This window comes from Saimiri boliviensis, chromosome 15 (assembly GCF_048565385.1).
Source record: "Saimiri boliviensis isolate mSaiBol1 chromosome 15, mSaiBol1.pri, whole genome shotgun sequence".
NCBI lineage: Eukaryota > Metazoa > Chordata > Mammalia > Primates > Cebidae > Saimiri > Saimiri boliviensis.
Genome location: NC_133463.1, coordinates 81,510,779 through 81,653,604, shown reverse-complemented (window position 1 = coordinate 81,653,604; position 142,826 = coordinate 81,510,779). Strand labels below are relative to the sequence as shown.

The 142,826-nt window shown below is 48.4% G+C and overlaps 1 protein-coding gene and 1 long non-coding RNA gene across 4 annotated transcripts; one reads left to right on the top strand and one right to left on the bottom strand.

Moving 5' to 3' along the window:
* Nucleotides 1-52,673: 52,673 nt before the first annotated feature.
* LOC141581501 (uncharacterized) lies at nt 52,674-64,432 on the bottom strand. Of its 2 annotated transcripts, XR_012514189.1 has the most exons (4): nt 63,187-64,432; nt 59,419-59,589; nt 58,343-58,437; nt 52,674-53,257 (listed from the first exon to the last, which is right to left on the bottom strand). It is a non-coding gene; the product is annotated as an uncharacterized LOC141581501 (long non-coding RNA). The 2 variants fall into 2 exon arrangements; XR_012514188.1 differs by having other exon boundaries at nt 59,419-64,432.
* Nucleotides 64,433-80,294: 15,862 nt separating this feature from the next.
* On the top strand, nt 80,295-139,779 carry NDRG1 (N-myc downstream regulated 1). Of its 2 annotated transcripts, none has more exons than XM_010344225.3 (16): nt 80,295-80,432; nt 92,934-93,014; nt 96,599-96,634; nt 113,053-113,158; nt 114,488-114,608; nt 117,757-117,819; nt 118,549-118,609; nt 120,231-120,317; nt 122,071-122,127; nt 125,844-125,947; nt 127,594-127,650; nt 128,425-128,476; nt 129,683-129,730; nt 132,000-132,035; nt 134,284-134,335; nt 137,876-139,779. In XM_010344225.3, the coding sequence occupies exons 2-16, from the start codon at nt 92,952-92,954 to the stop codon at nt 138,115-138,117; spliced, it is 1,185 nt and encodes a 394-aa protein (XP_010342527.1). In that variant the 5' UTR covers nt 80,295-80,432; nt 92,934-92,951; the 3' UTR covers nt 138,118-139,779. The 2 variants fall into 2 exon arrangements, with proteins under 2 accessions (XP_010342527.1, XP_074243267.1); XM_074387166.1 differs by lacking the exon at nt 80,295-80,432 and adding an exon at nt 83,895-85,463.
* The last annotated feature ends 3,047 nt before the right edge of the window (nt 139,780-142,826 follow it).

Here is a 142,826-nt window from a genome sequence, read left to right as displayed (position 1 = left end):
AGGCTGAGGCAGGAGAATTGCCTGAACCCAGGAGGCGGAGGTTGTGGTGAGCCGAGATCGCGCCATTGCACTCCAGCCTGGGTAACAAGAGCGAAACTCCGTCTCAAAAAAAAAAAAAAAAAAAAAAAAGGGGCTCTGGGCTGGATTTGGCTTGGTCTAGACTGTTGTATTTACCATTTCTGAGGAGTGATTTGAGGCTGACAGAGCTGGGCAGGCCTGGTGGTGCAGTGAGCGTTAGTTTGGTTTACAAATGCTCAGAGCTCTGGTGACTTCAGGATCATGTGTTCTTGAGGGCCATGGCTCCATCTCCAGTCTCATGAGATGGAGCCATGAAAACACAGGCCCCACCAGGAGAGTAAGGGTGTTTCTTTCCAAAATAAACTCTGAACCCAGGGGCCCACTGGCTCAGCTGCTATCTGACAAATTTCCTGAAGCAGTCCACTGCTAAGGCAGAAAAGCAGTGAGTGATAGCGGGTGGACTGCTCAGAGTGGTGCGTGGTGCACAGCAAGTCCTATGTTCAGGTTTGTGGTGATGTCAATACAGTAACTCAGGCTGAACTCAGAGCCCATGCTGGGCTCTGCACAAAGGCCTCCTGGAGCATTCTTGCATCATCACCATTCATCCCCCTGTCAGCCCTATGAGGTGAGTCATGTCTGTTTTACAAATAAGATCAAAGCTCAGAGGTTAAGTCAATTCACCAAAGACACACAGCTGACAAGCGGCAGCCCAGACCTCAAATCCAGGCCCAACTGACTTCCTTGCTGGTTATTCAGGGGTGACACGACCAGGCCCCCCTCTGCCCTGCTGGCTCCAGGAACATGTTCCTTCCTGTCAGATCACCAGGCCTTCTGTTGGTGTTGGCCATGATCACATGATCACCCTCGCCATGGGGCTGATGCAAGGTGGCATGTTCCTGGTGTGTTCATGGGGATATTTCTCCAAGAAGATGAGTCATGCAGAACGCTGTCACTGAGATGCCCCTACAGGCAGGAGACCCAGACGCCCAGATGACATCATCACCAACTTCCCTCTCTCCTGCCCAGAACTGTTTAAAACCGATCCTGACAGATAAACAGTCACGTAGGAAACGACTCGCGTGTGAGGCTGCCTGTTGTTGTGTTGCATCTGAAAGCAACAACGTGAAATCAACCCAGATGCCAAAAGAAAGGCTGAGTTTGATGATTGATGGTCTATCCAAATGGCAGAACACTGCGCAGCCATTGCAGTGGTCCTAGGGAACGTTTGTGTGTATCGCCCTGGAACAACAGTTGCAGTATATCAAGAGATGAAACCAATTACAAGATCATGTGTCCGGTAGAATCTCATTTAAATAAAAAAAGTATGTGTGAGGGATATATGTACATAGAAAGTAACTGGAATTTGGCTGGAGAAGGTTGCTCACACCTATAATACCAGCACTTTGGAAGTCAGAGGCAAGCAGATCACCTAAGGTCAGGAGTTTGAAACCAGCTTGGCCAACATGACAAAACCCTGTTTCTACTAAAAAAAAAAAATTAAAAATAGCTGGGCATGGTGTTGAGCGCTTGTAATCCCAGCTACTCTGGATGCTGAGGCAGGAGAATTGTCTGAACCTGAGAGAGGTTGCAGTGAGCTGAGATTGTGCCATTGCACTCAAGCCTGAGTGACAAAGTGAGACTCTGCTCCCCACCCCGCAAAAATAATAATAATAATAATAATAATAATAACTGGAATTTTAGACACCAAAATGTTAACACATTATTTTGGGTTTATTTTTTCCTTCATTCACCCAACTAACATTTGTTGAGTTAACAGCTCATTTATGTGCCAGGTAGCATACTAAGTGCTGGAAACAGAGTAGTAAATACAACCAAAACAATTCCTGGGATGATCAGTGACTTTCTTATTAGACTATTTTTTAGAGCAGTTTTAAGTTCACAGCAAAACTGAGAGGAAGGCACAGAAAGTTCCCATGTACTCCTCGCTCCTACACACTCATAGCCTCCTCCATTGTCACATCCCCCATTAGACAGTTGATGTCTTCCGGTGACACATTGTGACAGCTGATGGTCTTAAGGTGACACATCATCATCACCAAAGACCCTAATTTACATTAGGGTTCACTCTTGGTGTCGTACATTCTATGGTTTTTGACAAATGTGTAATGACATGGATCCAGCGTTAGAGTATCACGCAGAGTTTCGCTGTCCTAAGCATCCTCTGTGCTCTGCTCATTCCTCCCTCCCTCTGCTCTAGCCCCTAAAAACCACTGTCTTTTTACTGTTGTTAGTTTTTGTTCTTTTTCAAAATACCATATAGTCTGAGGCATACGGTATGGAGGCTTTTCAGATTAATTGCTTTCACAGAGTAATATGCATTTAAGTTTCCTCCATATATTTTATGGCTTGATATGATTATTATATATAATGATATATATGATATATATGTTTCCTCCATATATTTTATGGCTTGATATGATTATGATATATAATGATACATAGGATATATATGTTTCCTCCGTATATTTTATGGCTTGATGTGATTATGATATATATGATATATATGTTTTCTCCATATGTTTTGTGACTTGATGTGACTATGAAATGGCGTGATAGTTCATTTCTTTTCAGTGCTGAATAGTATCTCATTGTCTAGATGAGCCACATTCAATTTCCCCGTTCACCCCTAAAGGACATCTTGGTTGTTTCCAAGTTTTGGCAATTATGTGCAAAGCTGCTATAAACATCTGCTTGGACATTCGTTTTCAATTCTTTGGGTAAATACCAAGGAGCACAATTGCTGGGTAGTGTGGTGCTATAAATTTTTCCACTGCTAAAAATACCTGAAATTCGATAATTTATGAATAAAAAGGAAAAAGGTTTAATGGGCTCATGGTTCTGTAGGCCGCTCAGGAAGTATAGTGGCTTCTGCTGGGGGTCACCTCATGAAACTTTTACTCAACTTTGCTGGCAAAGGGAAACCCAGCATTTTCACATGGCCAGAGCAAGAGGAAGGGGCGTCCTACACTGCTTGAAACAATCAGATCTCATGAGAACTCACTATCGCAACAACCACACCAAAGGGGGATGGCATTAAACCATGAGAGATTGCCTTCGTGATTCAGTCGCCTCCCACCTGGACCCAGCATTGGAGATTACATTTCAACATGAGGTTTGAGTGGGGACACAGATCCAAACAATATCACATGGTTAGAGTATGTTTAGTTTTGTAAGAAACTGCCACACTTTACCCCATGCTGTTCACATGATGACGAGCGAGTTCTCGCGAGATCTGATGGTTTTAAAGTGTGGCATTTTCTCATTCTCCCACACACTCCCTCCTGCTGCCTTGTGAAGAAGGTGCCCGCTTCCCCTTCCCCTTCCGCCGTGATTGCGTTTTCTGAGGCCTCCCAGCCATGTTTTCTGGTAAGCCTGCAGAACTGTGAGTCAATTAAACCTCTTTCCTTTATAATGACCCAGCCTCAGGTGGTATTCTACTTATTTATTTATTTAGAGACAGATGGCACCATCTCAGCTTACTGCAACCTCCGCCTCCCGGGTTCAAGCAATTCTCCTGCCTCAGTCTCCCAAGTAGCTGGTGTTCCAGGCATGCACCATCATGCCTGGCTAATTTTATATTTTTAGTAAAGATGGGGTTTCTCCATGTTGGTCAGGCTGGTCTTGAACTCTGGACCTCAGGTGATCCGTCCGCCTCAGCCTCCCAAAGTACTGGGATTACAGGAATGAGCTACTGCGCCCAGCCATTTATTTATTTTTTGGAGATAGAGTTTCACTCTCTTGCCCAGGCTAGAGTGCAGTGGCATGATCTCTGCTTACTGCAACCTCCGCCTCCTCCAGGTTCAAGCAATTATCCTGCCTCAACCTTTTGAGTAGCTGGGATTACAGGTGCCTGCCATTATGCCCAGGCAGGCATACAAAAAATACAAAAAATGTGTTTTGTATTTTTAGTAGAGACAGAGGGTTTCACCATGTTGGCCAGGCTGATCTTGAACTCCTGATCTCAAATGATCCACCCGGTTTGGCATCCCAAAGTACTGGGATTACAGGCGTGAGCCATGGCACCTAGCCTCAGGAGGCATTCTTAGTAGTATGAGAACAGGCTAATACACCAGCAACGAATGAGAGTTCCTGTAGCTCCACACGACCCCCACCCTGGAATTTGGTGTTGCCAGTGCTTTGGATTTTGGCCATTCTAATAGTGACATCTCATTAGACTTTAGTTTGCCAGTCTCTAATGACATATGACGTTGAGCGTTTTTCCACATGCTTATTTGCCATCTGTGTTTCTCCTTTGGAGAGGTATCCTTTCAGGCCTTTTGCCCATTTTTAAAAATTGTGTTGTTTCTTTACTAAATTTTAAGAGTTCTTTTTATATTTCAGGTAGCAGTCCTTTATCAGACATGTCTTTTGTAAGTATTTTCTCTCAGCCTGTGGCTTGTCTTCTCATTCTTGTGAAAATAGGTGAGTTTTAATTTCTTCTTGATTATCTCGTTTTAGTAACTTCTTTGCAATAAGTGTGCATCACTAGACTAGTGACTATTAATCTTTTTATAAAAGGATTTAAAAGTTGAGCTCAAAGCATGAAAGGGAAGCTTTATATGTATACCATTTAATAATATTTACATTAACCTTGTGAGGCAAAAATATGTCACTCTCGTGTGTATGTGTGTGCGTGCGTGGGCACGTGTGCCTGTGTGCACAGGTGCAGAAACCCAGAGTCTAGAGAGGAAAAGTACCTGGCTCAAGGTTATACAGCTCGGAAGCAGCACCGCTAGATTTGAATGTGGCCCTGCATGACTCTGCCACTTGAGGTACTTGTTTTACACAGGAGTGCGCTCACAGAGATCCGGCTCTGCTGGCCCCTCCGGCACGAGCTGCCCCTTCTAGGACTCTGGGTCCACCATGACCAGCCTGGCATTGTCTTACCTCTTGTATCTCATCGTGTTCTTTTTGGCTCTAACTCCTAGAAAAGCTTCCAGATTCTTTGCAGTGACCAGCCCAGCTTCAAATCACTGACAACTGTCTCCAGGGCAAAAGGGGAAGCTAGGTAGGATGGGGAGAAGCAGACAGGAATGGCCAGCACTGCAGAATAGGCCAGGAAGCCCCTCCCCTCCCTGCTCGGGGCAGTTCTCCCTGCCAAAAGCCGGGCTAGCCTGGACCGCAGCAGGTGAACCTGCTCATTACCTTGCTCATGGCCTTGAGCTGAGCTTAATTTGTTTCACCTAAGACCTTAGCTGCACCAGCCAGATACTGACTTAGCAGATAATGTTCTCACCTGACACCTCTCTAAAGCCCTCGCCCAGGTCCTGGTCCCTAGCAGCCCCTGAGTGCATGTCAGATGCACGACACCCGCTGATTGGCTGGCCTCACAGACGATTCCTCGCCCCTTTCCGTGGGTGCCACGTTATTACTGTTGCATCGTTGCTTTATTGTTGCCACATTTTCATTCATTTATTAAACAGAAACTTACGGGGCACCTGCTATATGCCGGGCACAATTCTGGGCTCTGGAGGTTCAATGGCGAACAAGAAAGTCCAAAACATTCCTATTCTAGTGGAACTTACTTTCCAGTGGAAGAAAATAGACTTAAAGCAAAATAAATTTGTATCTTACGTAAAGCTGCATATGAAACAATGATCAGTGCCACAAAAGAAGAAACATGGGGAAGAACAGGGCATGAGGTGTGTGGGAGGTTTGCAATTTTAAATCAGTGGGTCCTTTAAATAAGTAATTTTTTGTGTTGTTACCCAGTAAAGCTACTTGCGAGGCTTCTTCAAAGTTAATCACCTGTCAGTCTTTCACAAGCAGAATCACTTTACACTTTTTGTTTGTTTTCCCTTTAGGGTGTTTGCTCCTCTCTTAAAGTGAATGTTCACAGAGCCATGAGCAGATGGAAGAGGCAGGTGGAGGCATCTTCTTGTCACTGTTGGTGTGTCTGGTTGAAACCTTCCACCAGGTATGTTTGGTGTCCTCAGTTAGGTGAGAGCCTGCAGCTGCAGCTTGGAGTTAAACAGGGCCCCAGTCCACCCGGGTCAGGGTCAAATGGAAACTCGTTCCCTGAAGCCTCCCATCCGCAGTCTCTGTGGCCTTCTGCTGGGTCCCCAGCCCTGGGCAGCAGCCTGTGGCACCATAGGGGGCTCCTTGCACTGACCCTGCCTGGTCCTCACCATGCACCTGTGCCTCCAGTCACATTCTGCGGGTGCCTTCCTGTTTCCCCACATGACAATGTGGCTGCATCTGGGACTCCTAGCTGTGTCCCTTTCCCTCTCTGTGCCCAGGCAGCATCCTTACACAGCCTGGCTTTGCAGCCAAGTCCTCTAACTAGTCATTCTGTTTCTTCCTCTCTGGGGCCAGTGCCTGGCTATTGAGCCCTGCACCTCCCTGTCCTGAGCTCACCCCAGCTGTCCTTCCTCAGCCCTCAGCAGAGCCCTCTCCTAAAGCTCCCATGGTCCCAGATCAACACTTCTCCATGGCTTCCCAGCGCTCAGAGGCTCAGGCATCGCCCAAGGCACTCAGTGACAGGAGTGTTGCCAATTCCGAACGCCCCACACATCACTCATCTGGAGGCCAGTCACATAATAACGAAGGTCGGAGTCCAGGTCCAGAACCTCAGATGCAAACCCCAGCTCTGCCGATCTCTAACCCTGCAGCAGCGGGCAAGGACTTCAGCTTGCCTGTGTCTCCTCATCTTGGAATCTTAACTCTGGTGTCTTTTTCCCCTAGGGAAGTGGGTGGAATCGTTGAGGTAATGCAGGCCCAGCTCCGAGAGGGGAACCTGCCATGTCAGCGTTTGTGACTGTGACTGAAGCACAAAGGGAAAGGGACTTGGCAGACAGGGGGGCCAGGCGCTCTGGCGTTGCCACTTCTGGGCTGTGTGATCTTGGGCACGTCTCTTAACCTCTCTGAACTTCAGCTTCTTCTGGAAAGTGGAGATGTGGGTCTTGGTGAATTCTGAGAATGGAGAGAGCAGATAGAGGCTGTAAACTGCTCTGCCCGTGCTGAAGCATGGTGCAGACGACGCCGGATGTCTTGAAATATATCAACTGTCGACAGTACAGATTTTTTACATTTAAATTAAAATTAACTAAAATAAATTCAAATGAGATATTCAGTTTCTTTGTCACATGTCAAGTGCTCCATAGCCACATGTGGCCTGGGACCATTACATTGAAAGAGCACACCCGGCACCTTATTCACCACACATTCCTAGGGCAGGGGGCTTGTCCCAGTGCAGCCCCTGTCTCCCTGGGGACACAGAGAGCCACTGTCCTGCCCTAGGACAACATTATGCTGGTCCCTTCTCTCCCCCACCAGTCGCCTCCCTTCATGTGCCACAGTTTCCCTTCCCCCTCTGTAAAATGACAAAAGGGGGTAGAGTTTGTCAATGATCCCACTCAGCATGGCTCCTGAGAGGGAAAGCACACCGTCTTCCGGATCAGGCCGAGCTAGCTTTGCATCACAGTTCCTTGCATAAGTCAGGAACCCTCGCTGAGTCTCGGTTTCCCCACTTGGCCTGGCAGGATTGCAGAGAGGATTCCAGGAGGTAGCTTTTGCAGAGCCATTGGCACAGCAAACCACCAGTCCTGCATTTAATGCCCGTGGAGTGAGGCGAGGGTTGAATGGAGGCAGGAGGAACATGTGAGGTCCCCACGAAGAAGAGGAGAGAGATGGGGAGGGAGAGGCAGGGGTGCCTCTGCTGCCGCAGGCAGGGCTGCTGCAGGGGTGCAGGTAGCGGATGGCATGGTCCCTCCAGCCCCTGGGCTCTGCATCTGGCAAAAGGAGAGGCACAACTCGGGCAGCTGAGCTCACATGGTGCTGAGTCACCTCTGGGCCTTGAGGGATTCCAGGGATGGGCGTGAGATGCTGCACGTCTCCATGTGGGAGGGAGGTGGGAGGTGGCTTCCAGCATCCTCTCTCCTTGCCTTCAGCCTTCCCATTGCCGTCCCCTTCTCCAGCCCGGAACAGTGGCCTTGGGATTGTGCCAAGCAGTGACTGGGCAGCCCCAAGAGGGAAAAGACTCTGGTTTCCCAGGCCCCAGCTAAGGGCCCACTTAGGGTTTAGGAGTTGAACCCAGACCCTGCCCAGTCCTCCCGGAGCCCAGGTCAGTGGAGGACACAGGCCTATAATTCTACCCCAAGGTGCATGGATGTTAGGTGACAGGCCCTGCCAACAGCAACAATAACCTGGGGTGGGACTCTTTGCTCTCTGAGCCACAGCTTGCAGGCCTGAAAAATGGGTAAGAACAACACCTGCTCTGCTCAGTCTCTTCTGGACCTGAGGGCATGTGCTGGGCAGACGGCCCGACCTCCCTGAAGTCAGAAGAGGAGGCTTGGAGGAGGCTGACTGCAGCGGGCCAGCCTGGAGCAGGGAGGATGCCGGATTCTCGCTGCAGGGAGGCCTGGCTTTGCCATTCAGAGGATTTGGATGATGGAAGACTTGGGACCTCATTTAATCCCCTGGCTTAGTTTGCTTCTCCCTCCTAAGGCAAAGTGTGTGCTGAAGGTGAGAGGAGAGGGTGGTTGTGAGCAGCAGGGGCTTCCTGGGTACCCAGGTCGTCTGGCTCCCCCTTACAAGGCAGCAGGTGCCTGGGCAATCTGCGGAGTCACGTGGCTTCTTAACTGACTTGGTTACTGTGTGTCTCCCATCTAGACTGTTAGCTGCCTGAGGCCAGGGGCCTCGATGCCCCATTTGCAGCTATACCCCCAATTCCTGGGCCCTCGGGAAATGTTTGTTGAATGAATAGAAGGGATTGGATGTCAAAAGGCATGCTGAGAGTAGGTATACCCCCACCTTGTTGCCCCAGGAGGTCTTGTCTTTCCATAGGGGCAGTAACACAGGTCACAGTGAGACCCCAGCTGGGCACCAGATCCCAAGGAAGTGAGAGAGAGCAGACTGAGGGAGCAGAATTTTCCAGCAGCCCAAAAGCACTAAAAATAAAAAAAGGAGAGGAGACTCATATTTTCTCCCCAAGAGGCCCCAAGGAGTAACTGTGACATCCGAGGCGGGGCAGTGCTGATGAGAGACCCACCCCTGCGTGCGGAGCAGGAGACCGGGCCAGCTCAAAGCAGTGAGAGCGGAAGGAGGGCACAGAGACAGGCTTGGGTTTGGCTACATGACTCCGCCTGTGCTCTGCACCTCACCATGTGGGCCTTGGTCTCCTCCTCTGTCAAATGAGTGGTTGAAGACTGACAGGAATGAATGAGCGAGTGAATGAATGGGTGAATGAATATTATTATGGCACAGAGAAGACAGCTAGGGTACAGACCTTGCGCTTCCTGTGGAAGGAAGCCCTCCGTGTCTGTGTGTCTTTTGTGTCTTGTGCCTTCTTGTTTTCACCAGCCCACTCTCACCCCCTTTCTTTGGTAAAAGGGGCTCTGCATGCACTTAGGACCTGCCCCTCCTTCACTCAGTCCGTCTAGTTTGGGGGACTTTATCTGTCCTCCAGCCCCAAATCCAGGGAGGCACATGTGAGCCAGCCTGGTGCATGAGCTTCCCACAGCGGCTGTAACAAATCACCACAAAATCGGTGGCTTACAATACCACCAGTGTATTTTCTTACAGCTCTAGACATCAGAAGTTTGAAATGGATTTTGCTGGATCAAGAGGTGTCAGCAAGGCCACACTCCGTCTTGGAGTCTCTAGGGGAGAATCATTTCTTTGCCTTTCCCAGCTTCTAGAGGCTGCATGCATTCCTTGGTAGAACTGTTTCCTCCGCCTTCAAACCATGGCTCCAACTATGCTTCCAAGATCACCTCTTCCCTCTTAGCTTCCCCCAATAAAGACTTTGTGATCATACCAGGGTGGCTCAGACAACTGGGGAGAACATCCCCATTTCAGGATCCTTGATTGAAATCTATCTGTAAAGCCCCTTTTGCCATGGAAGGTAACACATTCCTGGGTTTCAGGGGTTAGGATGTAGACATGGGGAAGGGGTGGTGTGTGGACATTATTCAGCCAATGAGTGCATCTGGCCATTGGGAGCATTCCACCCCTGCTCATTGTGACTGACTAAATGAACCATGACCCAAACCAGTCCAGCGAGAGCTGCCCCCAGGGCTTTTGCTGAAACTCTGTAGGAAGTGGCAACTGGGTAGAGTACAAGCCTGAAGCTCCTATGAAACCGAATCTTAATCATTGCTTGGGAAGCCTGCCTGGCATTGAAGACAACATAAGAGAACAGAGCCGTGGCAGGCGGATGTGAATAGATTCACAAGCATGTATGTGCACACATACGCACGCACACACATGCACGCACACACACACATGCACGCACACACACACATGCAAGCACATACACATGCATGCACACACACGCACTATTCTGATGACAATGGGTTAGGGTTAGGGCTAGGGTTAGGGTTAGGGCTGGTGTTAGGATCTGCCTGAATCCAGCCCTGCCTGAAGCTTGCAGCACTTCAGAATTTTGGGCCACATGAGCCAGTGTATTTTCCTTGTGTCTTAAGTCCATTTGAGTTGAGTTTCTGACACTTGCAATAGAAAGAGACCTTAGAAACACTCACCTATGATTCTGTTCCCCCAAAGACTCTGGAATTCAAAATAAGAACTTCTCAGACTGTGGCACCAGCCACATTGTCTCTGATGCTCAGAACCTTCTGCAGTGCAGTGTTAGGTTCGCTGGTTTACGGATTCCCCCATCCCCCACCACCCACTCCTCATTGCCAGATCTCTTTCCTGCTCCACAGGTCACAGAATCACCCAACACATCCCATTGGTTATGCAAGTCCTGGCAAGAGGAGCTGCATGTCCGAGCTGTATTCACACACCTCTGAACTCTCACCATGCTGCTCACAGGAAGAGAGCTGCCATTTTCCCATCTCTAACCTTGTGCCCCAAACTCTGCTTCCATCATCTTATTTAACCCTGATAAGGTCGCTGTGGCTTGGGAAACTTACCAGTCCTGTTTCATGGTGGAAGAAATAGAAGCTCAAAAGGTCCTAGTAGCTTGCTCACAGTCACACAGCCAGCTGGTGCCAAAGCCAGCCTCAGAATCAGATCTGGCCCCACAGCTGGGCTGCCCATCACAATGTGGTACCAGGTCGTAAGCAGGTGCAGGCTCCCACCAGCAAAGACCCTCCTGGAAACAGCTTCTCCATGGCCACCCTGCATCAGACACGCAAGAGCCACACAAGAGCCTCCCAGGCTGTGGGCCTGGAACAGGGGCACATGGAAACAAGGCCTGGGAAGCCAGAGCCAAGCTGAGACAGAGCTGCCCAGAGAGGCACATGTGAACCTCAGTCAACCCTGTTTTCACTGTGCTGATTCGACCCATTAAGCTTCCTCCTTCCTTTCTCTTCTTCCTCTTCCTTCTCCTCTCTCTCCGCTCTCCCTCTTCCTCCTCTTCCTTTCTCTCTCTTTTCCTCCTTCTTCCTCTTCTACTCTCCCCACGCTCCCCAGCTTTCCCGGACTATGGCAATCCCCACCCCTCTCTCTCAGCATGTTCCCCTCCTGCCTGTGCTCCCAACCTGTGGTTTGAAACTGTCAGCCTCGGCCTAGTTGTGGCTAGGAGAAGTACTGTCTAATAGACAGAGAAACGATTTTTTAAACATTTTAAAGCGAGGACAGCCAGCTAGGGAGATGCAGCAGAAACCTAGGTGACTGTGACCCAGCACAGAGTGCGATCAGTTCCGGGAGATAACAGACTTGCCTCTCAAGCCAAGGTCTTGGACTTTGGGCAGCTCCAGGCCAGGGGAATTGAGACATAAACAGGTAATTATCGGTGGTTTTCCATAAAGGCCATAATAGAGCCATGGGCAAAGGTCCACGGGAGCTGAAGGAAAATAAAAGCTCTGTGGGACCCGTGGGAAGCCCTCTCGGGGAGGGCCCTGTGAACTGGGCCTGCAGGAAGTGCTGGAGCTTGAACAGCCAGGAAGGTGGGAAGGCCACTCCGGGAGCAGAAGCGTGGGATGAATGGAGGTGTCTAGAAATGGACCCAGGCACCAAGTCTGTGGAATCAAGAGGCTTGGACTTCACACTTTTTGCTGCTCCTTACTTTCCATGTGGCCCTGGACACACGACCTCTGTGTCTATACAACTGGGGAGGATAACAGCCCCCTCAAAGCTACTGCTGGAACAAGGGCATGGGGGCTGAGCGTGAGGCATGCTCCCATGCAGGTGAACCCGTGGCCGCAGGGGTGTCTGCATTTTTAGTGGGACCAGCTGTCTCCCTGAAAAGAAGCAAGTTGCCAATACCAGGGCCTCCTGGGCTGTGAGATGCCAGCAGAGATACCCTAAAATGTCAGAACTTTCCAGCGCTCTCAGAGCTCTTCATGTCTTAAGGAATGATGACAACTAGCATTTATTGAGCACTTACAGTATACGGGGAACTTTGTTTGCCTTACGTCTGACCCTCACGGTAACTCTGAATTCTCACTTTACAGATAAGGCACAGAGACAAGCTATGTGTCCCAGGTTGCACAGCTGGTGAGAGACAGAGCTGGGAGTGGAAGCCAGCCCTGTGTATGCCTGGCACCCAGGGGCACTCAGCGAATACTTGCAGCTGATTGGCAGTGAGTAAACAAGGAGGTAGACGTGGAATTTGGGCATTAGACCCTGTGAGGACGGGGACTGGAGGCTGGCTGGTCCCAATTCTCCCCAAGCATCTCTATCTTTCCACAGCCAGTCCTTGATTACCTTTAGTGACGGGGGGAGTCAGTGTGGAAACCTGACTTCCAGACCTGGTGGGACCTGAGGGACCTTGAGGAAGGCCCCTTTCCTTTCGCATCTGAGGCACTGTGCTGCAGATCACTCCAGTTATCGGGCCCTGCCCTGCTGGAATCCGGGTGTGAGCAAACATGTTATTGCGGGCAGGGTACCTATGGCTGAGGTTATCAAGTCAACGGGTCATGGGAGGAAGGAGAAAGTGCCTTTTGTTTCCTCACAGGTAGGGTGGAGCAGGGAGGGAGGGTGCCAAGTGCTGAGAGGCGGGTGCCTGGTGCTCGTGTGCTGTGTGAAGGCAGGTGGAGGGGCCCCTGCTGGGAGCCTGGGTGGCCAAAGGATTGGGGTTAGGGCATGGTTCAGGGAAAGCTGCCCCTGTCTCTGCCTGGCATGGAAACTTCTACAAGCTCCCTGCTATAGGGAGGATGCCAACTTCCTCACCTCTCCTCCTCCCCTTCTGCCCCTTCCCTTCTCACATTCTCACTCTAGCAAAACCGAAATTCTGTGCCTCTTTACCTCCGCACCACAGCCATAGGGCCTCCTGTTCCTGCTCCAGCTGTCGGGCTGCCTGGGATACGTCTTCTCCCCTTCTGCCCCTGGTTAGTCCTCCTCTGCCTGCCACTTCCTCCAGGAAGGAACCCAGGCCTCCTCTGAGCCGCCCCAGCCCCTTGGGCCTCCTTCTGTCAGAACTTCGGCTCCCTGCAACTGGAATGAAGTGTGTGTGATGTCTTCCTCCCTTCAGGCTATGTCTGTCTTCCCAGGGGCGGGGCGGGGCTGCCCCAGTTCTCTCTGAATGTCCAATCCCTAGGCCAGTGCTCAGGAACCGCTGCCAAAGGAACCCATGGACACAGGGAGCAGGGGGCCCCCACAGCTCCCACCGGGAAGGCGGTCCCTTCCCCACAGGGGCCGAGGCACGGGTGTCCGAGCACCATGGAATCTCCTTGCAGACTGCGGGACCCGGCCTCAGACGGCCCATGTGGCATGAGAAGCAAACCAGCAGGGGAATCGCCAGATTGTGAGGAGCCTGTGCTGGTTTCCCAGGCCTTCCCGGCAGTGCTGTGCGTCTTCTTTAAGGCTAGAGTTTAAGGTCCGACAGCTGTGCCTGGGAGGAAGCGAAACCAGTCTGGCAGAAGAGTTCTACGTTGCCATGGGGCAGGGGGAAGCCTTATGATGGGCACTTCTTGGACTCAATCCCTCATCCTCTGCCTACAGCTGCTGGGCAGAATGGGACCCAGGGGACATTGCTGAGCATATGGCACCAAGGAAGTTTTACCTTACACAACAGTTAAATTATAACTGGTTATATCAAAGTATTATATAATCAAAATTACCTTTGGAGAGCTTGTAAGTCTCCCGTGCTATGCAGCTGGGGCAACCACACCATGAAGGGATTCCTAAGTCCGTTCTCACTGCCTCATGACGACCTCTCTGGGCCAAGCTGCCACCTTCCCATGCCTGGAGTACTGCAAACGCCTCCTACTTTAGGTATTCCTCTCTCTTCCCTTGTGTCTATTTCCTGGTGGTAGCGTGGAAATTCCCACATGCCAGGAATCCTCTCCATCCTGAGCAAACTAGGTCAGCTGGTCACTTTACACCACACCTTCTCAGGGTTAAAACCATGTCCTTTCGTGGCCCCTAAGACCCCATATGCACTGATGCCATTGATGCCCCATGGCCAACCTGGATCCTCTCCAACCTCCTCTCCACACGTTTGGCCCCACATTTTCTGCCCCAGCCTCACTGGACTCCCTACTGGTCCTCATATATGCCAAGTAGGTGTCTGACTCCGGGCATTTTGCACCTGCTATTTCCTTTACCAAGATTTCTTTACTTTTTTGAGATGGAGTCTCGCTCTGTTGCCCAGGCTGGAGTGCAGTGGTGGAATCCTGGCTCACTGCAACCTCTGCCTGCTGGATTCAAGTGATTCTCCTGCCTCAACCTCCCAAGTGGCTGGGATGACAGGTATGCACCACCACACCTGGCTGATTTTTTCTGTAATTTTTTACTAGAGATGGGGTTTCGCCATGTTGGCCAGGCTAGTCTCAAGCTGCTGACCTTGGGTTATCTGCCTGCTTTGGCCTCCCAAAGTGTTGGGATTACAAGCATGAGCCACCACACCCTATCTCATTCTCTGCCTGTGGCTGATGGGCAGAATGGGATCCACGGGACATTGCTGAGCATAGGGCATCAATGAAGTTGTACCTTATGCAGCAGTTAAATTATAACTGAATATATCGAAGTATTGTGTAGTCAGAATTACCCTAGAAAAGCTTGTAAGTTGCCTGTGCTATGCAGCTGGGGGAAACCACACCGTGCAGGCCCAGCTTGCTGATAATTCTTTCCTCACACATACCCATATTGCTGTCTACCTCACTTTTTTCTGGCCTTGGCTTATATACATCTTATATGTATCAGTGAGGTATTCCCTAAATAAAAGAGTGCCCCTCCCTGTGAAGGGCTGTCTATCTCTAACACCTTCCATCCCTGTGTGTGCATGCACCAGGGTTTTAGACTCTGGGCTGGATTTCAACTCCATCCACCAGCACATGTGAAAATAGCACTGTACCTGCCTATGTCGCACATTGAGAGCTTCCCCTTCGTTTCTCTTGAAAGCCAACTGCCATGTAAGAAATCTGCCACTCCTGAGATCACTGTGCTGTGAGGAAGCCCTAGCTAGCCTGGTGAAGAAGGCACTTGAAAAAAAGATGCCTGAGAACCCCCAACTATTCCAGCCATCTCAGGTTAGGTGCCAGACATGTCAGAGGAGATGCCTTCTCAGTTGGTGTAGCACCAGCAGGCTCCACATGGAGCAGAAGAACCACTTAGCTGAGCCCAGCCCAGATGACAGAATTGCAAAAAATAATAAATTGACATTGTTTTAAATGATTACATTTGGGGATTGTTACGTGGCATCTGATAATTGAAACCTCCCTTCAACCTGACTCACCATATCTCCCTTCGTCTGCTTTATTTTTCTTCTGAACTAATTTCCAACTAAGAAGCTGTTTAGTTCCTTGTTTATTCCTTGTGTTGTCTGGCTCTTCCTGTTACAAGTTGAGCTCCCTAAGGATAGGGTCTTTGCCACTTTATTCCCTCTAGACTAGAGCCTGGCTCATCCTTGATGCTCAATATTTATTTACTGAAGAAGTGTTCAGAGGCTTTACACAGTTATACACAATATATAACAAAAACAGTTTACGCCACATTTAATCAAAATACACTTGGCTAAGTCCTGGAATGGCACTGGTGTTTTGAAAGGTGCCATACCATGTGAGCACTTGGGAACTGAGGGAACAGGCTCTTGTCTCCATTTCACGCCCACCCAGGGCACACACTCACAGAGGGAAGGAAGAGTGGGAAAACCACCCACATAATTGAAATGGCAAGTGTGGATTATTTTCTTTCCTTTTCTCTATAGAGCAGGGGTTGTTTAGATTATTTTAATGTGTGTACAATGTGTATGTGCTCTACGTATGCAGATGAAAATATAGATAAAAACTTTATATGCCCAGACATTGTATCCATCCAGCCTTCTTCTCTGGAAATTTCCTTTACTTCCAGTTTCTCTGGGTTCTCCAGTGGTAATTGTCTCCCAGGCCTGCTGAGAGGGCCAAGCTTGATGTTGATGATAGAATCGGAGCTCCCGCATCACATGCATCACCCAGTAGCTTGTTAAAAATGCTGCTACTCAGGGCCTACCCCCTAAAGATTCCAGTTTTATATTTCTGGGGTAGAACCCAGGAATCTGAATTTTGGACACGCATTCTAGGTGCTATTTCAGAGCAGTAGAGCAGTAGAGGCTGGGTGTCCTCTCATGAACTCTAACTGTGCTTGGTTGTGCTTGCATTAGTTTTCTAGAGCTGCTGTAACAAACTACTACAAATTGTGTAACTTAAAACTGCAGAATGTATTCTCTTGCAGTTCTGGAGGCTAGAAGTTTAGAAATCAATTTCACTGTACCAAAATCAAGGCGGCTTCAGGGCTGTGCTCCCTGAAGAGGGTCTAGGGCAGAATCTGTTCCTGGCCTCTTGCAGCTTCTTGTGGCTGCAGGCACTCTGTGGCATGTGGCTGCATCATTCTGATCTCTGCATCTGTGGTCACATTGCTTTTTCTTCTCTGCCAAATCCCCTTTGCATTAGAAGGACACTTGTGATGGCAATTAGGGCACACCTGAATAATCCACAGTGCTCTCCCCATCATAAAATTCTTAGCGTGGCCACATCTGCAAAATCCCTTTTACCACGTGAAGTATCATTCACACGTTTAAGGGCTTAAGACCCAGATTATCTTTGGGGAGGTGGATGGGCATTATTTGGCCTAACACAACTCTTTCCCCTATTCCTCAGGAAGAATGATGGCTCAGAGAAGCCCAGTGACTTTCCTAAGTCCACACAACTATTCAGAGACCCAGTGTGAATTCACCTTCATCTACACCACAATCAGTTCAAATGTGAATGAATTTATAACCCCAGAATATTTTTGTGTAAGATTTCAAAGCTCGAGCAAGCTGTTTATAGAGATGGGATAATTCACAGTAAAGAGTGATAAAGATCATGGATTATTATGAAATAAAAGATATTTTCATTTTCAATAAAAGAATATAAACACCAAAAGTAATTTCCCACCTGCCCTCAAACAAAAATAATCATCATTACAAAGAGACTAATGCTTCCTACCCTTCGACAAGGTGAAGGCTCATATTCAGACCAGTATGCTGACTCTTGAGAAAGAGATGACTATCTCCAGGGTTCACACTTGATCCCATTCTTTCAGGGCCATGTGTTTGGTAATTACCCCTGTCTTAATAAGATGTCCTACAATCTTGGGCAGTGACTCAGAGAAGGAGCCAAAAATAAAAAAAGGGCAGACAGCTTACATACTAGCACCACTAACTGCCCACCTCAATAGCTGGTTGAAGGTAGGGCTCTACCTTCAAAAAAGTAAAAGAAGGCAAGGTAGTACCAATTCCATCCGCTGAGGCCACTGCACACTCACGTGCAATAGCTAATGTTTATGGAGCCTAAGTGCCCAAACAGCTGTTATGAGTGGAATTCTGTCCTCCTCAGAGATATGTTAAAGTTGTAACCCCCAGTACCTCAGAATGCGACCTTATTTGGAAATAGGGTCACTGTGGATGGAAATGGTTAACACGAGGCCGCAGTGAAGTCGGGTGGGCCCTGAATTCAATGTGACAGGTATCCTTCTAAGATGAGAAGAGACTCAGACACGGAGACAGAGAAGACGGTCACGTGACCACGAAGGCACAGATTGGAGTGATGTGTCCACACGCCAAGAAATGCAAGGTTTTTCAACAAATACCAGACACTAGAAAGGATTTTCCCCTCAAGCTTTAGGAGGGAGCTTGGCCATGCCGCCACCTTGCTCTCAGACTCCTGGCCTTCAGAATGGTGGAATGATACATTTCTGTTGTTACCATTCAGTTAGAAGCAATTGGTTTGGCAGCTCCAGGAGATAAATTCACCATCTCGACCCAACTCCAGACCACTCCCCAAAGCTGGCCCAGCTCGGCTGCACAGAATCCCCATGGGATTAGCCAGCATTGGGACTGCATCCCAACACAGTTTCTTCCCCAGCTCAATCCTGCTGCCTTCCTCTTCCTCTTGTCTGCAAATGTGGATCCCAAGGGTACCCCCTAATAAAGTCCTGCCTGCTGAACTCCATCTCTGCTTCCCAGGGAATTTAGCCAGTGCCATGACTTGAACCTCACCTAGCCAGAGGTCTCCCCTTCTCATCGGCTTTAGAGGACAGAAATAAACACAAAGAAGAAACGACCCAATCACATCTTCATCCCTTACTCAACAAGGGCCCTTGGAGCTCCTCTACAGCCCCGGATGCTGTGCCCAGTGCTGAAGTTAGACAGAAACAAGACCTATCCTTGCTCTCAGAGATCCTGAATCCAGAGGGAGAGGCTGGCAGTTGACGGGAAACCAAGGGATGCTTGCTCTCAGAGAAATGCTTTCCAGAGGGCGAGGCTCGAATGACTTCAGTGCTAGAGGAGGGAGGATTGGAATCCTTGCCAGGGCAGGATGACTCCCTAGGCAAGGGCTGGAGACAACAGGTGTGACTGAGGGGAATGTTTCAAGGAAGAGCAAACAAGCAAGCTGGCACCTGGAGGAACGGGAATGTGAACAGAGGTGCTGGGAACAGAAGAATGACTCTGTTCTCCCAATAAAGGGTCATTTGGAGTATTGACCTATTAACACAGTCTATTAAATGCAGGTGCATACATACATCCATAAATACAGAAAACCCACCTGTAATTAAGGGCATAACAGGAAAGCTAAATTACAGCTCCAGGTAACCACCAAAGAGTATCTTTCATTTCTTCCTTCTTTTTGACCTTGCAGTTTAAATCTGTCCTCCTTTCCCTCTCGCCACGGGGAAACTTGCTGTGGATTGAATCGTCACAGGACCCGTGGTGACCAATTATCAAAGAGCTGACACCTGAGGGCCAGTAGGACAGAGGCTCCATTTCAGAGGCAGCATGGCAAGCACTTGTGGGTGATGCTGAGTGTTTGTGTCAGGCTCAGTTTTGTGCACCCAATCCTCAACCTTTCAAGGCATACCATTGCACACCCCCTGTTCACTACAGCTCATCTTTCAGCTCGCCCACCAATAGCAGAAACCTAATACTTAACAGGAAAGGAAAAATAATCCTGGGCAATGAGTGAGGGCTTAACCAAATGCCTGATGTCTCAACCCTGCCACAAACAAATTAAATTGTTTTTCCTGGCAAAAAGACTGGAACATCAGCATTAAGAGCCTCCCCTATCTTCACCCTCATCTCTCCAGCGATTCTGCTGAGAAGTTAGAATTGAGAATAATGGATCTAATTCTAGAAGGTTTGTAGAGAATTTTGATAGGGTAAAATAATTCTCCACAAGGAAATATCTGTATCTCTGCATAGTCCTTCAGTAAACAACGGAGTGGGGCAAGGCGGTGGAGCAGGACATCTTAGAGAGTGAGTACGCAAAACTTACTCTAAAAGAATGAAGCAAAGGAGGGTAGATTGTGTTCATTACATTGCTGGTGTTTAGCTGAATACAGGACTGCCAAGAAGAAAGACGAACATCCCAACCTCCGTTACAGCAGGCTGAGGCCCGGGACGGTTTTGGTCTGTGGTTTGTGAGCAGAAGTGAGGTACACGGCTTCCAGGGTGAGTTTGAAAGGGAAGGGATGTCCTCTTCACATTCCTTTCTTGTTTCTCTCCTCACAGAAGCAGCACTGTATTGCAGGTCTCCAGAAAGCACCACTCCCCTTGTCTTCTATGCAAAAGGCTCACGGGTTATTATGCACTGGGGCCATTGGGACACCTGGCCCTCAATCATCACCAACCCTGTGGATGAAGTAACACCCCAGGGAGGGTTGAGAAGTAGGGGAAGGAACCAGGGCCCCCGTGAAAGAAACACTTCTGCCAGGAACTTCCCAAGCCCAGAGCACTGCATGGAAAGAGAAATAAAAAACTCTTTTGTTTCCATCACATTGTTTTGGTTTCCATTGGAGCAGCCGACCCTGTATTCCAACAAACAGCCTGCATCGCCGTCATGACCAGGAAAGTCAGCTCTGCAGCAATTCTTCCCTTAAACACCACAGGGTGTTTTGGGCATTGAAGGAAAAACCTTAGACAAACCGAATGTAACAGGGTTTAACTGAGCAAAAAAATCATTCTCAAATTGGGCAGTCCCCGAAACAGCATAGGTTCAGAGACGCTTCCAGGCTACCACGTGGCCCAGGATAATTTATGGGCAGAAAAAGGAGAGTCAGAGTGACATGTAGAAAACGGAAGTAAGGTACAGAAACAGCTGGATGGGCTACAGCTTGGTATTTGCCCTGTTTGAACATGGTTTGGACAGCTGGCCATCTTTGATGGGTGAAACCCAGAGATTGGTACTAGAGTTGGTAACAGCCTGTTTACACATCCAGTTAGGTGACAGTTCACTATACATGCAGAAACATTTAAACCAAACTGAATTTAACATGGGTCAGACAAGGCCTTTCGTTAAAAGGCCATGAGGTCAAAGGCAACTTTCGCCTCCAGAGCCCCTGCCTACTGTGCCTGGATGCTCAGAGGGTCATCAGCATGTGACGTCAGGTGGGATGTCACCATCCTCCTCTGAGAGCCCCAGTGGGAAAAAGATATGGCAAAACCCAGCCTGTTGTATTCATCGCTGTATACCTAGAGTCCTTCACTGTGCTAGCACACAGTAGGGCTCAAAGGTGCTCCTTGCTCAGTGAAGGACTGAATGAACGCATTGATGGCCATAGCCAGTGCATGCTGCAACAGGTGGTTGCAGCATGGTGGTTCCAAGCCATCTGCAGGTGGTTCCAACCTATCTGCTTCCTCTACATCTGTCTTCTTCCCGTGTGGACCACCACCAGCAGCAGCAGCACCTGGGGACTTGTTAGAGTGCAAAATCACAGGCTGCTCCAGACGGCCCAAGTCGGGAGCTCTGGTGCTGGCGCAGGGTGCAGTGGTCTGTATTTTAACGCCCCCTCCAGGTGACACCTGAGGGCCAGTAGGACAGAGGCTCCAGTTCAGAGTTTGAGAGCCACCGCTCCCCATGACTGTTCCACAAATCGCATGGCACAGCCATTCATCTGTTGTCCCCTCTGCCTGGGATACCGTTCTCCCTCTCTCTGCCAGTAGCAGGCTCACTCATATTTGGGGGACTCTGAACACGCCACCTCCTCCAGAAAGTACCCCCAGATCCCCACAGTCTGGAGGAATAACTCCCTGGGGATACCCATAGATGGTGCTTGTCCCCTCAATCCCTGGTTTACTCAGACCAGAGCTTTCTGCCTCCCCGACTGGGGTGTGAACTCCCTCATGCAGGACCAGTTTCTCCTCAACTCTCCAGCCCCTCGCTCCATCAGGCCAAACTCACAATGGTATTCAATAAATGCTGTTGGTTTGAATAATACCAGAGAGCATCAATCTAGTCTGCTCCTAGATACAGACTCACAAAAAAAGAAAACCAGGTGGCATACAGCGATTTTTATCGTATTCTCAGGAGAGACCTCTTATGAATGCATGTCTCTCCAAAGTGCATTTCTGAAAAAGAAACAGATAAAATTATTCCTAACAGTGAGGAAAGGGAAAAAAAGTGAACATAAATCAAGACTTGCCCATCTGTCAGCAGCGTCTTTGTTTCTTCTATCTTATTATTCCTCACTACTCAGGGGGTTTGTGTAATGATTCCTCTTGAAGACGGTAACACTGAGATGATAAGTGACTTGACTGATGTGACACTGCCTATACCCAGAGACCTGTCATTGTAAAATGTTCTTTCAGCATGCCCGTCCACTTAAAAGGGAAGGATCCAGTAGGATGAGAAACAAACGCTTTACAGGAATTGACTCTTTCCACCCTTGTTTATGTCACCCCAAACTAACTACTATCTCTTCTACAAAAGGGCAGCTTCAGCCAGTGGGAGGCATCACGGGTGGCCGTTGCTGGGGTAAACAGAAATGTTTGTCCTTCCACAGGCTGTTTACCGGGTCCGGCCTTATGGGGTTAGACTCCAACTTGGTTTAAAAGTGAGAGTCAAAAAACAAGGGCTAGTGAACAGTCTGTTACTCACTTTGCATAAGTAAACTCCAGCGACAAACAGCCCAGGGGCAGGCAGCCCGGGGGAAAGGACAGGGGCCCAGGCAATGCCTGCCCTTGAGTCTGCGCCTCTGAATTCTCGTGTAAACACCCCACGTGTATGGGCGGTGCTGTGTCATGAACTAAACAACCCCCCTGGGTGGAAAATCCACTCACAGTGCAGTTCTTGCATTGTTCGGAACTTCAGTTTTCTTTCTTTTTTTTTTTTTTGAATTATACTTTAGGTTCTGGGGCACATGTGCCGATCATGCAGAATTTTTGCATAGGTACATACATGGCGAGGGGGTTTGCTGCCTCCATCCTGCCATCACCTATATCTGGTATTTCTCCCCATGTTAAACTTCAGGGCGGTCACAATAATAGGAGCTACCTCTGGGTGGCTGTGAGGATTTGGGGATTTGTTAACATACCTGTCCCACTGCCTGCCCTGGAGCAAACTCAGTGGATCTTCGCTGCTGGTGTCTATCCAGTGCCCAGTCTGACAGTCCGAGCTGGGGTTTTCACACGTGCTGCTGCTTCCAAATTCTTGTAGCAAAACCAAGACGAAAATGTGATTCCTGAGGCTCAGGGACAGAACGCAGACAGAGGCAAAGCTGGCAGGTGAATGCACCTCTTTGACGTCACGCCGCTGCTTCTCCTCCAGGCAAGGTCTTCAGGCCTGGTGAGGGTTGGTGTCATCTGTTGGATAGAAGAGCCCATATCAAGCCGAGTTGAGGCAATAAATACCCCATGCTGCTTCCAGATGAAAGTCCTTATTTAAAATCCACGTGCCATGTGTAGTAGGGCAAAGCTCGCCGCCTCCAATGCCGCTCCTGTCCCTCCGACAGTGCCATGAGAGAAGCAGCAGACATGTCATGGTGGCCTGCATATGCATTTGCAAGCTTGAGTTCTGGTATCAGCTCTGCTCTTGATCGTCTGTATATCCTTCGGCAAATGTCTGCTCCTCTGAGTTTCCACGGTTTCCTCCCCTCCAAAATGGGCAGAAGGAGAAGAACCAAGCTTCCTTGTTCTGAGGATCCACAGAATAATGGTGGCCAGTTATTCCGCAATTCAGGCTAAGGAGGGAAATAAAAAGCAGAGATGTTAAGTGCCTTCCCCAAGGATACCGGCTTAGTGAGAGGTGGTTCTAGGAACTGAACCCTGGAACTGTTCCATGATAAACTCACAACTCCAATGTCCCAACCCCACCTGCTAGTGTTCCCACCCCCATTACACCAACCTCTGCCTTTAGGAAGTTGCCAGTCTCACCGATGGTTGAAGTACAAGTGGAATCAAAGCACCTTGAAAAAAGGCACGAGCTAAGAAATGTGAGAGATCTTAGGAGGGGAATAATTCTAGTTTGGAGAAAGGGTCTAAGCTTGCAGGAGGAGGCCGTGCAAGGGTTGGCTCTTGAATGAGAAGGGTTGGAAGTGTAGGAATTCTGGCCCGGCAAGTGGGAGCCTGCCAGGGGCTTAGCACTGGGGGAGCCCTGGGGCAGGCCTCGGAGTGGTTGGCTGCACTGGGAATAACTAAAATGTGTGCTTCTTTCTGGATTCTTCCACCCATCTGCCTCCCTCCCAGGGGGTGACCCAAACCCTCACCTTCCATCCTGCGCTGAGTCCTAGTGCCCTGAACTGGGAGAGAATCCACTGTGCAGTTTCTTGCTAGGGACGCTGCTAGGTCTTCAACATACAAACCAACCTCTACACAGTAAAGATCAGATTGGCAGAGGGAGTTGCTTGAAGTCACAGGGTGGGAGGGAAAGAAGCCAGATTTCCAACTCCATTATCTCTAGTTCCCAAACCCGACATCTTTCCATTAAAACATGCTACCTTGAAAGCCTAAGAAAGTATTTGTATTGGAGAAAAATAAAGCCTTAGGGAGTAGTGGTGGGGCCTCCTTAAATAACGGCACAGTGGGATCATTAATTGCTTAGTAGCAAACATCTAAGGAGTGTTTATTACATGCCAGGTACTCTTCTAAGGGCTTTTGATATTTTAACTTAATTCCTGCTGCTGTGCCCTATAAAGGAGGCATTATTATTATAATCAGCTTCTATTTCACGCTAGGAAATTGACACACAGAGTTTAAGTAGCTTGTCTAAGGGCATATGGTTAATAAGATTTAAAGATTGGATTTGAGTCTAGGCAGCTGGGATCCAGCTTACAGCTCTAACTAGAATAATGTGTGAGGTTGGTCAGACCGTGCACTGCACAAGGGCGCCCAGCCATGGGAACACAGAGAAGCTGAAATCCAGCTGGGATTCTGCTCTCTGGGGCTGCTTGGAGGAAGGGGCACCACTGTGTTACTTACACACAAAAACCGCCAAACCAAGCCTAGCCTCCTGGGGATGCCAGCTGCTGACTGCACCGTGGCTTTTGCTGACAGCATGATTGATTATTTTTTTTCTTTTTTAGATCATGACCTTCCCAAAGCCATCTAGGAGTACAGATAAAAATGTACAGTGTATGAAAACTGTGCAATGGAGTTCTGCCACCATCCACGGTGGAAAAAAGCCTTTAAACACCACCCAGCTCTGACATTCTTCCTTTAGGTGATGAAAATGAGCCCTGGAAATCTTTGCAGAGGCCTCTGGGCAGGTATGCTGGGACGTGCAGTGCACACCAATGACCCAGAGCATGCATGTGTACACTACTGACCCAGCTGTCCCTCTTCTAGGAATCAGTCTTGCTGCAACTCTCAGCAACCTCTGCCAAGATCTCTGTGGAAGAACTATTTGCAAGAGCAGACAATCAGAAACCACCCCAAAAATGTATAAAGAAGACATTGAGCAAATCAATAATGGCGTGCTGAGATTTGAATTGCCAAATTGACCTTGAAATGAAAGAGCCAGATTTGCTTGTAATAACAGTGATACAACATTTATTCGAAGTGCAGAATATCCCGTTCACCATGAGACCCTTTGGTAAATAATATTTTCATGTCACTGTACGTATTTAATCATTAGGCTGAAGGCAGCAAAGAGTGTGGTCAAGTCCGAGAATTATGCAATAAGACTACCTGGGTGCAAACCTTGACACCTACACTAGCCAGGTGAGGATGGGGAAGTTATTAGACGGTTTTTTTTTTTTTTTTTTTTTTTTTTTTTTTTTTTTTTTTTTTGAGACAGGGTCTTTCTCTGTCACCCAGGCTAGAGTAAAGTGGCATAATCATGGCTCACAACAGCCACAAACTCCTGGGCTTAAGCAATCCTCCTGCTTTAGCCTCCTGAGTAGCTGGGACTACAGTCATGCGCCACCATGCCTGGCTAATTTTTAAATTTTTCTGTTGAGATGGTGTCTCTCACTAGTGTTAGCCAGGTCGGCCTTGAACTCTTTGTCTCAAGTAATCCTCCCGCCTCAGCCTCCCAAAATGCTGGGATTACAAGCCTGAGCCACATGCCTAGCCATGTTTGACTTCTTGCCTCTCAGGATTACTGAGGGAGGCTGATACCCTGGGTTTGAGTCCTGGTTTGCTATTTCCTTCCTACATGATCTGGACCAAGTGACTAATTCTGACTACGTCTCAGTGTCTCTGCGTGTAAGCTGGACAAGTATATGGTACTTACCTTAGTGAGCAGTTCCATGCTGACTTCTTAGGAGGTCTGGAGCACAGTAAGCCCCCAGGAGTGTTAGCTATGCTGAAGCTTGGAGGAAAATGCTGAAGAAATGCACATAGTCAACACTGGTTAGCTCTGAGGAATGTTGGCTGTTGGACTCACACATTTTACAGCATTTAAGATTTTTGAAAGCAGGAAAACGTGAGTTTTGCAGTTAGCAAATTGCAAAAGAATACCTTTGCAAAAGGCCCTCTTGGAGAGGTTAACTGTCCTTCTAGCACATTCCCCAGAATAAAGCAGCCTGGAGGCTGCCGCTCTGCGTCAGCACCTCTACCCTACAGTGCACTGGGCTTTCTACCATCACTGTTCTTACCCCCCGGGAGCTGTCCCTGGGTAGGGGGCTGTCCTCTCCCCAGGACTTCGGGAGAAGCTGACCTATCAAGGGACAGCCCCCAGGGGTAAGATCCTCTCTGCATCTCTGGGGCCTGGTGCAGTGATTGCTACACAGCAGTAGGTGCCTAATGAAGTTTGCTGAGTTCTTGAGGGCTTACTGAAGGAAGTCACTTCTGTAGCCTGACAATAAACACGCTCCCTTCTGACCCCTCAGGAATGCTCTTGGCACCCGTTCCCAAGTCAGGCCCTAAAAACGAACACTGTTCATGACACAAGGAAACAAGGCATTCCAGACTCAGCCTCGGCTGGCTGACTCCTGGGGCTGCCATGCCTTTAGCCAAAGGCTGAAGAGGCTGTCCCCAGGGAGGGGACCTCTAGCCCTTCCAGTGCAGAGCCACAGCCTCCCGGGACACGCAGCAGACCGTGAAAATGAAGAGTGCAGCTGTGGTCACAGATTCATTCTGTATATTAACAGAAAGAGTTTTCCTTTCCACACATGCATGAGTGTGCCCTACCCCCAAACAAACAAACAACAAATAAACAAAGTTGAAAGAAAAGAGGAGGGAGAGAGGGAGGGACATGACAGGAAGGAGGAAGGGAGGAAGAGAAATGAAGAGAAAGAAAGGAATAAAGAGAGAGAGAAAGAAGAAAGGAGAAGGAAGGAATAAGGGAGGGAGGGAGGGATAGGAGGAAGGAAGGAAGGAAGGAAGGGGGAGGGAGGGACGGGGAGGGTCATGTGCCTTTTTTAGACAGATCCTCTTTCTGACTCCCCCAACCTTACTTTAGAGAGATTAGATATTGAAAATTATTTCTTTTGGGAAAAAAACACCAGGACAAGCTTGTGGGCCATATGATACCTGCAAGTTCAAAATTCCTGAAGCTCTTTTCCTTTTACAGATGAGTAAGCTGAGGGACTACAGTTTGCCCAAGGTCACTGGGAGTGAGTGAGCGTACAGCAGAGAGATTTCTGACTTCCCAGTCCAGACCCTTCCCTCTGCTCTGGCCCCTTGAGACCAAAGGTGTGCACAACCAAGAGGCCGGATGTCTCATGGGAAGAGCCAGGCCTACGTCCGTCCTTCAGAACCCCAGTCCCACCTCTTCCCAGGAGCCCATTGTCATTGTGGGAGTCCACGTGGCCTTTTTTTTTTTAGACGGAGTTTCGCTCCTGTTACCCAGGCTGGAGTGCAATGGTGCGATCTCGGCTCACCGCAACCTCTGCCTCCTGGGTTCAGGCAATTCTCCTGCCTCAGCCTCCTGAGTAGCTGGGATTACAGGCACACGCCACCATGCCCAGCTAATTTTTGTATTTTTAGTAGAGACGGGATTTCACCATGTTGACCAGGATGGTCTTGATCTCTTGACCTCGTGATCCGCCCGCCTCGGCCTCCCAAAATGCTGGGATTACAGGCTTGAGCCACCGCGCCCGGCCATTCACGTGGCGTTTTTAACAGATGCTGCCTAAAACAGTGTTTCCAGCCCCAGGAGAGAGATCAGGGGTGAGAGACTCAGGTCACTGCAGAGATAGTGGGGTCAGAGAAGACTGGGGCTTCTCTGAAATTGTAGGTCAAGGGCAGGGATACTGATGCTGACGTCAGCATTGGAGCCAGAACAGCGTGAGCTGGAATTTCAGTTCTTTCTCTTCTTAGCTGGGTGAGTTTGGACAAACAGACTGGTTAAAGAACCAGTCTGAGCCTCAGTATACTAAGGTCTAAAATGGGCTAACACACGAAGCTGTGTGCAAGGTCAGCTTAATACAAATGAGGCCCCAGCCCCAAGAAGGTGGTCCTTGGCACAAGAATTCTGCCTGGGCTAAACTTGGCTTTTGTAGGAGAAAATGGAGTCCTGTGGGTTTAGAAGGTGAGTCAGCATTTGGTTGTGGGTCAGTAGAAGAAGTTCTACCCTTTATGCCTTATACACTCAGCTCCCCACATGTGCAGGAGAGCGGGGAGGGGCTTTTGGGAGAAGGCTTTAGGCCAGGGTTCTTTCTAAGAACATAGACCCAGGAAACAAGGTCCTGCCCCCACCTCAATTAGCTGTATGACTTCAGAAAAGTCACCCAACTTCTCTGAAACCCAGTTTTCAGAATCATAGCAGAGAAAACAGCATCTCGCAGGCTGCCATGTAGACTACTTGGATGTGTGCAATGCCAGTGTGTAGGGAATTCATAAGAAATGTGACTCCCTTTATCGGCCCAGCTCCACCACGTATGAGCTTTGGGGAAGCCCCTTCCAAGGCCTCGCTTTCTCCCTGCCTGGATTCCTGTTTGTGTCAGAGTAATGTTTCCCAAACAGTAGTTTTTTGCACACCACAATTATGATTTTTGCCATAGTCCAAGTGCACTTTGTAAAACTCATTCCTCTATGCTTTCGAAAATTTAACAGATACCTTTGTATAAATCGAAATATAAAAACAAAAGGGGGCCGGGCGCGGTGGCTCAAGCCTGTAATCCCAGCACTTTGGGAGGCCGAGGCGGGTGGATCACGAGGTCAAGAGATCGAGACCATCCTGGTCAACATGGTGAAACCCCATCTCTATTAAAAATATAAAACATTAGCTGGGCATGGTGGCACGTGCCTGTAATCCCAGCTACTCAGGAGGCTGAGGCAGGAGAATTACCTGAACCCAGAAGGCGGAGGTTGCAATGAGCGGAGATCACGCCATTGCACTCCAGCAGCCTGGGTAACAAAAGCGAAACTCCGTCTCAAAAAAAAAAAAAAAAAAAAAAAAAAAAAAAAAAAAAAAAAAAAAACGAAAGGAAAAGCAGTGTGTAGCTGTTCTGAGTCCAGGAGCAGTTTGACTGGTCATAAATTGAAGGCCTGGGTAAAAATAAACATAATCAAAAGCAAACAAGGTATTAACTTCCAGCTAGGTCCAGCTGCCTGGGGAGGTGCCCAGCCCAGAGGCTACTCTCTCCCTGGTTGAAAGGAGAGCAGAGGAAGTGTTAGCATCTGTCCCAGTGCGAAGCTGAGGCCTGCTCCTCGATGGAACCAGAAGGATGCAAGGAACTGGGAGGAAATTTTGTCCACTATGTTTTGATTTTACTTAACACCTTGTGCATGTGCCTCGAAAATGATGCTGAGGAACCCCCAGCTCCATCCCCGTAAGGCCCCCTCTCTGGGATACTCAGGCCTTGGTGGTCTTGTTGGTCATTTCCTGTGAAAAAGGTGAGTGGGTCTGGAAGAGCCTCATGTGGGGTGGGGGGAGGGGAAGGCAGAATGGAATGGAAGACATGAAGGGTGTATGGCGGGGAAGGTGGGGTAGAGACCACCTAGAGTTCAGCCCCTTCCAGTGTTCCCCAGTTGGCAGAGAGTTTCCTCTCAGCAGAGGCCCGTGGGCCAAGCAAACCCTGATTCCTGTGAAATCTGTTCTGGGCGGCCATGATGCTTGACTGAGAGCAGCAGGAAGTGAGTGGGCGTCAGGCGGAAGTCGTTCTGAAGGGATGTGGGACGGTGTTGATGACACCCTTAACTCACAGTAACAAGGGCAGACAGAAACACGGAGACGCCGGTCACATGAAGAATGTGCTCAGGAAGGAGAAGATGACCAGGACCCTAACAGAGATAATAACCATGACCAGTGATCCAGCCAGTCCCTTCACTGGAGGCATGGCCATGGTCTAGGAAATACAACTGTGAGATCCACAGAATCTGTTTTTCCGCATACTAAAGCTTGTGAGAAGCCTCCCACGCAAAGTTTGAGTACTGCTGTTTTTTCACAAATAGATTTTGGTGTTAAAATTGCTGCCCTTTATTGGGTCCTGTCCATTGTATGTATGAGCTCATCTTGTTTACTCGTCCCGGCAGCCTGTAATTCGATTATAATTATCCTTACCTTATATTTGTCTGAGGAAAGCAAGACGCCAAGAGGTGATGTGACCAGCCAGGATCACACAGACTATAAGAGCCAGGGCTGGGCTCAAACCTCCAGCCCATGCCTGTAATCCCAGCACTTTAGGAGGCTGAGGTGGGAGGATTGCTTGAGCCCAGGAGCTCAAAACCAGGAGGATAGAGAAATCCCGTCTCTACATAAAATGGAAAAATTAGCTGGATGCACTGGTCATGCCTGTAGTCCCAGCTACTCAGGAGGCTGAGGTGGGAGGATTGCTTGACTCCCGAAGGTGGAGGCTGCAGCCAGGATGACAGAGCAAGACCCTGACTGAAAAAAAAAAAAAAAAAAAAAAAAAAAAAAAAGCAAATACAAATATCTGACTCCATGGTATCCTGCCACAGGATAGGGATAGGACAGGGGACCTCCATTCCTGAAGGGACAAGTGTGATGTGGACTTGCTTTGGTGACTCAGAGAGATAAAACTGAGAAATAAGGTTGGACATTGCTAAAAATTGGACAGAGCATCTGGGTGTTGGAATGGACTGCCTGGGAGGCACAGGAGGCACCCCTGCGGGGCTGGATGACCCCCACTGTGGATGTCGGGCCCAGTGCCTGGCCTGGGGGGCATGGATCAGATGCTTAGCATCACTACGCATGAATGCGTCCCCATGGGACACTCACACGTTACCTCCTTGTCTGCCAGTGAGCTGTGCTTCCTGATTCAGATTTTATGGACTTCTCAGCAGGAGCCCAGAGACACAAAATCACCTCCCCAAAGTCACCTCACTTATCTGAGGCTGAGCAAGACTTGCATCCTGTTGTCCTTTCTATCTTCTGTCTCTCAAATCCTACATCCACCCACTTGTCAGCAGCACAGCCGTTTCTGTCTTCTAGACTTACCCGGCTCCAGCCACTTCTCCCCACCTTCAGCATCCTGCCCTGGTCCAGCCACCGTCATCTGTCCACTGGTCCACTCCAAGGGCCTCCTCCTTGTTTCAACCCTTTACCCCCTGGAAACTGAGTCAACACACAGCAGCCATGGGGATCTTTTTCAAAAGTAAATCTAGTACTTTATCTTTTGGCTGAAAGCCTTCTATTGGTCTCACAGCAACTTAGAATAAGGTCCAAACTCCCTCTGAAGCTCTGCAAGGCGTTCCAAGCCCCTGCCTGTTGTGAAATAAGCTGAGTCTCCTAAAAACTCTTATGCTGAAGTCCTAAACCCCAGGACCTCAGAATGTGACCGCATTTAGACAGAGGGTCTTCAAAGACGTAAGTAAGATGAAATGAGGCTGCTAGTGTGGTGCCTAATCCAATATGAGTGTTATCCTTATAAGACGATACAGGGACAGACACAGAGGGAAGACCCTGTGAAGGCACAGGGAAAAGATGGCAAACGAGCCAAAGAGACAGGTCTCAGAAGAAACCAACCCTGCTGGCACCTTGGCCTCATACTTCCAGCCTCCAGGATTGTGAGAAAATAAGTTTCTGTTGCCTAAGCTCCCAGTCTGTGGTACTTCACTACAGCAACCTGAGCAGACTAACACACTGCCCTAAGACTTTCTCTCTGCTCCAGCCACACTGGCCTCCTTCAAGTTCCGAGTACTGTTTATGAATACTCCTGCCACGAGGCCTCCGCATAGGCTGAACCCGCCGCCTGCCTTACCCTCCCATATACAAACAGAAAGATAACTCTGGAAGCAGGATGCGGGATGCATTAAAAGGGAAAGTTAAATGGATTTAATAAATATTCCCTTAGCACCCGCCCTGGGCCAGGCACTGGGCCAGTTCCAGAGTTGCAGAGAGAAATGAAGAGGTTCCTGAGCCCCTGAGAAGGGTGCTCAGGACCCATGGAGGAGAAGACTGATTCTCACAACAGGCCGGGAGGGGTGGGATGGAGATTTCGCAGTTGGGTGAAGAACCAAAGAGGCACAAGGTCTACTCCAGTCTTGGGGGGTGCAATGGACTGAATGTTTGTGCCTCCTCCAGATTCGTAGGTGAAAGCCTGAATCCCAACATGATGGCGTTTGGAGGTGAGGTCTTTGAGAGGCGATTGGATTACAGGAGGTCACGAAACTGGGACCCTTGCGAGGTAAAGGTCCTTATAAAAAGAGGAAGAGACATGAAACCTCTGTCTCCTCCATGTGAGGGCACAGCAAGAAGGTGGTCACCTGCAAACTGAGAAGTGAGCCCTCATCAGACACCAAATCTGCCACCGTCTTGATCTTGGACTTCACAGCCTCCAAACTTCTGAGAAATCAGTGCCTGTACGTTAAGCCACCCAGTCTGTGGTGTCTGTTTATGGCAGCCTTGGCTGACTAAGCTGGGGAGGATAAAGCCCACAGCTGGTTGTTGGAGACTGAGTTTACCTCCCTATTTTGTTGTGGTGACACTAGGCAAGGGCTTCCCATCTCTGAGCCTCAGTTTCCCCATCTGTAAAGAAGGGACAATAAACTTACCCTCTAAGTGTTTATACCCTAATTGTAGAAGATTCCTGTACCTCAACTGTTCAGTGCTGAGGGGCTGGAGAGGTTTTGTTTCCAGCAAAAGATGGATTCTACACCTTTCAGACTTGCAGCTGCCTGGAGATACCCCCACACCATAGCGGTAGGGGAGGGGGAGGCAGATGCAGGCAGAAATCCCACACGGCACTTTTCCCAAGTACCTGGGGTCATCGCTGGGGCTGAGTCATGCAGGTCTGGGGAAGCATGGGACCTACTCGTGCCTTCCCTGGTTAAATATTTGCCAGCCTTGGCCCCATCTCCAGAGGAGTTTGACAAACCAGCCTAGCAAATTCATCTGGACATGGCCTTGTGCACACGAGGGCTTAGGGCTTAGGCACCACGTTTGTTATTTGAGTTTTTCTTTAACTAGAAGAGAAAAAACTAGATATTGGTTCCCTCCCCTACATATCCCCAACCTCACTGCTCAGCCAATCTTGGCTTCTTTCAGGCCCAAGGTGGACCAGGGCCTGCCAGGCTACCCTTGCAGGGGACTAAGCACAGAGGTTTTTGTTTGTTTGTTTGTTTGTTTTGAGACAGTCTTGCTTTGTCACCTAGGCTGGAGTGCAGTGGCACAACCTCGGCTTGCTGCCACCTCTGCCTCCCAGGTTCAGATGATTCTCATGCCTCAGCTTTCTGTGTGTCAGGCATGTGCCACCACACCTGACTAATTTTTTTAATTTTTTTGTAGAGACAGGGTTTCACCATGTTGGTCAGGCTGGCCTCGAACTCCTGGCCTCAAGTTATCTGCCCACCTCAGCCTCCCAAACTGCTCAGGTTACAGGCATGAGCCAGCGCACCCAGCCAAGAGTAGCAGGTTCTCGTGCAGAAAATGCTGAGTCCAAATTCTTGCTCTGCCACTGGGGCCATGCATCTTTGACAGTTGCCCACCTCTCTGGGTATTGCCCCACCCCGGGCTAATGAAGTCTCCAGGCTGGATCCCCTCAGGTCTCAGTCTCCCCGCTCCCCGCACATCTCGCCACATTCCCTGCAGCTCTGATGTGCCGCTCTTTCCCTTCTCAGCTTTTGAATTTCTGTCTTAGTTGTGTCTGCTCCTTCCTGATTGTCTGGTGGTCGTGGCCGGACTCATGGTCGGGTATCTGGGTTCAGATCCCATCTGCATCATTTTCTTGTTAGGAAAAATTACCCCAACTCTCTTGACCTTGACACCCTGTCTGTAAAATGAGGGCCGAGAATTAGATCTTCTTGGGGTACTCAGGAGAATAAAGATGATGCTGCCTGTGCTATATTTTCATGAGCAGGAAGCTGGATAAAGACCAGTACTCTTATTAAGTGGACCAGCCTGTACCCCTGCCCCCATCCTTCCTCTCCCTCACCCTGGGTTGGTTGAGATGCTGACCCCTATTCCCTCAGTGCCATGCCTGGCTCTGCAAAGTGCTCATCACGGTGGACATTTAGCTCATGCTTGTTTGTGTTTGACCAAGAGTGTCCGGAGGACAGAGACCAGGTCTCATTTATCTTCCAACCCCCAGGTCAGCAAGCACTTGATCAGAGCCAGCTCCTTGAGTAAGCGAAGGCATGGGTGAATGAATAAATGAATTGCCAATGACCTTTTCTGCCCTGTGAGGAAATGCTCTTGGATTTCACCAATCAATAGTGGTCTGTGTCCCAGTTTCTAAGTCGTGCCCTAGAAAATGATTGCTGGGCTTCAAATGCATGATACAGTGTTCAGTGGACCAGATGTTGGCAGGGGAGGGGAGGGAAGTCACAGAGGTGGTGTGGGCCAGCCTTGGTACCCTGGATGCTTCCTGCAGTGGGACAGAAACATCACACACATGTCTTTTCACATACACACACACACACACACACACACACACACACACCCCTTTTCTTTCAGCCCACCCCACTAGGGGACTTACAGCACTTCCAGCCAAAGCTGGCCCTGGCCCCTGGAGAGGGTCCTTAAATTACATCTGAGGGTCAGCCTGCATATGTTTGCATGAATCACAAGACCTAGAGTTCAGATCCCATGAGGGAGAATACTCCCCTGCTCTACCTAGGTCAGGGAGATGCAGCCACCAACCAGCTTTGAAGCTCAGCTCTGGAATGGGCCAGCACCCTGTAGTACCACAAGGCCAACTGGTGTCTTCTTAAGGAGCTTAATAAAATTCTAAATTACTAAAATAATAAGAGGATTCCAGGAGATTATATCTAAAAGCACAAACAGCATCACAGAAGTTTCCAACCAGATTTCTTTTTCTATTTACTGTTTCCACCTTAATTTGTTCAATGCATATTTCCCAAGGGACTGCTAGGAGCCAGGCACTGAGCTTTGCTCTGAAGATAGACTCGGCCTCTTGGTGTCCAGGAGCTCTCTTGGGGGAGAGGTAAATGTGGCTGAGACCAGCCCAGAAAGCAGAGCTGCCCTGAGGACCCCTGCCCTGAGACTTCTGGGTTACTCTGTCCCCCTTGGGGCCAGGCTCTGAGTCATGAGCTACAGATCTTGTCTTCTGAGTTCCCACAGTTACCTCATGAGGTTGAGAGCAAACGAGTCTTCTCCATGAGGAAACTGAGGCTCAGAGAGGTTAAGTAACACACCCAACTTCACACAGCAAACCCACACCCAAGTCTCCAGGAGCTCAGATCCTGGCCAGTTTAACTCCAAATTCCATATCCTTAACCCCAACATAGGTGCCCCAGAGAGGACAGAAGTGTTGAGTGAGGGAAGGGTCACTAATTGGTCCTCTCAGGCTCAGAGAACATTTCACAAGAAAATGGGGCAAAGGGCAGGAATGTTACGCTATCCCCAATTCATCCGACATTCTGAATATGTTGGTGTTTCTGTTGACATTTTTTTGGAGGAGATTTTGGTGTGGGGTTTGGAATAAGACAGATTTTGGTCTGAGCATCTGCTCTGCCATTTGCTAATAGGATGACCTTGGACAGGTGACTTAATCTGTTCTAACCTCACCTTCTTCACCTATAACGTTTAACAATAAGGATTTCTAAATGCTGGGAGTATGTCACAGATTAAGTGATATATTAGTTTGCTTCTGTTGCCTTAAGAAGACCTAACACAGACTAAACAACAGAAATTTATTTATTTTCTCACAATTCTGGAGGCTGGAAGTCCAAAGTTAAGGCTTTGGCAGGGTTACTTTCTTCTGAGTCCTCTCATGGTGGCTTGCAGGTGAGCTGCTGATAAAGACATACCTGAGACTGGGCAATTTAAAAAAGAAAGAGATTTAATGGACTTATAGTTCCACATGGCTGGGGAGGCCTCACAATCATGGTGGAAGGCAAGAAGGGGCACGTCACATCTTCCATGGATGGTGACAGGCAAAGAGAGCTTGTGCAGGGAAATCACCTTTTTAAAACCATGAGATCCCATGAGATTTATTCACTGTCACAGGAACAGCACAGGAAAAACTTGCCCCCATGATTCAATTACCTCTGACCAAGTCCCTCCCACAGCAATGGGAATTCAAGATGAGATTTGTGTAGGGACACTCCAAACCATCTCAGATGACCGCAGACAGGTGACTTAATTGGTTCTAACCTCACCTCCTTCACCTATAGTATTTAATGATAAGGATTCCTAAATGCTGGGGGTATGTTAAGGATTAACTGCTCTATTAGTTTGCTTGTGCTGCCATAAGAAAGTACCACAGACCTAAAGAACAGAAATTTATATATTTTCTCACCATTCTGGTGGCTGGACATCCGAAATCAAGGATTTGGCAGGGCGACTTTCTTCTGAGGCCTCTCACAGTGGCTTCCAGGTGGGCGTCTTCTCTCTTGTGTCCCCACATGGCCATCCCTCTGCATATCTGCATCTTAATCTCCTCTTCTTATGTGGATACCACTCATATTGGAATAAGGCTATCCATAAATCTCATTTTAATTTAATTACCCCTTTGAAACTGCTACCTCCAAACACAGTCACATTCTGAGGCACTGGGGATTTGAACTTCAGCATATGAATTTTAGGAAATGTGATTCAACCCATGATAGCTGCTGCCATAGCATTCATCTCTTGACCATCATTTTACCCACATTGTATTATATTTCAAGGATTTTCCTGTGCCACGAAAACGTAAGTGGTGGATGTAATGACAACAGAATATTTCACCAAGAGCCTGGACCAAAGTAGACTGAACTAACATCCTGCTATCAGATTGAGTCACTAAAGAGAAAACAGAAGCTTCAAGAACTTGGGTGTTCTGAGGGCTCAAAGTGCCCAGTCTTCTCCCTTTCATCTCTAAGGCCAGAACAAAATCAGACACTCCATTCTGGGTCATTCCTGACATTCTAGACCACTGAAGGGAGACATGGTTTATGTCCCACTCTTCAGGACTAGTTTTCCAGACATTCCAGGCTTTCCCTCTGAACTCAGGCTGAAGGCAGCCAACATCCCAACCTCAATCTTAAAAACCATCAGAGGAAGAGGCTGTTTAAGGAGACTGTATAATGAACATGAGGAATGATCTTCCTCTGACACATAGGCATTAATGCTGATAATCCGATGTTTGTAGGTCTTTTCCCAAGCACAAGTTAGAATTCTACTTTTCTGCCACCTTAACATTAGGTACAGCCTCATGACTTGCTTTGGCTGATGAAATTCGAGCAGAAGTGACATACGTTTTATCTGTGCAGAAGCCTTAAGAGCCAGTGCTATGTTGTCATATTCCTTTCCCTTGTGGAATCTGTGGAAGCGTGTGGCATGAAACCTCCATCAGCTTGGGTCCCTGAATGACTATGTGAAGTAGAGCATCTCCATTTCCCACCAATGACAGCTCATGCTGGGTGCACAAAAAAATAAGCCTTGTTTTTCTAAGCCATCAAGATCTGTTGGTTGTTTGCTTTCCCAGAGTGCTAATATTTCATGGGAGATACAGCTTCTTATCTATAAAGACATACCCTCATTAAACTCCTCACTCCTCTTCTGGAACAATTAAGACTCTTAGACTGGCTAAACTGAGAGTAACACAGAACCAGGCACAAGTGCTTTGTGAATCAATAAAATTAATGTAATTGACTTACCCTGACCATATGAGATGAAAGACCACACTAAGACTTTCTTTTCACTCACATACTTATGGTCCCTAGAGTCCTAGAGAGACCAGACCAGAGGATGACCTTTGGGGAAACAGTAGGTTGTTCAGGGCAGCTTTGCTGGGCCGATTTTCACGAGGCTTGGGTTCAGCTGATTCTTGTACCACCCTTCGGTGTGTGTGGAGTCTGAAGTTAGAACTTCCAAGTTTTTCCTCTAAGAAGCATGAGCCCTACATCTTCCCTCTGGGAAAGAGCCCAGAGACTCCAAGCTTATTCTCTCCTTCCCTCACTGCTAGAGGATTCCAGGCGGTAACGAGGAGCCTGAAGGCTGGACTGTCCGTGCAGAAGCGTTTTGCCTTCCAGAATTCTGCTTCCTGCAGTGGGCCCTGATACCCACTCTCCAGAACAGAGAACTGGCATGGGGATAGGAAACGCCACCTAAACAAACAAACAAGAACAAAAGAGCCAAAATATGTCCCATGGTGATGTTTTCATGTGTAAACAAACAAATGATTTAGTGATGAAGGTGTTAACAGCCAAAAGTCAAATTCAGAGAGATAATAGTTCTTTTCCAAGTCCTGCCTTAGTTGGCTATGGAAATTGGTGGAGGCCACTTTAGTTCTCTACTTTGTAGTTTTATCATCTTTAAATGGGTGTATTTTAGGTTGCAAAGGAAATAGTATGTATAATCTTTTTTTGGCTTGTTTTAAAATTCTTTAAAAAATGTTTCCCACTAATTAGTTGGTACATACATAGATTATCTGCAAAGTAAATAATAAGAAAAGAAATTACTCATAACACACACAATCAATATTTCAGTCTGGGTTTTCATTTTCTTTTTGTACAGAATTGTAGCTCTGCTGTACAGAGCAGAAACAATGCTGTGTGTTCATTGTGCTGTTTCCTCTTCCTAGCCCCTAACAAGGCAATATTTCCCAGTCTCCCTTGCGGTTATGCTGAGGTCATGTGACTGAGTTCTGGCCAATGGCTGCAGCTGCAGCTTCTACAGGCCCCTTTGCGGCCTGGCTATAAAAGCTCCCGTGAGACTCCTTAGCTCTCTCTTTGCCTGCTGTGGTGACCGTAGTGGACACATGTTGAGGCAGGGGCAACACTAATTTTGGAGGGAACCTGGACCCTGGAGGCCTGGATCGCCTCTCAGAAGAGTCTTCCTGGACAGTTGCTTGATCCACATCAGACTCCACTTATGCAAGAAATCTACAATTGTTGTGCTAAGGCCCCGGGATTAGGGAATTTATTTGCTGTTGCAGCATAACCTAACACAACCTTACTAAATATTAGATCATCTCTTGAATGATTTGTGTCTATATATTAGGTACTTTTTATTGCATTTTAGTTATTTATAAACCCCATAATGTAATGTAGCCAAACATTTAAGAATTTATGACATACAGATAGATAGGTTTGGTTTCATCTCAGCTTTTCTTTCATTAACTTCATGTTCCTCTTCATGCCTTGAGTAAGTTCTTCATGCTTCTCTAGATCCCATTTTCATTGTTTGTGAAAGGAAAATAATAAGAATAATAATAACTATCTCATACCATGTACAGATTAAACAGCACAATGCCTCACATGACTGCTGAAATATAGTCAACATTCCGCGCATGGCAGCACTTTTATTTGCATGGCTCCCTAATATCTCATCATATGAGTGAGACTTGCTAGCGCCACTAGAATTTAGCGAGTATTTTCAGGTCTATGCTATACTCATGTCTCATTCTTACAACCCTGCACATTGTGGGTTGTCACACCCAGGTCTCACTGCCTCACATAACCACAATCCCGTAATCTCACCTGAGAAAATTAACAAAAAGTCCCTATCCCAATTTAATAGCCAGTCTCTATTCCAATGTCCAGAATGGTCTCCCAAGTAACTTGTATAGCTTTTTTTTCAAGGCAAGATCCTACCAAGATTCATACAGTACATGTGTGTGATGTACGTTGATTGTTTTGTAGTTTTGTCCTGGTGGAGAGAAGCCAGCCATCTTGAAGAATGGCTTCTCTAGAATTGTCTGCTGCCTCCTCATCCACTTGCAGTTGGCTTCCAGCTGGGCTTGGACGTGGTTATTTTCAGAGCCAGCTCTGGCCTGTGGTGTCGTAAAGGGACTCCGTTGGCCCTGCAGGAGATAAGGAGGTAGCATGTGCAGTGGGGACCACAGAGGATCCGAGGGGAGAGAAGAGTCATCACATCAGAGGATGTGCTCCTGTCCCTGGCCTCTTGTCTGTAAATGTGTATCCTAAGGACACCCCCTAATAAAACTGTCCCTACTCGTCTCTATCTCTGCTTTCCAGAGAATTCAACCAGTGGCATCACTCTAATCTCAGCTAACCAGAGGTTTCCCCTCCTCATGAGCTTTAGAGGACAGAAATGAATACAAAGAAAGAAGAAGCCATTCACATCTTCATCCTTTACTCAACAAGGACCCACTGAGCTCCTCCCCGCCCCTGACATTGTGCTGAGCTCTGAGGTTACAGATATGAACGAGACCCATCCTTGCTCCCAGAGGTCCTGGAATCCAGAAGGGGATCCCAGCACATGGTACAGAATAGATTTAGCAAAGGATTTGCCACAGCAGCCTTGCTCTTGGAAGATGCTGTCCATCCCTCCTCCAGCAGGTGTGGGACCTCACACGACCTCTCATTTCCCCGACCCACGACCCTACTGTCTTCTGCCCTCAAACCCGGGAAGAGCAGCCACAGGCTTCTCCTCTGTTCCTGCTCTGGATCAATATAAAGTTTAGATTGATGAAAACTTCTAATATAATGTATAAAAACCAACCAATAGATAAATACAAGAGTAGCAGAAATAGAAGTGAATGTTATACCTGATTGAGGTGAGGAAGAGCTTTAAGCATGACATCAGAAACAAATTGTATGGAGAAAAATTAATAGATTTGGCTAAATAAGTCAGCAATAATGAAAAGGTGAAAAACTCTGGGGAAAAACTTAACCATGATAGTTAACTTCTGATAATACTGTCCATACATAAATCTTAATCTGTGGAATTCTTACACAATGGAAGTGTTTTGGGTTTTTAAATGATAGTTTGGTGCGTAAAAACTACCCCAAACTAGTGGCTTGAAACAACAGCTGTTTTACTTACTCACTCCTGATTCTACAGTTTAGACAGAGGGTGGCAGCTCAGGTGGCTAGGGGGCCCTTCTCTGAGACAGCTTGCACACATGGGTGGCTACAAGAAGCTCTGGTAAGGCTGTTGGCTGGGGCCTCAGCATTCTCACTCATGGTTTCTCCACGTGGGTCGGACTTCTCACAGTCTCTGGGTGTGAAGGTAGCTGGACTTGGTACATGGCTACTGGCCTCCATCGGAGCAAAGGCAGATGCTGTCAGGCTTTCTGAAAGCTTAGCCCTGAAACAGTCCCAGTGTTACATCTGCCACTTTCTCTCAAAGTGGGTCACCTGAACAGCCAGGCCAGATTTGAGAGGGAAGGGAAGAAGGACACACACACCAAAGGATGTGGTTCGTCGGATACCCCACAGTCACATTCTGCCAGGAAAGAACTAAAGCAAAATCCCAAAGGGAAAACGGACCACAGAAATGTACAGATAATCCACATAAGAAATACAAATGGCCAACATGCATGTAAAAGTATATTCAGTGTAACTAATAACTAAAGAAACACATGTCTACGTTTCACGTGATTTTTCCCTGCTCAAGGATGGAACAAGGTATGACAAAGACTCAAAGGGTCCTGTTGGAGTGAAAATTTCTGCAAATCTTCCAGCAGAAAAATTTGATCATATGTATCAAAACCTTCTAAAAACAATGCATGTTTTAATTCAGCAACTTGTCACATAGAACTTTCTAGAGCTATTTCATAGAAAAATACTCAGAAAAGTGCACAGCATCATTTGGAATAGCAAAGGATTAAAAGGAACTTAACCAGACATTAATAGAAAGTGGATTAAATGAATTGCTGCATTGATTTGGTAGAATATAGTGCAGGAAATGGCTTAATCAATTGGACTTTTAACCACTGACCTTGCTTTATAAAATATTTGCCAACCCTTTCCCAACTCCAGATTTGACCACCCAGATATTCATTTACTGATTCATTTCAGACATCTATTTAGTGCCACATGAGAGCAGTAATTGTGTATGATATTGTCCTTGCCTTTGAAGTATTTTCACAGTGGTTGGCAAAAGTATTTAAAAACATTAATGATTAAGTAAATACAATGCAAAGAGAACAGCTGAATGCACATTAACACCACCATCTCCTTCATCCAGAAGTCAACCAGCAAGGTCTAAAATGAATAAAAGAAGACCTAGTGCTAGTGAGGATGAAGGCTAACACGCCCTGGAGTTGAGATTATTAATCGGCATGTCATCCTTGTTTTCCAATAGGAGCTTGGCCAAATGAACTGTTACATACATGTAAAAAGGAACTCTAGAACTCTGAATAGAAATGGGCCAGCCAGGCGCAGTGGCTTACGTCTGTAATCCCTGCACTTTGGGGGGCCAAGGCAGGTGAATCACAAGGTCAGGAGTTTGAGACCAGCCTGGCCAACATGGTGAAACCCCATCTCTACTTAAAATGCGAAATATTAGCTGGGCATGGTGGCGCATGCCTGTAATCACCACTACTGTGGAGGCTGAGAAAGGAGAATCAGAATCACTTGAACCCAGGAGGCAGAGGTTGTGGTGAGTGGAGATCATGCCATTGTACTCCAGCCTGGGCTACATAGGAAGACTCTGTCTCAAAAAAAAAAAAAAAAAAAAAAAAGAAAAGAAAAGAAAAGAAAGAAAAAAAAAAGAAAATGATGTGGTTCGGTCTCTATGATATTGTTAAAGGAAATAAAACTATTTCTTTTTATTTTATTTCTTTTATTTGAAGAGTTTGTGCAGCATGCCTTTAATTGTGTAAGGCATGTAAAAGGGAAATGTCTCAAAACAGGAGAAGACACCTGTGGGCAGCACCATCTGGAGAGTGATCCTGGAAGGTGGAAAGAACTTTCACTTTACAACCTTGGCCACTGTAAGGATATTTTGGGCTCGGTATGTGTGTTTTATAAAAATAACTTAATAAAACATTTTTAATGTCTCAGAGACAGTGTTTTCATGACAGTTCATCTTACCAGCATCTTTTAAATCCACTCATTTATTCATCCATTTGTCCATTGATTCAGCATTTTGGTGGCGGTCACATTTTAGGAAGGAAGATATGAAGGCAGAGAAGACAAGGCCCCCACTCTCAGGATAGGACCCTCAGAGTCTAAGGGGGAAGCCCATGGGAGCAGTTGCTGAGAGAAGGAGGCTCACCTAGGGCTGGGGAAGGCTCAAGAGACAGGGACTGACCTCAGCTAGCTGCATGTGTACAGTGGGGGCATGGCTGGGCAGCAGGGAGGCGTCCAAGAGAAGGGGCCATCTTAGCTGGGCTTTGAAGGGCACATGAACTTGGGTCAGATGAGAAAGGCCAGGCAGGAAGCTTGGCATCCACCAGAGCAAACAATTAATTTTTCAACTCAACTGACCTATTGGCAGGAATGAAAAGTTCATAAGCCAAAGGGAAGAGAGAAGGAAGGAGAGGCATTCAGACTGGGGAAAATATGAGAGACATTTTATGGTTTATCATGAAAGAAATCACACCTCAGTTTCTTATTTTTGATTTTTATTATGTTTACAAAAAGAACATCTCTACCCATCTTCAGTCACACGGCAACCAGAGACCCTGCTGTTCAGATCAGTGAACTCTGTCTCTCCTCCCCCAGAGCAGCTGACGAGGCTGCGTCAGTCCAGGATTGCTGGGAGGACAATGTGCGGCCCTCTCAGATGCTGAAATACATTTCAATGGCACAGCAGCAGGCCACTGAGAGCTTCTGGGAGGGTTTCTCAAACTTCTGTCATTTAAGGTCCCACTTAACATAGGGCAGTTGTAATCACAGCCAGATTCCTGGAGGTGTGACCTTGGGCAAGTCACTTCCTCTCTCTGAATATCCAACATCCCAAAGCAACCAACTTTCAGGATTGGTACAAAGATGCATGTGACATTGTCCTACATCAGTTGCTCATCATCATCTTATATATCAGATGTCTTACATTTATCTTCTACATGTCTGGGCAATATTCCCTGCCCAGGGACTTGTTGACAGCAGCCACCTGGGCTGCCCTCCGATCTCTTCTCTTCTTCCTCCTATAGTATCTTTCAGGTCAGTCTTCCATTGATTCCTATGGCCACAGTCATGGTTCAATTTTCATTCTTTCTAGCATTGTCTTCCTCACTTGGGGCTTCCACACATAACGGAAGACATCAAGGTCTTTTGAAAACACAGATCTGATGATGTCAGCCTCCTGTTTCTAATCCCTCAGTCACTCCCAATTGCCCAAAGGAGAATCAGGACTCCTCATGAGGCTATACAAGGGTCTTCCTGGCCAGCCCCTATCTACTCAATCAGTCTCAATTCTGGATTTTCCAAATCCCCTATTTTATGCCCAACAGGTAGGATTATTAATTATTCCTAAAATCCACCACATTTTCTCATGCTTCCATGCTTTTGCACAGGCTGTTCCCACTGCCTGGAACTACCACGCTTTCTAAACCTTCTCTTTGCCCAGAAGAGTTATCTTAAGTATTGTGCCTCCTTGACACTTGCCCTGACACCTGTTTGCCCTGGCTGGGTTAGGTGAACCTGCTCTATACCCACTTTCATAGTTGCCTGAGCTACCTCAGTCATCAGTTAGCATAGAGCTTTGGCTCAGCTTTTCTCTGTACCCACTTCCTCCATTGACCTAGGGCAGCCTCAGTGGTGCACCCAGCACAGAGCTTGGCTAGAGAAGGTTTGAATCAAATGAGAGAATGCATGTCCCTGGTGATAACCCAGGCTATGAGTGAGAGCCCTTTTCCTGTGTTTCAGACACAATGTCCCTTGCCTGGGAGCTTCCACAGCATGTGAAATGACCACTATCCCCTTCCACTAAGAGACTATTTCTTCCAACATGATTCCCATACCTGTGGAACAATTGGGGCTTAGCTTCCTTCCATCATTAGAATAGAATGCATTATGGCTCTCCAAAAAAACAGAACCAATAGGAAAGACATATAGATATACGTAAATATAGATAAAAATTAATGAAAAGATTGTGAGGAATTGACCCATGTGGCTGTGGAGGCTGAGAATTCTCACCATATTCCATTCACCAGCTAGAGACCCAGGAAAGCCAGTGGTGTAATTCCAGCCTGAGTCCAAAAGCCTGAGAACAAGGCAATTTGATGCTGTAAGTCACAGCACAAGGGCAAGAGAAGGTGAGATGCCCCAGCTCCGCCAGGCATGCAGGAAGCAAGAGGGATGAATCTCTCCCTCCTTCCTCTGCCTTTTTGCTCTGTTCAGGCCCTCGATGGAATTGGATGGTTTTCACCCACATTGGGAAGAGCCATCTGCTTTACTAAGTCCCCCGACTTGAATGCTAGTCTCATCCAGAAACACCTGCACAGACACCCGGAAAAAAAAATGGTGAATCGGGGCATTAACCCCTTGGCCCTGTCAAGTTGACACAAAATTAAACCATCACAGAAACTATCTCTTCTGAATAAATATATTTCTCCTTTCCATGGACAAATCTACCTTCAAATTAATTTTACAGAGCTTCTGTGGGCAAAAGAACCTGAGAATCCATCTAGTTAGTTCTGCCCCTGTGCCTGCTTTGCAGGTGGGGGAACTGAGGCTCAGAGAGCAGGCCTGAGTCCCAGGGCCTTCTGAGGAGCAGAGCCAGCCTGAGCTCCTCCCAGCATGCCTTGCTCTCCAGCAGGCCTGATTTCTTCTCTTCAGGGGCTGTGATCTCCACCCTCCCGGGCCTGCTACCTTGGATTCCTGCGGCCCCCACAGAGCTCAAAACACTCCCTGCTCAGAAATGAGTTGGTTACTCTCACTTTTGCAGATGAAGAAGCAGAGACCCAGACAAGTGCAATGTCCCAGTGTCACCAGCAGAAGACTCAAACTGAGGTTCTCCATCTTCTAACCCAGTGCTGTTTCTTCTAAAAAAAAAAAAAAATACAAAAAAACCCAAACCCACTGGGGTACAAGAACCAAGAAACGTAATTATTTTTAGATAATTTAAAAGGCAAAGATGCATGGATACTGCCAATGTCTTAGAAGCTGGAAGAAAATAGAGTGCAGAAGGCCAAGGAAGGATGATAGAGGAGCATAGGGTAACTTCTCTAAGCGCTGTTTACATACCTGGAATTCCACCACACCCTCTGTGCAAGCTTCTCCTTTCCGAGCCATTCATTTCCTAGAAAAGAACTAAAACTCATGACTCATTTCCCTTTGTAAACTAGATATTTTTTACTATCTGAAATCCAAATTATAGATCGTATGATCTCCTTACATACGTAATTTTAAGACAATAGATATAATTCAGTTTTATATATAAAGGAGAAATAAAGGAAAATGATTTGTAATACATTGCTAAACACACAAGTGCCTGGGCATGACTATACTGGAAGACATGATGGAACAGATTACCAACACCTATAAATAAGAAACCACTGTAAATGCTCAGACATAAACACAGACCAACTTGAGTGTGTTTTGCTGGTGATTCAAAGACTGTGAGTAGAATTGCCGTGAGTGTTGTAATGTTCCGAAGCAGCAAGCAACTCTTGAAAGAACTCCAAGCCAAACAAAGCACAGGCTTCTCTCGCTTTACACTGTAGTGGCTTCCTAGAAAATTTAGGAAATATTAACAGTGTGCACAAAAGCCCTTCTGAGTGTCTGTGTAACATGTAGTTAGGTTCTGAGCTCGGGTCACTATAAATGACTGATTTACTTGTGCGAATGTCTACTGGCACATTTTCTCTTTCATATCGTTAGCTTGACTTTAGTAGCAAATTTTTAAGTAGGGTGGGATATGAAGTAATTTTTGTACATTAAACAAATGTCGGATGCAGGGTAGAGTGGCATACCCATGTAACTCACAGTAGCAGACTGTGGTTCACACAGGGTTTGTAGGAGACAGGTAGATAATGGTAAATAACGATAATAAAAATAATAGCTAGCACTTGCATAATTTGTGTCAGGGACTTCTAAATGCTTCCTATATATTAAGTTGTTGATTCCTCACAAGAATTCTAGCAGATTGATTGCAGTATTATTCTCATTCTACAGATGTAGGAACATAGACCTGGAGAGGTAATAGGACTTCCTTGAGGTTACACAGGTAAAAGTCATTTAGTTCAGCATGACGAATACCCAAGAATACCTCCTACCTGCTGTCTGCAGGGGCAGTGTTGAAATTGATCATGTTGAGTCCACAGAAGAGGTACATAATATATACATATGTAAATGGAGAGAGAGAGGAGAGAGCTTTATTGTGAAGAATTGGCTCATGTGATTATGGAGAGTGAGAAGTTCCATGTTTCGCCATGTGCAAGCTGGAGACTCAGTGGATCCCATGGTATAATCCCATGCCAGCCCAGAGGCCTGGAACCAGGGCAGCCAATGATGTCAATCCCATTGTGAGGGCAGGAGAAGGTGAGATGTGATGTTACAGATCAAGCAGTAATGCTGTAAAAATGAAGGAACACTCTCCATTCCTCTACCTTGCTCTATTCAGGCCGTCAAGGGACTGGATGGTGCCCACCCACACTGGGAGGGCCATCTGCTTCACTGAGTCTTCTGATTCAAATGCTAATCTCATCCTAAAACACCCTCACAGACACAACCCAAGAGAATGTTTAATCTGGGCATCTCGTGGCCCATTCAAATTGATGTATAACACTGACCATCCCAGATCCTTTCAGCTAGATTGGGGTCATGTGTTTATTCCTGACCAATGGACTATGAGCAGAGTGGCTTTTGTCAGTTACGAGTCAATATGCCTTGCAAGCTATGTGTCCTGATGGCATAGGTACAATAAGGAGTAGAGCCACCTGACTCAAATCTGACTCTGGTCTGAGCATGAAATAAATCCATCTTAGGTTAGGGATTTTTTGTTGTTGCATAAACTAGCTACACCTGACTAATGTAATAAAATGTATCAATCTTTACCCTGGAAAGAGAAATTTCTAAGGGTCAAATTGTGGACTTTGTGAGTGAAGTCATTTGGGTTAGGGTGGTACCAGTCAGGACACATGAGATTGTGCTTCAAGAAAAACCCAAATCTCCGTGACTTTAACCAACAAGAGTTTATTTCTCACTTTCCCTATGTAGCCGTCATGGAGCAGGGGAGGGCTCACACACTTGTCCTACCTTTACGGCCCCAGCTGGTGGGGGCACCACCATCAGGAGCATTACTGCCCAGCATTGCCGCAGGAAACAGGGGGCCTGCGGAGAGGACACTGGAGGTGCCAACTGCAGGTGCCACCAGTCACTTAGGCTCGCACCTCATTGGCCCATTGGCCACGCCTGGTCATGCGACATGGCTTCAGGGGGCTGGGAAGCCCAATTCAACCTGGGGCCTTGGAGGAGAAGGGAAAACCATATGGGCAGCTTTATGAGAGGGTCTCAAGTCACCTAAGAGGCCACGCTGTGTTTTCTGAGCTTTCTCATTTTGACTTGAGCATTCCAGGCAAGCTTCTTTAGACCAACTGCCTTCGTTTCTCCAACTCTATAACTATTTCTGTGGTTGTTAAAAACAGCACAAATGTCTTTCCACCTATTGCCATCAGGATGAGGCTGTTCCCCATGTGTGCCTCCGTTGCCGGACTCTGAACTCCAGGTCATGGACAGCAGCTTCTTCCTTCGTGTCCCCATCCTTCAGACAGGAGGGGTGCTCAGGAAATTACTTTTGAATGAATGAGTTCTTGTTGAGGGTTGGGCAGAGGAGAATGCTTCCTGATAGCCAACACTGGAGCAGCCTGCATGGACTCAGAGACAGCTCGGAGCCACATAGACTGAAGGATGCAGGATTCAAGGGGCTGTTTCAAAAGACAACGCTGCAATTTTAGTAACAGGCTTGTGAATGAAAAGGCCAGTAGGAATGACCTGACAATTACATGTGATTTTAAACTTTCTCTGCAGTCCTGGTCCCTCCCTCTCCTTACTGTGTGTCTTGGGCAGGTCTTGTCCCTCTGCAAACCTGGGTATTTTTCTAAGCAGCAAGGAGATGGAGTTACTTATCTGTAGGTGCTGTTTTAGCTTCTGCCAAGCAGGAGTGGAGCCTCAAATTCTTCCGTACTTGGAAGGTCAAGCAGACAGCGCTTTCTGAGGTATCTGAGGCTATGTGCATCCTCCCTCTCACGGTTTCTTCTCAGCTCCCTCCAGTGCTCTGAGCTCAGGAGCTTGGCCTTTCATCTAGACCTGCTGTAAGTGTGTGCTCTCCCAGCAGGGCCTTTGTGGTCTGTGGGCCACCTTCCCCACCTCTGCCTCTGTCTTTGAAGACACTCAGCCATAAGTCACAGAGGGATGTGACTGTAGCTTTGCTCTGCTGGTTTCTGTTTCTTTGTTTTTAAACTGTGGCAGAATTCTTTGTGTATTCACTCATTTCATGTGAAAAATATGTACCTAGGATATTGAGAGGTGGTTTAAAAGTGTGTGGCACCTCCCCACCTCTCTTGCTTCTGCTCTGGCCATGGAAGATATGACTGTTTCCCCTTCCCCTTCCACCATGCTTGTTAAGTTTCCTGAGGCCTCCCCAGAAGGAGGAGTAGCTATGCTTCCTGTACAGCATGCAGAACTATGAGCAAATTAAACTTCTTTTCTTTATAAATTGGCCGGTCTCAGATATTTTTAGCTATGTGAGAACTAACAGAGATGCAATTGAAGGCCAGAATAACAGCACATCTCACCTACATGAGTGGAACTGTCCCCTCCCTATCCCTCCTGGTCTTGCCGCTCTCCACAATCCATCGCCCTTCCTGTAGCCAGAGTGAGCAATGCAAAGCCGCCACGTACCCGGGATATTCTGTTTATGGTCTTGCAGAAGCCCCTCACATCCTGTATCATAAAGCCCAGCTCCTCCCTGGCTCCCAGGACTTTGCAAGACACAGCGTCCCTCTACCTGCTTCTCTCACCTTTCCACCCATCACTCTTCCTTCCTATAGCCACGTGCACTTTCTCAAACACACCGTGCTCTCTCACACCTCCAAGCCTTGGTTCATGCAGTTCTTACCCAAAATGCCCCTGCCTACTTTTCACTTGATTTCATCATCTCACTCCCATACAAAATTGAATAACATTCAAACTTCAACTTAACTAAAGTCTCTACTTCCATGAAAATGTCATTGATCCTCTCAGTTCCTGGGTCCTTCCTTGGGGATCTTTGGCATTATATGTTTACACAGTGAAAGCACACACCACATCGTGACCACACATCAGTATTTAAGGATAATGGGTGTGACTTACCTATTTTTGGCATTACTTTGTGCTTAACCAAGAGAAGGTACTCATTCAATACTTTTTAAATACTATTACTAATAATGATAATAATTTTATTTCTCAAGATGAAAGTAGACATTGAAACATGTGGTTCCCATGCATTAGCTCAGGAATCTTCACAACCACCCTGTTTGGTAGAAACTATTAAATGCAATTTGTGAATATTGAGACCAACTTATTTATTTTCCTCAAATAAAAGAAGACTTGAATCTATATATTCAAAGGTACTTTATATTACAGAAAACTGACCCAAAGTTGTAAATACGGATGATATATGCCTATAAAGTTATTGAAAAACTAAAGGTAAAGAGATAATTATTTGACCAGCCAGGCAAAAAGCTCAAGTCATATATAAAGAGGGGTTAAAAATCAGGCTGATTTCCTACAGGCCACAGCAACTCTGTATCAGAAGATTCAATACCAGAATATAAAGCTAAACAACACAACACCATAATACCTTCAAGAAAAGAATGTGTGAGACAAGGATTTATACCCAGCAAGGTTGGTCTTAAAGACAAACAGGTGTAAATATGCAAGAACTCAGGAAATGTTCTCATGAGTCCTTTTAGTAGGAAGGAAGTACTGAAAGATGAACTTCATTTCAGCTCACCAAAATGTCATGAAGAACTTTGACAAAAGATTGATTGGGAGCGTGGAATATATTTAACTGGCAAATTGAAGTTAAAACGAAAACAGAGTTTAGGTGACAGAGCTGAATGCAAACACAGCTAACAAAAAGTGAGTGGGAAGTATGGTCATTTTGCTGGTGTCTTCATCTGCAGTAACTGGAAGTCTAAGAATTATTGTTTACAGTTGACACATTAAATAATAGAGGTCTAAGTACATTTAATAGGTAAAAGGTACTGCTAAGAAAAATAATCGTCTTAACTGAAATCTGATGGAGGAATGTGAATTTTATCATTATTTATGGGAGTAAACAAAAAGAAACTAAAGAAATAGACCAAGGATGGGGGATGGATGCAGCAAACCACCACGGCATGTGTATACCTATGTAACAATCCTGCAGGGTCTGCACATGCACCCCAGAACCTGAAGTATGATAATAATACAAAAAAAGAAATAGACCAAGGTATAATTATGCAGATGGGTGTTATAATAAAAATATTAACTTTTGAAATTTTATAAAATCACACACACATACACAACCACAAACATACACAAACGCAAACACACAGACCACATGTTCAATTTTTAAATGATTAAAATAGGAAACAATACATAAAATCATATTTAATAAGACTCAATGTTATTTGTCATATCAGTCACTATAAATGAGTTTAGTTTGCCTATTAAAGAAAAAAGCTTCCAAATTAAACTACAGAGAAAAACTCAATATATAATGTATCACATTTAGACATATCTAAAATTAAGTGTTTCATACAAGTTGAAAATACAAAGATGTACAACATTTGCAAGCAAAAGCAACCAAGAGAAAGCCGTGGTCACGATCTAAATATCAGACTAAGTGGAATTCTTGCCAAAAAAGCATTAAATAAGCCAAAATTGGAATACTACAGGGTACAATTCATGATAAAAATTTAAGTTACCAGTATTGATAACTAAATATAATAGTAATAATGGCCATAAAGTACAAATTATAGAAGCTAAAAGGAGGAAGAAACAAAAACATGCTGGTTATTAAGAGAATTTAATTCATTTTTATTTAAATCCCTGACAGATCCAAAAATTCAAATAGAGAATTTAAAATATAATGTATAAACTACATTTGGCATATATTTCAAATGCTGTGCCCTAAATACAGAATATATTTCTTTTTTAGTTTTTAGGAGTTTTTTTGCTTGTTTGTTCTGTTTCTTTGAAACAGAGTTTCACTCTTGTCGCCCAGGCTGGAGTGCAGTGGTGCAATCTTGGCTCACTGCAACCTCTACCTCCAGGTTCAAGCAATTCTCCTGTCTCAGCCTGCCTTTTTAGATGTTTTTAAAACATATACAACTGCATGGTGGCTCAAGCTTGTAATCCCAGCACTTTGGGAGGCCGAGGCGGGTGGATCACGAGGTCAAGAGATCGAGACCATCCTGGTCAACATGGTGAAACCCCGTCTCTACTAAAATACAAAAAATCAGCTGGGCATGGTGGCACGTGCCTGTAATCCCAGCTACTCAGGAGGCTGAGGCAGGAGAATTGCCTGAACCCAGGAGGCGGAGGTTACAGTGAGCCGAGATCGCGCCATTGCACTCCAGCTTGGGTAACAAGAGCGAAACTCCACCTCAAAAAAAAAAAAAATATATATATATATATATATATACAACTGAACATACTGGGCCACAAATGAAACCTTAATAAATTCCAAAATGTCAGAATAATACAAACCATTTTCTGACGATAATGCAATAAGACTAGAAATTAATAATGAAACCATAGCCTCTTTTATTTGGAAACTCTAAAAAATTATCTTCTAAATAACTCTTTGGTCAAAAAGGAAATGCAAATCCAAACTGCAAAATGTCTAAGGAATAATGCAGCCAAACATATGAATAGAGATAAATATTGCTCAGAGAAAAATTCATAGACTTCAATAATTCTGTAAAATTAAATAAAATAAAGTATGCATTAGACACAAAAGTCAGAAAAAGAACATTGAAATACATGACTAGAGAAAAGTAACTTTAAGGATAAAAGCAGAAAGAAAACTAATAAGTGAAACTAATATGTATTGATTTGAAAAGCAATAAGATAAAATAGATAAACTGTAATCCAACCTGCTTAAGAAAAAATGGGAAAAAAGATTCAATTAATAGGAAATTAGAAGTAGGAAATAATTGCAAAAAGAAAGAAAATTTTAAAAATCAAGAGGCCACATTGCTCAACTTTCAAATAGATTTGACACACCACCACTTATAATGTATTCTTAGCCAATTAAAAAGCAACAACAACAAACAAACAAACAAAAAACAGAACCTGAATTTAATCTACCCTCCAGCTGGACCAATAGAGAGGAAATAAGAACATGCTAAATGATACCCAGTGAGAAAATCAGTACATTTCAGACTATAGAAAGACTACCAGGAAGGTCAGGTGTTGTGGCTCATGCCTGTAATCCCAGCACTTTGAGAGGCCAAGGTAGGTGGATCACTTGAGGTCAAGAGTTCAAGACCAGCCTGGCCCACATGGTGAAACCCCACCTCCACTAAAAATACAAAAATTATCCAGGCGTTGTGGCATGTACCTGTAGTCCTCACTACTCAGGAGGCTGAGGCAGAAGAATTGCTTGAACCTGGGAGGTGGAGGCTGCAGTGGGCCAAGATCGTGCCACTGTACTCCAGTCTGAGTGACAGAGTGAAACTCCACCTAAAAAAAAAAAAAAAGTCTATCAGGAAGATGACTTTGTTTATTTAACAAATACAGTTTGAGGAAAGAGATCTGCGAGAGGAGGAGGTGAGATTTACAGGAAAATCTATAAATGAAGAGATTTAAGACACATATCCAGCAGGTGTAATTGCCTAGAGCTTATTTAGACCCTCCTTTTAACAAATAACTGAATGACTTCCTGTTTAGAAAATAATGCTTATGATGTAGTGACATAGCCTGAAAGTTCTCCAAGCAAAAGAATACACTATCCCAGGATTGCTTTAAAATATTCCAGACTCAGGAGGAGGGTGGAGGGAAGTAGGTGGGATTCCAGATGCAATAGGAGTGACCTTGAACCGATAGTTGCTGGATCTTGAGGGCCTGGAGCTCAGTATACTATTCTTTCCTAACTTTATATATGCCTAAAATTTTTCATAATACAAATAAACTTGAAAAAAATGTTTGGAACTCCAGTGAAATAAAAACCTTTCTAGAAAAAAAGTTATGAAAATTGACCCCAGAAAATAATGAAAATTCAAACTTTATAATTAGCAGAGAATAAATATAAAAAGTTACCAGAAAGTTAACCGTCTCTTCTTTCCCATTTCCCAGCAAAAACAAAAAAGATGTTTTTGCAGAGGACACCTGCCAAATCCTTAAAAGGTAAATCATTCCAAGGCGATTTCTATTATTCCAGTAGATAGAGAAAAGGGAAATTCGATAATTCTTTCATGAAGTGAAAAACACATCAACACCAAATCTTGAGAAGGATTTCACAAAAAAAGAAAAAAAAATGTCTCCCTAATAGTTGTTAAAGCAAAAATTTTAAATAATGTATCAACAAATAAAATCTAGCATGGCACTAAGAGAATAAAACATTATGATCCGATCGAATTTATGCAAGAATTCAAGAATGTGTTCAATATTGTAACATCTATTAATATACACAAAGGTATACTTGAACAAAGGAAATGATGTAATCTGTTCTTGGTTAGGGAAATTCAATTGTGTAACAATGCCAAATCTCTCTAGGTTGGTTTCTAAATTTAGTGTAATCTTAACAAAATTATTAAGTTTTGGTTTTGGTTTTAGAAGTAGACTAGATGGGCAGGGTGCCATGGCTCACGCCTGTAATCCCAGCACTCTGGGAGGCCGAGGTGAGTGGATCACCTGAGGTCAGGAGTATGAGACCAGCCTGTCCAACATGGCAAAATCCAGTTTCTACTAAAAGCATTCCTGTACAAGAATCAAAAAATTAGCCGGGTGTTGTTGCAGGCTCCTGTAATCCCAGCTACTCTGGTGACTGAGGCAGAAGAATTGCTTAAACCTGGGAGTTGGAGGTTACAGTGAGCCGAGATTGCACTATTGCACTTCAGCCTGGGCGATAGAGTGAGACCCTGTCTTTAAAAAAAAAAAAAAAGTAGACTAGATGATTCTAAAGTTCACATTGAAAACAAGGACAAATCTAAACAAAAAGAACAATGACCAGGGGTCCAGTCATATCAGATATTAAAATATGTCATCAAGTTCAATAATTAATGAGTTTAATTAACCATTAATTAAATTAGGATTGCACTGTGATACAAACAGTCCAGTGGAACAGGAGAGAAAGTTCATTGATACAGTAAGATACATTCTATAATATAGAACAAAATAAAAGTGGTATCTTAAGTCAGCAGAGAAAAGGTATTTAATAAAGGATAGTAGGTCAACTGAATATGTCTAAACATAGCTCACTTCATACACTAGAATAAACTCCAAATAGATAAAGTAGGTAAGTACAAAATTTCAAACTATAAAAATATTAGAAGAAAATGTGGAGTATGAAGTTTTATTTAATGGTTCAGAATCCAATATTCATAAAAGAATTGATTAATACATTTTACAATATACAATTTTTAAAAATTTCTAGCTAGCAAAATAAAACCATTAGCAAAATCAAAAGACAAAATCAAACTAGACAAAATATTTGCAAGTCATATTATAGCTGAAACTTTTAATCTTTATAATATGTAAAGAGCTCTCAGATATAATAAAAAGAGTAATAACTAAAAAGAAAAAAGGCAGAAGATGTGAATAGAAAGTTCACAGTAAAAAACATAAATGGTTTTTAAAATACAGAAGGACACACGTAAGAGATAATCAAATTAGAACAATACTGAGATACAATTTTTCATCTATCAGATTGGTAAAAATGTTAAACATTGACAATACATTCTGTTTGTGAGGTTGGGTGGAAACTGGTAAATGGCTGGTGACAGTGTAAATTGGCACAAACTCCATGGAGGGCAATTTTGGAATACTAGCAAAGCCATAAAAGCATATATACCCTTTGAGCCATCAATCTCACTTCTGGGAATTTATCCAACTGATAAACTTGCTCAGTTACTAAGTGACAAATTATTGCAGCATTGCTTGTAGTAAAAAGTTGGAAACATACGTAACATCCATCAAGAAGAGCCTAATTAAAAAATCCTAGTATATCCATTCAATGGAATATATGTGGATGCCAAAAAATAAAAATATTTTTATATATTATAGGAGATTTGGGATATATTGGTACTTGACATGGGATGCAAGAGGTGTTTATGGTATGCTACTTTGCATGGCAGAAGTGGATGGTGATAAGTATACGCCTTCATACATGTTTGTTTTCTGCAGGAATCTCAGGAAGGTAATAAAGGTGGTTATTACAAGGGGGCGGGGAACTCAGTGGATGGGGGCAAAAATGGGAATAAGAACTTTCCTGTGCCCCTTTTGATACCGCTTATTTTTTAAGTTATTGAGATGTATTTCCTATTCAAAGTTACTTGATAAACATTGAAAGCTTTGCAAAGTTAGCTTAAAGTCACTGTGGAGATGGAGGCATGCAGAGGAGGAGCCTGGAGAGGCCCCTCAGGGTCTCCACTCACAGGGGAAGGGCTGGCCGACACTCACAGCTCTGCAAGAATGAGCAACCCCAGACCATGCAGCCAGCCCTGAGTCAGCACCCCCAGACCATGTAGGCAGCCCTGAGTCAGCACCTGGCCCTGCCTCTGCCTGCAGAGAAGTGGCTTTCTCAAGGTGAGTCCATGAAGAATGTGCTTCTGGCCTGAGCTGACCTGTCTGGGGCAAAATGCAGGCTTTACCAACCTTGCCCAACTGGAGGACACACCCAGCTGTCTGTGGCAAAAGCCAAGGCTGTGTCCCAGAGTCAGAGCCAAATAGAGACCTGAGGAGATTGTCCAGACAACCCAGCACAGCAGAGGAACAAGAGAGCTTCCGTCAGCCATCACCTAGTCAGACTGTCCACTCCCTTTCCTTCCTGGGAACACAGTGTAGCCCAAGGGAAGACAGTGTGGGTTTCTGTGTTAGATAAGGGAGCAGTTTCCAGCTCTGATGCTCGATCGTTAAGGGTAACTCCAGGCAAATCACCAAAGCTCACGAGAACTCAGTTTCCTAATCTACGGAATGGGTACACTTGTACCCAAATTAGATAATTCTTGGGAGGATTAGAATTAATGCATGTAAAGCGCTTGGCATTTTGTGCTTAGTTCAGGGTAACCATGTGGGCTCCACGTGTTAATATATCTTTCACTTTCAGCTCTGCCTAGTGGAGACTTCCACCAAGGAGAGATCTCTGAGCAACTACCTAGCTATTATCTAGCCTCATTAGACAACTGGTTATGTGCATATAGTGTACGTTGAGCCAGATGGGGCAAAAGGACTAATTCAGGAATGGCAAATACCCTAACCATGTGTAAAGGTCACATTTCTACTCTATGCTTAGGGTAGACACTGCTATTATACCTTAGACATCACTAGGCTACCCTACGACATGGAGAGTTCTTCTCAATGGCATGCTCCAGACAGCCATTGTCCATTGGCCGTCATGCAGGAGAGGTGAAATCCACTTAGCAATTCTAGATAGGTATTTAAAGCCCCATCACAATCTTGCTTCCTCTGATTTCTCAGATTCTATCAAAAATGACAATAGAAAATACTTTCAATATTTGATTTTAAAGAACATTAAAATAGATGCTACTTTTGTGTTATTTAATTAACATCAAAACATTTGTCTTTGGTGTGAGGTGGGCCAGGTCAAAGTCAGAGCTTTCCCGCAAGGTCCTGCTGTACCTGGATGGACTCTTACCTGGCAGGAACTCAACGCCTGCCTGGCTCACCTTTCATCAGAAGATTCTGTAGGAACTGCAAATATTCTCCTGCATTTGCACTGTTTATTGTATTTCTTTATTTTGGTGACAGGATCTTGCTCTGTCACCTAGGCTGGAGTGCAGTGGCACAATCACAGCTCAGTGCAGCCTCAAATTCATGGGCTCAAGCCATGCTTCCTCCTCAGCCTCCTGAGTAGCTGGGACTACGGGCATGCGCCACTACATCCAGCTAATTTCTGTATTTTTTGCAGCGATGGGGTCCCAAAAGCTGGTCTCAAACTCCTGGAGTGAACTTATCCTCTGCCTTGGCTTCTCAAAGTGCTGGGATTACAGGATTGCATGTATGAACCACTGTACCCAGCCTGCATTTATACTCTTGAAATAAATTCTGTGTATCCAGTTCACCTGGCACTGGTTCTCTAGGCTCTGCTGTGGGGGCTCTGGGGGAAAGGGAAGGGACAGAGATGTTTATTAAGTACTGACTGTTTGCTAGACAATCTATTTAATCCCTTCTTTTTACCCATCTTTTGAGGTAGATGCTACCACCCCAATTGCACAGTGGTAAAATTAAGGCTCAGAGAGTTTAAACGGCTTCTTCTCAAGGTCGCAGAGCTAGTAAGCTGACTGAGTAAATTTCTTGCCTATTTAAGCAACAGTTATGAGGCAGAACAAACGCTTCCAAATGAAACATGTCTGGATCTGATTTCTGTTTATTCCTTAACTTGAAGTGCTGGAACATAGTTGGGGGCATAGAGTGGTAGAACTCTTTAATTTGGATGGACATGGTTTCACAATTAAAGCTCATTTTGTTTTGCTCTCATTTCTGCCGCACAGTGGAATGGTCAGCCCACATGCCTATGGAACCACCCACCTTTCCACAAAACCCTCCAAGCTGGTAAAGGCTGGATCATCAAGGAAGTTCCCACTGTACCTTTTTCTGCCTGGCAGCCCTCTGCTTCATTGATGAAGGTTCAGCCAGGACTCCTGGGCTGCCTCTCAGTCAAGGCCAAGCTGACTCACAGCCACCTGTGATGGTAAGTAAAGCATCCCCATCAGCATCATCTGGCAAAAACTGATCCCACCCCAGTCCTATGCTGGGGCCTGGGTGCTAAAGACAGGATCTCTCCTGAGCGCACCATTGCCTGAACCTCATAGTGAGCTACGTGCTTGCACTTTATATGATGTATCTCCCTTTATCCACACCGTGGATTATACCAACCTCATGGGATAAATGCTATTATTGCTTTGGGGCAGTTTTCACAGCTTTATTTAAACACAAAACGTACACGTGAGCTGTCTACACATTTTCTTTGCTGCGGAGCCTGGCATTGGCGTTGGTGACTCTGATGGCCAGCTGGGCGAATCTTTCCATGATGGCTTTGCAGTTCTTGGAGGAAACATCATGAGCCATCTCAGCACAGTAAGACTGCTTGCAAATCAGCAGCACTTCCAGCTCCTTGACGTTGTGGACCAGCCACTCGGAAACATGTGCTTTTTTTTTTTTTTTTTTTTTTTTTTTTGTGGTTTTTTTTTGCTCACATAACCAGTGCTAGGCATCAAGATCTGGCCTTTGAACCTCCTGCTAACCCTGTTGTCAATACCTCTGGGTCCCTGCCAGTTACACTTAATTTTGACCTATCAGTTTGACTGGTGCCGGATGCACTGCTTAGTTCTCTTTTTGACGATCTTGGGCTTCACAAGGGATCTGAGGGCGGCCACGATGCTGAGGAAGAGATGGCTGCCACCTCCCTTGGGAGCACCGAGGAGGAGGATAAATGCTATTACTAACCCCACTTTACAGATGAGTAAATTGAGATTCCAGATGGTGAAGTTGCTTGTATAAGGTCATACCCTTAGCAAGTGCATCTGGATTTACGTTCTGAGCTCTTGACTAATCTATGTGGCCTCGAAAGGGCACCTTCATTAGAGACTTGTATTCGTTAGATTACGTCTAATTATGAGTAATAGAAAAAAAATGACAGCAGTTTAAGCAGCATAGACGTTTACTTATCTGTTGCATCCAAGACATTCCGAGGAGCTGTTTGGGCTGGTACGGTGCCTCAGAGTGCCCATGAATCAGGTTCCTTCTCTCTGTTGTTCTGTGCTGCATTGGTTTCATGCCGAAGGTCACCTCATGGTCCGTAGTAACTGCTGGAGCTCCAGCCATTGCATTTCACTCTTGCCAGCATAAAGGAAGAAACAAATTAACTTGTACATGCTTTTTCTTTAAGCATATTTTCTAGAAGGTTTCAACCACTTCTAATTAGATTGTATTGGCCAAAACACAGTCACATGCAAGGGAAACTGGGAAATATTTATTTGGGCTAGTTATCTGTTAAAATTCCGTGTTCTACTATGAAAGATGAAAAGGAGATTGAACACAGCTCATTATTTCTTTATTTGAGGCCAAAACCAGGGCTTGGGCTGGGAATTAATGTATTCATTGATGAGTAATTTATTTATTAATTCTTAAAACTATTATGTAGAAAGGGTTTCCTCTGTGGTCATCTGATTCTCCATCCTGGGGACCCAGGGTAACCAAGGCAGACAGTCTCTGCTGCCGTATTCTTACAGCTCATAATCATACAGTTAAAGTCATGCCTCTGACTTTAATCCAGTTTGTGATGCCAATAAACAACATCCTTCTCTGAGCATTGGTGTTTTCATCTACAGAACTGTCGGATCCTATAATTGATAAGGACTTTCTAGCTAGAATATTCCCGGATGACATGTCTCTGAGATTTAGGAGAAAGGTAGGATGATAAAGAGCTTGGTTCCATTTCCTCCCCAGAGATAACAATCACTAACTCCCAGGGTTATTATTTCAAATGGGTGGGTCCCGTGGCGAAGCGCCCAGAGAGGTGCCTCGCAGAGAAGGGAGTCTTTTCTTTATGGGTCTCCCTCTCTTCTAAAGAAGAAGGAAATTCTGTGGTCATGTAAGGAGAATGCATTTGGGGCTTTGGGACATCCTGGGGACACCCAGGGCTTGGAGGGCTGTCAAGGGAGGTTGGAGGGCGTCAGCAGTCTCCCACTCACTCCCCACACTACCCTGACTCTGGGAAATTCTCCCATCCTAGGGAAGAGTCACTGCAGCCCTTTTATCCAGGATGGGAAGTCTCTCTGAGAGGCAGCATGTGGGTTCAGAGCCCGTCAGCCTGAATTTGAATCCTGGCTGTGTCACCTACTAGCTTCTAGTATGGGCTAAATTGTGTCCCACAAATTCATAGGACGATATATCCTGACCCCTAGTACCTCAGGATGTGACTGTATGGTCCTCAAGTTAAAATGAGATAACTAGGGTGACCTCATCCAATGTGACCAGTGTCCTTAGCAGAAAGCCTGGCCACAGGTACAGAGGGAAGGCCATGCAAAGACACACAGAAGAGACAGTCATCTACAAGCCAAATACAGGCCTCAGAAGAAAGCAACCCTGCCGACACCTTGACCTCGGACTTCCGGCCTCCGGACCCGTGGGAGAACCTGTTTCTGTTGTTTGAGCCCACACTCCGCATTATGGCAGACCTAGCAAACTACTACAGGCTCTGTGATGTGACCCTTTTCTCACTGAAGCTCTGTGTTCGCTTTCCTCATTTACGAAACGGCTAGCATAGTAACATCTCCCTCAGAAGACTGTTCTGAGGCTTTCAATACGGAGAGCACTGAGAACAGGGCGGGCCGCAGGATCTGCTCTCCTTAAGCATAAGCTACAGTTGCAATGGTGAGGCCCGCCCACCTCCTCCTCAGACCTCAAAGGCCGAGGTTCCTGTCTACACCCCTACCTCTAGCATTCAGTGGAACTGACACTGTGCTCCTAGCAGGTCACACTGCGGGACAAACCAGGCCTGAGCTGACTAAACGCGTGGTAAATGAATGGATGCAACCTTACAAGTTTCCTGAAACAAGCGCGTCAATCAACAACAGTGGATGTCTTAACTGTAAATGCTTAAAGGCAAAGATGAAACTGTTGGTAGTGGGTAAAGTACACGAGTGCCCAAGGGTGAAAAGAAGGGATTTCTTTTGGGGAAGAGGCAGCAATGCTAACAGTCACTCCCACAGGAGGTAAGCCAGGCCAGAGACGCTGGCCCCAGGCCAAAGGCTTACCTGCACCTTGGGAGGCTGACGCAGCTGCCTGGAGAACGGGGCCGACGAGGGGGACGTGACTGAGCAAGCGGGCAAGCAGGTGCGAGATGGCAAAGCTGTCGGAGAAGCCAGGGAGACACCTGTCGGGCTGGGTCACCGGGGAGAACAGCGCCCTGCACCAGCGTTCTGCAGAGGAGCCCCCAGATGCCACCAGCAGAGCTGATGGAGGCTGAGCAAGGCCCGTGGATGCGATGTCACCCGGCTGCCTAGGGGGTCATCCAGAGCAGGGCCTACCCTCCAGGCCTGGGACTGACTCCTGGGCCTGGCTCGCCCTCCTATCTTGCCCTAGGGAACTTCATAAAAGGCTTCTCCAGCACCTATCCGCAATGGAATTTCTGTTGCTTGGATATAAGACACGTGTGAAATATTCCATTGTATTCTCCCTGAACAAATTTTTAAAGGTTCTGAGCCACACAGGGAGGTGCTGCCTGGTACTCGCTTCCCACCGCTGCTGGGGAAATCGCTGGACACAGGGCCTGCCCACCCCAAACGTCCCACATGAGGCTTTCCTCTTCCACTTTGTCTACTGAGTTTCTGCCTGAGCCCTCCCCTTCCCAGTCCTCCGCTCCACCTATGATACCAGAACCGTTCTGGGAACCGAGGAAAGCAGTCACGGAATCTAGGAATCCCGTTGTGCCAAGAGTTGGGGGTCAGAGCCACAAAGACGTCTGGAGAAGATGAAGTTTACACACAGCTTTGTTGGAGGTCAAAGGCAGCCACCCGAAGTCAGCCTGCCATCTGCCAACGTGCCCACCCAGCTCATCAACACTTATTAAGCCTCTACTGTGTACAGCCAAGCTCTGGATGCTGGGCACACACTGGAGACCAGGAAATGTTTCTCAAAGAGCTAACCCCCGCAGAGGAGAGACACGCCTGCAAATAGAAAACGGGGCTTACATGTGACACTGCTCTTCCAAAATACCTTTTTCAGAGTCCTCGTGAGAGGCTGGGACACATGGGCAATGGAGACTCGGCAGGAGAGGCTGGCCTGGAAGGCCTCCAAAGGAGGGGCCTACAGATGTGTTTTGAAGAGCAAAACGTCCACAAGCTTCCCACGCCTGCCAGGTAGAAGCTATCTGCACACACATTCCTCCCCCACACAAAGTATATCCACCCCCGTGCGTAACTGTAGCCCTCTTCCTCCACATTGACTGTTAGAAATCGTTTAAACTGTCCCTGAAAACAGAAACAGTCTTCGCCTGTTGTCCAGAGGAGTAAAGGAAGTATTTCCCCAGTGCTTTTTGGGGAATTCTCCTGTGTTAATTACTCTAGATAGAATTGTCTAGACCAGGCGTCCCCAGACTTTTTACACAGGGGGCCAGTTCACTGTCCCTCAGACCGTTGGAGGGCTGCCACATATTGTGCTCCTCTCAGTGACCACCAATGAAAGAGGTGCCCCTTCCTGAAGTGTGGCGTGGGGCCGGATAAATGGCCTCAGGGGGCTGCATGCGGCCCGCATGCCGTAGTTTGGGGACGCCTGGTCTAGACAAATACAGCAGTAGACTAATAGAACGCCTACAATGACAGAACTGTGCGCTGGCCAGTTTCAGTAGCCATTGGTCACCTGGGTTACCGAGTACTTGAAACGTGGCTCATTTTAAATTTCATTTCCTTTGAACAAATTTAAACACAGACCCGTGGTGGCTACCGGCTGTTGTATTAGAAGGCGCAGGTCTGGCCCTCGGGGTTGCTCCTTCGTGGGACTGCAGCCACTCTGTTATCCTGGACGTTTGTTCTCAAGACCTGTTTTCTACTCAGGAGCTTCACGCACTGCTGCTCTGGCCCTTGCAGTGATGCAGGGATCCCGACACGGGGTGGTGGGCAGAGATCTGAGGCCAGGCGTTCAGGTGCGCCAGAAATATCCATTTTCCTTACTTTTAAAAAAATCCATAGGGACTTGCAGACCCCACTCTGCTGGCTCCGTGGGAAATTCAGTCTCTGTCATGAGTGGACACCCAGCTCCTCTGCACCGGTGTCAGGCAAAGTTTCACAGGTTATGTTATAGAGTGACAGTCTTTGGGGAACTCAGGGTTTCATCCAAGCAGGGGCTGCTGCCAGGGCACCAGGCTCTCCAGAGAGGTGGGCTGAGGACATAGCATCCCCTCTGCCTCCCCAGGGCAGGAACAAGGGGCCCCGCTGCTAACAGAACCCCGGACCAAGCAAAGTGTTCTTCCTTCTCCACCTTTAAGTTTCTCTCCTTCCCTTCTGGGATTCTTGATGCACATCTTTCATGCCTTAAGTTTTATCAAAACAGAAGCCAGCAATGACTGTGTCTTGCATTGGGCCCAGTAACCCTAAACTGCAAGTCAAGTGGGCTCAGAAGGCCAGGTTTCTTTCCAAGAGCCCTGCTGAAAAAAATAAAAAGAGCCTCACTCTCTAATATTGCAATGCATTATCCTTTCTCATAGGCCCATCACTCACCACATAGAGAGAAGGGGGAAAGACATGGGAAAGACATTTGCAGAAAAGGAACAGTTTTGTCAGGGCCTGTGGCCAGCAGGTTCCAGCGTGACAGCCTCCAAATGATACTAGTCGCAATGGTGGCAGCTTCCTGAGTGCCTGCTGGGCAATCATCTCCATAAGTCCTCATGATGAGTTGGATATTGGCATGCCCATTTCAAAGATGAGGAGACTGAGTTTCCAACAGTTTAGACAATGTAGCTAAAGTCTGCAAGGATTAGACCCAGGTCTCTCTGTCTAGAAGCTTCAGTTCCTGTAGACAGCCTGACAACAGAGGATGTGAGTGTAAGGAGAGACGCAAGACAGCAACTTGCCTTGGGAATGGGGTGTCTCCAAAGTGAGAAGCCAAGCCCTCAGCCAGGAGATGAGTCAAGTCATTCAGGTGACTCCAGAAACCGAGAGACCAAGCCAGCCTGGCATCCCAAACTGCTGGCCTGTTGCTAAACACGCACGCCTTCCTCAGCTTCTATTAATAATCTGCCAGGAAGCCTCCCACGATTACTCACCTAATAATTAAACACATGATCACTCTTTCAGAGAGTCCTGGCCCACCACCACCGAGGGGGAAGGGAGGAGGTGAGATCAGTAGCAATGCCCTTCCTCCCATCTAGGAAAGGCAGTGTGGGCTGAATTGTGGTAAGACTGGATCTGCAATCCTGAGACCGGGGACCCAGAGCCAGGAACACTCTCTCTGGGTGTCAGGTTTCTCAAACTACACAGGCAGAATGTTGATTTCAAGTATTTCCCCACCAATCTTTGCATTTCCCAAGCACTCGGTTGCTTAGGAAAAAGAGACCGTGGAGGTTTGGGGTCATCCAGACACCGTAATTAGAGACAAACTTGGCTGACTGCCTGGGTTCCAGTCCCAACTTTACTTACTACCTGGGACATCTTTGGCAAATTACTTAACTTTTTTTCTGCTTTGGTATTTCCATTTATACAGTGGGGATGATAAAAACAGTACCCTACCTTTTGGAGATGTGGTAAAGATTATGATTATTATATGCAAGTGGTTTATAACCATCCCTGGTACTTACATGCTAAGTAAGTATCAGTTCTTCTCATTAGCCATGAACACTTGGTCCAGAACTTTACCTATCTGAAGCTCAGCTTCCCCACTGTCAAAATGGGGATGTCATAATTCCTACAGTTGGATTGCTAATTGCATGAGATGATGTAGGTGAAGTCCCTGCGTAGGGTTGGCATTTAGTCATGGCAAGCCCTCTCATCTTGCTCTTTTCTTCTGGAAGTCCTTCAGGTTAATTCTAAGTTTTCATCACGGGGGGCTTCCTGGACAGGGGAAACTCACAGAAAGTGGGGAAGCTGGTGGTAACAGGAGGTCAAAACAAAGAACAGAGCCAAAGGAGGAATAAGCCCCCTTGCCTTCTTGCAGAGCTTAACTCAAGTGGGCCCTGAGTCCTGGGGAGGTCTTCCAGCAAGGAACAGTCCTCACCACATTCTGGAGGGCTGCATGGGACAAACAGTAGTGGCACCACCATAGGGGAAAAAGGGGATTCTCCAAGAACTTTTCTAATAAGATGTGCTCTAGACACCATTTAATGATCATCATTCCATATGCCTGTCCAGAGATGTTGATGGCACTGGATCCTCCCCGAAAGAGCAGATTCTTGGGAAGCAGCCAGGCCTGTTAGTCTTCCCAGCTGTGAGATTGTGAGCAAGACACTTCACCTCTCTGAGCCTCAGTTTCCTCCTGTGTAAAATGGAGATTATAATATTTGATTCACAGTGTTGTTGCAAAATTCAGAAAGGAAGCATGTATTTAGCACAGTGCCTGGCGTATAATAGATGTTCAACATGTATTAGTTTATTAAAGTTAGAGTTCATAATTATATTCCACTTCCATTTTTCTCTCATTTGCTAAGCTCTTGTCAGCTGAGGACAAAGGCTGAGAGAGGGGAGTGACTTACCCCAGTTCCCGGTAGCTGCTGATGAGCACAACCAAGGACTTTGCAATGCAGGTATGTTTGGCTTCAAGTCTGGGAGCTGATAAATGGCTCCAGAGGTGGAGTAGGGAAGAGAAGGGGTGGGATGGGATTTTTATGACATGTGGATGGCCACTGAGATAGGACAAGCTCTTGAGATTATATGTTTTAATTATAGGATCTCTCACTGGTAATTCTTGGAGGACAAGTATAATTACATGACGTAAATGATGTCATCTCATCAACAACAAAGACATGCAAATGCATTGAGACAATGAGATACTAACTTGCACCTATCAGATGAGCAAACATCCACCAGGCTGAGGGGCTGGTGAGACTCAACCCTCCTACTGCCTGTAAAAAGGCAACTTGCAACAGCGTGTTAAAAGCCTTAAAAATATGCACACCTTTGAACCAGAGATTTCCCTTCCAACTTTAACCAAGGAAATCATTGAAAGATATAAATGGGTATGTGGAAGTACTTATAGGATATTCACTCCAGCAGAAAGCAGAAACACTCAAAATGCCCATCAATTTGAGATGTTACATTGAATGAACTGTGGTTCATGCTTGTGATGGAGCAAATATTATGTGTTTTTAGGAAAGATCATGTGGCCTTATAGGTGGTGGTGGTGGTCCTGGAGGGAGCCCCTGTGGGGTGGCCATGTTCTCCATCTTATCCCAGCTAGCTGCTGTATCCTTGAGTGTTTATTTTATAATTAATCCATTATACTGTATACTTCAGTTTTATGCATATCGTATTTTTTAATAAGAAAGTTTTTTAAAGTGTGGTCAGATTTTTTAAAATGCAAAGATGTTTACCATGTATGGTTATAGAAAAAAAGAAGCAGGTTATTAAAAAATCAGTATAGTATGAGAGCATTCTGTCATCAAAATACCTATTTATACTTGAATACTATCACAAATTTTTAAATATATATTTACACACACAGGCACACTCATAGAATAAAGTGTGAAATGATAAGCATCAAAATACTAATAGTGATTATTTCTGAGTGGTAGTTTTTTTATTTTAATTCCTTTTTCTGATGCATGTACGTATATACATATATGTATATGTATTTAGTGTTTATCTGAATTTTCTTAATAGTTGTACATGAAACGTTTCTTTCTAAAAGCTTAATATAGTTATTATAAGAGTAACAATCATTTCTATAGCATTTCTCAGTTTATTATAGCTCAAGAGAAAACAAAGTCTAATAGTTGGGTGCAGTGGTGGGTGCCTGCAATCAGTCCCAGTTACCCAGGAGGCTGAGGCAGGAGGATCACTTGAGCCCAGGAGTTTGAGGCTGTAGTATGATATGGTTGCACCAATGAATAGCCACTGCACTCCATTCTGGGCAACATAGTGAGATCCCATCCTGTCTCTTAAAAAAAAAATATTGGTCTACATACAGTAGATGTTCATGTGCTGACGATAGTCTCCGTCTTTCTGGGCAAATATATATTGACCTGCTATAAACTATGGATGGCCCATGTGTTGTAGGCAGATGTGCTTCTCAGACCCACCCGGTCCTCACTGTCATCCAGCAGGCCGTCTGGGCAGCTGTCACCATGTTTTCTGTGCTCCTGGTGCTTCCTGGCTTTGCCTCTGCCTCCATGGTGACAGCCACTGGTTGGATGTTTCCTTGAGGTCCAATAGATTGCCCATGTCACCAGATCCTGTCCAGCACTATGCAGGCCCTGTCATTGGAACCCCTTTCCCAAGCCTAGGTCAGGAGTTGGACTTCTTTTTGGTATTAGTCAAGTGTGGCTTCGGCTTCCTCATCTTCCTCATCTTCGAAATGACAGGACAGATGGGGATTCCCCCTGAAAATTCCCTGTGCTCTGCACTTGTAAGGAAGTTTATTAGGTGGAACCTCGCCACCTACTCAAGTGAACTCTTTGAACCCCTGCCTAGGTTTGAGGTAAGGGCATCAATCTGAATAATGCACAGCGAGGGAGACTCTCTAAAATAAAATATCACTTACTTGGGACTCAGCATTGTGATGGGGATGCATGTGTCATAGTAAGGTATGTGAGGATTCAGGGAGGCAAAGAAAGATGACAGTTTTTAAAGGAATAAATAATGAGGAAGATTACATAATTGTTTTAAGATAATTATTCTTGACTACAAGGATCAATAAGAAGGGTGGTATCAGTCCAGGGCTGGACAGGCAGTTGCTGGACAGATGTCCTAGCAGAAGCATTCTTTTTGGTAACATTGCAATGGCTTTGGATAAGTTGTGTTTTTGTAGTCTTTTGTGATAGTTTTTCTTATCAGACATTTGTGTGTGAGAACCCTTTCTTTACAGTCTTCCTCAGCTCTACTTTTTAAGAGTTTATTTAACACAAGTGACTCCATTTTGAGTCTGACAACTTTTATATTTCTCCCTTTTGATTAAAATCTTTTTTCAAAGTTGGGTGCAGTGGCTCATGCCTGGAACATTTGCACTTTGGGAGGCTGAAGTAGGAGGATTGCCTGAGCCCGGGAGTTCAAGACCAGCCTGGGCAACATGATGAGATTGTCTCTATGAAAAAATGAAACATAGCTAGGCGTGGTGACACATGCTTGTGGTCCCAGTGACTCAGGAGGCTGAAGAGGGAGGATCACCTGAGCCCAGGGGTTCAATGCTGCAGTGAGCTGTGATTGCACCACTGCACTCCAGCCTGAGCAACAGAGAGAGACCCTGTCTCAAAACAAATTTTTTTTTCGAAAGTGTCCAAAAAACAAGGCTGATGAAAAAATCGTCCTGATGAATCATCCTGCAGTTATGATCTGATTGCTCCTCAGTGATGTGATGGACTTGTCCTGGGATGTTGGTCTGAAGGGAATGATTGGTGACTAGAAGTCAGTGTCAAAACTCTGTTAGCTGCATTTGAGCAACAAGGCATCTAAGGTTAGAGGAAGTGACATTTAGGTTAAGTCTACCTGAAGTCTACTGTTAAGTTTAATTTTTTTCTGTTCTGTAGTCTTTTGGCCATTATCTCAAAGTGCAGGGACAACATCATTTTGATAGGAATCATACTTTTGCAGAAATTTGACAAGTAACAGGTACAAAGTTTCAAAGAAAATTACAGAGTAACATAAACAGTAATATGACTACCCCAGTTTGTATAAAAGTTTTGAGCTATAAAAATAGGCTTAAAAGTGGCCAGGTGTGGTGGCTCACGCCTGTAATACCAGCACTTTGGGAGGCTGAAGCGGGTGGATCATGAGGTCAGGAGTTTGAGACTAGCCGTGCCAACAAGGTAAAACCCCTGTCCCTACTAAAAATTCAAAAATTATTCAGGCGTGGTGGTTCACACCTGTAATACCAGCTAATTGACAGGCTGAGGTGGGAGAATTGCTTAAACAGGGGAGGCAGAGGTTGCAGTGAGCCAAGACTGTACCACTGCACTCCAGCCTGGGTGACATAACAGGACTCCATCTTAGGGGAAAAAAAAGGCTGAAAGGAAACCATTTGAATAAATCAAATGGCCATGGACAATTAGATGAGACCTATCATAACCATGTGACCTGCTTTTTTTAACCAAAAATTTTGTATTGGGTCTCAGCTTTTGCAGAGGAATTTATCCAGGTGTAGCATGAAAAGGGTAGGCATAAGAAATTAAAAATTGCTAGGATTACAGGCATGTGCCACCATGCTCAGATAATTTTGTATTTTTAGTAGAGATAGGGTTTCTCCATGTTGGTCAGGCTGGTCTCTAACTCCCGACCTCAGGTGATCAGCCTACCTCAGCTTCCCAAAGTGCTGAGATTACAGATGTGAGCTACTGTGCCCTGTCAACTTCTTAAAACTTCTTTTTATTACTTTTCAGCTTAAATGACTTTAGGAGTTAAATATTTAAATGTTTATATTTTAGTTATGACTGGCTAAATTGTACAAGGAAAAAACTATCCATGTGGCCTTGAATTTTAGCAACAAATTTATCTTTTTGTTTATGGGTGCAGTTTGCTTGATTAGTTGATGTGGGCAGGGAATATTTCAGAAAAAGATATTTCTAGTTTTGGGGCTTTTTCCTTGGCTTTTGCTGGTGTACGTGTGGCAGACAAAGCAAATTTTTATGCCAGACAGAGAAACCTTATATCGTTGTTCCGATCTCAACACTCTGACCTGTTTGATCCAAGAACGTAACTTCTATAAACATGCTATCCTGTTCTTTCTCTTTTAAACTATCAATCTTTTAATTAACTGTTCCATCACACTAAGTGATTATAGCACAGTAAACCCAAATTTACATTTCCAAAAGAGATGACTCTCCGGCGTGGAAGGTTAGGTTGTTGGTTATCACGGAGCTGCTGTAATTAGAAAGCACTCTCTCTTTTTTAAGTCTTGGCTGAAGTGCCCTATGAAAAACATTTTAGTGTTTTTGAAATTAACAACAGTAGATTATCTTAATAATAGTGAAAAAGAGAGCAGATTTAAAGCAATCAGAGAGGAGAAAGAAAAGGAAAATAAAGGAGATAGATAAAATTAGGAGCTTTTACATGTTGGCATTTTATTTCAACCTTATAGTTGCAGTTTTAAAATTTGGTATCCAGAAAAACAAGCTTGGGGAGTTCTAATGATCCCTGTGATGGCCACCGATTTAAAAACGCACATGAAGAAAAGCCAGGTAGCTGGATGGAGTCCCAGAAAACTTGGGATGCCTTAATATTTGAGAATCCCGTTTCATTTCTTATTCTCTTGAGAGCAAAGTAAACCCTATAAATCCTGTCAGGGATTGTCAAGAGTTTAGACAAGTGTTTTAGATGATGGCAAACCACCCCGCCCCCAGTGGCTTTTAATTGGTCATTTCACAGCCACCATTTAGAATATTTATTTTTGTTCTCAGAAAATGCTCAGAAACAAGCATGGGGGAAAATAATCCAAATTATATATAGACATGCATAACCAAACTAAAATAAACCAAAATCAAAGTGTTTACAAAAATTTTAAGCCAGGCATGCAGATCAAGCAAAATATTAAACCAGGTATGCAGAAGGAATCAATAGTGAATGCACCAGAAAAGACATGCCTCACTGGCAAAACGTAAGTTCCATGGAAACCAGAAAAGAATACCCATCGGAAAGACAAGATCACTTTGTACTAGAAGGGACTTGTCAGATAAAAGCAAAAAAAAAAAAAAAAAAAAAAAAAAAAGTCTTTTATTTTCCCAGGAGGAATGTAAGCTCTTTTATTTAAGTTGGTCTTGCCCAAATCAGATCTCAAAGTCAAAGAGCTTTTACTGAAAAATGGGGTCTTGGCCTAAGAGAAGCCTCATCAGGGATCAAACAGTGACCTGTGGAAGAAAAGAGCTCAGAGGACTCAAATGTGCTGCCTGCACATCCGTTCCAAGAACAACACACTTTCTTCAAAGATTATCGTGCTTCCAGTCCCACTTCTGACACCAGTTATGTTAGTGTAAATAATAGACAGGGAGACTCTCTTAAAGAAAATGATACTTCTTTGAGAATGAACATTGCAATGGGAAGATATGTGTAATACTAAACTATATGCATATTTAGAAAGGTTAAAAAAAAAAAGCCAAAGGCTTTTAAAGGAAAAATGAGGAAGATCACATAATTGTTTTTGATAATTATTCTTGGCTACAGGATTAATAACAGGGATGGCATCAGTCCAAGGTTGGACAAGGACTTACTGGAGAATACCCTTGTAGAGGTGTTTGTGTGTGTTAAGGTTGCAATGGACTTTGTGTAGGGTTGTGCTTTTTGTAGTGTTTTGTGATAATTTTTGCTATCAGGAATTTTTGCATGAGCACCTTGTCCTTATGGTCTTCCTACAATCCATTTATCCATTTTTTAAGTTTTTTTTTTTTTTTTTAACACAATTGACTCTGTTTTGATTCTGATAATTTTCACAAAAGCCTGTTGGTTTCTTCTCTGTGTCACCTTCCTTTTTGCTTAAGAACAGGGCAGCCGAGCTTTGGTCTGTCTTGTAACTTGAAGGTAACATGAACTCTTCCGTGCTGTAGCCCATCATTCCCTGTATGTATGTCTGATTTTTTGCAGCCTGCAGAGTGAATAGTCTTCCTTGTGTTGCCTAGAAATGGGGGTGAATAGTCTTCCTTGTGTTGCCTAGAAATGGGGGTGAATATACCCTCTCTTCTTGCATCTTGTCCTGGTAGGAGTCAAAATTACACATTGCTGGAATGCGGGCTTGGGTGAATGTTTCAGTTTCTTTCCAGAAAGAGAGAGCAACAGGCTCCTACAGAATCAGTGCTGCTGCTGAGTTGTGGGTTAGTAGGCTGCTAGTCAGTAATGAATCAAAGAGCCCTTTAGATTTAGCTTCAGAAAGTACTACACATGAAAAAAATGGAAGGCTTTACATTTGCATTTCTAATTCTAATAACATTGAGCAAGATAACTTTTTGACCAGGGTGGAATGTACCTCCATGTGTAGCAAAGAAATGGCCTACTTGAAATTTAATTATGTAAAAAAAATGCAAAGTCATGTGTCATTTATCCTGCAATCAGGTTGGGGAATAGGTTGAATAATGGCTACAAAACCTTTTTTTTACAATTCTTAAGCCAAATCCCAGGTGATGGTGGCAGGGAATCATCAGTCAAGAGCCAGGAGGGAGATCCAGTGAGGCTAAGTCTAACTTTCCTATCAGTAAAGACAATCATTTTCTCTCAGAAAGTCAGTGAGCCCCTCTATTAATAAGGTAAATGCAGTCTTGGAGGTAGGTTAAAGCTTAGAAAATGCCAAAGAACTATCCTATCTTCTAAACCTGAATGAGTGAGGCTAGCTTTAAGCCAATTGTCTGTATATTAGACTGAAATCTTCCTTCCTTCCTTCCTTCCTCCCTCCCTCCCTTTCTCTCTCCTTCCCCTTCCCCCTTTCTCCCTTCCTCTCTTCATCCTCTTTTCCTTCTTTCTTCTGCTCCCTTTCTTTCTTCCATCTCTCTCTCTTCTTCTTCCTGCCTCTCTCCTTCCCTTTCCTTTAGTTAACAAAGATTCCTTCAGTCTTATCCATCCTATGTAAGGCGTTGTGTTTCCAAGATAGAGGAGCCATTGCCCCTCAGTGAGTTCCACCTGCAGAGGCAAAAGCAAAGGCACAAAGATGTGAAGCCAGCTGGCCTGATGGAATGAGGCAGGCAGGCAGGTTTGGCTGGAAGGTGCAGTTGGTGGTGATGGCGGTGGCGGCAGAGGATCACATGAGGCAAGAAATGTGGGCATAGTGTGAAGGGCCAGTGGCTTCAGAACAAGTGACTGCTAAGCATATAAAAAGGAATATCAAAGCTCCCTAAAAACCTTTCCAAAAAATGAAAAAAAATTTCAGAGATCTGCTTTCCTCAGAGATGAAGTCCCTAATTAATTGACCTAAGACAACCTGACAACCTTGTGATTTAATCTAGAAAGAACCTGTCAGAGAACAAAGCCAAAACCAGGTAAGACTAACCTGGGTGATGCTGAGCTCTGGAGATAGAGGCCTGTTGATACCAGCCCTGGATCCTCCATCCTGAAGCCACCTCTCCTCTGGACCTTGCTGCTGCATGAGGCCATAACTACTTCCTGCCCCTCTTTATTGATGAAGACATTCAAAATCATATTGATGCCAGGAATACATTAAAAAGTTATTTTTCTCATTTTGAGATGGAGTCTCACTCTGCCACCCAGGTTGGAGTGCAGTAGTACAACCTTGGCTCACTGCAAACTCTGCCTCCCAGGTTCAAGCATTTCTCCTGCCTTAGCCTCCCAAGTAGCTGGGATTATAGACATGCAACACCAGCCCAGCTAATTTTTGTACTTCTTGTAGAGATGGGGTTTTGCCATGTTGGTCAGGCTGGTCTCAAACTCCTGACATCAAGTGACCTGCCTGCCTCGGCCTCCCAAAGTGCTGGAATTACAGATGTGAGCCATGGCGCCTGGCTGAATTAAAAAGTTCTAACTAATAAGAAGAAAAATACACACTACTCAGGAGATCTGATGTTAAGGCCATACTCATCCATGAGGGCTTTTCCTGACCTTCCAGAGTAGTGAGATTCTTGGGTTATATAGTCCTCACTTGCAACAATTGCAGTTATATAACGATGCCATTCTTTTTTTCTGATGTGGCTGTCATGAGGGTAGGGAACACACTTTTTTGTTGTCTCTGTATTCTTAGTATCTCACACAGTGCCTAGTGGGATATAAATTCTCAACAAGCGTGTACTGAATTTCTATAAAAGAATTTCAATGGAGGGGAATGAGAGAGATTTGCTGGGGAGCTGGTATTTTGCATGGGCCCTGGAGGGTGGTGGATCAGTCAGGATGGGCTATGCTAGGCTGCAGCAACAACCTCCCTCAGAATCTTAGCAGCGCATGGCAATAGGTTTTCTTTCTTTCTTGTCTACTATGACAAAATACTATAAATGGAGCAGCTTATAAATAGCAGAAATTTATTTCTCATAGTTCTGAAGGCTGGGAAGTCCCAGATCAAGGCCCTGGCACCTGGTGAGGGCCTGCTCTTCAAAGACACTCATCTTTTGACTATAATCTCACAAGGCAGGAGGGTAAAAGCATCTCTCTGGGGTCTTTTTGATAAGGGCACCGATGCCATCCAGGAGGGCTTCACCCTCATGACGTGATTCCCTCTCAGAGGCCCCACCTCCTAACACTATCACATTGTGGGGTGGCTTTCAACATGTGAATCTATGGGGCGGTGGGGGCACACACATTCCTGCCTTTGCAATTGCCACATTACATGTCCATTTTAGGTCAGTTGCAGGCTCTGCCTTGTGTTTCCTTCCTCTAGGTCCCAGGGAATAGTACCTCCACCATTTGGTGTGTGGCTAATCACAGCAGCAGGAGTCAGAAGAACAGCTGACGCACACGGTGGCTATGAAAGTTCCCCACCCAGCAGTGACACAGGTCACTTCCACTCACCATCCATTGACAGCACAAGTCACCAAGACATGCCTGACTTCAAGGAGGGAGGAGCAGGAAGAAGGGGAATGGAAATGGGTGGTGATCAACCCTGCTGGGATTATGGGTATGTGTGTTTCCAAAATGAATGAATGAGTGAAGTCACCATAGGTGAAAGGGGTGGGAAGGCTCTCTAGGAGGAGAAAGCAGATTAGTCAAAAGTTCAGAGATGTAGGTGACGATGGGTATTTTCAGGAAAAGCAGTGAGTGACTCTGGCTGGAGGAAAGTGTGGGGAAGCAGACACAAGCCTGGGTTCGTGGAAGGATATCCCTATTGCCACACCAGGGCTGGATGGCGTGGAGAACTTGGCAGGCAACATGAGCAGTGAAAGGCTTAATGACGAAGGACCTATGATTTAGATTGGTCAGATGACAGTGGAGACGGCCATGTGATGAAGTGCATGGGAGAGGCAGAGAACAAAACGGGGCTGCTGCGGGATCCTACGGGAGCAGTGTTGCAGGGCTGCTCTGAGCAGTCCCTGAGTGTGTCTCTCTGCAAATATGCTACAAATACTTGCTAAATCCATATCAGCCATGTATTGTTGAACTGTTTCTCTCCAAAAATTCACATCCACGCAAAACTTCAAAAGAGCCAGGTGTCGTGGTACCTGTCTGTAGTACCAAGCTACTTGGGAGGCTGACATCAGAAGACCTTTTGAGCTCAGGAGTTGAAGGCCAGCCTGGGTAACACAGCAAGATTCCCTCTCTAAGAGAACAAACAAACAAAAATTACCCTATTTGGAAATAGAATGTTTGCAGATACAATTAGGTAGGTTAAGATGAGAGGGTACAGAGACACGAGAGGAGAATGTGCTGACAGAGGCCGAGATTGAAGTGATGCATGTATAAGCCGAGGAACAGCAGGGATTGCCAGTAACCAGCAGAAGCCAGGAAGGGGAACGGGAGGATTCTTCCCTGAGACTTTAGAGGGAGCAGGGCCCTGTCCACATCTGGATGTTTTACTTCTAGCCTCCAGAACTGCAGGAGAATACAGGGTTGCTTTTTTACACCACCCAGTTTGTGATGATTTGTTATGACAGTCCTGGGAAATTCATCCAAGCCAGGGGTGAAGAGAAACGGATTTTCTAAGGGCCAAATACTGCACAACTCTTCATTTATATTCAAAGTAAAGGAGTTAATTACATACTCTGAATGTAGCCTAGCCTTTACCCTCATTTAGAATTGTTTTCCTTTCACAGTTTTTTTTTTTAATTTCATTGCTTACAGTTTGATATTATAGGCCAAGCATGCTTGCAGAAACTGGGATAATTTACTTTTACTTGGTTAAAAATCCCAGATAGCGGTCCCTCTGCCTGGGATCATGAAGCAGGTAGAATGCCCTTTCCCCTCCTAACAGAGTCCAAGCAGTAAGACTGAATAAGATGGGGTGAGTTCAAAGAGAAACATTTGCATCTGCTCAGTTCTTCAACCAATATATACTGAACTTCTCTATAGTCAAGTGTGCAAGATGCCAGGAGGGATGAGATGAGATGAGATGAGATGAGATGATGATGATGATGATGATGATGATGATAATGATGATGATGATGAAGCAATGAGGATGATGACTAACACTTTAATGAGAGCTTCCTATGTGCCAGGGACTGTTCCAGGCACTTTACATATGTTATACACATATACTTATCACAACGACCTTACATTGTTATGGGTGTCTTATACATGAGGAGGCAGAGACAGGAAATCAAACAACTTGCTCAAGAGCATAGAGCCTGCAAGTGGCTGAGATAAGATACAAATAATTCTCCAAGAGAGGACAGTGGTGACTTTTGGGAATAGGGAAGTGAGGAAGGAGGTGGATAAAGGCTGTTGTTTTTCCTAACAAAATTTGAAGACTTATTTAACCAGGTTCAAGAGAAACCTGATAAACACTACAAAGCTAAAGGAAGAGGAAATGAAGAAATGGGACTGTGGGCACAGCTGTCTATTTTGAAAAGTTTAGGGAGGAAAGGGTGAGAGGAATTGGGTTGAGATATAGCAGTGGGACTTAGGATTAACCGGGGATTGGTTTAGGGTGTGTCATTGATTGCAGTGAATGTTTACTTGTTGATTAGTTTGATCCAGAAGAGAGGGAGAGATGGATGCTGGAGGAGAGAGGGGTTCCTGAGGGAGCCCAGGACTGAAGCTGAGAAGATACTCACTTTTTAGGAACACTTTTTCATTTTGGCAGACAGAAAAAAACTATAGGTCTGCAGCAGTAGACCCTTAAAATTGTGATTGGAAGGCCTGATGGTTTCTCTCACTCATTTCCTCTATGCACAGAGAGGTGGAGTAATTTGCCCAGATACTACAGCTCATAAGTGGTGAAGCTGGAGGTGAGACCACAGCCCACTGGGTTCTTCCCCATGAATCCCTGCTGCCTCCTGGTCTCTTCCAAGCCCGAGTACCCACAAATTCTAAGAAAGACATTTGCAAATAGGTGATTCCTATGGGTCCGTTTTGGAACATTTAGTTAGAATATTCTAGTATAAAATCTGAGGCGTTGTTAAGTAGAAATTTCCAGCGGACATTAGTCCAGAAAATTCAATCTCATCCTGTGATGGATTTGCAGAGCGTGTGCATTTACTAAGCAAATCTGATTCTACTGCTGACCAGTGAGAAAGAAGAATCATGTAAACAGTTCAGTGCAATTGCACCCACATTGATCTCCGACTTCTGCCGCCTCAGCTGGCTGGGGTGGGGTATGTGGAGGTGCATGCAGTTCCCAGGTCCCGGTGAGGGGCCCCTGCAGAGGGTGGGCGTCCTCTATGCTTTATGTGCATCCAGGCCTGTACTAAAGTCAGTCTTTCTCCTGCGGCACGACACTTAGCTAAACATGAGAAAATTTCACGTGATAATCAGTGGAAGAAAACATCCTTTGCAAAATGTGTTGGGCTTACTGAGAGGGTGAGTGTGGAATCCAAATGGTGTCTTCCTCAGGATTTCTCCAAGGTGATGTGGACTCTGATTTCAGAATGCCATCACTTGGAAAATTGTGTTCCACTGCTCTAATTCTTTTCTTTTCTTTTCTTTTTTAAACAGAGTCTCACTCTGTCGCCAGGCGGGAGTGCAATAGCGTGATCTTGGCTCACTGCAACCTCCACCTCCCGGGTTCAAGCGTTCTCCTGCCTCAGCCTCCTGAATAGCTGGGATTACAGGCACCCACCACCACACCCAGCTGATTTTTGTATTTTTAGTAGAGATGGGGTTTCACTATGTTGTCCAGTCTGGTCTTGAACTCCTGACCCTGTGATCTGCCTGCCTTGCCCTCCCAAAGTGCTGGGATTACAGGCATGAGCCACCATGCCTGGCTCAGGCACTGCTCAAATTCTTGCCTCCCCTCTCTGCTCTTTTCTCCTCACTCCACTCTCCATTCCCTGTCCTCTGGTTTGTTCAATGCCAATCGTCTTCCAGAAGGTTAGGCTTCCTGCACAAGCCCAGCCTCCCACCAGGCAACCTCCTCAGCATTTTAAGTTGCAAGTCTGGGCTGCTCTTTGTGCTCCATCGTGAGGACCCCCTCAAAGAGGCAGGCAAGGGCATCCCCTGGCAAAATGCCCTTCTTCCTCTACGCACTTGGAGTTCTATTTGTTGCTGAAGAAGTGGGCCGCCTTTGCTGCACTTTTGAACTTGACCCTCCTTATCTTGACACTTCACACTTTTGAACTTGACACTCTTGTAGCGTTTGCAGATTAAAAAAACAAAGGGGCTCTCTCAAAAAATCACCACAATGGGGGAGCCCACGGAAAAATGGGTAAGTGTAAGCTGGGTAAAAGTAAATAGTCACACAGACTGCTTGAAGGATCTTTAGACAACAGGATGGCTCCCAAAGAGGCACAATTTTTGTTGTTGTTCATGATCATGTCCCCAGGGTCTAGAATGGTACCCGGGCATAGCAGGTCCTTAATATAGTTAGGGAAGGAATGAGTTCAGCTCACCCATGCTGTATGGATGGAGAAACTGCATCTTGGGACTGTGCTATGCTATGCCCCGTAGAAAAGGTCTTTGCCTTTTCAGTCCTTTCTCGGTGGTAGAGTGCAGGACCCAGCTCATAAGACCACCTCAATTCTGTCATTTGAGGAATGACAGAATAAATAAGTGTCGGGGCCTAGGGAGGCAAATGGGAAGCAGAGAGGAAAGCCATGCCCCCTGCCTTGGGACAGCATAGGTTGGGCACAGAAACGAGGTTGACAATTCAGCAGGAAATGAGAGAGAGAGAGAGAGAGAAAGAGAGAGAGAGAGAGAGAGAGAGAGTGTGTGTGTGTGTGTGTGTGTGTGGCGGGGGTTGGGGGGACAGCAAGGGTCACCTGAGCTTGCCCTAAGTCTGGTTTTGGGCTCAGTGGCAAATTCAAGGCTGGGCAGGTGGCCTGAGGACAATGATGGTGCCACCTGTCAGTCTTCCTTTATTCATAAATCATGTTCCACCACGCAGTGCTTCTCAACCTGGCTGCATGTGAGGAGCCACCTGGGTAGCTCTGTAAAAACCACAATGCCCAGTTGGTTTGCAGTCCCTGGGATTCTGATTAAACTGTCTCTTTCTCTTTTCATTTTTTTGGCGGCTCCTCTGGGGCTTCTCATGTGCAGTAAGGGTTTAGAATTGCTGGTTCTTGTGGCCAAATGAGAACATGTAGGCAATAGTTACACAAACAGGGCAGCAGAGCAGGACAGTGCTAAGGCTGGAAAGGGTGTGTCATGGAAGTTCAGGAAATCAGAAGAGGAAGGGGTGAGAATCCTCCCTTCTGGGCCTGTGGGGCAGGAGAGAAGACCCAGCGGGCAAGGTCCAGCGAGTGTGCTTAGATTTGGGAAGATGAGGGGAAGCGGGGGCGCTGGGCGGTGGGCGGCGGTGGGCAAGATGGACGAGATTCAACCGGAGCGAGGATTTCAGCGGAGAGCTTCGGCGACAAGGAAGGAGGGAGCCGGTCAGGCGAAAGCGAAGGCGGCTGCGGCGGTCAGGCAGCGGCATCCGGCTGGGGAGCCGAGCGGGTGAGACCCGGAGGAAGCGCAGGGAGTCGCCCAGGGCGTGGCGCGACAAGACTCGGAGGAGAAACTGAGGCGGAGATCGGGCCCTCCGGCCTCACGGAGACACGAGGAAGTCCGCAGGCACACGCACGAGCGCGCACAGGAACACGCACGAGCACACAGTCCTCCTCCTCCGGGCAGGGCACACGCGCCCGCACACAGGCCGAGGCCCCGGACTCGGAGGGGCAGCAGAGTCGATCCACCACCCGGGCCCCGAGGCCCCTCCCGGCCGCGCCCCTGCGAACGCTTGCGCAACAGGCGGCGGCTCCAGTGGGCGCCCGCTGAGCGCGGCCCCAGCCCGGCCCCCCGCGCTCGGGAGGAGGGAGCGGGGAAGGGGTGTGTCCGGGCTGCGTGCGGGCCCGCGGGGTCTGGGAGGGGCGAGGCGCGGGGGCGGGGCCGCGGGCTATAAAGTCGGCCTCCGCCGGGGCGTAAACAAACCTCGCCTGGTCCGCGCTCTCGCTGCGCTTCCCCGGCTCGCCTTCCGCCCTCGGCTCCCGCGGGCGCCGCGCCGACAGCCTCGGCCCCGTGCTTTCCTTCCTCCCTCGCGTTAGGTAAGCCCGCGCCCTCCTCTCCCGGGCGCGACTCGGGGCGGAAAGGGGCCGCCCTTGCGGTGCCGCCAGAGCCCGGGGACCGCCCTTTGTAGCCCCGCGGGCTCCAGGAGCGAGCGCCGGGGAGCAGCAAGTGCACGGCCATCCCGGGGCACGGCGGGTGCTGGGACCGCTGAAAAGGGCGCTTCAGTTAGGGAAAGGGAGAAAAAAAAAAAAGGCAGGTTCTCATTTATCTTCCCCCTCGCTGGGGATGTGGGGTTCTGGGGTTGGGAAGGGGGCGACGAGACGGCCCGAAAACACCTGGATCGCGTTGCCTGGCGTCCTCTCGGAATCCCAGCTGGCGCCGCTGGCAGGGCTGCGCGCTGGACGTGGGTGCAGAAGGGACTGGGTGTGTGTGGTGGGGGAACAGAGCGATTGCGCGCGAGTGTGTAGATGAGGGGTTGGTAGCAGCCAGCGGCCCTGGCGAGGAGGCTGGAGAAGGGGGCGTGGGTGTGTCTGGCTCCTAGACTGGGTCCGGAACGGGTGTGGATCTGAGAGGCTGGTGGCACTTCAGTCCCGAGGCGCACACAGGGCGGTGTGGGTGTGCGCGTGAGTGTAAGAGTGTGTGTGTGTGGGGGGAGGGTCCAGGGTGTGTCACAGCGCGACCCTTGAGTGGGAGCGAAGTGTCTTCGAGCGCCGCTGGGCAGGGTGCGCCCCCGGGGTTGGCGCAGCGGCGGCAGCGTGGGAGAAGTGGCCTGGGCGAGAAGGGTCTCGGAGACACTTGGCAGCCCCAGAGTTGACTGGAGCTAGGAGTGGCGTCATTTTCGCCTCCTCCCACCCTCCCCCTCTTTACTCCCCTCCCCTGCCTCCGGTACTGGCCGCTCCTGCCCTCCAGGGGGGAAAACAGCTGGAATTACTCCAACGTTCCTGGGGGATCCGCCGCGGTCTCTGATTCAGCCTCGGGTGGAGATTCGGGCAGGGCATGGGGAATGCGGGTGGTTCCGGGGAAAACACGCTGTCACGTCTCTGTCAAATTAGTAGCTGGAGCTGGGATTTAGTGGGTTGGTTCCTTACTCCCACCCCTCCCCCACTTTTCCTGCGGATGGTCCTTGCTGTCCCTGGGGGTCCTGAAGAGCAGGCCTCTGTGGCTTGGAAGTGGGAGGTGCCCAGCAGAGGGTGGGGGGAGTCAGGGCCCTTGGTTATTGTATGCCCACCCAAGAACAACCCTTTCTCACTACGCTGGGGCACTTCAGTTTGCTTGGTCCCTTTAAGCTACTGGAAAAGATCTGAGATTCAGAGATCAGCCCGTAGCCAGGCAGGAGGGCGGTAGACATCCTTATATTACCCAATAGCTGCACGGGACCTTCTCTTAAGCTGCCTCAAATGAACATATCTAAATAGGACCCCACTGTTATTGCTACAGTAATGCAGTTTAAAGGCGATTTTTTCCGTCTAGACTCTTCCTGCCTAGAAATTCTGGCGTTCTCACTGAGTTTCACAAATGTGATTTGAAATAAGCAGGGTGTGGAGAGGGCAAACCCCGGCACCTGTCTTGGAGGGGCTGCCGTTTGGTGGGGAAGACACAGCTGGAGGCGCAGACTGGTTCTGTGTGGTGTGTGTGGTAGCAGAGCCAGCCCCAGGCTGAGGCAGCGCCAGGTGGGGGATGAAGGAACGTGTGAGGGAGAGAGAGGGTTTCGGGGGTGTGATGGAAAATGGGATGTTCCCCTGACCTGTGACTTATTAGCTTTGCGGGACCCTGTCTCCCACAAGAATGTAACCTGCACCTTGGCGAGGAAGAGGATTTGCCTGCCTCACCCTATAACCTGGCCCTGGCCCAGAGCCTGGCAGGTAGGAGTTGAAACATACACGCGGGATGAATTGGCTGGCTCTGTGCCTTCTGCGTCATTCTCCCGTGAACCAGCAGGTTGAGTCCCTGGCGAGACCCGGCGTGGTGGAGATGTTGGGTTTGGCTTTCAAAGGACACTGGAATGTCTGTTTGGGTCTCTTCTCCTGAAGACGTTCTTTTGGCGCAACAAGGTTTGATAATTTGAGTGGAATAAAAGACTCATGTGGGACCTAGTCCAACTTCTTCCCATTTTACAGCTGGAAAGTGAGGCGCAGAGAGGGAGGGGTATGCCCAGTCAGAGCTGAGCTGGAGCTGGAACTCCATCTCCAGACGCCTTTGTGGGAGTCTCCTGCGTGGGACTGAAGGCAGTGGAGAGGGTTCCTGACAGGAGTTTGCCTGCCTGCTATGGAGGGGCGAAAGGAAATTGCCTCTTCACTGAGTTTCAGGTGAGGGAACTTTTGAGGCCAAAGAGGAAGAGTGGGATGATTTTTTTTTAACGTGTAAATCAGGCATTCTTGAGAGATTAACAAAACTAGCCTGAAGAGCAGGTGCTTAGAGGCTGCAGCCCGTTGGGGCAGCCTTTGACTGAATGGGGCTGCCCCCTAAGATGGAAGGCAGATCTCAACTAAGCTGGGGGTACCCCCCCCCCCACTGGGTACATTGAAACCCTTTGGTGTGATCTTGCCTCCACATGAACCTGGAAGAAAGATGGCATTGTGTTTTTCTGATGAACTGAAGCTTCAGTTCTTCTCGGGACTCAACCCCAGAGAATCCTATTGTAGACATGACTCAGTGGCCCTGTCCTGGGAGAGAAAGCATGATGACTCAGCATCCAAGACTTGCAGGGTTCAGGTTGGACTCAGCCTGGACGGAAATAGGGAGGGACACGACATCTCTCTCCCTCCAGAGCATTTGCTGTCTGTCTTCATCCTTGCAAAAATGCAGCCTGGACCGTATTGCTCCATTCAGTGGATAAGGCAGCTGAGGCCAGGAGAGTTTAAGGATTTGCCTGTAGCCGTATCTCAGGGGGGAGAGCCAGATTTTGAACCAGGACAGTTGGACGTAAGAGCCTTTTTTTTTCCATGACAGTATGTTGGGGTGCTTGAAGAAATCAGGCTTGAATGAAAAGACAATCAGGAGCTCCATGCCTCAGTTTCCTTCTGTAAAATGTTAGTAACAGACACGCTGTCGTTAGGATTCATCTGTGTAAACTGAGACCAGCCCCCAGCATGTGGAAAACAGCCTGTAGGTGTTTGCAGTCGGTAACACCCACAGAAGACATTCTCAAGGCATCTTCTTGGCAAGTGGAGTCTGGGGCCCTTTGCCCTAAACCTACCCAAGGCTCTGACAGTACCTGTGAATGCTTGACCTAGGTTTTGCTTTTTGCTAAACTTATGTAGGCTGCATAATGGTGTGATGAGAACCTTGTCTGAAATGCACATTTTGATGCCCAGTCTCCTGCGATTCTGTCTCCATCAGGGCATAAGCTATTGTTTCAAAACTCCCTTGGCTGGGTTGGGAGTGGGGTATCCCGCAGGCAGCCAGAGTTGAGAACCTCTGCTCTGGGGTGACGTGGCAGAGAAGGAAGGAAGGTGTGGTCATACGTTCTGTTCCTTCTAGGCCACCCTGTCTCCTCAGGGCCTGGGAATCAGTGAGTGCTCAGTAAATAGCTCTTGTCTGCTCCAGGGCCTTGGAGGTTCAATGCTTGCATCATCTAATTTAGGTGGAAGACATTCTTGACACTACTTAGGTCAGAAAACTGAGGTTCAGGCAGGTGAGTCTACTCTCCAGAGTCCAGGGAGTGGGGTTCTAGGCAAGGGGAGCCTCCTGAGCCCTTTCTACATGCCAGCATTGCCCTTGGAGGCCGCCCACCCGCTCTGGGCCCGCCTTTTGAGAAAGAGCTTGGCTTCCTGGATCCACCCCAGGCCGCTGTTCCTGTCTCTGACGGCAGTGTGGTGGAAGGCCCGCACGTCCACTTGCTTTTTATCTTTCAACTTGGAGACAGAAAGGCAGGCTAGATGGTGGTCTTGACTGAGGACCTGGCCCAGGCAGGTGTGCAGAGGTGCTGGGGACACTGAGGGCTCACAGGAAGGCAGCTGCAGAAGTAGAGGGTCACCAATGGGTGCTGGCCTGGAGCCGAGTTCTCGGATGGGGGCTAGGTGAAAAGCAACCTGGGCCCCTCGGGTCGGGCGTCAGCTCTGGCGCTGCAGAATGGGAATGGATTACACAAGCAGGTCTCTTTTTGACCCAGATCTTTGACTTTCCCACCTAAGGTTGTTTGCAGGCCTGCCTGCCCCCTGCCTGCCTGGGCTCTGTGTCTGACCTTTTGAGTCCAGCAGTTGTTCTTGCAACTGAAGTGGTAGAAAGTAAGACTCCTGAACAGTCCGGGCCTTGAATGCCGGGCCCAGCAGTTGAATCTTTCCTTTCTTTAAATCCGCGGGGACCTTTCTGCAGCTATACATTCTGAACCTGCATAGAGCTCTGTCTGAAGGGAGATGGAGAGGCTCCCAGGTCTCTATCCTGTTCTCCTGTCTTCACGCTCAGCCCCACTCCCATGGAACCTAAGAAGGTTCTGAGTAAGCCTCTTCAAATATGGATGTGAGAGGGCCATTTCAGAGGTGGGTCTGCGGCTTCTCTCAGCTGGGAATGCTTACCACTTCTCCCTCCTCCTTTCTCCAGAAAGGCCTCCGTGGCTGTTCCGCTGGGTTGGGGCCTTCCTTGGACCTGCCCACATCCCCCATGAAACCTGAGAGCCTGTCCTGAGTAGGTGTTGTGTTCTGTGTTCGTGGTGGTGCAAAGGACACCTCCATTGATTAAGGAAGTAACTTGGACCACCTTGCATAGACAAGATTGGAGGCCCATTCCAGAGGGTGGAAGCTGCAAGACCATTTTAGGGAAGGATTCTGTTAGTGTGGCCAGCATCCCATCTCAGGACAAAGGGTTCAGTATGAAGAATCCGTTTCCTCGTCCTCTGCTGACACTGGCTCCGTTTGTGTGGTTTCCACAAATTATCTCAGACCGTCCAGCGCAGCTCAAGCCTGTCCCGCAGATTCACAGAATAATCGTCTAAGGAGACCAGTGGATTGGACTTCCAGTTATTCGCCCCGTCCCCTCAGACGGTCGTCTTCTCTCTGCCAAACAAATTACTCGAGCTGCCAAAACTCCACTGAGAATCTCCAGGAAGATCTCGGGTGTATTGCAGAAAAGAGGTGGGCCCTGATGAGATTCCCAGCACCCCCTCTGCCTGCTGTTGCATTTGGGACACTCGCTGACCTCCCTGGTGCCGTGCTCACGTTGAACACACAGAAGTTCAGTTTCAGCTCCAGCCCCTCCGTACCCACAGCCAGGGAGGGAGTGAATGCAGCTTTGGCTTGTTTGAGAGGGAGGCTGTGGCGTTCACCTTCTTAGGGATCCCTTTTTCATTCCTTGCTTATCACATACATCGCTGATGCCTCCTAGATTTCAGGGTCCACTGCAAAGCACGGGGGCCCTCGAGGATTTCCTAGTGTGACTTTGTTCTCTGTGTGACATTTGTACTGTTTTCTTGATTTTGATTGCCCTGAAACATTTCCCTAACCTCTAAACTAGGGAAGGTCCAGTGAATCCACCCATATTGTTTGCTGAGTTGATTAGATAAGAAAGACAGTGAGTGAAGGCTGCCAGCTTCCTCCCCTCTCCCCAGAGCCTTGAGTTTCAAAAGGTCCAGAAAACACCCAGTGAGCCCGTGAACTGCTTCATAGCTTGACTTCAAAATCTCTTTTGTCAAAGCAATGACAGGAACGTGTCCACAGTAAGGCAGGGCTATCCAGGGCCTATCTCAAGGTGGTTTTCCTTGAGGTTCAGGCAGAAATGATGCTGTTCTTGGCAGTTTTCTGGGGAAATTGCTATAGCAAACAGCAACAGCACACATTGATTTTTTGCCTCCTTTGAAAATCTGTTCTGTCAAGAGCCCAGTGTGCTGGAAAGAACACTGGCTTTCATGTGGCTTCGAAACCAGGCGTGTTGTGGAGGGGTAGAATCTGGGCCAGTTGCTGATGGTGACAATCAATGCTACATTCGCCAGCGATTCCCCGCCCCCCCAGGCCTCCCTTTCTCTCCTTCACTAAAGACCCCCAGGGGACTGTTGTCTGCCCTCCCCCGAGGGAGCCAGCACCACACCTGCAGCCACAACGAAACAGTGAGTTTTTCACCTTTCCCTTGGCAAGAAGGAGTCTAGGCCTGTGCCCTTTGGAAGTCACGTGGACCTTTGTTTTTGAGCCTCAGGTTACCTGTCTGTGAACTGGGCATGATAATACCCAAACTCTCCCAAGGGAGCCTCCTGGAGGAGCCAGTGAAACAATGTGCTGAGTGAGCACTCTTCCCAAGCATTGAGTTGGCTGTCGTAGGAAGGTCCTGTGGGGCAGCTGAAAACAGGGAACCTTCTGGATGTTATGAAGGGGGAAAAGTCCAAGATGCCGGTTTTGCCAAAAGCTCAAGCCTACTCATGGCGGCTCAGTGGCGACTGTGCAGGTGGAGGAGAGGCATGTGACTGCCCCGGCTGACATCCACACACCAGAAGCCTCATGGTCACGTGCAGCCCACCTCACAACGTTGCCCCTGGGTCATAGGTGGTGGTAAGGACCGTGGGTATATTTCGGGCAAGGCAAAGTCACTGTCAGTATTCCCTTTAAGGTTGCTTTAACCTGTGCCAGCTTGGTGCTTGCTGACTTGGGGCACACATCTTAACCTCTTGGTGCCTCAGTTTCCCCATCTGTTAAATGATGACATGCTGGCACCTCCCTCCTGGGGTTTCTGTGAGGCTTAAAGGAAATACAGGGTTCAGAGCCCAGTTAGTGCTGCATGTACTCTCTGGTGCTGTTTTTGTGGTGTGTCTGTGTAGGGTTTCATTGTGGCCTTCCTGTGGCTGCTTTTCCTGGTGGGTGCAACCTGGAAATCCTAGGACAGATCATGGATGTTGCTCTACTGGATGCCCTTTCAGCCCCACCCTGTGGGAGTTCGGGGGGGCCCAGGAGAGTTTGCTCAAGAGGGTGCACAGATGGGTGCCTAGGCTCTAGTCTTACCAGACAGAAGTCTGAGGCTGGCAGAAGTAGGGGCCTTGGTCCAAGGTGCAGGGCTAATCTGGCCAGAGCTGAGCCCAGCAGGGCCTTGGTAGGATCCTGTGGCTTTGTGAAACACCTTCTTGCCTGGGTTTTCATTTGCCTACAGGTTTGTTGTGGATAGCGGATGTCCATAGACATACACTGTGCCTACTTTACAGATGGAGAAACCAAGGCCCAGAGAGCAAGTGACTTGCTCAGAGTCATGGAACAGGAAGGTGGCAGGGTCTCCAGGCCCTGACTCTCAGGCCAGCACTCTTGCTGCCCCACTGAGGATTTTGGGAAACACAGGCTCTGTGTGTCCCTTCAGTCCCCCAGGGGCTGTTGAACAGTTCTCAAGTGACCTCGGATTACCCAGGATGCCTCTGCCAACTGCCCTCCCAGGCCCCAGGGTCATGGGTCACATTCTTTTCTTCCTCGGGCAGATCCTGACCTTGGCTTTGCCTGGAACCTATGATCCAGCTCTCTGCTGACTCTCCTGGGTCTGCTGGACCGGAAAGGTGTTTGTGTAACCACTCTTGGGCCCTCGTTACTCATTGACAGTGCTGGTGGAGAGGAGGGCTCCAGTGGTGTGCATTGGGTCTGATAGCCAGAAACCCTGGTGGCATTTGCTGGACATCTTCCACATGTCCCTCTCCTTGCTGGGACTCTGGGACTGAACCCCAGGCTGCGTCCTCACAGATGTCCTGGCGCCTCCAAGCCAACCCTGAAAGGAAAGTACGCTGATGCATTAGGCAGCTGTTTGCCAGGTTCTACACGCCATTCTTGAATTTAAGCCCCACTGTTAATCGTTGCCCATTTGACAGACCAGTGAACTGACACAAAGAGGTTAGATAACCCAGGCATGGTGGCACATGCCTGTGATCTCAGCTACTGAGGAGGCCGAAGTAGAATCGTTTGAGCCCAGGAGTGTGAGACCAGTCTGGGAACCTCGTAAGACCCTGTCTCTCTAAAAAAGAAAAAAAGTTTAAAAAAGAGATTCGGTGAATTGTCCAGGATTACAGAGCTAATAAATGGTGACCCCAGCATCTGGCCTGCCTCCCCCTGGCTCCTGGCTGCCACTACCACTTCTCTGGCATTGGTCTTCTCAGAATTCCTTCCAGGCAGGTGGATGGGGAAGGAAGAAGTGGAGCCACAAGTCAGGCTGGCAGCTGGTGCTGTGACCTGTTTCTGGCACTGAGCCGGGTTTTAGCTGAAGGAAACCTGCTGGAGGGGTTTCCTCTGTGCTTCTTAGGGAGCAAAGATGGCCTCAGAGATGGAGACACGATTTGCCAGTCCCAAGCCACTGCAGAGACAGGGCAGGTGGGCTAGGAGTCAACCCCAGGTCCCCTGGCATGCTGCGTGTAGCCCTGCCCTGCCACCGCACCTGCTAGAGGACCAATTTAACGCTTTCTAGTGGGTCGCAATGTTCAGTGATTAGGACTTTGCATGAGGCAGGGGACACTGGAGTCCAGCAAGTACCTCAAGCCCAGGGACAGGCTCCGCCTGCCACACCTGCTAAGCTATGAGGGCCTCGGGTGCCCTGGGGGGAGGGAGCAGGAGTGGAGACACCAGCCAGAGCCCCCAAACCAGGTCACGTATCACCTGCCACTTCCTGCTGGCAGAGGGAGACCTCAGACGCCAGAATACAGCATCTTCTGCTAGAACTGGGTCCTTCCACTCAGGGGTGACTTTGAATCCCAGAAAAAGTATTTTGGGGGCGAGTGGAGTAAAGGAAAATTGTGAGCATCAGGTCTGGCTCCTCTCCAGCTTCTGTGCTGCAGCCAGCCGGGTGAGCTCAGGACAGCTGGCCGCCGCTTGGGTCCGGTCTCCTCCTCCGTGAATGAAGGTGGTGGGGCGCGTGTGTGTGCGTGTGCGTGTGCGTGGAAGTGCGTGAGAATGTGCATGTGTGAGTGAATGTGAGTCTCAATGACTGTGACTGTGAGAGTCCATGAGTGTATCAGTGTGAGAATGTGTTTGTGAGAATGAGTGTGTGAGAAAGTATGTGAGTGTGAGACTGTTTGAAAGTGTATGAAAGTGAGTTTGCAAGTATGTCAGCATGTGAGAGAATGTGTGAATGCATCTGAGTGTGTGTGTGCACGTGCACTGGATTAAGAATGCATCCAACTGACATTTTCTGGATACTGTTACATGCTAGGAATTACTAAAATCAGCTGTTCCGAAGGTGGGTGGATGTTGCACCAGGGGACGTTGGCAATGTTTGCGGATTCTTTTGCTGGTCACGGCCTGGGAGGTATGCTGTGGGCAAGTGGTGGGCAGAGGCCAGGAATGCTGCAGGGCCTCTGCTCAGGGCAGCCCCTAAAGCAGAGGCTGTTTGCAGAGCCCAAATGTCGGCAGTGCTGAGTTGAGATCTCTGTCCAAGAGGTACAGTGGCGGTAAAGACAGCATCTGCCCTGCCCTTCAGGGGGACAGAGAGGACAGTGGACACAGCCAGGACGCAGCCTCCTGAGCGAACCCGAGGGAGCCCCTGTCCCCTGGAACTGTGAGCTCCGTGGGGCAGGAGCTGTGTCTGTTTGCTCCTGATCCGGGTCCCATAGCTGCTCTCGGCACCGTAGCTGCTGTTACCTTTGTTCTTAGCTCCATGTTGGGCACATAGAACCTATGTGGGAAGAAATTTCTGAATAAATCCTGAGTTTTCCAGCCTGCTTCCCGGAACTCAGATATTTTTGAAGGCCAGCCTGGAGTCAAGGGGGCTGGGCGTGGGCAGATTGTAGGCGGCCGAGTCCTGGGGTGGAGCAGGGCTCAGGCCCTTTGCCCTGGCTTCAGCCGAAGCACCTTTGCTTTTAAAAATATATATATATTTTTATTTTTTAACATTTTTATATGTTGAACTTTCTTACATGATTTCGTTGGAACAAAAGCTCCTGCAAAAAAGAGAAAAGTCTGAAAAGTTGAGTCATCAGGGACAAGGTGAGGGCTGCTCGACCGGCCCAACTTGGGGGAACTGAGGTGAGGGAGCCGCTCCTCCCCCTGCCCTGCAGGCTGGCCAGATGGTGGACCGCCAGCAGCTGGCTGCTTCAACATGCAGAAAACACCTCCTGCAGCCCCCGGTCCAGGCAGCGCTGGAATTGCAGGGCGTGACCAGCATGCAGCCTGCCCCGAAGCCTGCGGCCCCCACAGTCCCCCCAGACTAGTGCAGAGTCTGGGACACTTCCCAAATGGTTCACAATCAATCATCTCATCTTTTGGGGGACAATAAATAATGTCACCAGACATTGCCGACTATCCCTGGGGAGATAAAAATCCCCCCTAGTTTAGGTACGCCCTGTGATCATAGTAGTAGCTTTACCTCTGGATTTCTCAGAGGCCTTAGCTCTGAGGTGGCTGGGTCAGAGAAGGCCCCACCAGCTCCCAACAGCAGATGCTCAAGAACTTGATGTTTTCTAGGAGACACAGCGAGTTTTCAACCCATTGCCTTGTGTGGTCTTAGAAGCTAAGTTGCAGAAAGGAAAAAGGTGCCAGGTAGGGTAAAGGGGTTTCACCAGCTAAAGAAATGAGGAAGGTGGACATTTCTCCCTGCTCTGTTCTGGAGGAGAGAGCTGGTGGAGGCTGACACCATATCTTAATGTGATCACAGTTTCTGGAAGCCAAAGAGAACTGACCGAACTGGGCTGAACCACAGCGTTTGTTGAGTCCTTATAAATGTAGACTTTGTTTTCAAGACATTGCATTCTTCAGGTTTAGCAACAGTTTAAAAGTGAATTTCACTGAAAGCGTGGCTGGTGAGCTGTATTGCCCGTTTATTCAGAGGAAGCTGCAACCTGACTCTGCACCTAGGAGAGTCTCACGCTGGGAGCTAGAGGTAGAGAAAAGAGCAAGGCAGGCGAGCTACCTGCCCCTTGACGCTCACAGGGAAGCCTGCTGGACTTCACCCTGGAGTGCTTTGCTGAGCAGGGTATGCTAAGAAGCTCCTGTGAAATGAGAAGTCCTTTGACTCTCAGAATGAGGGGTGGTGTTGGCAGAGCCCTGGGTTTCTGGAAGGCTCCCTAGGTCGTGTAGGCGAGGTGTCCCACAGGCCAGGGTCTTGGGACCGTGAACCTGCTGAATTAGCAAGACTAACAGACCCAGGCCTTTCATGCCTCCTGCCTCCCAGCTGGCAGCTGCCCAGGAATGCTCCCAAGTATAAAACTGACTTTGTTTTCAGAATGTTCTGGAGCACGGACTCCAAAGTCTACATAAAGGCATTTTTGTGGGGCTGGTTATCTACTGGGGCCCCAGACCAGAGCATCCCAGCGGAGAGCAGGATCCGCCCACGGAATGCCATGTGTTGGCAGAAGGGACGGATGCTCGTGGATTTGGGGTGGCCTGCACTTGCCGGCTGACCTAAGAGGTGTTTCACCAGGGTCTTGGGAGGTCCTGGGTCTTCAGAGGAGCCCTAGGCAGAAATTTCAGAGACTTGCATTCCCTCTACCATGGCATCCAAGGGGTCTTGGGCAGTGCAGAGCCCAGGTTCCTACCCTGAAGCTAGCTGTCATGTGAGGGCTGTGGTCAGGCCGTTTCTCATGGCCTTTTCCATTCAGAAGGTCTGGATCTGTGCACCGGGTGGGTGGCCCGGGTCACATGTCACTTACTCCTTCTCCCCCGGTCCTCTGCTGCTGCCTGTAATACTTGATCTTATCCTTCATTTATTATGCTTCACCCCAGGGATTAGTGGGCATTTAATTTTTCTAACATGGCTATTGATCTATAGGAATACATGCTTATACTGCTGGTTCCTAGATTCAGCTCCTAGAAGTATGCTTCATAGGTATCACCCCCTGCCCAAGCCTGGCACCCCAGGGAGTCAATGGCAGCATTCCGAGTCTTCCTGAGCCTGACTCAGTCTGGTTTTACAGCCTACACTTCCGCACCTGCCGTGTGTTAGAGCACAGATAACCCCTCTGGCCTATCCCCCGCTTTGGTCCAGGAAGTACGTTTTGTCTTGAAGGTCCTTTTTCTGACAGAATTGTGCTGTGTGTTCAGTGCCTGCCACACTCCTCGGCTTAAGGTTTTCCTCTGCCCCTCTTCCCTTTCAGCAGGTAGCTGAGAGTCCTACGCTGTGTGTGGTGCATGTGTGTGGGGCGGCGGGGGTATGCGTGTGTGCATCTGTTTGTCTGCGTCACCAGCCTTCCGTGAGGGCTAGCTGTGAGGCTGAAGCTCGTACTATGCCTGTACATGATAAGCATCGTGTGGCCTGTGTTCCCATTTTGTTGTCACTCTGGGGCTGCCTGACTTTAGGATCAGCAGTACAGGTCCCCTTCTAGAATGCAGTGAGCTGCACCCCGGGTATGGTGGGTGGGCCTGAACTTGGTGTGGGGACATGTTTGTGAGCCTGATCCATCCATCTCGTTGGGAAGCTAGTGTCCATGAGGCTGAGTGTCCTCTCCCAGGAAATCTACTGCCCCAGCCCCAGTGGGAAGACTGGGTTGGGTCCATGGGCTGCGTGTACAAGGGGCCTCCTCGTCCCCTGCAGTGTTCCATGAGGGAGGTGAAGCTGCTGGGCAGAGTGCAGGCCTGGCCTTCTTGCCATTGGCCTTGGATTTGCTTCCTTCAGGAAACCTCTCAGCAGGAAGTATTGACCTTGTGGCCTTTGTCTCCTTGCAGGCAGGTGACAGCAGGGACATGTCCCGGGAGATGCAGGACGTAGACCTGGCTGAGGTGAAGCCTTTGGTGGAGAAAGGGGAGGTGAGTGGAGATCTTCCTGGCTACCCCCTCACACGCACGTGGACCCATAGACACACACAGGCACGCCGGAGTACGCACTTGCACTCGTGGGCACGCAAATACTGCACAAACACACATGTACGCAGCATACAAACATGCTGCACGCACAGGTAGGTGTCCACAGCATACACAGACACACGTGCATGCACACATAACACGTGTCCACTGCCTCCCTGAATGCAAAGCTGTGAGAGGCTCAGGTTCAAGTCCCATAGGGTTGGGCGCTGGGCCCCTTGCCCACTTCTCTGGGCCTTTGTGCTCTCATTTGTAAAGTGAGGGCGTTGAACCAGAGGTTCTCTCAGCGGTCCCGTCTCTGTCTAGCCTTCTGTGGTTATCGAACACGCAACACGGAGCCCAGTTGCCCGTGGGGACTGCCTACCTCAGCTCTGATTAAAGCTGCATTGCCTGGGTTTAAATCCCAGCTGTGACACTTTGCAACCTGGTGTCCACTTGCAAACCTCTCAGTCTCTTCATGTTCTAGTTCTTCATCTGTAAAGTGGTGACATTAGGACTTATTTTATGGGACCGAGTGAGGAGGGAGTGACTTAAGTCATAGGGAGCAGTTCGAACTTTGCCGTGGAGGAGATGGGCAACGCATCGTCGCTTTTTCACTTGCTGTTCTTATCTTTTTGGGCAAATGTCTTCTGTCAACATAGCCCTTCCTGTTGGAAACAGAAGCCCCTGTCCTATAGCCTGGGCTGGCCGGGCCCGTCCTGGGCCGATTGTTCTGATGATGAGTGAACCTTTACATTTGCACAGTTGACACTGTAGCCTTAAAACGTGTTCACATCCCAATTCTCACTGAGCCTCATAACTGCCTCTGATAACAAAATGCAGAAGTTGGGTCCAAAAGTGAAGTTAGTCTAAGGCCAAAGAAATGCTTTTAAAAATGATAACCATGTACTGACCCCATCCTGCATGCCTGCCTCTCGGCCAGCCGTATTTCAACTTTATTTCACACAGGTCTCAGGTTCTGTGATTGTCCTCATTTTGTAGAGGAGGAAGTTGAGTCTTAGGTTAATTTGTCATCATTGCATAGTTACAAAGTGTGGGACATGAAATCGAACCCAGGGCAGCTGACTTTGGTGAATAGACTGTTCATTTAATTTTCTTACGATTCTACACGTAGCTGCTCTGTTTTAGGTCCGTAATTTCGTGGACTTTTCTTTACAAATGTGTGAGGCAGCTATCTCTTTTCCCAGTTTTGCAGATTAGAAGAAAAACTGGTCCCAGACAGGAAGGGGATTGGCCAAGTTCATTCAGATATCTGGTACAACTAGAGTTAGAAACCAAGCCTGGGGAAGCTGCAGAATGCTTGCTCATCATTCCACACTAGGGGGTCTGCAGACCTTTTCTGCAAAGGGTCAGATAGTAAATCTCATAGGCATTGAAGGCCATGTGGTCTCTGTTGCAACCACTCAATTTTGCCATTATAGCAAGAAAGCAGCCATAGGCAGTATGCGAGTGAATGGACTTGCCGTATTCCAGGAAAAATTTAAAACGTGGTGAGGCAGATTGTAGTGTGCCAACTCTTACTGTATACGATGCAGGTTCTAAATCCGTGTCCTCTTAACTCTGGCTCTGTGACAAGTCTTATGAAACGATCAAACAAAAACTAGGTAGAACAAATACATATCTCCATGTTCTTATTTCTCCCTTTAAAAAAAAAAAACCCTGTGAAAATAGTATCCCACACTTTGCATTATTCACTTCATATTTCTGGGAGATCTTTCCTACTTCAGTTCATAGTCTACTCACTTTTCTCTTTTTAGGTACGTAGTATTCCACCAAATGTATTTGTCCAGTGCCCAGTATGTGGACACATGTGTCTTCCAGCCTTTTGCTGTTACAGACAGCGCTGCAAGAAATGTACACCCTTGTATGTTTCATGTGAGTCATTCCATACATGTGCAGGTGCACCCCTAGAAAAAAGTTCTCAGAAGTGGCATCACTGGGTCCAAGGGTAAATGCATTTAACACAACATTATTTATTTGTTTCAGGCAGCCTACTAGAAATCGTAGAACATTTTATGTGTGAAACACGTCTCTAAGAACTTGTCAAGTCAGTGTTACATGCCAGTCCATCTCTCAGTGAATATTTACCCTTTCTCTCAAGGTCCAGATGAATTAAATTTCTTTCAGTTCCTTAAATTGACTCAGCAAAGTGTTCGGAGTGAGGCTTAATTATTGGGAAGTTCTTCCTTGTGCCTGTCCTCAATCTAGGTTGCCACTGCACTCTGCTGACATTTTGAAGGTTGGTGTTGTACAGAAGGGGTTTCCTCATTCTTTCTCACCGGTACACACTCACGTACAAATACGCACACACAGGACAATGGTGGAGGTGCCAACCACTTTTGCTTCCACTTGAATTTACCCAAACTCCCTGATGCTCTTGCCCACAGCCCAGGGGATGTGGAGCTTATAGGATCCCAAGCACCAGGGCCTCTGCTTCCATTTAGTCCTCAGTCTCTGCCATCCGATGGGGGCTCCATTCCATCATTCTGTTCCCCTCGCCACATTTGCATTTTGCTCTGCTGAGCTGTCTTCTTTTCTGGGCGTTTGTGGAGGGTCAGGCTGGGGCTCAGCCACAGAGTGTTGGGACTCCGTCTCTGGGTCAGAAGGAAAACATGCCAACAACATCTCTTAGAAATGCTGGCCAGCCAGGAAACCAGTTGGTCCTCCAAGTAACGCTTTCACCAGTCCACAGGGGACATGGGCTTTTTCTCTGTCTTCCTGGGCCTGTCCTGCCATGGACAGCTCTGGTAAAAGACGGAATTTTGGCTGAAAGTCAGAATTTTTTTTTTTTTTTGAGACGGAGTTTTGCTGTTGTGACCCAGGCTGAAGTACAATGTCGCAATCTCGGCTCACTGCAACTTCCACCTCCCGGGTTCAAGTGATTCTCCTGCCTCAGCCTCCCAGGTAGCTGGCATTACAGGCATGTGCCACCATCCCCAGCTAATTTTGTATTTTTAGTAGAGACAGGGTTTCTCCATGTTGGTCAGGCTGGTGGAACTCCTGACCTCAGGTGATCCGCCCACCTCAGCCTCCCAAAGTGCTGAGATTACAGGTGTGAGCCACTGTGGCTGGCCTGAAACTCAGAATTTTTAGAAGTCTCCACTCCTCTTCTACTCACAGAGATTGAAATTTAATCCAGGTCCAGATGACAGCAGCCATGGAAAAAAATGTAAGGAGGAGCATATGTGGTCAGGTTTGAGTTTTAAAAGTATAGCACATGGGTAGAACCAGGGAGACCAGTTAATAACCAGTTGTCCAATTTCTGTATCTCTCAAGCTTGTGGTCAGCTTAGACCTTCAGATTTTTATCTATCAAAGCTATTGTCAGCAATCCAGTTAATGTGTCTGCTTTTCTGCAGGACTTCTATTTTAAGATGAAAAGAAAGTTTGCCTTTGTGAGAACTTAGGGAGACCCCACAAAGGAGGGAGTGTAGGTACAGATTCAGGGTATAGAAAGGCCCATGTGTTCCAACATTCTTTCTCTTATAGAGGAAACAGATGAAATTAACGATCTTTTCTGTCTTTCCACAGAGCATCACCGGCCTCCTGCAAGAGTTTGATGTCCAGGCAAGTAGAGGATGTGGCTTTCCTTCCCCTTTCTCATCCCACCTTCTCTTTTTCCTTCTTCTTTCCATTGGTTTAAGTAGATCATTACGCAAACACTGGGGGAAAGGGGAGAGAAGGCAGTGGTCTCAGCCAGGTCCTCACCCTCAGCCGCTGCTCCCAGACAGAAGCTGGCTTGAGTGCTGTCCAGAGAAGCAGGAACCAGTCACCTCCTCTGAAAGCAGGACAGAGACACTGCCCGTTTCAGCCCCAAAGAGCCGGCCAGAATGGTGGGGCGTGTGTGGGGAAAACGTTGTGGCACTGGGCGGGCTTGGGACCCTGTGAGGGTAGGGAACGGAAGCAAAGGCTTGATGTTCTTGGCTCCTCTTGGGAAACTGAAACCACCCTTCTCTGTGGTTTACTGGCCCAGAACTGAAGTATGTCCATCTCTGCTCAGGGCTGCAGGGCGTGCCAGGGGGTGCAGCTCAGCTGTGTCCAAGAACAGGCTCTCAGGAAAACAGGCTGAGCTCTCTCAGCTGAGGGCTGGGTCAGAACTTCAGGAACTCTAAGTCCTGGACTCATTAGCCCCAAGCTCGGGTGGGTCCCATGCAGTGCTGGGTCCTGGAGGGTGGGGCAGAAATCCTAAGCGTATGGCAAGTTTGTGGTCTCCCTGAAGGAGAGGCATACTCCTGGACCAGCCAAAGGCAGCTGAGATGGTCTTACCTGAACCCCTACCCATGTGGTGCACAGATGTCGCCAGTTTGGGACCCATTCTGTGCTCTACATCTTACTCCTCTATTCTGTCTCCTTACCCCAAAACAACTCCACCTTTCCTCTTGAATCTCTTATTTCACAAATGCCCTCCCATCCGTCCTGAGGTGAGGAATCTTGCATTGTCTTTGGAAGGAAGGGAAAGGATGGGAGAGGGGCTGGAAGCATTGACTGGTACATCATGGAGGTTTTCGATACCACACCCAACGTGTGCATTTTCTCATCCTGGTTGTGTCAGGTGTCCCTGGAGATGAGCCTGACCTCAGGGGCTCCGTGGAACCATTGGGGTATACCTAAGGTGTGGCCTTCTGTCTGGGTATTTGATTTCTTCTGAGCACAACACATCCCCACTGTGCAACTGACGGTTCAGAACATACTTATTCAGCACTCCCTGTGCACCAGGCTCTGAACACAGGTACCTGTCCACTACAAAGCACATGCCACTTAACCGTGGCAGCTTTAGAAAGCAGAGATCATTGCCTCCATTCTTTAAGCCAAGGAACTGAGGCTCCAAGAGGTTAGGCATTCCTGACCCTTCTGCCCCCAGAGCGTCTCCCTGACTAGTCAGCCCTATGTTTATAGTGGCACGGCTGTCCCAGCCTCGCAGTGTAAACATGTCTGTGGTCAATGAATTTGGACCAGGACTGGCTTCTCCCCATTTGATGAATGACGAAATTCAGCCACTCAGTCAATAAAACTTGACTGAGGTCAGGCCATGATATCATGCCACTTTGCCATAACTAAGGTATCATGCTGGTCAGGTACAGTGGCTCACGCCTGTAATCCTAGCACTTTGGGAGGCCAAGGCAGGTGGATCACCTGAGGTCAGAAGTTTGAGACCAGCCTGGCCAACATGGCAAAATTCCATCTCTGCTAAAACTAGAAAAATTAATTGGATATAGTGGCGGGCGCCTGTAATCCCAGCTACTTGGGAGGCTGAGACAGGAGAATCTCTTGAACCCAGGAGGTGGAGGTGGCAGTGAGCCGAGACTGCACCATTGCACTCCAGCCTGGGCAACAAAAGTGAAACTCTGTCTCAAAAAAAAAAAAAAAAAAGAAGAAGAGAGGCAGCACTGGAAAGTGACTTGCGTGAGGTCACTTAGCAGTGATTGCAGAAGTGGTACCAGACTCTGGGCCTCGCCTCTTCCAGCCCTGAGAGCTTCCCGTGCTGCCTGCGAAGGTTTTAATGATGCTGATGAGGGCTTCCTACCTGGCAGGTGCTGTGCTGAGGGCTTTCCAGCCAACATCTCATGTAATGCCCCAGTGATAACGTGAGAGACACCATCAGCCTTATTTTTCACATGCGTAGACTGCGGCCGGAGTGGAGGGACTGGGAGCCACACCCAGGTCTGCCTGATGTGCTCAGGTCCAGACTTTCGCACGCCCTGGCCAGAGCTCAATCCTGTTCTTCTCTGTGTTGCAGGATGCCAGGCATGCGAAGGTGTTCCTGGAAGGTGGTGGGGGTGAACACACTCTCTTGAAGTTTATCAAGTCCAAGCCTTGATTTTACAGCTGGGGAACCTGAGGGACAGAGAAAAAAAGGAAGTTACTGGTTTAGGGTGGCATCGTGGGGCACTAAGCATTATGGTAGCAGATCCTCTTTTTCACCCTCTTGAGAATGGAGGAAAAGGCGCCCCAGGGCAGTCAGAGCTGCAACAGATAGCCATGGCTGCAGCACCAGCACCACGGCCTTGGTTACTTGACCGGTTCTCTGGGCTGAGCACAGCTGGAAGTTAGCCACAGAGGTCGTCTGCGCATTCAGGGATGGGCCAGGCCGCACCAGCCTCCCTCAGCTGCCGTTGCCAGCCTTCCCTGTGGCTGAAATGTCAGCTCCTGGTTTCTCCCCAGGGAAGCAGCTGGCTGACGCTGAGGTGGTGTCTTCCTGTGGTGGGGACGCGGTCGTCCGTCTTCCTCAGATGAAGGCCCCATTCCAGGACCACAAGCCCCATCGGTGCCCTTTCCTGGTGATCGGCCCAATGCCAGTTGCTTCACCTCCCTGCAGCCTCAGTTTTGTCATCTGTGAAATGGGGACGGTGCTCCAGCCTTGTTAAGTGGTGTGGAGAGGTTACTGACGGGGACAGTGATGTGGTGCTTCCTGCATTAGTGCCCGGCCAGACATCACGCACCCTATCCACTAACTATCATGGGCTGCTTCCCCGTTTATTTTTGTTGTTGTGGAAAAATACATGTAACATCAAATTTACCATCTTAACTACTTTTAAATGTACAGTTCAGTAGTATTAAGTACATTCATATTCTCAAGCAACCATTACTGTCATCCATCTTCTGAACTTTATTTTATCTTTTTTTTTTTTTTTTTCAGACAGAGTCTTGCTCTGTCATCCAGGCTGGAGTGCAGTGGTGCAATCTTGGCTCACTGCAACCTCTGCCTCCTGGGTTCAAGCAACTCTCATGCCTCAGCCTCCTGAGTAGCTGGGATTACAGGTGCCCGCTACCACGCTGGGCTAGTTTTTGTATTTTTAGTAGAGGCGGATTTTTTCCAGGTTGGCTTGTCTGGCCTCGAACTCCTGACCTCAAGTGATCTGCCCACCTCAGCCTCCCAAAGTGTTGGGATTATAGGCATGAGCTCCTGTACCCAGCCATCTCCAGAACGCTAAAACTTGCAGAACTGAAACTCTGTCTCATTAAACAATTCCTCATTCTAGCTTCAGGCAGTCACCCTTCTATTTTCTGTCTCTATGATTTTGATTAAGTACCTCATGTAAGTGCAATCATATACTGTTTTATTATCATAAAACTGTATTAATTTGCATTGACTGGTTCTTTAGTGTCTGGCTGGTATAACTTAGCATCACGTCCTCAGGGTTCAACCCCGTTGTAGCATGTGTCAGAATTTCCTTCCATTTTAAGACTGAATCATACTCTATTGCATGTATGCCCCACATTTTGCTTCTCCATTTGTTCATTAGTGGACGCTTTGGGCTATTCTGAATAATGCTGTGAACATGCACATACAAATACCCCTTTAAGATTCTGCTTTCAGTTTTGGGGGGCATATACCCAGAAGTGGAATTGCTGGAGATATTAGTCTGTCCTCAAGCGGCTATAGGGGCATATCAGAGACTGGGTTATAAAGAAAAAGAGGTTTAATGGACTCACAGTTTCACATGGCTGGAGGCCTCACATTCATGGCAGAAGGTGAAGGAAGAGCAAAGGCATGTCTTACGGGGCAGCAGGCAGGAGAGGGTGTGCAGTGGAACTGCCTTTATAAAACCATCAGATCTCATGAGACTTACTATTATGGGACCAGCGTGGGCAAAATTTGCCCCCATGATTCAATTACTTCCCACCAGGTCCCTGCCGCAACATGTGGGGATTATGGGAGCTGCAGTTCAAGATGAGATTTCGATGGGGACACAGCCAAACCCTGTCACTGGATCATGTGGTTATTTTGGATTTTAAAATCTTGGTTATCAATTCTGGGAAACCTGGAAAGCATAGTTTATCTGTTCCCTGTGAAGAAAAGTCCTCACATCCGTGTTCCTCTGGAAAGTCTGCAAAACACTTTTATGTGCCTTAATGGCAAATGGGTTTTATCTGTCCATTTAGTTGGGCTCTTACCTGCTTGTTAAAATAGGGGCTCCCTCCTGGCCAGGTCCTTGGGGTCCAGTCTGAGGAGTCTGAGCTGCTTTATTGTGTGTATCTGAAAGCAGCCGATGTTATTCTTTGAAAAATAATTACTGCTTCAGCACTTTGACTCAGGCAGATTCCTGCTTCCTTTCCCAATGTAGTCAATAATTTAGACTTTTTTTTTTTTTTAATGAATCAAAACTGTTCTTCCATCTCCCTCCTCTTCTCCCATCTTAGGACACAGGAAACTGAGAGAGCAGAGAATAGATCCTACCCCTACTCCCAGGAAAGGTCAGCCTGTATTGCTCAAGCCGGGGTCAGCTAAGGAGCTGCCCCTTAGGACATCATTAAAGTGGGGACCACACAGAGAAGCCTTTGGAAGGGACGGTAGCTGAGGTCAGGATAAGGTCTCCCAGCACCGTGCATCAGCCAGGGCTGAGCCCTCTGAGTTAATCCCCAGAGCTGTCCTGTGAGGTCGGGGCATTTTTCCCTATTGTGCCTCCCTTTGTTTCTTTAACAAATGCCCACTTTGTGCCTGGCATTAGTTTAGGTGCTGGGGATGCAGTGACCAGTGTGACAGGCAGTGACCCATGTTTTCAGGAACCTAAATTCTGGAATAACAGCTCAGCACTGCTGAGCACAGAATGTGTGCCTGGCAACTTGCCGAATGTGCCCCATGTGATCCTGTCCCCATCCTACAGAGAGACAACCTGAAGCACAGAGAGGTTAAGGAACTCGCCTGAGAGCGCAGAGCTGGAAAGGAGACCTCAAGCCATGTGCTTCCAGGGCACATATTTGAAACCAATCCTCATTCCCTAGAAGAAAGAGGCAGACAAACATACAGACAAGCAAACGTGAGAATTCCAGCTTCTGTAGGTGCTTTGAAGATAATAGTGAAGGGTAAGATGGAGCCGGGTGATGGGATAGGACATGGCTGGGGTGCTGTCTTCTTAGGTTGAGTCTTTTTTAAGTGGTGACATGGCACTAAAACTTGAAAGATGGAGCCAGTCACGTCACAAAGAGAAGCCTGGGGATAGATCATTCCAGGCAGAGGTAGCAGCACGAGCAAAGGCCTTTCTGATCTGGATTCTGACATTTCTGAGGGCAGACATGCATTATTCCTTTAAGCTATTAACAGGCTCAGTGTTCCAGGTAAGTCACAATATTTGAGCTGAATCTGAGTGTTGAATGATACTTTGTCAAGGTTGTTACCAAAAAAAAAAAAAAAATCTTTTGTATAAATCTGTATTCATTTAGATTCAGCTTCTAGATCCAGTTGATTCATGAGATTGATCAAAGTGGCCCTCAGATTTTTAGCAGTCTCCAAATTCTTGGGTGGAGAGTTGCTGTAGAATTTCCTTCAGAATATGCAATGCGATGTGACAACAGAAGCTGTCTGGGCCAGATGAGTGACAGAGCCAGGGTCTACGGGGCGTATCAGCCCAGGGACTGGTCAGCATATTCTGACCTCAGATTCACATGGGAGTTCCGGCAAAGCGACAGGACAGTACCTGCCTGCCATGGACTTTGGTGTCTTCTGATGAGCCAGACCAGCACCGAGGGCCTCCCACATGCTCTTGCTGAATCTTTGGGGACGTGTACCATTGTCCTTACTTTACAGATAAGGAAGCTGAGGCTTTCCCAGGGGTGGCAGCTGTGAAGTGGGCCACATTGAGCCCAGGGCTGTCTGACCCAGACAGTTCTCTCAGCCATGAGGCTTGAGTGCAGCCCGGTTCCTGGAAAGGCTGATCGAGCCCTTATGGACTAGATTCTGGTTCATCTTTGCCACGTCTGCTTGTCAAGAAATCTGGCCAAGCAGATCATCTCAACAACACTTCATTGGGCTTATGTTTAGCCTACTGACAATGAGTTGTTGTAGGACTCAAGAACTGATGTGCCTTAATGATGAATGGATTTTATCTGTCCATTTAGTTGGGCTCTTACCTGCTTGTTAAAATAGGGCTCCCTCCTGGCCAGGTCTTTGGGGTCTAGTCTGAGGAATCTGAGCTGCTTTATTGTGTGTATCTGAAAGCAGCCGATGTTATTCTTTGAAAAATAATTACTGCTTCAGCACTTTGCCTAACTCAGGCAGATTCCCAATTCTTTTCCCAATGTAGTCAATAATTTAGGCATTTTTGTTTTTTTAATCAAAACATGCATACTGAGCCCAGAGCCTGGCACTGAGGAGCTGCTGGCGGAGTCTGCGTCGAGCTGCTGGGTGGCCTGTCTCAGGAGACGGCTCGCCCACCAGAGCAGATGGCATCGGGCCTTGTCTCTCCGTCACTGGCATCGCCTTTGGGTGGTCTCTTTGTTTTGTCCCGGGTGATGTTTGGGCAAAGTGATTGGTGATTTGCATGTGAGGCTCTGCCAGCGCTGTCAGGCCCCTGCTTGGCTTCCCCTTCCTGGAATGATTCTGGAACTCTCAGATCATGGGGTGGGCGGGCTGCTGGCCTAGGTGTCAGGGTTGCAGGAAGGACGCGATCTAATCTGGCTCTGCTGAAAAGGCTTCGGCCTCAGGTTTTAGGCAGTTGAGTTTGCAGATTTGATGAGTTGGGAGGGTGGGAGTATTTTGAGTTCCAGCTTATTTTCTTTGGCTAGAATTCTAGAGTCCAAGACTTCTGCTCCAGATGGGGAGCTTTGTGTAAGGCCACTTGGAGGAGGGAAGAGGAGGAAGAATGAGTATTTGCATACTCACTCACTGTCTCAGGGCTTCCCTGCCAAGGTGAGGGGTGTTGGCCTCTGTTGCAGATGAGAGACCCATTTAAAGGTGTTAAGGAATTTCCCAAAGGGTACCGCTGAGACAATCATAGATGTAGATCCATCTGCTTCTGAAAAATGCTAGAGTTAGGGAAGTCACAATGGCTGGTCTCTCTTGAGCTCGGCTGTATGTCAGAAACCACGCTGGGCTCTTTGCCTGTATCCGCTCGTGTGATCCTCACAAAACCTCACGAGGTAGGTATCCTTGCCATCTTCATTTGATGTTGAAGATACGAGGCCCAGGAAAGTCTTAAGGGATTTGCCCAGTGTTATGCCATGCCGAGGTAGCTTGCAAAAGCTGATTCAATCCCCACGTCTGGAGCCAAAGTTCAGTTCATTTAACGAGTTTTGGGGAAGGGACAGCAGAGTTGACTTCACCACCCCTAAATTGTACCTTGTGAGCCGAGTGACTTTCTGTGGCTTCAAATTGCTTTTTCTATTGGATTTGCTGCCTCTAATTCCGTCCACCTGGATCTTGAGTTATTCAGACAATTAGATTTGATTTGGTTTCCATGGGAATCTGTGTTTGTATGCTCACCAGGGCTCCCTGGGAAATGAGCTGATGTTACCCACAGGGCCTCCATGTGGAGCAGTGGAAGGGCTGGGGCAGCATGGGGGCCGGGCGGGGGCTCTAGAAGTCTGGCTCCCAGTTCTGCTGAGAGGCCTCTTGCTCAGTAGAGCTGAGCTGGTCTCGGGGACGTATGATCCCATTCAGGGGGAGCTGTTTTTCTCCCCTTTTCTTGGAAACAGAGCAGCTCACAGGAAAAATGGAAATGGTGACCTTTTGCTAATTTCTCTCCTTCCACACAGTTGCTTCTTGTTTTCATGCCCCGTGACTGCAGGTGGGCAGAACTCAGACAGAAGCCTGGACGTCCTCACTTCCCCTCCTCACCCTCCCCCAGCCCTACTTCCTAGCAAAGCCACTGGGACTTAGAGCAAACCCTTAGAGTGACAGATGGCAGGAACACTCATCTGGATCAACGCAAAATGAGGCTTTGCAAAATAAACACGGCGTGCCTCTTCTACAATTCTGCTGTGGCTTTCCTAGGAGCACCCTCCAGTGGAGTGGGAGAGTGGGGCTCCTGCGCGGCCCCTGAGGTGCGTCCAGGCCAGGCCCTGCCAGGCCGACCTCATTCATCTCCTGGTGTCCCAGAAAGGGTGCAGTGATGGAAGCGAGGGCCAACCCAGCCGTGTCATTTACTACCCGCGTGTCCTTGGCCACTCGCTTGACCTCCCCAGGGCTTAGTTTCCTAATCTGTGAAACAGTGGGGAGCATCGCTGTCCCTGAGCGCGTCGCAGACATTGAATGCAACGGGCTCAGCTTGTGGGCCTTTGTCGCCCTCCCCTGCTCCCTGGATGACAGGAGGTCTGTTTCGTCTTTCCACCCTAATCCAACAAAGATGTTCTTCCAAGTTCTTTTTACCTTGGAGAATTGAGGTCTTGAGTGTGAGTTGCAGTTGCTTGCTGGATTCCCAGGCTGACGCCCTCTGCCCACAGCAGCTTGTTCTCTGACTGTGTAACTTTAATTCTCTTGACCCGATGTCAACATAAAAGACTGGGGAATGAACTGAGAAGGAACAGGCCCAGCTTGACCCTTGCCTTGAAGGTCTCATCTTCCATTGTGTGGGGCTTGTAGTGGAATCATGGCTTTGGAAGCCCCAGGACCTATCTGTCTTGGATCTTAACTCTGTTACCTTGTTGGGCACCTGTACTTCAACCCCAAAGGCTCTCGGTTCAATGGCTGCTGTGATAGAACAGAAGACAACGCTGGCTTACTGGACTTGCTCAGTAAGTGTGTGGCTGTCTTTTTATCGTGTTCCTCCTGGCTACACACACCTCCCTGGTTGCCTCTGGTACTCTGGTACTTTGTGGGCATCTTACTCTTTTTTTTTTTTTTTAAGACAGGGTCTCCTGTTGCCCAGGCTAGAGTGTAGTAGCACAGTCTCAGCTTATTGCAACTGTGACCTCCCAGGCTCAAGTGATCCTCCCACTGCAGCCTCCCCAGTAGCTGGGACTGTAGGCGTGATCCACCGTGCCTGGCTAATTTTATTTTTTGTAGAGAGAAGGTCTCACTATGTTGCAGAGGCTGGTCTCAAACTCAAGTTACAGGTGTGAGCCACCATGCCTGGCCTGTATTTCTTACTTAAGGGAATGGATCATTAAGAGGAATAGTACAGCTGTCTTCCCCTCCTCCTCCAAGGGCATAGGAGATGAACCAGGAAAATTTAGGGGGAGGAGTATATCATTTTATGAAAAGACGGTGGAAGGGGAGGCCCCTGACATTTTCTCTTGAGCCTCCATTCCCATGCTTTGTCTTTCTTGCCACCATCGGCCCTGACTTTATGTTGTTGAACCAGTCAGCTTCCTGGCCTGCTGTTCCAGAGGGCACCCTACTGCACTGGCCATGCCTGGACCCCAAGGCTTGCTAGACCAAGGGAGGGGTCGCCCAACCCACCAACTGACTTAGAGCTTGGATATACTGTCATCCTCTTAAAGCCCAGGACGGGCGGCATCTGCCCAGGGCCTGCTGGGAAGGAGGGGATTACCGGGGACGGGGAGACACAGTCACAGCTGGCCGCCAGAGACCCTCCGGATCATCCAGAGAGTTGACTTAAGCCAGTGGGGCTGGCCCTGGCAGCTTCACTCTAATCACTTGCGGAGCGGTTGTCCATAACAGCTGACATGGAACAAAACGCTGCCGTTGGCAAAACACGTTCAGGTCTGTACCATGATGTTCGTCTTGGGAGCAGCTCAGTGGAGCAGAAGGCCTTGTTATTGACCTCAGCTTACAACGGATGGTAGGCATTGTCAGAGAAGGCTGCTAACCTGGCCAGGGGCATGCCGTGGTTATATCATTAGGATGAGTATTGCTCAACACACAGTGCTGTAACGAGGAAATGTTTGCTCTTCTCACCAACCTAGAAAGCAAACACCCCAGGCTATGAACGTCACCCAGCCCTGCTGGAGTTAGTCTTTCCAGCTTCCCGCTGTCGCCCGAGCATGTGGCTTTGGTCCTCAGATTGGTAGGATGGCCACTGAACCCCCGAGCATCTCATCCATGTTCCAGGTAGGATGCAGGTGGGAGGGTGAAAGGACAAGAATCAAACAGCCAAGTTTGACCCTTTTTAAAAAACACTCTCCTTGAAGCTGTAGGAATTTCTGCTGGCATCTCATTGGCCACAACTGAACCTCCCGACCGTCCTTGGTTGCAAGGGAGGTGAGGAAGGAAGGGGAACGTCTCATCGGGCACTTCACTGCTTAGTGTAGCAGTTGGAATTCTATTCTGGAAAAGAAGGGAACAGCAGATGTTTAGGATGCCAACCAACGGTGTCTGCCATCGTTTATACAGCTCCAAGCCGGGGTTGGCAGCCAAAGAGATGAAATCTCTAAGGCATGCTCAGTGTTAGGTCCCATTTCCCCACTTGACGTCTCACAGACGGTGTAGACCGTTGTGGTAGGTGCCATGTGTGCTACTCACCAGCATACAGGCAGTGTAGACTGTAAATCTCTAAGCGCATCCTCCAGACCAGACTCTGTGTATTGGAGAGCCAGCCTTTCCCTCTGGGAATTGGCGGTCTGGCTGGGGAGGCAGCTGTTCCACAGATATTTGTTAACTGTGGTCGTGCTGCAAAGGAGAGCAGGGTCTGCGGGTCGTGTGTATGGTGGGTAGCAGGAAGAAGGAGGTGATGTCCGTGCTGAGGAGTTTCCATTGTTGGCGCATGTCCTCACAAAGGCACACAAGCCTGCAGTTTGGGGAGAGGTGCCAGTTTTAGGAGGATGGGAGCAGCAGGTATCACTTCTCCATTCTGTTTGGTAGTGTAACTCAGCCTATGCCGCACGGATTGCTGTTCCTTGGGGGCGCTGGGGAGATACAGGTATTCTGCAGTGAAATAAATGTGGAGACTCTGACTTGCTGCATCCGCCTTTAGAAAGTCACAGTGCATGTTGCAGAGAAAGGTTTCCTTCACCTCTTCTGCTCTGCACAGAATGTGAAGTGGGATGTTAAAGAGAACAGGCTTTGGGTACAGACATTCCAGTCCAAGGCTGGTTTGGATCCTGCCCCCTCTTCCCGCTGTGCAGCCTTAGATGAAGTCCATCATCTCTCTCAGCCTCAGCTTTCCCATCTCTGCAGCGGCTGTTGCATGTATTTAATGAGAAAACACGTGAAAAATGCAGAGAGGGCGTGGGTAAGATTCGATGGTTGTTTGTGACCACCCCCATCCCTGCCATCACCTACAGACATGAGAGAGCAGCTTTCTAGACTCTTCCAGAGCAGGTGAGAGGAAAGTGTTGTGTGCAGCCGGGCTTTTGTCTTCGCATCCTCTTGTCTGAATCAGGCCCCGGGAACAGGGTTCTTCCGTGGCGTGGTCCTGAACTGTGGAAGAGCTGGGGGTGGGGCTCCGGATGGTGGAGGATTTGTGTTTGTGTTGCCAGCCTTGTGCCACCCAGAGTCAGGAGGTCCTCTGCTGATCCCCGACACAGGCACTTTGCTCTCTCAGGCAAGAGGACGAACAGTGCACCATGCGGTTCTGATGTTCTGGGTTCCTGGTGCCCTCTCTTTGGAAAAACGTAGAAGACACAGGACGGGTTCCTCTCTCCAGAACACTGGGTGATTTATTCCCACAGGGAGGAGGACAGAATATTCCTTTGGGACTGAATAGGACAAAGGCCTGTGTTTGTGAGTGTTGTCATCCTCCCATTCAATCTCAGACAGTCTTCCTGGCTGGCTCAGAACCGCGTGCGTGCACGTGTGTTTGTGGGTGGGTGTGTTTGCTGGGGGTGTGTGTGTGTGAGACTTAGGGGATGGGACTTGGGCGCAGGGAAGATCACAACACTTGCTTTTTTTCCTCCTCCTCCTGGGTGTGCTGGGGGCCCAGGAACTGAGAGGAGGACTGATGGGGGCCGGCAGACCCTGGCACAGGGGAGCAAGGGCCCAGCGGATGAGAGTTCAAATCCCGGTTCTACCGCTATAGGCCCATGACCTTGGGAGAGTCACTTCAACTTCTTTACCTGTAAAATGGGATTGATGGGCTTCCCTGTGGCGTGGAGGTCAGATACCCTACCTTACTCTTCATAGGCACTTAGCAAATGTTCTTCCTCACCCCTGTCACCTGTGCCTGGGAGGCAGCCCTGCACCCACGTGACCTTCTCCACTTCCACTTTCCCAGCAGGGGTCTTTGTCCTTCCCACCAAGGCTAGCAATGTCAAAACGTGCTGCTTCTGAGTCCTGCTCAGGCTGAGATTTGGGGCGGTGTTGAGGCAGCAGCCAGGGTCCTGACACTCCTGTAGTTCCTCATGAGTTGGGGTGAAGCATTAATGCTCTGTGAGGCTCTCACCAACCCCAGGGGTCTTATTGGGAGGGAGCTGAGTATCTCATGGCCAATCCAGGAGCAGAGTGGGGGTGATCCCAGCCTTGATCCATGCCCTTAGGAGAGAAAGTTCCTTCCTAGGGGGTGATGCTCACCATTATCTGCCCAGATCAGATCTCTTATCCAGCAGATAGCAGGTGCCCACCGAGAGCAGGCAGCTGTGCAGGGGCCGGTGGACAGAAGAGCGAAGGAGACCCACGCAGCCTTTCCTCCGAGGACAGAGGGAGGGACCCTTCAGTTTAGTGCTGGTTCCATGGCTGTAATTTTAAGACCTTCAAAGAGAAGAGTCAAAAACCTGTTACCACCCGCAACCCCGGGGGCTGTCAGGGACATTCTCGATGCCAGCTGCGGTGGGGTGTCCCATACCTGCTGCCTCATTAACACCCTATGGTGCGTACAGCTGGAGTCGCCTTCCTGCCTGGTGCTGTGGTCTGGGCTCTGGCAGGTAAATCCTCTCCTGCTATGGAGCCTGGGGTGCAGGTGGCCCTCCTGTCTCAGGGGTGAGGACCTGGAGGCCCAGAGGTTGGGGAACGGTAGAACTGGGATTTGCACTCTGACATCTGTGGCGGTGGGGTCACTGCCTGCCCTGGCCTGTCTTTAGAGGGACCCATGTGGGCCAGCTGGGGAGACAATGAAGAATGTGCTCCCACAGACAAATGAGCCTTTGTTCCCACAGTGGCTTCAGGGCCAGGCTGGGCCCAGCAGATGATCTCTGGCCCCCGCTGGAAGCTGGGCCACTGCTCCCTCGTCTATGGATTTTTCCAGTGCCTGTTATGGGCAGGAAAGAAGTGTTGGGCCCTGAGGGGCAGAGAGGGTGGAAGGGAGATGGGCTGAGCTCTGTGAGCCGGGGGACTTACTGCGTTGGGGGCTAATGCAGGTGCCAGGATGACCCCGTGCTGGGCAGGCCTGGAAGCTCCCAGGGAGCTGAGCCTGGCTTTGCTGTGCCTCTCTGTCTGTCACCATCCTCACCTGGTAACCTGCATCCCTGTGCCGTTCGGGAACAGGGAACTTCTGGGTGACCTTGAGGAGGTGGAAACCCAGGGCAGGCGAGTGGAAGTGACAGTTGAGAGAGACTCACGACCACCTTCTGCAGGAGTTTGGATGAACATGGCAGGTGAGAGACTGGTCCATGAGTGAGCTGGGGTGCTTGTCTCCTTTCTGCAGAAGCACCATGGTGGCCTGGGCCTGGCTGGCTTCAGGGTTCTCCAAGTGAGGGTTGGAAACCCCAACACTCCGCCAGCGGGGAGGGGGAGGTGGTGAGTTCTTGTTGAAAACGCAGTACTGTATAGAGTTTTCATACGCTGCGGGGGAGCCTGGGATTGGATGCCATTTTTCTTTGTTTTTGAACTTGTTCCTCAGCTTGAGAATCATTGGTCTTATGGGATGCAGGAGGTTTTCCTGGTCCCATTCCCAGCAACCTCCCCAGTGGGTTAAATCCTCTTTCTCCTCTTTTCTCAGAGGACCCAAAGGACCCGCAGCCCCGGGGCCATGTCCACTGCCCCCGCTGGCTTGTGAGTTCTCATCCACTCATCCCTGCGGCACGACGGGGACCTGGCATGTGATAGGTGCTTAGCGAATGTTTCTTGGATGACATCAAACTGCCTTGAGTATCAGGAGTAAAGAAGTGGCAGAGGTGGCCGGGCGCGGTGGCTCAAACCTGTAATCCCAGCACTTTGGGAGGCCGAGGTGGGTGGATCACCAGGACAAGAGATCGAGACCATCCTGGTCAACATGGTGAAACCCCATCTCTACTAAACACACAAAAAATTAGCTGGGCATGGTGACGTGCGCCTGTAATCCCAGCTACTCAGGAGGCTGAGGCAGGAGAATTGCCTGAACCCGGGAGGCGGAGGTTGCGGTGAGCCGAGATCACACCACTGCACTCTAGCCTGGAAACAAGAGCGAAACTCTGTCTCAAAAAAAAAAAAAAAAAAGCAGTGGCAGAGGTAGAGTCTGATCACCAGCTGGTGTAGACAGCGTAGGGGTGGCTGCCTCCTACCACCTCACCGGGTCACTCTCAGTTGGAGCAGCCCGCATTCTGTGTCTTCAGCACCTAGGAGATAGGCAGGGCCAGGCTGTTCCTGTTTTAAAGATTCAAGCTGGGTAGGGGGTGACCTGCCCCCGCAGGGTGCCTAAGTGGGGGTCTTCCCATCCCCTCTTCTCAAGCATGAGTTTGTGAACGCTGACCCTCCTCTCTGCCGCCACGTGGCAGTGACCTCTGTTGGTCACATTTCTGGCGGCTTCTGGAAGCAGGTTCAACAGCATCTAGAGTGCTCTGTATTCCACTTCAACGCCTCATTTACTCTTTGGAAAATCAATGCAGCGTGCTGAGATGAGGGGGCCTCATGGGGCCTGAGTGTGCACCACTCAAGGGTGGGTGAAGCGTGAGACGCCTGGGGCCCCGCGGAGGCTGACTGTCTGCGGGACCCACCTCTGCGCTGCCTGCCCCTGTGACTCTGGGTCACCAACATCACTTCCTCAGCCCCTGGGTCACGTGGCCCTGGCAGGACTCTTATGAGGGTGAGGACGTGGAGGGACATGGCTCAGCACTGCCCTGGCACTTGGAAGGCGTCTGCAACCTGTCCTCAGCAGACTGATGGCCCTATCTCCCCACTCCCCAACTGCCCTGTGGGAGCAGAGCCCAGAGTGGGGCAATTCAGAGGGGAGGGCGCTGCTCTCAGACGTGGAAATCGCTCAAGGGAGATGAGTGCCTGGGGTCCTCGGAAACTTCTGAGTGGCCTTGAGAAGGGCAGAAGCCTGGGACAGGCATGGGGGGAAGGGTGAGTGGAAGTGACAATTGAGAAAGACTCAGGATTACCCTCTGCAGTTTAGGTGAACCTGGCAGGTGCGAGATTGATCCATGAGTGAGCTGGGGTGCTTGGAACCAAGGCAGGATGCCTTTTTATTTTTTTTCCCCCAGAGGAAGAAAGATGAGCAGGTCTTCAGCTGTTAGGAAGGTTTGGTGCAGAGAGGTGCAGGGATGATGGGAGTGGGGGGCCGGCTGGGGGTCCATGGCCGAGCCGGAGAGTTTGCCTTGACCAGAAGAACCACCTGGACCTCCAAGAAGGAAGGGCAGGAGGGAGGATGGGCGTGGTATCATTCAGCATTCTTTGGGTCAGCTGGACATGGCTTACATGTGATTGGAAGTTGGTCGCTTATGTAACTGAAAATCCCAGGTGGTGGCTGCCATCCCCAAATCCCCTTTCTCTCTTCGCCATCCCTGGGCTGGCCAAACTTTCAGGCAGGCCCTTGCCTCGTGGTGACAGTGTGGCTGCTGCAGATCCAGCCTTGCTAGATCAAGTCCGATCCAGTTCCCCAGTTACTGGAAATGAGTGCAGCTGGCTTTAGTTGGCCTGAACCAGCCCACGTGTTCTTTCCTGATCCAGTACTAGCAAACGGGAGGTGGAATGCATGAATTGGCCTGGGCTTGTGAAACGTGGGGCGGGGGGTCAGTGTCAACAGAACCCCCCAGGACTGAGAGCAAGGGTTGGGTGGGTTTCTGAAGGAAATTGGGGGCTGTTCTTGGAATTGGAGTGTGAATGCTGGGTAGCCCCAAGCTACCAGGTGTTAGTCACAGGTACAGTGACCTGCGGGGCCAGTGGGGCCTGGGGACAGGGAAACAAGGAAGCACAAGCTTGCTGGCTTGTTTCTGGACGGAGGAAACACAGTTTGGTGTGGAGACGGCCGCAGGCTGGCCCTTTGCCCGGCTTTTTGTGCAGTTAGCAGCACAGTCTGAGCTAAGCCTCCGTCTCCTGCCTCCTGGGAGTCCTGTCCTTGCCCTGGTTCTGGGGTTGGCTTCCAGCCAGATAGAGGTGCTGCCCGAAGCCCGGGCTCTTACGGCCGATTGAGAAGTGAGCTTTCTGAAAACGCAGTTGGAAGCAGGCTGGGTGTCTTCATCCACACAGACACAGTGAACCCCACATGACCAGCCCACTGTCTGCTGTCTCTCCTCAGGAGCAGGACATCGAGACTTTACACGGCTCCGTTCACGTCACGCTGTGTGGGACTCCCAAGGGAAACCGGCCTGTCATCCTCACCTACCATGACATCGGCATGAACCGTAAGCTCGGAGGAGCCCTGGCTCCCTGTCAGCGGGTTCCCGAGAGGGTGGTGGAGGAAGGCAGCTGAGAAGGGCAGTGGCCGGGAGGGGGCTTTCTTTCTGCCTGGGACTTCCTGGAGCTGTTCTGGGAAGAACTCTTGCCACAGCCTGGAAAAGCCAGAAATGCACTGCATGCGGGCATGGAGTTGTCTGTGTGCCCGGAGGTGCTGGGAGCACTGGGGCACTTTGCCGTCTGTGATGGTGACTTCTTCAGTAATGCATGCATATGGTTTTTAGTCTTTCCACAGAATTGGGCAACCATCAGCATTTTGGAACATTTTCTTCCTTCTAAAAAATCCTGTACCTTTTATCGGTCACCCCACCCCCAGATGACTGACCCTTCATTGGCTTTCTTTTTCTGTGAATTTGCCTGTTCTGGAGTGTTGTATACATGGAATCAAATAATATGTGAATTTTTGTAACTGGCTTCTTTCATAATGCTTTCAAGCATTTCCCAGGTCATGTATTAGTATTTGTATTTCCTTTATTGAATAATAATATTCCATTGTATGCATTTACCACACTTTATTCTTTTTTTTTTTTTTTTTTTTAAAGACAGATTCTCACTCTGTCACCCAGGTTGGAGTGTGGTGGTATGATCTTGGCTCACTGCAATCTCCACCTCCCAGGTTCAAGCAATTCTCCTGCTTTCAACTCCCAAGTAGCTGGGATTATAGGCACTCACCACCACACCTGGCTAATTTTTGTATTTTTAATAGAGACAGGATTTCACCATGTTGCCCAGACTGGCCTCGAACTCCTGATCTCTGGTGATCCACCCACCTCAGCCTCCCAAAGTGCTGGGATTACAGGTGTGAGCCACTGCTCCCGGCCATCTATTCTTTAGTTGATAGGCATTTGGGGCATTTTTACTTTCTGGCTGAGTGAATAACACTGCCATGTTTAGACACTGGGTCAGTACCCCAGATGGGAGGTTATAATGGACCCAGATGGAAAGAGGGGCTCGGGGGGCAAACCCATTTCATGCCAGGGCCACCCTGACCCTGACTGACCGGAGGAGCCAGCCTGGGAACCCCTCCCAGCACCAACTACAAGATTCATCTGCCAGATACCACTCCCTGGCCCATGACTTACTCTTGCCTTTTATCACCAGGAAAGTGGGCATAGGTACAAACCCAAAAAGCGAAAAAACACAAATATCTGTATTCTTCAAAGTTCACTCCTTCTAAATAGGAGTGAAGCAAAATGAATGTGCTTTGCCACCGGGACACCTAATTTTTTCTCCTCTTACTTTTTTCTCATCCCTTCCCCGGCTCTGCTGCTCTTCAGACAAAACCTGCTACAACCCCCTCTTCAACTATGAGGACATGCAGGAGATCACCCAGCACTTTGCCGTCTGCCACGTGGATGCCCCGGGCCAGCAGGACGGCGCGGCCTCTTTCCCCGCAGGGTGAGAGCCTCTTGCCCTGTGAGCCCTGCAGGGTGGAGACTGGGTGTCAGGGAGGGGTTCAGCTGGCTTGTTCTTTTAAATACTTTTTAATTGTGGTAAAACATAAAAGTTGTTGTCTTAACCACTTATTAAACTGTGGTAAAAGAGACATAACATGAAAGTTAGCATTTTAACCATTTTTAAGTATAGAGTTCAGTGGCATCGAGGACATTCAGATGTCGCTGTGCAGTCATCGCCACCTTCTGTCTCCAGGACGTTCTCATCTTCCCAAACTGAAACAACATACCCAGTAGATGCTGCTTGCCCACCCGGCTATCCTTCCTCCAAGGCTGGCTTTACCATAGGTGTGCCCAACCTGGACAGGACTGAAGGGGAGGAGGACTTGACGTGACCCAATAGTGTGGTGAAAAACCAAGAAGGTTGGGAAGAAAAAGAGGGCGAGAAGGAGCATTGATGGAGCACTTCCTGTGGGCTAGGCGCAATCATCCTGATCTAACATTGCCATTTTGGCTTAATCCTTATGGCTAGCTCTGTGTGGCTGGTGTGAGCTCCATTTTCTAGATGAAAATACCAAGGCATGGAGGTGTTAACTATCTTTCTCAAGATTGCACAGCTGAGGCCGGGCGTGGTGGCTCATGCCGGTAATCCCAGCACTTTGGGAGACTGAGGTGGGCGGATCATCTGAGGGCAGGAGTTCGAGACCAGCCTGGCCGACATGGTGAAACCCTGTCTCCACTAAAAATACAAAAATTAGCTAGGTGTGATGGTGGACGCCTGTAATCCCCACTACACGGGAGGCTGAGGCCAGAGAATCCCTTGAACCTGGGAGGCGGAGGTTGCAGTGAGCTGAGATCACACCACTGCACTCCAGCCTGGGTGACAGAGCAAGACTCCATCTCCAAAAAAGAAAAAAAGGTTGCACAGCCAAGACCTGAGGCGTTGGCTCTGGCCCTGTCTACCGGCTCTAAGATGCGTATCCTGTTGGGAAATCAGGCTGCCTTAGTTGAGAGTGTTGACATTGCGTGGCCCTTGTCAGCTCGTGATCTGCATGGGCATGGCCTTTCAATTTCCCCTTGTGCAACTATGCTCGAGCTCACTGGACTCCCCAGTCAGCATTACGTGGGGGAGGCAGACCTCAGAGATACCTCCTCTTGTCCCTGCTCCTGATGCTGTGATTAAACTAGGGCAGGAGGAGCTTCTTGGGTTTAAAGTCTTCCAGAAGGGGCCTGCTTGGCATTTACTAGTAGATATCCTTTTTTATTAGTGTTCAGAATTAGCCTTAATAATTAACCTTTATCAGGGAGGAAGGGAAGGGACAGCCAACCGTATGGGACCAGGACCAAAAATTAAAAGTGTATTAAAACAGTAGGACATGGTTAACTTTTAACCAGCAGGTAAAGCCAGAGGTATATCAGCAAAGCTATCTTTGATTGGACCAATTGTGTGAAGGGCTTGGGGGGAAGCAGAGACTCTTAGCTCCCCCTGGAGAAGGTTTACAAATATTCTAAGGTCTGAGCCCCACTGGTGCCCAGGAATTTTTGTTATGTTGGTCTGGAGGCTGAGGGGTGCCGGGTATTTTCTCCCTGGTTTACTAGGTGTTTCTCTCCTTTTTTTTTTTTTTTGTTTGTTTGTTTGTTTTTGAGACAGAGTTTTGCTCTTATTGCCCAGGCTGGAGTGCAATGGCACGATCTCAGCTCACTGCAGCCTCTGCCTCCTGGCTTCACGCAGTTCTCCTGCCTCAGCCTCCCAGTTAACTGGGACTACAGGCATGTGCCAAAACGCCTGGCTAATTTTTTTTTATTTTTATTTTTAGTAGAGACGGGATTTTACCATGTTAGTCAGGCTGGTTTTGAACTCCTGACCTCAGGTGATCCACCTGCCTTGGCCTCCCAAAGTGCTGGGATTACAGGCATGAGCCACCGCACTGGACCTTACTAGGTGTTGTTCATGTGTTTCTGGTGGGACCCACTGTCAGACTGGGGCTGGCTTGTTTTCTTCCTCCTGGAGTGGGGCAGAGGAGAGTGTGGGGCTTGGCAGGGGTGTGGGGGCATCTCCCAGGCCCTCTGAGGGTGATCCCTCCCGTATCCTGAAGCTGAGACAACAGAGCAGAGTTAAGGACCCCTGGCTGGGCTCCTCCTGGCTCTGGTGTCCGCTGCCTACACAGGAGGGGCCTTGGGAGTAGAATTCTGCTGCTTCCTCACCTCACACCAGCCCTGGGGAGCAATGAAGAAACAGAAGGCCTGCAACTAAGTGGCTTCTCCAGTGTCACACCTTAGGAGCTGCTGGCTCCAAAAGGAGCCGCGGCCATTTCCAAGGAGCTTCATGTCCTTGCCCCTCTCTGCTCTGCGGCCTCAGCTCAATGGCTCTGTTGATGTGGGGCGACACCACACGGGCTCTTTCTGGCTCTTCCCAGGGCTTCGGCACATGCTGCTTCCCTGCCCACTCGCTTAACTCATCAGGCTCCCCTGACCTCTTCAGCGTCACTTCTTCCAGAAAGCCCTCCCTGATCACCTGATCACGGCAGGCCTCTGTTTTGATAGCCTTTGTTATGAGTCACAGCCTCCTGTTTCTGTTGACTGGAGGGCTGGCTCCCTCCTGGTTTGCCCCTGCTTTGCTCACTGGCCCGTGTCATCGCCTCTCCAAGAGCCCAGCGTGTATGAGGATCCATCACTCTTTCACTGATGGAACTCACTCATACCTGTTCTAATTGCTTCTCCCTGAGGTTGGAATTGTGAAATGCCTTCTAGTCAGTTTCTGCAACACCCTAGACCCAAAACCGGACAAACACAGTGAGGACATGTTTCTGGCTATCCATCCACTGCTCTTGTGAGGCCAAGTGGCTTATCTCTCAGCCTCAGTGATATTTATAATCTTGCTGTTGGGGGAAATCCTAGCAGCCTCCTAGGGTTATTGAAAGAACTGAATGAGCTAATAATGCCCGTAAAATTCATCCCTGGGACCTGGAGCAGAGGAAACAGTTGATAGTTACGGTGTGCTGCAGGGGTCTTGGAAGGAGTATGGGAAGGGAGTAGACTGGGAGTCTGGGAGCATGGGGCAGGCTGTTGCATGGCCCCCACCCTTCAAGTCCCTGTTTGGATTACCCGTTTCTGTCTGGCACTCACGAATGGCATCTCTGTCTCTTCTCCAGGTACATGTACCCCTCCATGGATCAGCTGGCTGAAATGCTTCCTGGAGTCCTTCAACAGTTTGGGTAAGAGCGAGGGATCAGCTCCCCTTGCATGTGCACAGCAGCCTGGCTTCTAGGGCCCTCCTGTGCCTTGGCTTTGATCTGGGGACTGACCACCAAAATTAAGGTTGTAGATTGAAGATTAGGCAAGAAATCAGCTCGTCACACTCTGTGAGCAGTGTTCTCCACACAGCCTCTGAGCTCTAGTCTGCCTACTGTAACTTCAGCTTTCCTCTTGCATGATGGCGGCCTCCCCACCCATTCTGCTCCTGCCTCCTGTTCTTCCATTCCCTCTCTTTCCCATGGAATGTTCTGGAATGGAGTTGCCTGAGCCCTCAGCTTTTCTCTCCACACCGTCATTTTTCCAGTGTTCCTCTCTTTTTTGAGCCCTTCAAATAATCATAACTTCATGGTTCTTGCTCGATTTGTTTTCATTCCAAGTTTTAGAATCCAAAATAAAGCTTAAGAATGGGAAGAAATGATGCCGTTAACGGGCCTTCCCGTAAATGTCAGACGGTCCCTCAGAGGCTGGGTGGTGGCCAGGAGGGAAGTGAGGAGCAGGGGCGCGGCCCTCCAAGATCTTGGTCTCTGTCCAGTCCTAAAGCACAGTGACCTCAGGGCCGTGCAGGCAGTCACCGCAGCATGCTGCCATGTTGCCTAGCCAGGCAGTCACCCTCAGGAATTTCTCAGTGTGTCCTCAGGGCTTCCATCACTCTCTCCTTCTGTGACACGCGTTCGTATTTCTGCTTCCAGGCTGAAAAGCATTATTGGCATGGGAACAGGAGCAGGAGCCTACATCCTAACTCGATTTGCTGTGAGTGTTTGGCATTTTTTGAAAATTGCATTTTAAGTAACATTTATTTTTTATTTCTTATTTTTTTTTAATTGTATTTTAGGTTTTGGGGCTTAAGTAACATTTTAAGATGAAGGAAGTCATTTGGAAAAGCATCAGAAACCGAAAAGGGAAAAAGAAATGGCCCATATGCACCACAGTTTTGTGTGTGTCTGTGTGTGTGTGTGTGTGTGTGTGTGTGTGTTTGTGTGTGTGTGTCTGTATGTGTGTATGTGTGTGTGTATGTGTCTGTGTGTGTGTGTCTCTGTGTGTGTGTGTGTGTACACTCACAGCCTTTTCTCTTCCTCCATTGAAGGATGATACTGGGCACATTCTTTTGTCATTGGCTTTGTCCACTTAGCCATCTAGTGAGGATGTTCCTCGATCACTGAGGACGCCGCTATGACACTGCTTTGTAACAGCTGTACAGTTTTTTGCAGGTCAGGGCACTCCCGGGTCCTAGCTGATTCTAAACTAGAGCCAGACACGGGAAGTTTTCATGAGAATTGTCACTGTTACTCCTCTGAGCTCAGGTCGGGGGCCACACTGTTCCTTTGTTTCCTTTCCAGGCAATTGTGCAAGGATGCAACAGTACTCATTTTGTTCAGCCATAGGTATTTTGGTGGCCTATTTGCTGGGCTTTGCTAGGGATTAGGAATACCGACATGATTCCACAACATCCATCTTAGAAAAGAAAGAAAGAGATGCTGACACGAATCAAAATGGTCTGGCCACATGAACTCTCAGCAATTTAAAAAAATGGTCTCAACTGTATCCAAGGTGTACATATCAAGATCTGTATATATCTGCATCACATAATGACATTTCGTTCAATGACAGATTGCATATTGGACAGTGGTTTGATAAGGTTATAATGGCTCATTTTTACTATACCGTTTTTATGTTTAGGTTTGCTCAGATACATGAATACTTACCATTGTGTTGTGATTCCCTGCAGCATTCAGTAGAGTCACATGCTGCACAGGTTTGTACAGAAAAGCTAGGAGCAAGGGGCTGTACCATACAGCCTTGGGGAGTTGTGGACTATACGATCTAGGTGTGTATAATTACACCCTGTGATGTTCAGATGATAGCAGAATCTCCTAATGATGAATTTTCTCAGAATGTATCCCTGTTATTCAGTGCTGCATAACTGTGTGCGTGTGTGTGTGTGTGTGTGTGCATGCGCGTGCAGGCAGGCATGTGTATGTTTATGAATACAGTTGTTACTGCCATGGCTAGAGAGTATTTGTGCACCCTGTCTGATGGATGAGGTTGATGGTGTGTTATACCCATTTGACAGCTGGGAAAGCTGAGCCTTCGTGGGTTGAAGTGACTTGCCCAAGGCAGGTCTGTAAAGCAGTGGGCTTCCTATTTCTCCCGTGCTTCCTCTTTCTCCTTCTTGCCCTCTCTAGGACCCGATCTCATGTCTGCTGTACTGGAACCTCAGTTTGGCACGGGGTGGGGCCGGGGAGCAGTAGCCAACTCTGGTGCCCACACTGCCTTTTTCTGGGTACTTCTCCCAAGCTTCGGTTTGCCTTGGAAGGTTCCTAGTGTTGCCGATTGCTGGGCTGTGTGTCTCATTTTGTGTCTTGAATTGCAGCTGAACAACCCTGAGATGGTGGAAGGCCTCGTCCTGATCAATGTGAACCCTTGTGCAGAAGGCTGGATGGACTGGGCCGCCTCCAAGGTGAGGTGGGGGCCTGTCAGGCAGGTGGGGTCCCTGCAGACAGAGGGACCGGCGCACACAGCCTCTGCCTGGAGGAGCCTTGGATCTATGAGCCTTCTCTTTACCCACTCCTCCACGACCCTCTACTGCCCACTCCAGGAAAGAAAGCAGTTCCCTCTGCTTTGCTTAGAACAGTACACATGACCTCAGCCATTTGCCATTCAGAAGACTTAAATACCACCAAGCTGTCCAAAGCAGGGAAACCAATGGGATGTGGGTCCCTGAGCCAGCTTGGAAAAGCGTTGCTTGGTACCTAACTTGTGCCAGGCTTTGGTTAAGATGCAGAGCAGTCTTGAAGAACAAACCTTCTTGAGATGAACAAGACAAAAGCCTTAATCTTAGGGATTCATTCACATTACTAAAGAGACATACATACGTATTTAGTGCTGACTGTACCGCACATTTGACGATAATAATCAGCTCACATAGATTGAGAGCCGTCTGTGTGCTGGTTTCATGCTGCATTACTGTATGTGCATCACTGCAGTTAATCTTCATGATAACTCCAGGAGGTGAGAATTTTTATAACCGTTTCAGAGGTGAACACTGAGACTCAGAGTGGCTAAGGAGATTGTCCAGGGTCACATAATGCTAGGGAGTAGAAAGGGGACTGGATGCAGCTCGCTTTGACGTTGTGGTTGGTGGACCTGATCATCCTTGCCCCTGGGCTCCAGTCTGGGATGGGAGATGGCGGGCCTGGTCAGCAGGACGGGCTGTCTGCAGAAGGAACCTGCGCTGTGCTGCCTAGTGTCCTAAGGTTCCTTGTTTGTCTTTATAAAATGATCATTGTGGTGTTTTGTTGTTTTTCCTGTAAAGGCCCCAGTGTTTGCCAAGGAGAGGGAGGGGTCATTCCATTTGAAACAAGACAAAGCCCTTCAAGCTGAGGTGATCCCAGCTTCTCATTTTGAAAGTGCATTTTTGCCAAATTTTGGGTGGCTGCCAGGGACAGAGGGTTTGAAGGGGTCATGCCTCTTGCCCCTTCTCCTGCCCCTGTCCTAGCCACGGTGATTTTCCATTTGTTCTTTGAACATTACTTCAGAATGCAGGAGCCCTTCCCTCCTGCCCAATGACATTCAGGAGTGGAACACACTCCCTGGATTTTATTTGATTTTCCAGCAAAGGAAGTGACATTCCAGTCAAGCTGTTGGGCTTCATGATTGCTGTTCTGAGCCAGGCTGGAAGGTCTGGGGATGGAGACCACTGGCTGATGTGAACCCTGAGGAATGTCTGCGGGGTTTTAACAGCTGTGCTCCACCCTTCCTTTTCAAGCCCAGCGTTCTGAGCACCAGGCGTTGGGGTTAGATACTGTGATATGTGCAGTTACTTCCTGCAGCCCTCACCTTGACCTTGTGGCCTTGAAGTTCCTGGCGCTCCCAGTTCCAGATGAGAAGTCTGAGACCTACAGGCTGCAACTGCCCAGTGCCACACAGCTGGGTGGTGTCAGGCAAGGGCCAGCCAAGGACCCCCAGGTCTAGAGCTTCTCTTCTGCTTATTCTTGCTCAGTGCTTTGGTCAGCACACATTTGTGGAGCTCCTGCTGTAAACCTAGTGTCACTAGGAGGGAAATGGAGACAGGAGCTGAGTTTCTCTCAAGAGGGATGTCCCTGATGCCTGCATTCAGAGGGGAGTGCCACTCTGCCCCTAGGGAAGCGAGGTTTTGCTGACCTTGTTAACTACCATCAGCTCCTGGCTTCACCTGCTTTACTCCTCCCCAGATCTCCGGATGGACCCAGGCCCTGCCAGACATGGTGGTGTCCCACCTCTTTGGGAAGGTGAGTTGCGTGGTGTGGCATTTTGTGGTTCTTGCTGAGCACTCAGTTGTGTGGTGCTCAGCACGGGGTCCCATGTGGGGGTGGAGACAAGACACAATCAGTGGGGTCACCGAGCCAGTGCTCATGAGATAATGTGACGTTATTCATTCATAAGCAACAGGTCATTCATCATCTCTCTCTTTTTATATGTGTCTTTTAAAAACAGCGGTTTGAAGTGCCATTAACTGCACATATTTGAAGTGCACAATTTGCTATATTTGACATAGTGTACATTTGTCAAACCGTCACTGTAATCAGAATAACGTCTCCTTCACCCCAGGAGTCTCCTTGTGTGCCTTGATAACCCTCCTCCCCCTCCTCCCCAGGCAGCTTCTGCTCTGCTTCTGTCTCTCTAGGTGGCTTTGCAATTCCAAAATTTTTATGTAAATGGCATTATACAGTATGCACTCTTTCATTTATTCATTTATTTTTGGTCTGGCTTCTTTGACTCAGCATAACTATTCTGAGATCGGTCCGTGTTGGTGGGTGGATCAATAGTTTATTCCTAGGCTGGGCGCAGTGCTCACACCTGTAATCCCAGCACTTGGGGAGGCCATGGCAGGAGGACGAGTTGAGCTCAGGGGTTCAAGACCAGCCTGAGCAACATAGTGACACCCTGTCTCTTCAAAAAAAGTAAAAATTAGCTAGGCATGCTGGTACATGCCTATAGTCCTAGCTACTTGGGAGGCTGAGGTAGGAGGATTGCTTGAGCCCAGGAGTCTGAGGTTACAGTGAGCTGTGATCACCCACTGCACCCTGTCTCTTAAAATCAGTGTATTCCTTTTTAGTGCTGAGAAGTATTCCGTTTATGTATGTGCAACAGTTTGTTTTTCTCTCACCTGTTGATAAGGCCTCTGGGCTGTTTCCAGTTTGGGGCTGTTATAAATCTGGTCTGTGGCAAACATGTCCGTGGAGTTAGCTGTGCTCTGGGCTCCATCCTAAGAGCTTCACAAGTGTAAACTGTAGGGTTCCACCCAGGAACTCTGTGACCCGTTCTGTTCTCATTCCCAGTGTATGGAAGAGAAAACTGAGACCAGAGAGGTTGAATGACTTATGTAGGGTCTCACAGCCAGGGAGAGGTAGAGCCAGTGTTTGAACCTGTGAATCTGGCTTCATTCTGGTAACCACAGCAGGAGGGCAGCTGCCCGGCTCTTAGATGAGCTGCTCTTCTGTAGAGTCAGCCCGCTGAGGGTGAGCGAGCCCAGCCGCTCAGCATGCTAGAGTGAGTGGTCATCTTCTCATCAGCTCAGCCTGCCTGGCACCCGACTCTGGTTTGGTGTCTTCAGCTGGGGCCAGCTGCCCTCGGGAAGGCCATGCCATGGGCTTGGCTGCAAGCCAAGGGTCTAGAAAACCCCTTGGTTGCCTGAAATTGCAGTGACCTGCTTTGCCTACTGTGAATGGTCCACATACCACTGTCTCCTTGTAGCTAACGTGTGACCGTCTGAAACCCCCGTGAGTCCTGGGGAAACACAGAGGAGGGATCATTTGGAGCCAGGCATATCCTGGGTGTAGACTGGGGAGCTCAGTGTATTTTTAGAAGAGGCGAATGGAAGGCCATCTTTGCTGAGGACTTGGTGAATGTTGGAGCAGGGTAAGCTAGCAGTATCTGGGTCTGTATTCAGCACTCCTTTGCTGTGCATCGACCTCTGAAAATAAGGAATTGGATCTGGTCCCAACTCCACTCTGGAGTTGCCAAGTGTGCCAGGGAAACAGAGTCTCCACTCTGGAGTTGGCGAGTACAGCTGCTGGGTTTCCCTGTTGTGTTGGTTTCCTGTGGCTTCTGTAACAAATTGCCACAAGCAGGATGGCTTAGAACAACACAGGTGGGCCAGGGCATGGTGGCTCATGCCTGTAATCCCAGCACTTTAGGAGGCCAAGGCGGATGGATCACCTGAGGTCAGGAGTTTGAGATGAGCCTGGCCAACACGGTGAAACCCCATCTCTACTAAAAATAAAAAATCAGCTGGGTGTGGTGGCACATGCTTGTAATCCCAGCTACTCGGGAGGCTGAGACAGGGGAATTGCTTGAACCTGGGAGATGGAGGCTGCATTGAGCCAAGATCACACTATTGCACTCCAGCCTGGGTGAGACAGAGGGAGACTCTATCTTAAAACAACAACAACAGCAACAAGAAAAGAACAACAAAAGTATGTTCTCCCCCAGCTCTGCGTCTAGAACTCTGACGTCAAGTGCTGGCAGGGCCGCCCCTCCTTCACAGGTTCTAGGGAAAGATCGTCCTGGCTTCTTACTGCCCCAGGTCACTGTCAGCATTCCTTGTCCAGTGGCTGCTCACTCCGCTCTCTGCCTCTGTCTTCACGTGGTCTTCTCTGTGTGTGTTTCAGTTCTCCCTCGCCTTGCTCTTTTGAGGACAGTTCCCATTGGATTTGGTCCCCTCTCATGTCATCCAGAACAATCTCATATCAAGATCCTCAATAAATGACATCTGCAAAAACCCTTCGCCCCAGCAAGTTTGCATTCCGAAGTTGAGATTTGACATGGCCACATCTTCTGAGGGCCACAGTTTAGCCCATGATAGCCCTCTTTCCTCTTTACGATTCATTCTTCAGTGTGTGATACATTCTCCCTGTCCTGAGTGCGGAATCTGAAACTGATGGGAATTGGGAAACACTTAGAGCCACTGTCTGTGTTTCCCAGGAGGAGGCGTCCCAGGCATAGTGTTGAGCATCTGACCTGACTGTACCCCACGTTATTTGGAGACTGATGGTCAGGCCGTGGTGTCTGAGGGTGCCCCGAGATGGCTACAGCTGGTTTTGACCTGACATCCCAGCGTGATTGCTGTATTTTCCAGAGTTTATCTCCTAGTAGCCAGTTCGGCTCCTTGCTGCCTGAATGATCCTGGACTATTTGATGCAGCTCAAGCTTGATGTCGGCTTTCTTTGACCTCTAACTCCAACCCCTCATCCGGTTGCCACAGGTCACATCAGACCCTTGTGTGAAGCCTACAGTGCCTGCCCTTGTACACATGAGAAACAGAGCAGACAAATTGTTTGTTTGTCACAAATGACATTCAAAAAGCATCCGAAGATGGGGAGGCTGAGGCTGACCTCTCCAAGGCTCGGGCTGGCCACGGTGGGAGTCGCAGCGCCCTTCTCTCCAGCAACTTCCTGTTGTGTGAGATGGTTTGGATTTTCAAGCAGGAAAAACTTATTTTCAGCTCTTTCCATTGAAAAATAATTACTAGCATTTACGTCCAATTTTTATTGTTTGCAGGGGTGAGAGCACAACCTCCATTAAGTCCTAGAATCTAGCGGAGTAGGCAACATTATCCACCCCTCCCCAGTTTTCTTTTTTTTTCTAAGAGATCTGAGGCTCAGAGAGGTTAAACGATTTGTCCAAGAAAAGGGCAGTGATGAAGCAAATTTCTAGAGCCAGGAGGTCTGACTTCACACTGGAACTCCCGAAGTCGTGTGTTCAGAAGGGCGGGCTGTGGCCTTCCAGGACTGGGGTCTTTTCTGCCCCTGGTGGACAGTGAAACCCCCGTCTGCACCTGGCTAGGCATGCTGCTTTCCCGAAGGTTTCTTAGGTCCATCGCTGTCTTGTGAATTAGGCATTATTATCTTTACTTTGTACCCAAATAACCTGGAGAATGGAGAGAGCAGTGACCAGCCAGTGGCACAGGATGATAATAACCATCTTCTCCCCTCTCTGAATGCAGGAAGAGATGCAGAATAACGTGGAGGTGATCCACACCTACCGCCAGCACATTGTGAATGACATGAACCCCGGCAACCTGCACCTGTTCATCAACGCCTACAACAGGTATGGGATGTCGGGCAGTCACGTCATTGCTATTTGTTAGGTGTTTTCTGTCAATCTGAAATAGGGGCAGGTGAGAGGGAGGGTGTAAAATGAGTGGGAGATGCAGGCCCTGAATCTGAGCAAATCGATTCATAGGACGGGTGCCCAGGAAGGACACCTGGCCTGTAAGCTGGTTCCTGGCATTCAGCTCGTCTTGCAGGGATCTGAAGAAACACTCCAGACCCCTGGGGGTGCAGAAGTGAGAGGGACACAGTTGCACAGTCAGAGGGTTGCGAGTGAATGTGTGTGCCCACTGCCGACCTTTAGGAAGAGCCAAGTGAGAGAGCAGCAAAGCGCTCCTGGAGGGCGGGACAATCCAGGCAGGCTTCTGGGAGCTTGTCATCCCAAGGATAAGGAGGACCTGAACACAGCCTGTGGCTAAGGCGTGGCCCTCTTAGGGCCAGCCCTAGGGGCTTATCTGGAGCTCAGCTAGGGGAGGAGACAGCTCAGGGCCATTGGTGTCAGCCAGAGAGTCTGGAGTCTTTGGGGAGCTCGCTCAGCCTGCTGAGCTAGCTGTGCCACGCTTCCAAAACAGGAGACAGAAATGAGCCCTGTCGTGTTGACCTCTGCACAAATGTTAATAATGTGACTTCCTGAAATTAACATTTGTACGGAGCTTAGTAGCTGCCTCCTTCTACACGCCTGCCCTCATCTCGGTGGTCACATCCTCACTATGTGACTGAAGAAACAGAAGCCCAGCAGTGCGTTCAGGTAGCAAACACTTCCTGAAAACTGGAGTGAGTCAGGCATTTGGCTGGGCATTGGAGACACAGAGGAGACCAGCACAGCCCGCAGTCTCCGCACGCTAACTTGTCTGCACGCGTAGCACAGTCATTAACAGAGCCCGCTCAGAATCCCACTAGGAGGGTCCTGGTATTACTGTCATCTCCTGTTGAGGAAGCAAAGGCGCAGAGAGGCCCAGTGTTCTCCCCAAGGCCACGCAGCTAGAAAGTGGCGGAGCGTGATTTGGACCCTGCGTGTCTAACTCCAGCCCGTGAGCCGGGAAAGAGCGTCTCAGGTTGAGAGCTGTAAGACAGCAGAGAGGGTGGGCGGCCGCGTGCAGGGCAGGTGGTCACGCTGGACGGGGCCCGCACTGGGCCTCACACTAGTGCCGTGAGAAACCACCACAAGATGAGAGAATGCAAAGACCAGCCTGAGTCTTAAGGAGATCATTGAACTCAGAGCTGGTGAGGCTGGGACTTAAACGAAGAGGCTGCAAGAGCGTTTGGGGATCTCTTCTTATATTTGGCCCTCTGTCAGGTGGGGGCTCTGACTAGGGGGACAGGGAAGGTAGGGACCCTGTATAGTGGAGGACCTGACTTCTAGTCCCGTTTAAAAAAAAAAAAAAAAAGCCACACAAATACTTGTGAGAAAGTGAGGGGGGCTCTGCTTGAAATGCCTGGGTCCTGCTGTCCCTCTAACCAGGTCTGTGGACACCGAAAGGGTGTGCCTTCCTGAAAGCCACAGGGCCTCTCGCAGGGGAGGGATGTGGGTGGCTTGCCAGAATGGCCGCTGGCGGGACCTCCCGAGCTTGGCTGGCTGTGAGTGGGAGCTTTCGCCAGGGGAGGGTGCCCTGCTCATGCTAATAATGTGTTTCTTTCCTGCAGCCGGCGTGACCTGGAGATTGAGCGACCGATGCCGGGGACCCACACAGTCACTCTGCAGTGAGTGGCTTTTCTCTCCCTCAGCATCGCAGGCAGGGCTCCCCCGGTACACGCGGCCTTGCTGGCAGGGCCTTCTTTCTGAGTGTGGCATGACGTTGCGCCAGTGGGACCTGGATGTATTCTACCCAGAGGCTGAGCGTTACCCAGCCTGACTGGACTTACCCCGATGCCAGTGGCCTCTGTTTCTAGGGTATTCCCATGACGTAGGCCTTTGATCTTGGAGAAGGATTGTTGATTGTACTTGGGTCAGCATTTATTAAGCACCTACTACATCAGTAGCTGTGTGAGGCTTTGCTTCATGAAACCTAGAGATGGATGGCACAAGACCCAGCCTTAAAGCACTCTGTAAGTCTAGGAGGAAAAGAGTCACAGAAGGAACTAACTGGGATTCCACCAGTAATGGTAGTGTCCTTTTGTGGCTGAGTAAGCCGTACTCTGTGACATCTGGGAGCCTGGCACGTCATTGCCTTTGTCCTTCATGCTGCTCTTGTTCTGTCTTGATTACCAGCGAAGTTCTGCTGATCTCTCCTTGAGAAGATGCTTTAAGAGAAAAGCACTAGGGCACAGAAATTCCCGGCTGAAATGCATACGAATAAATGACTAATAACCAATTTTATCCCAAGATCAAAGGAGAATGAAGTAAAAGCTCAAAGGGTGTTAGGGAAACCAAAATGACATTGTTTTTAGAATGCAGGCCCCGGCCTGGCAAGCCTGGGAGCGGGACAGTATTTAAAGGAAACTTGCGCTAATTCTCTGCTCTGTCCCTCACCCCAGGTGCCCTGCTCTGTTGGTGGTTGGGGACAGCTCACCTGCAGTGGATGCTGTGGTATGTAGAAATCACAGTTGGTTTCAGTGTTTAACTCAACAGGCTAAGTCTGGCTGACGTTGGCGAAGTGGTCCTGCCCTCCCGTCCTCTCCTCTGCCCCGCCAGGGCAAGTGATTTTTGAAATGCCATGTTGGCCTCGGGCAGAGGGCCCAGCTGAGTCTCTCCCTGATGGCTGCCGGCCCTGGCTGCTTGCCAGTGTCTCCTCTCCCAAGCCCCCTCACCCACCGATCTGTGTCCCATTGGACTGTGTATGTGGACGTGTTTGCCACCTGGCTTCCTGGCCAAGAGACTCGCCTCTTACTTGGGAAGCAGATGTATCTTTCCAAACTGAGTGGTGGCTGATGAGCTGGCAGGGGACAGAGGTACTGGGAAGCAGGGCTCAGCAAAGCTTTCTGAGTCCTCTCACCCCTTAACTCCCACCTACAAGTTTGTGGCAGCAAAGAGAGGACCCTGCCTTTCAGACAACCCCACAGCTGGGGAGATGGAAGACTTAGGGGCTGTGGGTCGGAGTCCTAGAGTACTGGCATGCTTTGTGCAGTGATCTGCAGAGTGACATTTGCAAATGTTTGTGTAGTAAACGCCTGGCGTGCCTTAATGAACCATGAGTTTCTTATGGGCTGACTGACTAGAGATAATAATGGGATACGTCAATAGAGATACACTGTTCAAATCAAGGTAGGTGATAGTTTTACTTGAGACATCGTGAACATCATGGGTTATATGTGGGTATTCTGCCCAATTCTGGATGCCCCTTTCAAGGGGGTCACTGACAAAAGGAAGAAGGAAACCAGCTTAGTCAATGTGATTTTACATGAAGAATAGTTGTTAGATCTGGGAGTGTTACACGTGTAGAATCTCTGGCAGCTGCTGGTTAAACAAGGATATTCCTTTAGCAGGTATTTCTGCAGTATCACTTACATTTCAGCTAATCTTTGTAACAACCCCTTGAAAAAGATATCATCCCATTTTATTGATGAGGAAACTGAGGCCCAAAGAAGTTAAGTAACTTACTCAAGGTCATACAGTGGTAATGGCAAGGCTGGTATTTAAAGCCACATCTGCTGAATCTCAAATGCCACATACTTTCATCTTTGCCAGCTGAAATACTGGAGTTTCTAGTGACAGCGGCAGAGTGGCGGAAAAGGGGAAGAAGTTTTGACTTTGGCTTCACGTAGAAAATTAACAGATTTCCTCCCTCTTGTGCAGGTGGAGTGCAACTCGAAATTGGACCCAACGAAGACCACTCTCCTCAAGGTACAGGAAAAACAGTGGGGGGTTGCGTCTGTGGTCTCATAGAAACTCTCACGTTTTCTGCAACATTGAGTTGGGCTTGAAAGGCTCACCATCAGAAACCGAAGAATTGATGATTTACGAACATCTGTTGGGAGCTCAGTGGTGATCTGAGGCTGGGAAGTGAGGCATCCCTCTCCGGGACTGCAGGATCCCTCAACGGGCTGCTGGTCTGAAGGCTTTGGGGACAGAAAGGCCAGGGATGGCTTGGCAGGGGCCCTCCATAGGTTGGGGCCAGGACGTTCCTCCAAAAGGAACGTCTGCTTGTCATAAGAGGAGACGTCTCCCAAGGCTGGGGAAGGACAGGACTTTTTCCAGCAGGTTCATCTGAGCACATGGTGTGCTAGCTCACTCGTGGCTGGAGTTGAGGGTCTGTAGCAACCTCCGCCGGTCCCTTGCCAGTTAGGACCGATTGCACAATGCAGGCCACTGGCTGTTTGTGGCAACCTTGTCTGGAGATGCAGCACAAGACTAGGAACCTTTCAGAGGGGCCTCTCAGCCTGGGTGCAGCCCTGCAGGCACAGGTGGCCAGGAGGGAGCTGGGTAGAGATGAGGTGGCTCCCTTGTACTGGGGGAAGGACAGGAAGGTGGCGTCTGATGGTCACTGTGCCCTCAACTTTCCCTGTAGAAGTAGAATGCCTTTGAAAGGCATGCATCGAGTATCTGACACTTACTGGTTGGGAGGCTCTTTTCCTATATTGGGCTCTTTACACAGATTTTCTTTCAAGATTCCCTCAAAAGGAAATGGCAAGATTAGAAGCTGCTGGGTGTTAAGCTTGCATAATGCCATACTTTGAGGACTGTTTTCATAAGTATCACAAAGTGGGTGGCTTCAAGCAACAGATATTTATTCTCTTTTAGTTCTGAAAGCCGAAAGTCCGAAATCACGGTGTGGGCAGGGCTGTGCTGGCTCTGAAGGCGCTAGGGCAGAGTCCTGCCTGCCTCTGGGGGCTGCGGGCCACGCTCGGTGCGCCTCAGCTGGGAGGTGCATCGCTCCAGTCCCTGCCTCCATCCTCACTCAGCACTCTCCCCATGTATCCCTGCAACTGTGTCCAGACTTCCTGCTTTTAATAACATCAGCCTTTGTATTTAGAGTCCACTCTAATCCAGTCTGACCTTATCTTAACTTGATTGTACCTACAAATACCCTATTTCCAAGTATGGTCACATTGATAGGTACTGGGATTAGGACTCCAGTATGTCTATTTGGGGGGCATAATTCAACCACAGCCCACAGCAAAGGGCAGGTGGCCTGACAGAGGGCAGGTGGCCGATTAGATGGTAGATCCGGGAACAGAACTCACTTCGGCCTGATTCTAGAGACTCTTCCACAGTGCCAGCCCAGTAGGTGATACTGCGGTACACAGAGGTTGGGAGATTCGCCAAGTAGACACACCTTCTGCAAAGCCCACAAGCTACAAGCTAAATGTGCTGAGTGCTGCACCTGGAGGGAAGCCCTGGTGTCCTGCTCCCTGCATGCTGGTTGAGCTGAGGGCTGCCCAGGTCAGCGTCGCCTTGTGGCTAGGGTTGAAGGTCCAGACTTGAGGCACCCTGGGCTGTAGGATGGCCACAGCCTCACCACTCCCACAAACTCCTCCAGCCCCGTTTCGCCCCAGGCCACCCTCCCCCCTGCCTCACCCTGCTCCCTCGCCCTCAGCCCTGCTCATTTGCGGTCTGGATGCTCATTGTCACATGCTACAATGGCCTCTTGAGGTTTGGTGATTTCCCAGGAACTTTGAAAGTCCACTGCTTAGGAAGGGTACCGGTCAGGAGCTGAATCAGGCCCGAAGCCGCAAATTCAGCTGCTTCCTTTTGAGGGAAATTTTCAAGGGAATGCATGGGAAGGGCCTTGTTTATCAAACCCCTTCAGGTCAGACAGATCCTGTCCCGAATCTTGCAAGTTCCTCAAGCTCTTTCTGGCCCAGTTTCTGCCTGTGAAATGGGACCGCTGTACCTTCCATGGTTCCTTGGGAATTGAGTGAAATAATTTATAGGGCTTAGCGTAGTGCCTGGCACGTAGTAAGCTGCAAGTGATGGTTGCCAACAAGACACCAGCAGCCTTGCTTGGTGGGACTGGGGTGCTCCCACCCGTGGTCCACCCAGTGCCTCCTTTGTAAGGCAGGACAAAGCAGGGCAGGGCAGCGGGCAGGTGCATGTTGTTTTCGGAAGAAACTCGGTGTGCAGATGGCCCTGGCTGTGGTGTTGGCCACTAACCAGCTTCCCTCTCTCCTAGATGGCGGACTGTGGCGGCCTCCCGCAGATCTCCCAGGTGAGTGCCGCCTTGGCTTTCGCATTCCACACCTGTTGCCTCTCCCTGGGTGGAGGGCATGTGCCTCTGTGACACCTGTTCCCTCACTGCCCTGTTATGACACCGGATGACAGTTCGTGGAGTGTTGAGAAAAGGTGCTGTACAGGAGGACTCTGATCCCCGAGGAGCCAGCCCCTGTGGAGTCGGTGACGGTGGTTCACAGAGGTTAGGGGATTTGCCAAGTAGATATACCTTAGTCCTCATGGGTCAGAATCTAGGTGTGACTGCCTCAAAGACCACAAGCTTCTGCTGAAGCGAAGGGCCCCAAGCAGCTCCAGCCCAGAGCAGAGGGACATGGAGGAGATTAAACCAATTGTGTGTGTGCAGATGTAAATGTGTGTGTACACGTGCAGGTAAACACATTGATCAACGTAATGTGTTTGCTGCATAGCCGACTCCTTCAGTTTCCCCTCCTATAAATAATCTCACCAACCTAGCAAGTAAACTTTTAATCTGTTGTCTTATAATTTCCTATCCTGATAGTTTTGTGTCCTATCTTAAAATGGAATGAGTTTTCGTCATCCTTTTTCTCCAAAACCCGCCCTGCCTCCCTTCTTCTTCCTCCTTTCCTTTCTCTACTTAAAATGAGAACCGATGTAACCCTGGCCATAATTAAAAGAATTTTCAGAGCTTCAGAGGAGCTCAACTAGTGCAGGTTTGTGGGACACCAGCCCGGGGAGGAGCAATTTCTGTGCAACACTGTCGTCGTGTGCCCTTGTAAGTTGGGTGTGTGTTTACAAAGGGTTTTCCCATCCTTGATCAAATTAGGTCCTTGCAATAGTCCTCAGCGGTAGGAAGAGCAAGCATTTTATTCCAGTGCCACAGAAGAGGAGACTGAGGCTAAAGGTTGAGAGAGATGGCCCATGATTTCTGCAGCTGAAATTGGGCCCAGATATTCTCACTCTCAAGTCTGGATTCTTGGTTGTCTCCACCATCTTGAACACAGGCGTCCCTGTTCTCTGCAGCCCTGACCTGCTTCTCTTATCTCTTTCTTCCACTGTTACACAAATTCCAGAGGGCAGTTTGAGCATAGCCTCTCTTTTAACTGTCATGTGGCTCTTTGCAGAGTGCTGTCAGGAGTTAGCGGAGAGCAGAGGGTGTCAGCCCAGCCTCTGCCAGTGCGCTCTCGCTGTCTCAGGAGAACATGACCCAGGGCACTGCATACAGCAGTTGGAAGTAACTGAAAAACAGATAGGCTTTGCATGTATCCTCTCGATACTCGAGCATTCACCTCCTAGTTTAGATTAAATTAACCGAGAGAACTGTTAAAACTGGATGTGGTCTCAGCATTCCCTACGCATTTCACTTAAAGTAGCCTGGTTAGTTGTTAATAACTTCGTCTGTCCATCCCATGAACCATCCACCCGTCATTCATCCATTCATTCTTCTTCATGTCGTTTCTTTCTTTTGTCCTTCTTAAATTCATATTTCTCTTCTTTTCCCTTCCTTCTGCCCATCAATTCTTTTTTTTAATCCATCTATCCTTCCTTCATTCTTTCTTTCCTTCCTTCCTTTCCCTCTTTCCTTCCTTCCTTCTTTCCATCCATCCATCCATCCATCCATCTTTTTCTTTCTACCCATCCATCATCTATCCATCATTCCTTCTTCCTTCCAGGCAACCTGCTATTGAGGCTGATAGTGACTTGCCTCAAGAAACAAGTGCTTTGGGTTTGGAGAACCCTGGGTTAACCTACAGGACCCACCACTTACTTCTTGTGGGACCTCAAGTGAATTTACCTCTCCAAATCTCTTCCAATATGAAATGTATCTAAGGTAGCACTGACCTCATAAGGGGTTGTCAGGAGTAGGTGAACGCATACAGCGAAGCCCCTTGCACGGGGAGTGGCTCCCGATGCTGACGCAGTCATGGTCCAGATGCTAGGTCGGACACGTCCCTTTGTGGAATCTCCCCAGAGACACACAGAAACAGCTGTGGCACTGTGCCATGTATTACAGGTGAGGAAACTGGCTCAGACAGGTTGTGTCACTTGTCCAAGTTCCACAGCCGTGGGGTGCATTTCCCATCATTATCCCATAGTCTGCCTTTGATTTTCGTGTTTTGTCCTGTCAACACGTGATGGCCTTTGTCTTGAGCCAAGCTCTCAAGTGAAAGTGACCGCCTGAAAGGCTCAAAGGAAAGGCTCCCCATGGCCTTGGCTGATCTGGTCCCTCGGCGACTGACTGCATTTTCCCTCCCTGTCTCTCGCAGCCGGCCAAGCTCGCAGAGGCCTTCAAGTACTTCGTGCAGGGCATGGGATACAGTGAGTATGGCGTTCCTGGTGTGCGGTGGGCTGGGGCGGGTGTCGGAGTTGGAAGGGCTCTGTCCTGAGCCAGGCTCAGATGAGCAATTCTGTATCTTCCTGGCCAGCTTCAGCTTTCTGCAAATTGAGCAGGGCCGAGGAAGAAACGTTTAGGTGTGTGGAGGGTGCATGTTGCAGCCTGGAGAGTCTAGCCTCTCGTTGATACCAGAGAGGCTCAGTTTCCTTCTTTGTTGAACAGAAGTTGTTTCACACCAAGGATTTTGAGGGGTTAGATGAGGACTGTCCCTTTAAACACCAAGACAATGACAAACAGTGAAACAATAATATTTTTTAAAATTTTGATTACAAGTTTTAAGAGACTGCCAGTGTAGTGATGATGAAGATGATGTCGATGATAATGAAAGATTACTAACACATTATTTTATCTCATCTAACCACACAGTAATCCTTTGACATATTCTTAGCCCCATCTTATCCATGATGAAGCTGAGGCTTTGGGGCTCTAAGCAGGAAGCAGAGGGCAGGTCTGTAGAAGTTCTCTGAAGACTGTGAAGCTCTGTGGAAGTGGGCTAATGCTAATGTTGCTTATATTCAAGGGGAAGCATGTCACAGTCAAGTCATGAGCTTTGGGAAGTGGAGGATACATTGGAAGCATAATTCAGGAACTCACTAATTCTTACTTCGTAGTTACCGTCTGTTAGACACATACAACCTTTTCTCCAGAAGCACCGTCCCAGGACTAGGACAGACGCTGGCGAGTTGCAGCCACAGTCACTGCAGCCACGGTCACTGTAGCCACGGTCACTGCCGTGGGCTTGTCAGCCATGGTCCAACCCCGATGTGACTCTGCGCTCTTCTGACCCTACTGCTCAAAACTATCATTTGTGTGTCCTTCCTAATTAGGAAGGTATTGAACTTCTGATCCCTTTTATCTTTTCCTTAAACTGTTAGCCGTGTAAAATAGTAAGAGTATACTTGGCACACTGACTGCCATCCTGGCCTCAGCCTCAGCCGTGATTGGCTATAGCAAGGTGGGGGGCTGGCAGGTTTTGATGTGCCTCAGGCTCAGACAGGATCCACATCCCCAGATGCTCTCTTAGCTGCCTGGGGTGGGGGGGCGCCTTTCTAGCAGGGAGGGATGGAATTTGCAGGCAAAGGCTGTCACTGGAGAGAGACATGGAGAGCGCCCGGGCGGCCCTGGTTTACCCTGCAGGGTGTGAACTGTGGCTCCCATTTGTCTTGGTCCCGCCAGGGTTTGGGTTTCTGCTTTAAGAGTGTGTTCTGGAGAGAAGAGAAGTGAAAGCCAGACCTGCTCTTTCTCCCCAAATCAGCTTCTATTTGCAGAAAGCCGTAACCTCTTGCAGGTCTTGGGGGGAAAAAAAACAGGAAGAGCTATGGTCTCAAAGGCGTCAGCCAAAGAGAAGGAAAGGAACAGGTCGCTGGGCTCCTGCACACTTGGGGGGTGGGGGGGGGCGGGAGGGCCTGATGAATGCTTTGCACACCCGACATCAGTGCTCCCTTTATCCTTCTCGTCGTGCTCGGTAGAAATCCCTCCCAGATGTGCAGGTGAGAAGTAGGGGCTCCGAGAAATACGTGAGCTGCGGATGTGGCATTGACCTCAATTCTTGTTGAATTCAAAAGTAGCTCTTTAAGACAGTTCAGCAAGGATGGATTCTGTTTGGGAGTGCCTGACATCAAAAAGTCCCTCCCTGTGCCTATCAAGGAGATAACGTGAGCCCTGCATGCCTGTTGTGTATCAGCTGCCCTGTTTCTGATGTCTGTGACTCAGTGTGGCCTCCCGGCCATGATGCTTCAGGGGTGGAGCACTAGTTTCCTTAAGCTGCACTAACAACTTTCCACAAAATAAGTGGCTGAAAACAATAGAAATCCATTTTCTTTTTTTTTTTTTTTTTTTTTTTTTTTTGAGACGGAGTTTCGCTCTTGTTACCCAGGCTGGAGTGCAATGGCGCGATCTCGGCTCACCGCAACCTCTGCCTCCTGGACTCAGGCAATTCTCCTGTCTCGGCCTCCTGAGTAGCTGGGATTACAGGCACGCGCCACCATGCCCAGCTAATTTTTTGTATTTTTAGTAGAGACGGGGTTTCACTATGTTGACCAGGATGGTCTCGATCTCTTGACCTCGTGATCCACCCGCCTCGGCCTCCCAAAGTGCTGGGATTACAGGCTTGAGCCACCGCGCCCGGCCTAGAAATCCATTTTCTCAAAATTCCAGAGGCTTGAAATCCAAATGTAAGGTGTGGGCAGGGCCTTGCTCCCTCTGACGGCGCTAGGGAAGAACCTTCTGTGTCTCTTCCTGGCTTCTGGTGGCCCCAGCAATCCTTGACCTGCCGTAGCTGGTGGCTTCATCACTCCAGTCTTGGCCTCTATCTTTGCGTGGACTTCTCTCCTGTGTGTCGGTGTGTGCTGTTTCTATAAGGACATCACAGTCATTGGGTTTAGGGTTTCCTGTCAACCCAGGATAATTTCATCTCAAGATCCTTAACTAATTATGTATGCAAAGACTCTATTTCCAAATAAGGTTTCCTTTTGAGGTTTCAGGTGGGTGTGAGTCTTGTAGGACACTGTCCCACCTGGTACAGGTGGGCAGGATTGTTCCTCCTCGTTCCACCCCATCAGCATGTGCCATGCGCAAGAGCATTTGAGGCTTTAGAGACGATCCCAAAGAATGGACTGTGCCCTTGTTAGCACGTGGGCTGACAGGCTTCTTTGGGAAAGAGAGGACAGTGAACAGTCCTGTCAGGAACTTTCTGTGCGGCCCCTCTCCCTTTCCCCATCCGTGATGTGCAGGGCTGAGCCCGGCTGACCCCAGCTGTCCTCCCTGCTCCAGTGATCATGGACAGTATGGGGCCATGAGCATTCACACAGGTGCTGATACCGGGATCAGTATTCACATCCTCACTTTACAGATGGGAATGATGGGGCTTGGGGGATACTCTCAAAACCACACAGCTTTTAAGAGGTGGCAGAGGTGGGGCACGGTGGTTCATGCCTGTAATCCCAGCACTTTGGGAGGCCGAGACGGGTGGATCACAAGGTGAGGAGTTCAAGACCAGCCTGGCCAGCATAGTGAAACCCCATCTCTACTAAAAATACAAAAAATTAGCCAGGTGTGTGGTGGCATGTGCCTGTAATCCCAGCTACTTGGGATGCTGAGGCAGGAGAATCGCTTGAACCCAGGAGTCAGAGGTTGCAGTGAGCCAAGATTACACCACTGCACTCCAGCTTGGGCAACAAAGTGACGCTTCGTCTCAAAAAAATGTTGGCATAATTGGGGTTCAGACCCAGATCTTAGTTCAGATCACTCACTATGTGATTGTGGCAATTCCTTCCCACATCTGGGCCTCGCTGTCTCTCCCCGCGAGTGGGCACGGAGAGGATAGGAGCCCAGCAGCTGGGTGGCCGCAGGGATTAAGGCCTCTCTGTGGCTGGCACATAGGAGGGCATGTGGCTGGTGGACAGGCGTGCCCGGCTCCTGACCTGGCATTTTCCCCTCTAACCGGCTGTCTCTTGTCCCCGCAGTGCCCTCGGCTAGCATGACCCGCCTGATGCGGTCCCGCACAGCCTCTGGCTCCAGCGTCACTTCTCTGGATGGCACCCGCAGCCGCTCCCACACCAGCGAGGGCACCCGAAGCCGCTCCCACACCAGCGAGGGCACCCGAAGCCGCTCCCACACCAGCGAGGGGGCCCACCTGGACATCACCCCCAACTCGGGTGCTGCCGGGAACAACACCGGGCCCAAGTCCATGGAGGTCTCCTGCTAGGCGGCCTGCCCAGCCGCTGCCCCGGACTCTGATCTCTGTAGCGGCCCCCTCCTCCCCAGCCCCTTCTTGCCCCCTACCTGCCACACCGCGCCTAACTTGGTATTAATCCAAAGCTTATTTTGTAAGAGTGAGCTCTGGTGGAGATAAATCGGGTCTATTACGTAGGTGCCCTCTCCAAAGGCAGGGTATCGGTGGACCTAAGGAAGGAAGCAAGCGTCTCCACATCGCATCTTCTTCCATCAACTGGTGGCCGGTTGCCACTCTTCTCCCCTCCCTCAGACACCAAACTGCCAAAAACGAGACGTGTAGCAGTGCACACTTCACAAAGCCAAGCCTAGGCTGCCTTGAGCGTCCTGGCTCAAACGGGTGCCTGGTAAGAAGGCCAGCTGCCCATTTTGGTTTCCTCTCCAGCTGAACAGAAGCTGACCTAATTCCCGGAAACAAAATCTTTTTCCCATTTGTGTGTGTCAGGGGTGATAGTGATGTGCAGGCACCTCTTTTAAATAGGCAAAACAGGAAAGGGGAAAAGGTGGGATTTATGTTGAGGCTAGAGGCGTTTGGAACAGTGAATCACTAGAGTTAACTTGAAGAAACCGATTTTTAAAGTTGGTGCATCTAGAAAGCTTTGAAAGCAAAAGCACACAAGCTTGATTTTTCCAGCATTCTCTTGCTGTGCAGCAGAAGCAGTCAGCAGAATCGCCGGCTTTCAGACAAACATGTTTCAGCAAACGTTGTGTGTCAGGATTTTTGAAGGCTTTAGTTCTGCTTTCTGCCTCTCCTCCACAGCCGCAGCCTCCCACCCTGCTACGTGAGCCACTGCTGATTCCTATTTAGGGAGGAGATCGTTTAGATTTGTTTTGCATTCCTTGGAATGGAGGGAAACATTCCACCAGCCGCCCTGGCTATGATGAGTATCCTCGCCGGGGCCAGGTAGGAGCACTGGGGTGGGGGTGGAATTGGGGTTACTCAGTATAGGGGATTCCTTGTGGTTGTGATGGGACCCAGTGCAGTTGTGATCCCAGCCTGGGTCCAGGAATTTTGTATTAAATCCAATTCTCAGTCTTCGACAGCTGGGCTAGAACACGAACTCCATAGCTGAATCTTTCTGACCTGGTCACATTCCTGGATCCTCAGAACTCTTGGCTCTTGTGGGGGTGGGATGGGGGTGGGAACTCATGGGGAGCGGTGGCTGAGAAAATGTGAGGATTCTGGAATACGTATTCCATGGGACTTTCCTTCCCTCTCCTGCCTTCCTCTTTTCCTGCCCCCTAACCTTTCGCTGAATGGGCAGCACCACTGATGTTTCTGGGCGGCCAGCGTGGCCACCAGGCTCCTGTACTACTGCCTTGGCTCACCGTGGATTTTCTCCTAGGAAGTTTGGTCAGAGTGAATTGTAAGTCAGCCGCCGGGGCCTGAGGATTTCTGGGGCCCCGGAGTTGGGAGAAGGAAGTAGTCCAGCCTTCCGGGTGGCATGAGAGGCAGTGACTCACTACCTGCCGCCCGTCACCTCAGAAGCCTTTCCTGGCATTGCGCAGAAAGGTCGGGGATCCAGCAAGAGAGGCTGAGTATAGATGGGAAATTATCGTGCACAAGTCTTTCCGGAGGAGTTTCTTAATGAGATATTTGTATTTATTTCCAGACCAATAAATTTGTAACTTTGCAGCCGCTTGTGTCTTTTTTTCTCTCCCTGAGAGATTGTGTGTGCGACATTGTGGTGCAGGGATTGGTTTTTCACTGGGGATTGCCCGCCCTTGACACCTGGGGGCCCCAGCCCCTCAACTCTGGAATTCTATGCTTCAGAGCAGCACATCCAGCAGAAATATAAAGTCAGCTCATACGTTAGTTCTAATTTCCTGGTGGCCACATTTTCAAAAGTGGAAAGAAACAGATGAAATTAATTTTAATATATTTCATTTATCTCAAGATGTCTAAAATATTACCGCTTCTGTAAAAACTACTGAGCAGGTATTTTGCTTTCTTTTTTCATTTTAGGAAATCTATTATTTCATATAGCTGCTGTATTTCATATAGACCAGCTGCTGTTCAAGTGCCTGATAGCTTGGGCAACACCGCGATAAGGGGATAAACTTTTCAACCTATAATTCAAGGAAAACAGCTTTTTTTTTTTTTTTTTAACATTTATTTTTATTTGTTGAGCTGTAGTCTCACTTTGTCGCCTAGGCTTAAATGCAGTGGCACGATCTTGGCTCACTGCAACCGCCACCTCCCGGGTTCAAGCAGTTCTCCTGCCTTGGCCTCCTGAGTAGCTGGGATTACAGGCATGTGCCACCATGCCCAGAAATTTTTTTTAAATCTTTTAATTTTTAAAAAATTTTTAGTAGAGATGGGGTTTTGCCGTGGCCAGACTGGTCTCGAACTCCTGACCTCAAGTGATCACCCACCTAGGCCTCCCAAAGGGCTGGGATTACAGGCGTGAGCCCACCCTGTAATTACAGGCCTACCCAGCCCACATTTTGTATTACAAAAAAATGCCTATGGAAAGATCACTCCTTTTCTCTCGCCCAGTGACAACCACTTGTTTTCTACTCTACATTAAAGGAAAAAAAAAAAAAAAGATTTTAGTATAACTTCTTATTTAAACTAAGATTAGTTTAAAACATGCAGTTGCATAGATAATACAGAGTTGCCATCGGGTCTGCCCTCGGTGACCGCTGTGACTGATACCTGACGCTATGCATACTTGTCACAACTCGGGGATCAGCTGTACGTTGCTGTTAACTAAGCCCTGGACCATACTGAGAATTCACTGGGGTTCCTCTAATGTCTGTCTGTCCAGGATCCCATCCGGGACACCCCATTGCATTTTGTGGTCATGCCTCCTTAGCTTCCTCAGACTTGTCACGGTTTCTCCGACTTTCCATTTTTGATAGTGCTGAGAAGCACTGGTTGGGCTTTGTCGCAGGTCCCCTCACGGAGGTGTGTGTTTTTTTCTCACGGTACAACTGGGGGCTGTGGAATTTCCAGGGCAGCGCACAGAGGTGGTATGTCCTGCTTTTCACATTAGATCCAGGCCACGCACTATCACTGTGGTTTATCGCTGCTGATGGGATTACCGGTAATGACCTGGTTCTGGTGGTGTTTGCCAGATTTCTCCATTGTCAAGTTACCTTTTCTACTTTTTCATACTCATTCCTTGGAAGTGTGAATCCTGAAAATTTGAGCCAGGTCTCCATTATTTAGAAAGTTGATTTTGCAAAGGTTGAGGACACGTACCTGTGACACAGCCAGGAGGTCCTGAGGATATGTGCCCAGGGTGGCCGGGGCACGGCTTGGTTTTATACATTTAGGGAGACGTGAGACATCAGTCCATACAGGTAAGAGCCATACATTGGTTCCATCCAGAAGCAGGGACAACTAGAAGCAGGGAGGGGAATTCCTGGTCACAGGTAGGTGAGAGACAGATAAATGGTTGCATTCTTTTGAGCTAATAAGCCTTTCCAAAGGAGGCAATCAGAATATGCATCCATCTCAGTGGGCAGAGGGGTGACTTTGAATAGAATAGGAAGCAGGTTTGCCCTAAGCAATTTCCAACTGGACTTTTCCCTTTCACTTAGTAATTTTGGGGGCCCCAAGATATATATATATATTTTTTTTCACAGAAGCAAGTCACTAAGTGCAGCCCACACTCAAGGACATGCCCCCTCTCAAAACAGCTATCCTGCTGTTCTCTGTGCTGGTTTTTCTTCACTTCCCTTGGAGAGTTTCTTAGGCTGCGTCAAGTGTTTAGCTGCAAACACTTTGGAAGTCTGCAGCATCCTGCAGCACATGGATGGTGCCATAGTTCACAGTCCTGCTGTTTAGGATCTAGACTCGGAAGAAGGAGGGGATGTCACCTCAGCACAGAAGAGCAAGAGGGTGTTCCCAGCAGAGGGGTCAGCTTGGGCGCCAGCACTGAGGGTGAACGGTATGCGTCTTTTTTTCTTTTGGTCCCTAGAATTAGCCTAAATCCATTGGCTTACATATTTATAACGGGCTTCTTAGGCTACATGGAAACTCTTCCCTGGTGTCCCACATGAATCTAAGAGCAGAAGGAGAGGCTTGGCCTTATGGAGAGGGAAATGGGATTGGAGAGGGTTAGCCTCTTTTCTAAGATGGAATTTTGCTCTTGTTGCACAGGCTGGAGTGCAGTGGCATGATCTCCGCTCACTGCAACCTCTGCCTCCTCGATTCAAGTGATTCTCCTGCCTCAGCCTCCAGAGAAGCTGTGATTACAGGCACACACCACCATGCCCAGCTATTTTTTTGTATTTTTAGTAGAGACGAGGTTTCACCATGTTGGTCAAGCTGGTTTCGAACTCCTGACCTCAGGTGATCCATCCGACTCGGCCTCCCAAAATGCTTGAATTACAGGAGTGAGCCACCATGCCCAGCCCAGGATGTGTCTTTGTGAGGGACCTGTAGTGTCGACCTGGGCAGATGACACTGTGAGCTGTGCATGGCGGGAGGTGAGTCTGGAATGATGGTCTTAAGAGAGAGTGGCTCCCTCACAGCTCTATCCTGTCCCAGCAGGGGCTAAGAGGAAGGCAGGGTCCTTGGGCTTCTTTGTGCCACAGATGATCCCTTTGATAAGTTAGAGAAGGCTTCAGACCCCTTCTCTGAAGAGTTTTAAATGCATAAAATACATAAAACTATAAAAGAAACCACTTATAGCGAAGTATAATGATCCGAATGTGACTATTGTGTGACCT

Excerpts from the sequence above, each read along its gene's own strand:
- NDRG1 (XM_010344225.3), top strand. The coding sequence starts at position 92,952 with ATGTCCCGGGAGATGCAGGACGTAGACCTGGCTGAGGTGAAGCCTTTG. Across the intron at positions 117,820-118,548 it reads GGAGTCCTTCAACAGTTTGG|GCTGAAAAGCATTATTGGCA; the intron begins GTAAGAGCGAGG and ends TTCTGCTTCCAG. Across the intron at positions 118,610-120,230 it reads ACATCCTAACTCGATTTGCT|CTGAACAACCCTGAGATGGT; the intron begins GTGAGTGTTTGG and ends CTTGAATTGCAG.